General features: G+C 40.5%; 3 protein-coding genes across 4 annotated transcripts; 1 reads left to right on the forward strand and 2 right to left on the reverse strand.

Annotated features, from left to right (window-relative positions):
- The first annotated feature begins 8,024 nt into the window (after positions 1 to 8,024).
- On the forward strand, positions 8,025 to 46,950 carry kifap3a (kinesin-associated protein 3a). The gene is made up of 20 exons (XM_037769949.1): positions 8,025 to 8,209; positions 9,344 to 9,475; positions 9,676 to 9,821; positions 9,936 to 9,994; positions 10,114 to 10,255; positions 12,843 to 12,942; positions 14,556 to 14,680; positions 15,422 to 15,520; positions 17,065 to 17,243; positions 21,371 to 21,533; positions 27,334 to 27,434; positions 30,846 to 30,954; positions 31,075 to 31,187; positions 32,575 to 32,740; positions 34,130 to 34,255; positions 35,338 to 35,436; positions 36,061 to 36,146; positions 39,392 to 39,581; positions 39,700 to 39,790; positions 46,063 to 46,950. Exons 1-20 carry the CDS (start codon positions 8,169 to 8,171, stop codon positions 46,160 to 46,162), a joined length of 2,367 nt encoding a protein of 788 aa, XP_037625877.1. The 5' UTR covers positions 8,025 to 8,168; the 3' UTR covers positions 46,163 to 46,950.
- A 3,519-nt stretch (positions 46,951 to 50,469) lies between these two features.
- niban1a (niban apoptosis regulator 1a) lies at positions 50,470 to 95,602 on the reverse strand. 2 transcript variants are annotated; one of them, XM_037769948.1, is made up of 15 exons: positions 95,267 to 95,602; positions 70,453 to 70,583; positions 68,856 to 68,984; positions 68,616 to 68,730; positions 62,877 to 63,041; positions 61,028 to 61,143; positions 57,864 to 57,968; positions 57,363 to 57,525; positions 57,043 to 57,221; positions 55,608 to 55,754; positions 54,012 to 54,122; positions 52,799 to 52,906; positions 52,477 to 52,588; positions 51,832 to 52,394; positions 50,470 to 51,801 (listed from the first exon to the last, which is right to left on the reverse strand). In XM_037769948.1, the coding sequence occupies exons 1-15, from the start codon at positions 95,319 to 95,321 to the stop codon at positions 51,148 to 51,150; spliced, it is 2,853 nt and encodes a 950-aa protein (XP_037625876.1). In that variant the 5' UTR covers positions 95,322 to 95,602; the 3' UTR covers positions 50,470 to 51,147. The 2 variants fall into 2 exon arrangements, with proteins under 2 accessions (XP_037625876.1, XP_037625875.1); XM_037769947.1 differs by having other exon boundaries at positions 50,470 to 51,805; positions 51,836 to 52,394; positions 95,267 to 95,594.
- Positions 95,603 to 97,131: 1,529 nt separating this feature from the next.
- trmt1l (tRNA methyltransferase 1-like) lies at positions 97,132 to 111,943 on the reverse strand. Its single transcript, XM_037770907.1, has 16 exons — positions 111,789 to 111,943; positions 108,984 to 109,091; positions 108,359 to 108,421; positions 107,846 to 107,959; positions 107,009 to 107,073; positions 106,346 to 106,502; positions 105,166 to 105,286; positions 104,910 to 104,989; positions 103,056 to 103,308; positions 102,378 to 102,590; positions 101,934 to 102,124; positions 101,533 to 101,599; positions 101,188 to 101,351; positions 101,032 to 101,097; positions 98,332 to 98,458; positions 97,132 to 97,725 (listed from the first exon to the last, which is right to left on the reverse strand). The coding sequence occupies exons 5-16, from the start codon at positions 107,063 to 107,065 to the stop codon at positions 97,536 to 97,538; spliced, it is 1,686 nt and encodes a 561-aa protein (XP_037626835.1). The 5' UTR covers positions 107,066 to 107,073; positions 107,846 to 107,959; positions 108,359 to 108,421; positions 108,984 to 109,091; positions 111,789 to 111,943; the 3' UTR covers positions 97,132 to 97,535.
- Between the last annotated feature and the right edge of the window lie 9,929 nt (positions 111,944 to 121,872).

The raw sequence follows: 121,872 nt of genomic DNA on the forward strand, positions 1-121,872 counted from the left end.
CCAAATAGCATTGAAGTGTGAGTATTGGAACGTACAGCAGATCTACACCAGGTGTATCTCCCTCTCCCCTCCCAAACAAAGAAGAGTTGAATCTCACTCAATAGTTCCTCCCGAAGATGGTGGCAAAGATAACACAAAGGGGGATTTATTAATCTCGTGTCGTGCCTAACTTTCGCGGATTATAACATATCGGGTATGGAATTAATCTGCAGATGCTTCGGTTCAAAATGAGTCCAAACTTTTCTATGGATGTCAGTTATTGAGCCACAACAAAGGCCAAAATATGGCCTGCAACAGACTATATAAGGCTTGTTTTTAGCCCAGCCGATTGCCAGAAACGCCTTTTGCTACTTAAGGAGTTGTTGATCACTTACCAATCTTGCTTAAGAGGAGTGAGGAGTCAGCAATCAATTGCGGTATAAAACAGTCAGTAAAAGCTATTTTTCAAAAATTGTGAATCACTGCAGCCACGAGAGGTCCTTGAGCATAACTGTGCGTTTAACGTCACTACGCTATGAATTGTGGGTAATTCCCTGAGGCAAAGTCTGCAGAAATGCGCACTTACGGAAAGTGTTAATAAAGGGCTCAAAATGTCTGCGAGAGAGCCCTCAAGGACTTGACGATTTGACAGTGGGACAGCCCTAAACCCTCACGGACTTTGTGGGAACGTGCCTCAAAGTCTGTGAGTCTGAACATTGGGATTGGGCCTCTGCAAGCCAGCACGCTTTTCTGGCTATTCTGACCCCCAATCCTCTGCACAGTGGATATATGAGCAAGAGGGTCAAAGTTCAAGGCAAAATGTGATGACGAAGTAGTATATCACAACTGTATGCATACTGCATGCAACAATAAACTGAAAGTTACTGAAAGTAAAAAGAAAAAGTATGTGATATGGAACATAGCCTTGTGTCCAGATGCCCTCAGACTTTTTGTTGACTGGACTGAGTTGTTTTCTAATTCTGGGTTTGAGGTTTGCTGTTTTTTGCTCCCGTATTCCTGTGCACACTTGCTCTGAATCAGCCTTGTTAGTCCTTCTCTGCTCCCAGAGTTCTTCCCAGCCAATCAGCTCCCTGCCCGTTCTCCTCCTCATCACCTCATTCCCCTCACCTGAGTTTCTCTGTCCATCTCTCCCCCTGCACTTCATCCCCTTGTCAGATTAGTTTGTAAGTCCTGGGGCTGCGGTCGAAAAGTAAAAAAATTACGTCCTAACGTCTTTTCCTAACCACTTTTCCTTGACCTTGATGTAAAATGTCATGAGGTCTAGGAAAGATGTGAAGGAGAATTCATAAGGACTGGTGTTAAGAGAATCCAACTGCGCTGACACTAGGCTCTGCAATTATGAAGCGACAGCGGCGGATGTTAGTGACGTGGGTCTGCTGTGGTGCAACTATAATGTTCCGAAGATGGACTACAACAGGCGCCGCTTTCCCCCGTGTGTTGTTAAATAGCTCTTTCAGTGACAAGCTCCTTCACCCGTGGTGTGTGAAAGAGAGATCCTGCAGGTCCTTCTCCTTCTGTAACACTCAACATCAACATATAACAAAGGATTATCTGACTTAACGTGGTCAACCGGTGAAAAATATCACTTCATTACCAAGGTTGGAATTGAAATAAAAAAAGGAATATATGATGAATATAGAGTTGTACGAGTTATGGAGAAGGGGAACATGTAATATTTATTTATGTTGATTATTTGTTTATTGACAGTTTGCTATGTTTACTGTTAATTAACCTTTCTATGCAAAAAATGACTTTTCGACCGCAGCCTTGGTTTGTGTTTTTTTCCTCCCGTATTTCTGTACTGCCTTTCTCTTCTTTGTCCATCTACACACCTGCTCTGAATCATCCTCGCTAGTCCTTCTCTACTCCCAGAGTTCTTCCCTGCCTGTATGCCTAATCGCCTCATTCCCCTCACCTGAGTTTCTCCACCCATCTCTCCACCTGCACTTCATCCCCTCGGCAGATTAGTTTGTATCAAAGTCCTGGTTTTCTGTTCAGTATTTGATGGATCCTTGGTTTTTTGTTATGTGATGTTCAGTTCTGCCTTGCCTGCACAGAACCTTTAACTAAAGTTAAGTTTGTGTTGCCTGTAGTCTCCTGCGTCCAGGTCCACCTGCTCCACTCTTCATGAGTGCCTGAGTTATGTCCTGTGCTGTCTACACTTCAGAGTCTCACCAGCTATATGTGTCCCTCAAAACACAAACAAACAAAAATAATCGACATGTGTCCTTGTAGCACCAGTAGTCACTCTCTCAGTCACCAGGGAATACCGTATATTTTTGACCCCTAACACAAATAATATTCTGATATATCCATCACGAGCCACAGACTAAATTTAGTGCAGTGACATCAGTTGTCACTGGTGCTGAGACAAGCAAATGCTTTCCGGGTAGCAGATCTACCATGTTACAGTATTGATTACACCGACTTGCCATTTGTTTATTTCTCACTTATAACTTTAGATACGTGGAATGAAAAAATGCTTAGCTAACAAATTACTAATTGGTCTTATAAATAAGTCTCAAAAGTATTATTTCATTAAAACAAGTAAACAAATCTGCATGTGCAGAACAAATAAACTTGTTGAATGAATTTTCTATAATAAAGTGTTATTTCTCTTAGTGATCTGTCTCATTCTGTCTTCATTCTAGATACTGATTTCTCATTTCTAGTAAATAATTAAATCACCTGTTGAAAACAAGCACATTTTTGTCTTGTTTTAAGAAAACAAAACATTTAGGACTCAATAATAGATAAAAATGTGTCGATAAGATGAAGATCTTTGCAGGGTTTTTGCAACCTCCTCTCTTTTCTTGGTGAATGTTTCAACAAGCAAAACCTAAAGTGGACATAAATATAACAATGGAGTATAATATAAAACACTTACTGTGGTCTATTTCAAGCTTTAAGTGATCAACAAAATCACTTAAAAGAGTATCCACTTATTGGACTGAAGGTACACACACAAAGTAGGCCTATAAATAGTCAAAAGAAATTTAAAACCAGTATCAGGTTTCCTAATATGCAGTGAAACATCCGCCAAGTTCACAGATCCTTTTTTACCTTACTCTTGGTCATGTTATATAACCCTGACTCACCCTGATGGCCTCTGTTACTTCAGCCTGCAACCAGACCATCCATCATATCTGCAGATAGATACAGAACGTCCTGACACTGTCAGAAGAAGAAGTTTATTATTATTAGTTGCACATTAAGCATTTTAGAAAGTGAGTGTATGTTTAATACTGGATATGTGAAAACCTTCCCCTGTAGTAGTGCTACCCGCTAGTGCAGACCCAATTTTTTAAAGCGTTACCTCCACATATATTTCACTAACGGTGGGCAACAGACAAAGAAAGCAATCTACAACGCCAACTGAGAGAGAATGAGAATGAAATGTCCAAAACCAGACGTACCTTGACATGTACTGGATGGATTGGCTCAACATTTTGTACATACATTCATGGTTCCCAGATGATGTGTCCTAGTGACTTAAGTAATCCCCTGACTTTTCCTCAAGCGCCACCATAAAGTTCACATTTGTGTTTTGAGTGAAATATCACAACGACTATTGGATGGATTGTCATAAAATGTGGTTCAGACATTGATGTTCCTCTGAGGATGAATTGTAATAACTTTGCCGATACCTTAACTTTTCATCCATCAGGTTAAAAATCTAATTTTTCCAATTCTTTGGTTTATGACCAAATATCTGCAAAACTAATAGCATTCCCATCAGCCTCAATTGTACTTTGTGTGTAAAAGGATTTGAAACCCCACCCTAAAGAGATGAAACATTTACAAAAAAATGACAACAATATTTGTTGGCCAGTCAACATTTTCTTACAGGCTGTGGGGTGGGGGATGCACTGAGGAAAAGACTCATGGCCTCTAAAGTCCTAGTTACACCCCTGCTGCTGCTGTTCAGCTTCAGAGCAGCCAGACGTGGAGGAAGTATTCAGATACTTAAGTACAAATACCACACTGTAAAAATACCGTTACAAGTGAAAGTCTTTCATTGAAAATGTTACTTGAGTAAAAAGGGAGTATAATCAGGGAAATGTAGTTTTAAGTATTAAAAATAGAAAAATGTCCCCTGTGACTGTTACTATTATAGCTATATTCTACTCTATTATTAGGCTACTCGTGCATCAATGTAAAAGCAGGATTTTACTTGTTGTAGTTGGTTGAGGTGGAGCTCATTTTGAACTGTTAACTAATGATTATTTTCAGTATGGATTAATCTGCTGATTCTATTCTCCATTAATGGATTGATTGTTTGGTTAATAGTGAAAATAACCTAGTGAGAAATGTTGTCACAATAAGCCTTTTTCACAGCAGACATTTTGACTTGTCATAGTAAAGCACAGGTGTTACCAATAACACAAACCATGGCTCTGTTCATGTGTTCCAGTGACAGTGAGCCAACATGCAAGACCTGAAATCAAATCAGCTAAATGGAATTCAGCCATCATTAATTTCATTATTAACACCTGTGCTTTTCCCACTGTAAAAAATGAAAAAGGCCCATGCTATTACCTAGAGCGGCACCTTCTCAATGTTTGTTTTGTCCAACCAACAGTCCAAACCTCAACATTATTACAAATACATTAAAGGGACTATTTGTAACTTTTTAGAAATACTTGTTAACAGCGACACCTGTGGCCTTGAAATCAACGAAAGTCAGCGTCGAGCTCGCGCTTGCTCGCTCTAAATAGACATGAACGAGCATCGCTCAAAACAGTGAGGCGACACACGTCAGCTAAAACCACTATGTCACTCTATATTTCAGCTGCTTGGCAGTAATGTTAGCTGACCAGACGAAGGTCTCCCCATGAATCACTGCTGATCCTAGTGTTGGCTTTTCCTACCTCAGCGCAGGCTCAGACAGCGGGGCTACTCAAGGAGTTACGTTATCGCCTCCCGACCGCAGCCGGCAGCCGCAGGGAGACACCGGCACCCGGTCGGTAACGAGACGACAACGTAACACGTGGAGGAGCCCCGTCACTTCACAAGACACGGAAAACCTCTGTTGGTTTGGAGGAGCTGCAGCAGTTATTTCTGCACAAATGTCCACTGTACATTCACTAGATATTCTCAGAGCTAAACTAACTCTTCTGCAGTGCGGAGTGAGCGCGCGTTCACGTCTAGTAGAGGTGGAGCGAGTACGCGAGAACGCGCGCTCTGTCTGAGTGAAGATAAGCAGGCAGCGGAAACGAGGCTGCGGCCACACGCGAGCGCGCATATGCGAACGCGCATGTGTGGCGACCCGCTACATTTATACGCTTAAAAAGTTACAAACAGTCCCTTTAAAACTATACATTTATTAAAAGGAAAAGCAGCACATCTTCATATTTGAGAAGCTGAAACATGAAATGTTTTGCCATTATGGATTAGCTATTTAATTAATTAGCCTAATCAACCAGCTGGCTTACTAATTGTTTCAGCTGTATAAAGTGTTGGGCAGCTTCATTTATAACAAAGCCTCATATTTTAAAAAGTCTTCATATGTTTTGTATGCAAAAAAATAATTTGTAAAATAATTAAAGCTGTCAGATAAATGTAGTAACAAGAAGATATAGTTAGTACATAAGTATAGCTAAAGTAAAGTAAATGTCCCTCTGCGATGTAGCCTAAAGTTAGTACGTGTCGGTCACGAACGACCCGGTTCAAAGACCTGGCTCTTTTAAGTGAACGATAAGAGCCGGCTCCCGTCCGACAGACGTTTCTTTCTTTCTCTACTTAATTCAAGGCAGAATGATAGGACGATCTTTTCACGGGCACTCCATGCACTGACTGTGACTGAAGGTGTGTTAATGACGTCCGTGCGACCAATCAGGTGATGACAGACAAGGATCATACCATCAAGCAGGGAGGGGCGGAGGTGTGGGGGGCGCTGACGGTCTACAGGTACAGAGCAAGAGGGAGAGGAGGAGAGAAAGAGAGAGAGGAGTGTGGTGCGCGAATAGCAGAGAAGATGAGTGACAGTCGGAAACGAAGCAGCATGTAAAGTTATGATATTCTGGAAATGATAAGGTTTAGTATAATTAAATTGAATAATTTAAGTGATATATGTGCACACATACTAATCATAGGTCAAAACAGCGCTAAACTTGGCTTAATTATAAAAGGCAGAAGTGGTAAAATGAAGAGATGTCTGAGAGCCGAAAGAACCGGCTCTTCTTGGTGAGCTGAGCCAAATGATCTGGATCACTAAAAAAAGCCGTAATTCCCATCACTAATTAACACCTGTGCTTTCCCCACTGTAAAAAATGAAAAAGGCCCATGCTATTACCCAGAGTGGCACCTTCTCAATGTTTGTTTTGTCCAACCAACAGTCCAAACCTCCACATTATTACTAATACATTAAAACTATACATTTATTAAAAGGAAAAGCAGCATATCTTCACATTTGAGAAGCTAGAACATGAAATGTTTTGCAATTATGGACTAGCTATTTAATTAATTAGCCTAATCAACCAGCTGGCTTACTAATTGTTTCAGCTGTACTTGTATAAAGTGTTGGGCAGCTTTATTTATAAAAAAAGCCTCATATTTTAAAAAACTCTTTATATGTTTTGTATGCAAAAAATAATTTGTAAAATAATTAAAGCTGTCAGATAAATGTAGTAACAAGTAACCTAGGTCTAACTCACCTGTCCTCATCATCATACTGTGCTGCAGGTCTAACTCACCTGTCCTCATCAGCATACTGTACTGCAGGTCTAACTCACCTGTCCTCATCAGCATACTGTACTGCAGGTCTAACTCACCTGTCCTTATCATCATACTGTACTGCAGGTCTAACTCACCTGTCCTCATCAGCATACTGTACTGCAGGTCTAACTCACCTGTCCTCAGCATACTGTACTGCAGGTCTAACTCACCTGTCCTTATCAGCATACTGTACTGCAGGTCTAACTCACCTGTCCTCATCATCATACTGTACTGCAGGTCTAACTCACCTGTCCTCATCAGCATACTGTGCTGCAGGTCTAACTCACCTGTCCTTATCAGCATACTGTACTGCAGGTCTAACTCACCTGTCCTTATCAGCATACTGTACTGCAGGTCTAACTCACCTGTCCTCAGCATACTGTACTGCAGGTCTAACTCACCTGTCCTTATCAGCATACTGTACTGCAGGTCTAACTCACCTGTCCTCATCATCATACTGTACTGCAGGTCTAACTCACCTGTCCTTATCAGCATACTGTACTGCAGGTCTAACTCACCTGTCCTTATCAGCATACTGTACTGCAGGTCTAACTCACCTGTCCTTATCATCATACTGTACTGCAGGTCTAACTCACCTGTCCTCATCATCATACTGTGCTGCAGGTCTAACTCACCTGTCCTTATCATCATACTGTACTGCAGGTCTAACTCACCTGTCCTTATCATCATACTGTACTGCAGGTCTAACTCACCTGTCCTCATCAGCATACTGTGCTGCAGGTCTAACTCACCTGTCCTTATCATCATACTGTACTGCAGGTCTAACTCACCTGTCCTCATCAGCATACTGTACTGCAGGTCTAACTCACCTGTCCTCAGCATACTGTACTGCAGGTCTAACTCACCTGTCCTTATCAGCATACTGTACTGCAGGTCTAACTCACCTGTCCTCATCATCATACTGTACTGCAGGTCTAACTCACCTGTCCTTATCAGCATACTGTACTGCAGGTCTAACTCACCTGTCCTTATCAGCATACTGTACTGCAGGTCTAACTCACCTGTCCTTATCATCATACTGTACTGCAGGTCTAACTCACCTGTCCTCATCATCATACTGTGCTGCAGGTCTAACTCACCTGTCCCTATCATCATACTGTACTGCAGGTCTAACTCACCTGTCCTCATCAGCATACTGTACTGCAGGTCTAACTCACCTGTCCTCAGCATACTGTACTGCAGGTCTAACTCACCTGTCCTCATCATACTGTGCTGCAGGTCTCCAGCAGCCTGGTCCTCCCTGACTACAGGTGGCAGCAGACCTAGCCGCATTGTATGCTGGGAGCTGAGTCGCCGCCCTGGCAACAAGCTGCAGAGAGATAATAACATCCGCCCTGCCTTCATCATCTTCATCATCTTCATCGGCATCAGCTGCTCCCGTTTGTTGAAGAAGAACATTTTAATGCGGGCTTTCTTTCTTTATATCTAACATGGACAGTTTGCCAGCAGGAGAAGCGCGGTGTCTGAAGAGGTAACAGCTGATAACGATGGCTTACTTCAGTGTTTACAGGTCGATGCAGCAGCAGCAGGATGCTCAGCTGCTCATTCATTGATTAGTCTAACAGCTCGTTTAGATAAGAGACTGCCAGGCTAACAGATTACTCTGTTATAACAACTCATGATCATGTGTTTATGTGTAAGTACGACCAGCTTAAAGCAGCTAACAGTAGTTACCGTCAGCTATAACCATAGCTCTGTCTTTAGGGTGGGTAACGTCACGTTACGTCACGTTACGTCAAGATGAACAGTTATGTATCAATGAGAAAACCAACATCAATTTAAGACTTTATTAATTAATGACAATGATTAATGTTCAATTAGACTTCACTGTCCTGCAGATAAGAGTTCACACTGCTGCTAAAATACTCCTGTTTTGAGGAGGAAAGAGTGTAATTCGAAAAAAGTACATTTACTCTAGTAGTTACTGCAGAGTACCTGAGTACAGGTACTGCAGTACAATTCTGATATATATATATATATAAGTATGTATATGTATAATATCTTTGGTGGTCGTGGCCTTTTATGAATCCTGATCATAAAAATAATGTGTCTATGCTACATTATAAATTGAACTAGAATTTGTGACATGCAGATTTAGTGTTCATAGACAATGTTACACAAACAGTGCAAATAGTAAAATGTTAAATACACTCACACAGCATTTGATTTCCTTACATAAAAACGTTTTTTAACCTGTTTTTTAAAAATCCTAATGAATTCTGACATCATCTGGTAAGCTCTTCTAAATCTTGACCCCAACACATTGAAAAGATTTACATCCAAGAACCACATTTATACTTTTTCTAGTATTACACCATTTCTCAAACACCTGCCATTTAATCCCGTATACACATGCCCTGCTGCTATATCCTGTTAGCAATATTAATGCATTTGATTATTATATTTATAGCTATTGTTTTCTGAATCACTTTAGTTACATTTTACTGTATACTTCCGGTTTAGTGTTTTTGAAAGTACTGTGTCTTAATTAGGCAAATTGTACTGAATCAAACCAGAAAGGTAATTTAATACTTCTATTAATACTGTATTATTCACTGTTAGATTAAATGTTTGACTTTTAGTTGTCTGTGTTTATGACCCACAGGAGAGTGAAAGGCTGTACTCTTGATGTCCACCCCACTGAGAAAGCCCTCGTGGTTCAGTATGAAGTGGAGGCAACTGTCTTGGGAGAGCTGGGGAACCCTATGGTTGGAGAACGCAAAGAGTGTCAGAAAATGTGAGAATGATGAGATTTACACCGTAATGCCTTTTTAAGACCAAAAAAAATACCTTTAAGACAAATTATAATTTTGTGTCAAACAATATCAACCTGTTTCTGTATCAGGATTTCATTTTATAGTTTAACATTTGAGAACCAGGAGCTCAATGTTTCTCTCAAAAGCTGTAATTCCACTTGTCTATATGTCTGTCCTTCAGTATTCGCCTGAAAAGCCTGAACGCCCACACAGATACGTCCTCTTTGGCCCGGAAGGTCGTGGAGGAATGTCGTCTGATTCACTCGTCTAAACTCCGCGAGGTGGAGCAGCTGCTCTTCTATTTGCAAAACCGCAAACAGTCAAACGGTATTGAAGAGTTCATCATGACTACTTTACAAACAACACTGATGCATTAAAAGTATTCCTCAAAGTAAAAGTCACGAGAGGCTTCTTTGTGATGCTGAATATTACCTTTCACAGACATCCAAGAGAAGAAACGCATCTCACCTCGAGACTTCGCACCTTACGCTGGAGTGGAGGTAGGAACTGAACTGTACAGTATACAGTATAGTACAATATGTGTGTGTGTGTGTGTGTGTATATACAGTTCTGAGGATATTTCCCAGTCCTGAGGCTGAACTTTTTTATTTCCCCTCAGCTGGACGAGGAGGCGAGCATCAACAGCATCGATGAGTATGTGGAGCTGCTGTATGAGGACGTCCAGGAGAAGATCAGAGGAGCCACGCTCATCTTCCAACTGGCTCGTAACCCAGACAACCTGGAGGAGCTCATACAGAACGGTACCTTCCTGTTACATAAAGAATTACTTTATTCAGCTTAAAGGTTCTGTATAGGATATCCAGAGTATTAATATACTGTAGCATCAAACAACTATTTGCTATGTAAAGATATAGAGGAGTAATGTCTACCTGAGCAGAGAATGAAGTCGCTCTCCCTCTGTGTGTGTTGTATTCAGAGCTTCTCCGTGCTTTGTTGACATAGCTGGGCCGGCCGTGCATGTTTTTAGTGTATGTGAGCGTGCCCCACTGGCTAGCTCACGGCCGCCACTCTGCACTTCTGTCATATGGCGGTTACAGCCGACACATTTCTTTGTTTATCTATTCATGCAGGAATGCAGGATCAAAGTAGAAATCTAACAATATGCTTACAGTTAGCAGCAATGTGTTGATTTTCCATACTAATATTGACATACAGTATATATGCCTCTTCCCAAATCATGGTACAAATGCAGGCTCAAAAGAATGTTGACCTTTCCAGTGTTTTTTTTTTTTTTAAGGACATGATAATTCTATTCAGTTACTAATTTAACAGTTGTATTAAGAGACACAATTATTTTGTATTTAAAAAACAACAACATTTAGTTTGTCTATACATACAAAAGTATGCAGTTGTCAAATTCACATTACAAATTTACATCTCTCTGATTACTGGCTTCAAGGGTTGGGTAGCAAACCTCAATACATTTTTTGGTTTCTTTCTTTGATCGCGTAGTTCCAGACTTAAATCTAAATTAAGCCAATTGTAGACTTTGTTTTATAGGCTTTAAACATTAAGCAGCAAACAAGTCTATTTCTGTGTCGGTATTAAAGCTCAGTAATCGTATTGGCACCAATATCAAAACATTTCTAACGAGACCCAGTCCTTCTGGCATCTTTCAGCAGCAGTTTCAGGGTTCAGAGAGTTAAAAAATAAAACAAAGTCACATAACGTGATTTAAATCGATCCATTAATTCACATTTCAGTTAGTAATGAGCTTGTCATCGGTGCCACCGGGTCCGATTCTGACGAAATCAGACGAAATCATGCAGGTTCACCAGAAGCTCCTTCAGCTCAGACTTCAGCAGGGCCTCCAGCAGCAACCAGCCCACCATAGACAGACCCCATTTTGGCCGTCACCATCTTGGTATTTGGCCTTCGCCATGTTGTTTTTTTGCAACCAGAAGTGACACGAGAGGGTGGAGCTAAGTACAACTGAACACCAAATAAGACATTTTTAGGTGACCAAAAAGGTTATAATTAACTTTCATGAACTGAAAACACACTGTGAAAGGGTTAAAGTTGTAAGACGAAAAACACAGACCGGACAACGCTGTGGTAGCGACCTGTCAATCACAAGGTAGCCACGCCTTAAAGCATCCCCTGCTTTATGGTCTATTTGACTCTAAATGGGACCATAATTTACTAAATGAACATCATTCTGTATTGAAGAAGACTTGAAACTAGCGATTGAGACCATAAACTCATGTTTACAATGTTTACTGAGGTAATAAATCAAGTGAGAAGTAGGCTCATTTTCTCATAGACTTCTATACAATCAGACTTCTTTTTGCAACCAGAGGAGTCGCCACCTGATGGCTGTTAGAAAGAATGCAAGTTTAAGGCACTTCCACATTGGCATCACTTCGCCGACCTGGAGGTTGACCACTGGGTCTTCCTCAGCAGATGGAGTTTTCTCAGGTGGTCATATATGGAGGGAAGATGGTAACCCCTGGCATGTGATTGGCCTCTTTGGTCTTTTTCTGGCCATCCAGTGACTGTTGATATGGCTGCTATCTCTGTGGCAACCAAGCAAACTCCATCTGCAGAGGAAGACAAGGATCAAAGTCAAGGGTGAACTTTCATGCTCAATTATTCAGACTGTATTCATTTTCTGAAAATTATCTTTTTCCTAGCAAAGTGGATCCAAGTTCAAAAGTGCAAAGCTCAGCCATATACCAAATTCTCAAGCAAAAAACTGGATTTGGATGAAAAGGGAGTTTTGATAATGGGAATATTGCTTGAGTTGACTTTTATCAGCTCGTCCTCTCTGCTCCCCTTTTAAAGAAAACAAAGCCCGGCTTCAGTTCTGCTCCCTTCCGTGACAACCGGGCTGTTTCTTCCACAACAGCACGGAGCCATCATCCTCGGCAGCCGCGGTGAGATGGCACCGCTTCATTTGTATCTGTCACGGCGCGTCGTCAGCTCACTCCGTCTGCCGCGCCGCATCAGCCGGTCCGATGTTGATAAGAGCCGAGCGTTCGTGTGAACCGAGAGGCCTGGGGTCAGCGTGGAAAGAGGAGACGGACCCTGGGACGCACGTCTTTGCGTTGAGGAGCACCCATCGCTCAAAATCCTCAGGAGCCTCCGACCTCATCGCATTCCCCCACGCTTCTTTTAAATTAACCTCCAGCTGCACCGCTCAGTCTGACCCTGATTGAATTCCACACACAGACGCTTTGCATTTAGTTTGTCTTTCTCATCTGTAGTCCTTTTGTTCCTGTCTCCCCTTCGTTTTGTCTGACCTTTTTCATATCTGCCTTTGTGTGCGTGCGTGTGTGTGTTAGTATGTGTGTCTTTACTGATATGTGTATGTGTGTCTGTTGTCAGAGACGGCCCTTGGAGCCCTGGCCAGAGTTTTGAGGGAGGACTGGAAGCAGAGCGTGGACCTGGCAACAACCATCATCTATATCTTCTTTTGCTTCTCCAGGTAAACCAGCATTTCAAGCACATGCAGAGGGCCACAAGTATCTGACTTTGTCTCTTTTTGTTCCAAAGTGTCGTTGACTTATGGTTTTAAAATCCGGTGTTTTGGATCCCTCGCTTCTGTTTGATCTCGGTCTCAAAAAGCCCTTGCTTTTGTAGCATGATCATAGTCTGCTATTCCAATATTTGTTTCATTGGTACTAAACTTTATTTATAGTCTCCACGTCTTCATGGCCGCTAAGGCCTGCATGATGTAAATATTGTCATGTGCCCATGCTTGTAAGGACCATCCACATGCAGCCCATAATGTATACTTGCATGGACCACACGTACGGACAAACATGTGTGAACATGTCCGTGTATGCAGACATCCAATGTAGTAAAAACAGAACCGTGTTCTCGTCCACGTTCTGTTTTTGTACTACATCTGTGCCTTTAATTTCTTATGATGGACTGATATATTTTTAAATGATGGTCATATTTGGGGAATTGTTTGCCGTCATTCCACCCGCCCAGAGTGAGACCAACCCATGGATAACCTTTTAAAGAGAAAAAATATATCTGGTTACGTTTTCAAGACAGTACATGGTCAAAGGTATGTGGACAGCAGAACATAATATCCATATGAGATAGTTGATCATGTCACTCCAAATCCATGGGCATTATGGCCCGACTGTCGGTCGGCATTCCAGTTCATCCCAAAGGTGTTGGATGGGGTTGAGGTCAGGGCTCTTGGCAGACAAGTCAAGTTCTTCCACACCAAACTGGGAAAAGCATTTCTTTAGGGAGCTGGCTTTGTGTGTCATGTTGAAACAGGAAAGAGTCAAACACAGACTGTTGACACAAAGTTGGAGGAACACTGTTGTCCAAAATATCGTAATGTACACTGTGGCATGGAGATTTCACTAAGGAGCCCAAACCAGGAAAAACAAACCCAGATCAACAGTGAACAAAAAGTATTGCTGCGTTCCAAATAAGTATATAAGCAGTATGCACACATCACTAGGGTGTATTCTTTTCTATATGAAGCACAAATCCAGTTTACCAGATTAGGGCAGTCATAACATTTGACCAGCCGTATGGTTGCCTCCTTGTGTGCAGTATTTTCTACATTTCAGTTGTAACAACACTGACCGCCCTGACTCTGCTCTTTTCTCTTTTCACTGCTCTCCCCCTTTCTTACAGTAGTCATCCACCTTTGGCAGCGTACCTAGTACTGAAGTTTCACTCTCCAACTGGGGGTTAGGAAACACTAAAATTAGCCCTCGCTAGAATAATACATAAACGTCTGTCAGAGCTGATTTAGGCCGCGAGAGGACGCGTACGTCTGAAAACTGATCGTCACTCTTGGCCCGTGTCCATCTCCATGTTATGCTGTTTGGATTGCGAAACGGTTCAAGTTGGACTGATTATAAGCCGGACCGGGACACACTGTTTGACTGAATGTGTTTTGACTTTGACAGTTTACTTTGTAAACTACTTCAGGGGTGACGGATTGGGTCATTTTAATGACAGCTCCCAGCTGGAATCCCCAATTCAGTTTTGAAAATACACTTTTGGATAAATGGAAGTCTTTTTCTCTCCCTCTCTTTCTGCCTCTTAATTTTTCTCCTCTAGTTTCTCCCAGTTCCATGGCCTGGTCACACACTTCAAGATCGGGGCGCTGTGTATGAATATCATTGAGCATGAGCTGAAGAGGTACGACCTCTGGCAAGACGAGCTACAGAAGAAGAAGAAGGCCTATATCCTTTTCTAAGAGTCATCCAACTTCATCTAAAAGCCAGTTTTTACTACATCCCTTACGTTATTACTATGTAACCTAAGCTGGGCACAACTTAGCTTGGTTATCATGGTGTAGTATAAGACTTTAAATTCCCAGTGATACAGAAGTTGGAGTCTTTAGCTTTCTGCACTGTGAGTATTCCCCAGTGAAACAGAATATTTGAGCGGCGTAACGTTACGAGAGGGAATTAAATCAAATCCTTCGCATTTCATTGTGCCGCTAAAAAGTGGGCGGGCTTAGAATGTAGTGCGATACGGAGCCTCCACCGTTGTTTCTAAAAGTTGCAGGCTTATGTAAGCACATGTCATATTTTGTTTTACAGGAAGAAAAGCTGATTGGATTTGATGGTTGTGTCTAGAAGGGAACCCGCAATTTGGGGAAACTCATGTAATGGTTAAGGTTAGGCATCGACCTTGAATAGTTAAGGTTAGGAATAGGCGTCAGTCAGCAAGTCTCGCAAGAGGTTTTGCAAGTTTTTGCAGATTTCAGATCAGATTTCACAATTTGCGGGTAAACTTCTAGACACGACTAGATTTGATTTGGAGAAATTAGTTTTTTTTAGTAATTTTTAAAAAATATATTGTTAGATAGGTGCACAGTATGACCGGGGAGGTGATCTAAAAGGGTTAAAATGGCATTTTTCATTTAATCTTGTCTTTAATGTTTTGTGTGTATATTTGAGTTCCTTGACTGATTTCACATGAAGAATTCTCCGAGAACCAAAATCTGAAGAAAGAACACGAGAAGTCTTTCAGAAAGTACCAGAGCCTTCTGACCAAGCAGGAGCAGCTTCTCAGAGGTAACTGTTGAAACGTTTTGCTCCATAAGGATGTCAAACTGCAGTGTCCACCGGGCTGTGGCTGCATCACGTCCCGGCTCTTGCAGATACTGGAGTTGTGAGGGTCAGTGTAGTCCGTTTCTAAGACTACGCTGGGAGTTTCCTCCAAACTTAATTGAATGTGGCGTGCTCTCAGACTGCTGTTGAATAAGGAGCTATGAGCAAACAGCAGTCTACTCACTGCGCCTCCTGGTCTGTTTGTTTAACCTCTCCAGCCCCTCTGTCCTGCCAGTGGGGCAATAGGCCTTTCTCTCAGCAGACATTTTGACTTGTTATAGTGTGAACAGCACAGTTGTAACTAATAACACTGACGCAGGTTCTGGTCTATTCAATTGTCCCAATGAAAGTGACAGTAAATCAGCATGCACAACACCTGGATCCTGAAATCAAAGCCGCTAAATGGAATTCAGTCATCATTAATTTCATTATGTACACCTGTGCTTTTCCTGTTGTAACATGTCGAAATGTCTTCCGTGAAAAAGGCCTATCGACAAAGTTTCCAGAGTTATCGGATAGGTTTGGCTGAATTTTTTTCCAATGTGAGAATTAGCTGTTTTTCTCTGTTATATCATTTTAAACTGAATGTCTTTGAGGTAGGGCTGTACAAAATAGTTCGAAGCTTCATTCATAACATTTGTCATTCAAATTCTTAATCGAAATTCAAATGCTGCGCAGCTTTTTTGCATGGCTATTCATTCTGTTCAAACGCGGTATTTGCATCTTGCACAGTTGCAGATAAAGATCAGGCTACACTGATATTATTTGTAGAATTATTAGATTCCAGTGGAGGCCGCGTAAGATGGTTTTCAAATCGTGTGATCCAAACATTTCCAATAAATCCGAGTGTTGTAAAGTCCAAAAGTCAAAATTTGTTGAAAAAAGAAAGATGTAATCATTACTAAAATTCACGTGTTTTTATCTAATGGAAGATTCTGCTTCAATCCATATTTGTTGGCATTTAGCCTTTCAAAAACAATATTTTCACTGCGATAAAAAAACTGTTTTTCTCCCTCTTGCCGCTCACAAAGGGAGGCACGCACCTCCTATTAACAGCATCATAAATTACGTTAATATAACCACAATAACACAAAAATCTTTTTCCCCCTTTATTCAAAAACCTCAATATAGACCTTGAATGTAAAAAAAAAAACGACATTTGGTACAGCCCTACTTTGAGGTGTGGATTATTGCTTGGACAAAACAAGACATGTGAAGATGTCCTCTTGGGCTTTTGGAAACTATGACGGGTAGTTTGACTCTGCTCTGTTGTTTTATAGACTAAACAATTAATTGATCATTCTTTGAGATAATTGACAGATTAATTGGTGATGAAATTAATTGTGTGTTGCTGTCTCAAGAGGCACAAAAAAAACTAAATTAAATCAGAAATTACTTACAAAAGATAAACAACAGTGAGGAAATATAAGTGAGTTACAGCTTACAGAAACACCAGCTTGTGTTTCCCACGCTGACCCTGTTGTCTCTGCCGTGTTTGACCCGTGTAGTTGCTCTGTGTCTGCTGCTGAACCTGGCCGAAGACACCCGCACAGAGCTGAAGATGAGGAACAAGAACATCGTCCACATGCTGGTGAAGATCCTGGAGCGGGAAGACGAGGAGCTGCTGCTGGTGGTGGTCTCCTTCCTGAAGAAGCTCTCCATCTTCCTGGAGAACAAGAATGACATGGTGAGACAGGGAGGGATGGAGGTGTTACACTGTTAATACACTCCCCTCCTTTTCCTTCTTCATCTTAACTAAGAGCGCTGATATATACAGTGCCTTGCACCCCCCTTGGTGTTTTTCATATTTTGTTGCATTACAACGTGGAATGTAAATGGATTATTATTTGGATTTCATGTAACAGACCTACACACAATAGTCAAAATTGGTGAAGTGAAATGACAAAAAAAAAACTTGTTTAAAAAAATATGCATTCACCCCCTTTCTTATGGAGCCCTTAAATAAGATCTGGTACTACCAATTACCTTCAGAAGACACACAATTAGGTAAATAAAGTCCACCTGTGTGCGATCTAAGTGTCACATGATCTCAGTATATATATACACCTGTTCTGAAAGGTCCCAGAGTCTGCACCAAGGAGATCTCCAATCAGGTCAGGAAAAAAAGTTTTTGAGAAGTACAGGTTGTTGTACAGGGTTGAGTTATAAAAAAATATACCAAACTTTGAACGTCCCACAGAGCGCCACTAAATCCATTATTACAAGGTAAGGTAAGTTTATTTATAAAGCACAATTCAAACGCAAAGGCAATTCAAAGTGCTCAACATAAGAATAAATATACAAAATGAATAAAACCAAATTTATCTTTTTTGGTGGTAGCACATATCTTATTTAGTGACTTGATAGCAAAAAGGGTGAAAACATGCACACACCTCCTTTTTTAAAATTTATTTATTGATTTTTCACTTCACCAAATTTGACTATTTTGTCCATTACTTGAAATTCAATAAAATAGGGAAAACACCAAAGGGTGATGAATACTTTTGCACGACACTGTACCTGCTTCAAACTGTGTTCACATGGGCATGATGGCTTCCCCACGTATCCCACGTTCCCTCAGAGCATTACTTCTGCATGTCCTCCAGAAATAAGCGCGACATGTCAGCAGTCAATTTTATTTATATAGCCCAATATCACAAATTAACACTTACGGTTGCCTGGCTCTTTTTCTACTGTAACTTTCTTGAGTGTCACAAATGTGTTTACACTGTGCAAAATCAGAAGTTACAACGGAGATATTTTGGCCTCTGCCAGTGAGGATTTGGCCCCCGTAGCGGATTTAACTTTTTACCTCAACCCCAACCAACACCTTTGGGATGAACAGACCGGATCACCCAACATCATTTTGTACCTCTAAATGTAAGCAAATCCCTGCAGCCAAGTTCCAAAATCTGGTGGAAAGCCTGAAATCATAAGAGTGGAGGCTGTTAGAGCAGCACATGCTGTTACTGCTCACTTTTTTGCTTTTCAGTATTTGTTTACATGAAAATTAAATATTTGTTTTACTCTTTTTTTTTTCTCTTTTGATTTTTCAATGCAGGATGGTTGTGTATTCTGCATTTTAAACAGGTTAATTATTACACAATTCTGACCCACTTTTTCTCACGTCCCTCAACAAACATGACATTAATCATGGATTTGTTAAGCAAAATAAGAAAATAATCCTGCAATTTAGTTATTAGAAACTACTTTTGGATCAACTACATTTTGGATTTAATTAAGTGCTTGTTGGACTAGCTCAGCCCAACTGTTTATTGTTTGAAATTCATGGCGTCTGCGTGTTGAGTCAATCTCCTAAATTAGACCGTCTTCACGTCTAATGAATGTGCTCTTTAACAACATTGTTTGGAGCCATTTAAACTCAATTAGTCAAATTTAGAGGAAGCAATCATTCTTTATTTGTTCTGTAAAACACTCCCAACGTCATTTTGGACAAATAGCCGTTCCCCTGTAGAAATGCCAGTTGAAACCCCGCTTATCAAATTTCAATTTAATAAATGCTTAGAAGGTCTGCTTTTTTGGCCACGTGTCCCGCAGAGCTCGTACAGGAACCTTTCCCCTAATCCAGCCCCACCTGGTTCCAATCTCGCTCCGTTTGTGGGTCTTTATCAAAGCCAGACCCGGTTAGGAACTGGTTTTATCTGCTTGTTTCCCCCTCAGTGTATCTTTGATTCAGATTAAAGAACCCTTCAGGGCATTTGGACCCACTCAAGCATGCGTCCAGCAGGAAAATAGTGGTTTCAACACTTTGACTCAGTTGAGTATATCCGTACACACAAGGGAAAAAGGGGGTTTCCATTTAAGGACATGGATGTTTTAATTGATCACCTAATGATGCTGTGTGTCATCAGGTTTTATTTACTCAGCAAACATGTTGTGATTTCCCTCCAAATCAGATAAGACTTCAACACGAGTGTGATAGGTTTATTTTCCTGCTGCTGTCACTAATGGAAGGGGGATGTCGGTGGTAATTGACACAGGCTGCAGTTGATTACGCTGCTCGTGGTCTGGTTTGTGATGGTGCGACTGGAGCTGGTTTTGCACACAGTAGCAGCTAGTGCGTTCCTTAACTGGGAGCAGGTTGCGTCACCGTGATATCTGGCTGCGGGGAGACCACAGGAGAGGGGAGACAGACATGTTAACAGACAGGGCCGGACTGACGAGCGCCGCCGTGTCACACCGACGGTCACAGTGACAGCACGTAGTCTACAGCGCTGCTCGCATTTTCACACATCAGTGATCCCCTAAAGAGTCAACAGTCTCTAGTTGTGTTCAGTGTCATCAGCTCAACACCTCCACCTGCCTGTAGGTCATGTGAACCTTCTCCAAGCTGGACGCCAGGTTTAAAAAAAAAAAAAAAAAAGGAAAAGGCAAGATTTTACAGATAGAAAATAAAGTATAAATAATTATTATATTAGAACTTTTGACAAAATCATCCCATTACTTTACATTATCTTGATAATCTTTTAATATCAAAATGGAAATAAATTGTTTTTGCCATGAATTATAATCAAATATACAACACAGTACTTCAGCGTTGCGCATACATACAACCAGTAATGGAAGAAGTATTCCAATCCTTCACTCAGGGGAGAATGCGACGTAAAAATACTACATTCAAAGTTTTACTGGAGTAAAAGTACAGAAGTATAATCAGCTAAATGTACTGATTTATCAAAAGCAAAATGATTAATTATGCAGAATGCATCCTTTCAGAGTATATATATATATGTTTGTGTATATATTATTATTGGATTATTATTAATGATGAATGGGCAAAGTGGATCTATTTTTAATCGCTGCATGCACTGTTAGCTACTATAAGATTGGTATTTAAATATCATTTATCAATAAAATTCAGTTAAAAAGAAACTTTTAAAACAAACCAAAAACAGACAATTTGCCAAAAGTATGTGTAATTTAAGAAAATACTTTATGTACAAAAGTAACTAGTTATTAATGTTTTACTAAAAATGCTTACTGGGATGATGAAAACCTCTAGATCTGTATTTTTTTAATATACAACAAGTAGTTCCGAACCGCCGAGGTCCGTTAGCGTCACTGTCGTGCCAATAATGACGGTAAAGCTCACTCTCTCGTGTAATATTGCTTTATTAATACACAAAGTTAAATCAATTAACTCTTTATTCCAGACTAGTGCTAAAATGAAGACCAGCTGTAGACAGAAACAAAGTCCTGCCTAGCTTCTGTTCCACTAGCTTCTAGCTTCTCGTTTCTTATATCAGTCTTTCTGAAAGGAAAAAGTGATGTTCCTGGAGTTTACTATCCATATTCTTAGATAAATTAGTATCTACTGCAGCACGTACTATTACAAATTGAAACCTTTGTGATTTTAATAAAGTACTAAACAGTTAATTAGTTCTCCTGTGAAATCTTTCCAGCATGGCAGCGTGCATATTGTAAAATAAAATCAACTGGTTCTCCCTCATCCACGATATCCAACTACGCTCTCTTCAAATGTCAGCTTTCACATGTTTCAGCTGTAACCTCTGCTGTCTAAGAAACTGGCCTCAGTCTGTCGAGCTTAATCCATGACGATCTTGAGGGTTCGGGAAATGGTGTTCCTTGGAGACTGCCAATACAGAAATATCAACTAAATAACAATTGCTGTGTAAAATGTGAACCCGTCAAGACAAATGTAGTGAACCACATGTCATACTGTTGAGTAAAGTTATGTTGTAGACCTGGATTTCTTAGTAATATGCGTTATTACAGACGTCCGTGTGCTTCTGGAGCTGAACCTGGATGTTTTTTTTTGTCTGTTGTCTGCAGGCTGAAACATTTGCCGTGGAGAAGCTGGCTCGGCTGGTTCCCTGCGAGAACGAGGAGCTCCTGAGCACCAACATGCGCCTCCTGCTTAACCTCTCCTTCGACACGTCGCTGCGCAGCCAGATGGTCCAGACAGGACTCCTTCCCAGAGTCTCCTCGCTGCTCGGTAATCCATCTGACTGCCTGCACTGATTGTGGTTGTTTCTGTGGATGTGTATCTAATGTTTCATTGTGTGTTTACGACTGAGGTTGCACTGTACGTATTTGTATCAGGGGAACCATTATTTCAAGTTTTCACTGACAGAAACAGACGCGTGTCACAAGAAACGCTCATCCAGCCTCTAATTTATTACCGAGGCGTATGTGCAGGTGCAGCTTTTCCACAGCAACCCCGGCCTCTGGTGTCCATTAGAGCAGTGGCCTCCCGAAAAGCTCCAGAGCGTGCGATCGGTCGCGTCGTCTCATCCGCGAGGTCGTGCGACACGGTCAGAAGCATCTCCGACAGGGCCTTTTGAAGCCTCTCAAGGGGAGGCTCGGGTAACGGCGCATAATTAATATAATATATTTGTTAGAATAACATGCCAGAACCTCTGCACAAATGTTGTTTTTGCAGGAGCAGGCCGGAGAGGTGGAGAGGTCTTCAGAGATTTAGGGGAGGGCTGTTTTTTCGGGGGAAGCGGCGGGTTGGGGGTTGCTCATACAGGAAGCGAGGCGCACACATAATATAACTTAACACTGAAATATTACGGCTGCTCACAGTTTTGACACCGTTGAGTTTGCGTGTGTTTGCGTGTTTGCGCTTGTGTGTAATGGCGCTCTGTATGCCAGGCGATGTGTCATTAATCATCTGCCTTCACTGCCGACTGTCCTCTTTTCAACTGACACACTCGGCATGAGGACTCCGGTCTTATCTCTAAAGAGAGAAGACAGCGAGGGGGCGGGTTGCGTCGGCCTCCACTCTCTCCATCCAGACCTGACCCGGGGTCATGACCCCCGATGATAAGATGAAAGTGGAAAGGGAGCCTCCACTTGTCATCATCACCTCCCACTAGATCCATTCCAGCACCACCTGAACTCAACAAAAAGTAGATTTCTCTGTCAGCTGCATATTCATTTATTCATTTCTGTTTAACAGCTGGTGCAGAAACAATTTGGTGATTCGTTGATCAACAGAACTTAATCAGCAATTTTGAAAATCAGACCATCGTTTAAGTCATTCATCAAGCAAAAGCGCCAATCATTGTTGCTTTTCTCTGTTTTATATCACAGTAAACTGAATGTCTTTGGGTTTTGGGCGTTTGGTCGGACACAACAAGACATCTTAATACGTCACTTGGACTCGGGAAAACTGTGATGGCGTTTTTTCCCTATTTACTGACATTTTATAGACTAGTGGTTTCAGAGGTTTCTGGCCTTAAACTCTATGTCCTCCATCCACATGCTGTAGTTTAGAGGGTCTGCGTTAAGGCTGAACTATTTTGAAAATATATCGAATTGCGATTATTTTGACGGATATTGCAATCGCGATATGATTTGCTATATTAGAGGGAATGATAATTTTTACATCATTATTCTCATTTTCATTGAAAAAAACATGTTAAAATTATTATGGTGTGATGTTTTCTTAAGTCTGTAGAATAGTTGTGTCGGCCGGGACATTTCTGCAGCACCACAACATTTACATTAAAACGGCATTCTTACACATTTTGCCTTTACCTAATATAGCGCCTCCCGCGATTTGAAAATTGCAGTATGCCATATTGTGATTTGGATACAATTTCGATTAATTGTGCAGCCCCAGTCTGTGTGGTGGAAAATTCGTGTCTGTTCATGCCTGTGAAAGTCGATGCAGACTTCTTCCTTACATCCACGCGTAGCCCCCCACACACTTACCTACAGTATGATGACATCCACTAAAGAGTATGAACAAAACCTCCTCTTGGAGTATATCAGGGCCTTAAAGCACAACATTTATTACACTGTTGACTGCACACATAGACCATAAGTGATGTCTGCACACGTATGTCCAAAACACCATAACATAACAAATATTTCTTTCTCTCTTATCCCTTAAATTCATTATCAGATGTATCTTGGGACCCTTGTTGGGTACCACTATTATAGAATAAAGAATTAATTGATTAATTAATAAAAGAGGATTGGCAGATTATTAGATATGACATTGTCAGCTAGAGCTGAAACAATCAGTTGATTAGTTGATGGACAGAAAATGTATCAACAACAATTCTGATAATTAAGTATTTAGTTTATTTATTAAGCAAAAACACCAAACATCCTCTGGTTTCAGCTTTTCAAATGGCAGAAAAATATATTGGACTATTGGTCTGACAAAACAAATAATTTGGACATAATTTGGAAATAATCTATATAAGAAATATATATAATCTGTTAATCAAAAAGAATAATCCACAGATGTGTTAATGATGAAATCCAGTAATTTGTTGCTTATTTCCAGCATTGCCACTCACGCCATCAGCATGTTGACTGTCATTACACTGCAAAACACAAATTAGGAGACTTGATTGGGGGTGGGGTCCTCTTTAAGAGCATTTTACCCCGTTATGTGGTGCGTGATGTCTCCAAAGACCAAAACCCAGCTTGCTTATTTATCCAGAAAATGCAATAACAACGGAGCGCCGCTGTCCGCAAAGAGAGCCCAGACGCCTCCTTAATGTGTGCGGGTGTAATTTTACGAAGGTTGAGCGGTTTTAAATCAGGCTGGGGTGTAATTGGAGTTTAGCTCGCCCACTAACTGCCCCCGAACAGTCTAGTTAATTCTTAACAGCTCCCCCTCACCTTTTTTTTCCTCTCTCCTGCCCCAACCCTACCAGTGTTTTGAACATTTAATGGGATCTCTCTCTTCGCCCATAAAGGATCCTCCATGTTCCTACCAGCAAAGTGAGGGAGTCCGCGAGGTCTGGAGAAGCTTATTGCCTCTGTGTGTGTGTGTGTGTATGTGCGTGCTTGGTTGTTTTCATGTGCGTTTCAAGGTATTGGTTGAGGTAAAGGATCGCTAATGAGAAGCACATGTTCCGGCCAATCGCTGGCTGCGCTGGAAGGTCCAGAGCAGCGAGCAGCGTAACTTTAACTTATTAAAGGCAGTAAAATTGATGCTTCCTCCTGTTTTCCCAATTAAAGCTGGAAGCCGTCTCTCCCTCCTGCGATTCCAGGGCTTCACTGAGCACATCTGGATCTAATACTCGAGCGATAAGGCTCCCTGTACGGCCAGTGACCGAACACGGCTGGGACCAGCTTTAACTGGACCTGTTTGGGGCTTTGGAGGCTTTGGTGGGCATTACAGGAGGTCTGTCGGTGGTTCTGGTCCAGTGAAGAGCCTCTCTCTTAACACTTCTCTTAATGAAAAGTTCCCGGGTCAAACTCTGGTCTGAACTCTATTAATTCTCCCCGGCTGGCTCCTCCTCCAGGCCTCCAGCCCCCCAGCTGTGGTCAGAGGTCAAACTCATAAAGGTCCTGGGCTCACTGACAGTCTAACACTCAATCCATTCTGTCTTTATCTCCTCCATGCTGCTGCTGAGGCTCCATAAGCTCACAAAACTATACTGACAGGGAATTTACTTAGGTTATTGGATTAATATTAAAGGGTCAGTTCACCCAAATTCCGAAAAAAAAAAATATATTATATTCTTATCTCTAGCAGCATCTATCCATGCAGATAGCTGTGGTTTTATTTGTCTAAGTTCTGAGATATATCTCTTAGATCCATTTTGTCCATCGCCATCTTGGCTTTAGGCCGTCGCCATCATGGTTATTTTCAACCAGACGTGACACACGAGGACAAGACCAAAAATGTAACAATTAACTTTCATGAACTGAAAACACACTGTGAAAGCGTTAAAGTTGTAAGACGAAAACATGGACAACTCACAGACCGGAATACGCCGTAGTAGCAACCTGTCAATCACAAGGTAGCCACGCCCTAAAGCATCCCCTGCTTTATGGTCTATTTGACTCTGAAAATCTCTGGATACACCACAATACAATGGAGGTGAATAGAAATGATAGTCTCACATGATTAAAATTCATCATTTAAAGCTGCATTAATCAATATCTTACTATTAACAATGGATCGATTGACTGTATGTAATGTAAAAGGCGTTGCTTTTTGAGGTTTTCAGCTTGTTCCGCTGCCTCTAAGTAGCAGAAAAATTATTAATGCAGCTTTAAAAAAAAAAAAATTCAACATGAATATGTCTTTCCACAAACAGTGTCCTGGTTCCTCTGGATAATCCGCAGACCTCACTGTCCACAGTTTTCATTGGAACTGCTTTCTACCGAAGAAATGGTCCCTATGTAGTCTGTTCACAGTGAGGTCTGTGGAGTATCCGAACTATTAACTGGGTCACTGTTTCTGGAGGGAGAAGAGACGTTTTTAAAATAAGGCTGGCATCATTCTATAGGTTTTCTTATTGTCAACAAATCACATGTGCAGAACCAAACCAACAACTTGTTAGTTTGTCTCTTAATACTACTGAACACCCGCTCATCCAAACTCGTCACATACTGACGCTTGTTAGACCCCTCTGCATCACTTTTCAGTCACAGTAAACATGTGCTTAATGTTGTAAATTATATAATAAACAAAACCACTTACTTAGATTTAGGAAAAAAACAACATTGTTGGGCTTAAAATTACTACGTTTGTACATTGAAAATGTGACTTGACGTTGTGAACACGGGACACGAACAAACAGCTGATTGCGAAGTGAAAGTGAAACTTAACACACCGGAAACGAACAGCAGTCTCCTGGATGAAAGCCCTGTGTTGTTGGACCCATCCACCTCCTTTCCCACCCGCCTGCCCTGTGTGCCTGTTTCGCTCTTTAAACTACGTCACCACAACACTTTCCTTGAGCGTTTACTGCTGCCGTGGATGGTTTTACATTGTAGTTAATGGAAAACCTGGTGCGTCGCATACCAGCGCTAAAGGGTGCCTTGTGCGGCAGTATCAAACGCCCACGGCCGTGACAAAGCCTTGGTATTTGTCGCCCCGGGAATGAGAACAGGCTGTACTGCATGACTTCCTGTCTATATGGCTGTCAGACACCAAGCTCATTGGTCCCTACTGAAGATGTAAATCTTTAAAAACACCTCACAGATGTGTAGTTTTTTTTAATAAAAAGGCTACTCAAACAGGAGGAAATAGTGCATTTGTTGGGAACTATTTTCAGCGGCGGATGAATCCACATTTGGTGCTTTATTGTGTATTTGGCACAGCAGCACGACATATGTGAGATTGAGTCAAAATAAACTACAGTGTGTGTGTTCATGGTAATAAAGGAACATGTCACCCAGTGCTACAGTGTGGCCAACTGATGTGTTTTTAATAGTTTTTGGACAACAATGGAGCTCTATGGCACAGGAAGAAGAGATATCAGGCTTTGATACACACAATACTTGTTAGTAAATACACTCATTGTTGGTTTGGCTCTACACATGGAATTTGTTGACAATAAGAAAATATAGAATTATTGCCAGACTTATCCATAAATGTTTTGAGAAGCACAAACTAAATTCCATTCCCTTCCATTGTTTTGGGACAGAAATCTGGATATGTCAAAACCTGCACAAACAATTTTTTTTTGCAATTTTGGATAACTGTCCCTTTAAGCAGCATGAAAAGCTTTCCTTTTCACTCCGTAGCCTGCTGCAGTTCCACATTTAACCTTTAAATATTGTTTTTCCTCTGGTTAGCCGCCCGTGAGACACGACAAACTGAGAAACTGCAGTCGACCGGCGCTGATTCCGCACCGAATGCCATTTGACCTCCAACAGGAATCGCTGTTAAAAAGGCCATTCAGCTCATTAATATTTTCAAAAAACACATGCGCTCTCCTAGATGTGGTCATTGGCATCCCGCGGAGCGTTACGGCACAACCACTCATTCATCCATTGACTTCCCTCCTCCTCCTGTGTTTATGTTGCAGCTGACGAGGCCCAGAGACAGCTCAGCATGTGCATTCTGTACCACATCAGCATGGACGACAGATTCAAGTCCATGTTTGCCGACACAGACTGCATACCGCAGGTAAGACTGGCTAATGTACGCCGCCAGCAGACCAAGACAGACACATTGGCATCGGCAGCTAACGGCACCCGGGAATTAATGCATGAGAAACAGAGCGAGAGGGAGGGACGCGCGCCACATCTGGAACCAAAAACCACCAGAGGACTGCTGCTCAGTCTTCGCTCTCGCTGTGATGACAACTCAGTTTTTTCTTCTTTCCTGAAAACATCCTCGCGCCATTTCATGCTTTTCTGTGTCTTCTCCGCATATTAACCTCTTAATTAGCATTACTAAACTGGAAAATGAAATAGAGTTGGGATCATGTAAATTCAGTTTACCGCTGAAGCTCGAAACCCCCTTAGGCTGGTTTCTTTCAACTTTCGATCACAACATTTCTGTCGAGTTCCACTCCCTCCTGATTGAGTTGACCCGGTCAGTCGCTCCTCTCATCATCGGCGATTAGCTAAATGTGCGTTGTGTTTGTTTGTTGAGATTGGGTGTAAATGCCGGCCAGATGTGGCCGCGAGAGTCGGCTGTTTGTTCAGAAGGTCACGTCAGCAGCAGATCTGAACCCCAGGCTCCCCTCGTGGTAGAAAGGATGCTGGCTAGCAGCATGACCAGGATGTGACCTCCGACCCCGCCCCGAGGCCCGCTCACTCTCCCCTCGCCAACCCTCTTCTGCCTCTATTTCTCCAATGTTATCCATCCATCTTTTCCTCAGATTAAGTCCACACTGAATGTGAAGTTGCATCGTTTTCTCTCCAGTTTGACCTTTCGTCCCAATAATCTGGAGTGGATCAATATGAAAATTAGGGCTGTCAGAGTTAACGCGATAATAATAATAAAGAAATTGTTTAAATACTATTGGTATTAAATACTTGACAGATCTCCCTTTAAGGTACATTTTGAGCAGGTTAAAAGGTGCGATTAATTGCAATTAACTATGGACAATCATGCGATTAATCAAGATTAAATATTTGAATCGATTGACAGCCCTATTGAAAATCTTAACTAAAATATCTTCAACATCGGGTCTTGTGTTTTAGTATTGATGAGGAAAACAAAGCTTTTGGAAAACATAGAAGACATGCCAGTTCTATCAAAGTCAGAGGCTGTGTGACAGTAATTAAGAAGATAACTCTCTTTATTTGGGGAATTTAATAACATGGAGTTACATTCTACAGTTATGCACATATTAAACACGTTTTTTTAAGCTGATTCTGATAATTTGAATAAAATTGGACTATTTTAAGAATAAATAAGTAAATAAATACATAAGGGTAAAAAAGATTCAGTGTTTTCCACCAGAATTACATAAAGCACCTGGCAACATGATAATGTAGAGTAGTGTTGTCACGATATTGGCATTTCTAACTTCAATACAATATGTTGAAAAATATCGATATTCAATACCATTTTCGATACCACAGGAAAAATTGACACAACATTGAGGGCATAAAATTGTATATTTTTTAAAAAAGTTAAATAGCCGTATGTGTGTATGTGTGTCAACTTGCTATCGTAGAGAAGAGAAAGCAGAAAGCGCAGCTGGTACCCGTGTATCAATACTGTGCAAAATGAGCATTGAAATCGTTTCAAATATCGAAGTATCGATACGTCAATATTTTTGACAGCACTAATGTAGAGTGAGAAAACTTGCAGATGATATAACTGAAAAGTTAAGAGTAAAAGTAAAATCTAAAAATGTTTGAGTTTTTTTCTTTCTTAAGGTCGATATTTTTAAAATCCTAGTAACAGCCCTGCCTGTCATCACTCATTTAAACTGCCAATGTAGCCGATCATACATAAACCTATATTAATATTGATTTTATCACACTGAGATGATCATAAAATAGTGATTTGATTGACGTTTCATTGCAGCGCAACAGGATCTACTGTTCATTTGGTGAACATGGGGCATCTATTTATCAAGCTTTGGTTAAATAATTACTATATACTTGTTCAGTGTGATGAAAACAGAAAAAAACTGTAAACCTGAATTGAATTTTCTAAAGTATAGGTGGTGATGGAGCACAAGACTGTCCGTCCCACTGCTCACCAGATGTTTGCTGTGATGAAGAGTTAGTTGTTTTCGACTGAGAAGAAGAGATTTAAACATTTTCCTGTTGTTAAGGTGTTAGAGTGTGGACGGAGATCTTTACGAAAACAACTTGAAAACATACAAAAACAGTGTTTTAAAATTTAGTCAGCTCAGTGTGGACATAGTCTCAGTTTCAGTGGTCCATTTTCATTTTATTTAGTTTCTTTATCCACCCTCATTTTCCCCAAAATCAAAGTCAAACTCCCCATATGATATCTACATGTCCCTCCGTCTGTCCTGTTTGTAAAAATACATCCTTAACAAACTGCTTCACCCCATTTCCCACCTTTTTTATCCCCTCTCTACCTATTTAGCACTTTTAAGACCCCTCTCTTTTATCACTTTCCCAGGCTACAGTGGCTGACCTGCCCCTTTCCCCTTCTCGGGCTTTTAATGGGGTCACCGTTTGGTGCTGGTTTTGGGGATGTCAGGAGTTGAGGGAGGAGAGGAACAGAGGTGGAGGTGGAGGTGGAGGTTGGGGGGGGGGGGGGGGGAGGTGGCTGCGCTGGTCGGACTGCAGCGTGGCGTTGGGCCCTGGCTGGGCCTCCGGTGGCTGTCTGTGGTAAATAAGCAGAGGCAGGTGCCAGAGAGTCTAGACGGAGCTGATTTGGGGTCCGGGGCCCCTGGTATGTGATACCTAACCCAGGCCCGGCACAGCCTTTCTCTCCCTTCTCTCTCTCTCTCTCTCTCTCTCTCTCTCTGATTCCTGACTCCTCACAGGGAAGCAGAGCACCTCTGAACCACCACCACCCCCCCTCAGCTCAAAGCTTTTCCTGTTTAATGTTAAATCAGTGCAGGAGAGACAGACAGAGGGAGGGAAGGAGGTGGTGGGTGTTTGGGAGGTTGGGAATGACGCTTGCCTTCATCTCTAACACTCTTTCTCTTTTTAACTCAATCGTATTTTTAAAAAACATTTTCTGATTTCTTTTCCTCGCCCTCCTTTAAACCCCGATGTCTGGCTTTAACATGATTGGAGGAGATTTCAGGGATGCTCTTTTAAAAATGTGAGGTTTTTCAAGTTACAAACACAAACACAAACACAAACACAAACACAGCGTGAAGAAATGTCTCTCGTCTTTGTGAATCTACCTTCTAATTCTTTTTAGCCAGAAGAGCAGACGTGGTTGACCGAGATGATGTCACCATTCAAGTTTTGTCACTGAGTGGTCGTGATTCACTCCAAGTTCATCTACAAAATAATTTATACGCTGATATATTAGCCAAGTTATTGTAACGCGAGGGACATATGACTATTTGTGTGTAGTTTATCTTGAATCTCAGAGATGAATTAATGAAGCGTTTCACTGACATTTGTAACCTGTGACTGACAGCTGATGAAGATGGTGTTTGACTGCGGGGAGGAGAAGCTGGACGTTGAGCTCATCTCACTCTGCATCAACCTGGCTGCTAACAAAAGTAACGCAAAGGTCATCTGTGAAGGTATGAGCTCCATAGAAAGGAGAAACGCAACATGTTGAGATCTTATCCCACCCTACAGTTTGTTGTTAAGTTCTAAAATAATCTTTTTCCTCTTTGCTTCCTTTCTCCTTGTTGCCCTAGGCAACGGTGTGAAGATGCTGATGAAGCGTGCTGTGAAGCATAAGGATGTTCTGGTGATGAAGATGATCAGAAACCTTTCTCAGCACAACGGACCCACCAAGAGCCTCTTCCTGGTCAGTACTTTCTCTCTCCTTCCCCATTTCTTGTCTGAATTTCTACCATAACCTTTATAATAAAGGCACAATGACGAAATAATCTTTGAAAAAGGAGCAGGGAGCACATCCTGTGTTCTAAAATGAAACTTTGAAATGATGTCTTTAAGGCTGATATTAGAGCATATTCATCAAATTTCTCATAATTTCTATAGTTATACTTTACAGTCATGACCTGTTATTGATTCTTATCAGACAATGTTGTAGTGCTGAAGCTGATTACTTTGAGTGCAGTTTGATCAAAGATAACATACACATACTGAGCAAAACCTACTCTTTTCAGTGATCGCTGTATGTGCAATCCAATAATACACCTCCATAAATGTGGCTAGAAATCATATAAAAGGTGCTTCTTAGAACTTCAGACATTGACTTTTCATCAGTGTCCGAAATTAACTTTTTGACCCACCGGCCAAGGGGACTGAACATGCATGAAAAATCCACAAGCATATTTTTTACCAGACAAAAGAATAAATTGTCTTTTTGTGTCACATATGTATTTGTTTCAGTACATTTCATTGAAATAATAAAAGTATATACTTAGAGAAGAGGCCAGAGCAAAAATTTGAAAATAATTTAAATATATTGAACAATGGTTAATCAATTCAAGTCTGAATACTAGGCTTGGGCAGTTCCTACATTTCTTCCTCTTTTATTACCCCAGGAATGATGGGAACCCTGATGGAAAAATCTGGCAAAATGTAATGTTAATGTCCCTGTGAAGGTCTTTGTTGACCGAAACGTTGAGAAATAAAGCAGGGAAAAGTCATTTTTTATTTGAAAAAGTACATTTTGGAGGGGATCTACTTCCAGCACCACAAACAATTTTGAGAATGTGTATGTTTACCTCTCCTTGACAATCTCCAAATGTACTCATTCAATAAGAAAAAGAAAAAACATAGGAGTCACAAGATCCATGGAAATTTGCTTTGGATTAACTTTATTAATACATTTTTTGACTGTGCAATGGCTCAGAATGTCCAATCAGCCTGGTTCTTATATCTCACTGACACTCTCCTCTATCCTTTCATACAGAGAAACTTACTGTGTGGTGAAAACATGGGGACATACAGGAAAAAAATATTTTTTGATGGCATTTCTGAGTAGCCTACCTTACTCTGAAAATAACTATAAATGGCATGCCTGGCTAGAACATGTAGCTAGAAAGCCTCTAAATGAAGGTAAAGAGAGAAAACAGCAAAAAACGCTCAAAGAGTTGCATAAAGACAAAAAGAGAATTTGGCACACCAGTCAAATCTGTATGAATTCAGTTTTTTGGGTTTGTCTATTTCACCCCTCATTTAAATCTCTCATCGATGTGGGTATGTGTGTGTGTGTGTGCTGGTAGGACCACGTCGGTGACCTGGCAGCTCAGATCAGTGAGGAGGAGACAGAGGAGTTTGTGATCGAGTGTCTGGGCACGCTGGCCAATCTGACCATCCCCGACCTGGACTGGGAGCTGGTGCTCAAGGAGTACAACCTGGTGCCCTACCTGAACGACCGACTCAAACCAGGTGTGTGTGTGTGTGTGTGTGTGAGACTGTCTACATGGACCTCTGTGGTCTTTATCAGCTGCAACATCTGAGAGTGTTTCACTACAAGGTGAAAATGTTTTTGCAAGATCTTTTGAACCCACTGTTACAGAACGTGCAGCTCCAGCAGGATGAGCCTGCCACGGCTCTCTCATCTATCTCCCTTTAAAACCAGAGACCAGGTCTCTCCCATGCCCCGTCTTAACCTCTAACTACTCCCCCCTGCATCACGCTATCAGTGAAGTGTCACTGGTCCTGGATGATATGAGGACAGAGGACCCTCTTTAGTGTCTGGGATTTATCTTTACCTTTGATGACCTCTGACCTCTTAACCCTCAGTTCTTGTCTTTATTCAAGCAGAATTAAAAGTCTAGTGCAATATATTGAGGTTATTTAATGTGCATGGTGTGATAGTAAATAGTGAAGAATGACAGAAAATGTTGGAAGAATTAAGGAAAATGTAACATGAATGTATAAAGTTACATTAGATATACAGTGTTCAGTGTGGCTGAGAGTCACCATGACAACGACCTTCTTGTTTTTATTGAATCATATATACTGTCATGAAGAAAGATGGACCTTTTTTGTTTAACATAGTTTCAGCTCCGATACCAGAACAGGATTTCTGATACTTGACTTTGAGGAGTACACCAGTAAATACGTTTTTTCTATAAAGCCTGATTGTCATTTAACAAAAGAATCCAAAATTGTCAATTTTTTTGCTAGCCAATCAAAAAATGTTGTCTAGAATTGACAGTTATTGATTATTTTAATTAATTGTGGCATCAAATAAAAAGTAAAGAACAGTGTTAATCTAACCTGAAATTGAGAGTTGAGTGCATTCAGTTTGTTTTCAATACCAGTTGCTACGGCCACATGTCAGTTAGTGCTAAAAATATATTGAGTTTTGATACCCATGGTGATGGTGTTCTGGGCAGGACACCAGCACATATTTCCAATAGTCTGAGAATTGATTGATTACACAAAGAGATCTGAGCGATCCTCAGTAACTTCCAGCCTTCTTTCATCCACCACTGAATCCATGATGAGTCATTTATTGATCTTAAAATGAGCCACTTGGGATCTTTTAAATAGATGATCTCATGGAAAACAGTCATTTTATTTATAACCTTATGTTCTCCAGGCATAGTTTTCCAGACTGTATTGGTATCAAGACACAAGAGTCTAAAAACTGAACTCCATCAGCACAGTGTGTTCGGACAGATGTAGACCCATGTAGTCGTAGAACATGGATGTTTTCCCTAGCTCCCCACTCTGTTCTGCTGGTATTCACAGGCCAAATGTTTGAGACAATCAATGAGGGTTTCTTTGCCAGTCATCCACTCAACTCGTACTTTTCCCCGATGTCAGGTTCTGCTGAGGATGACCTCATTCTGGAGGTGGTGATCATGATCGGCACCGTGTCCATGGACGACTCTTGTGCAGCCATGTTGGCCAAGTCTGGCATCATTCCTGCTCTCATTGAGCTGCTCAATGGTAAGAACCAACTCCTGTACTACAGCTTTCCAAAGCATTATGAAATATATGATCTAGTGTTTTTGAGTTTGACCAATACTACGGACTAAAAGTCAAGATATCTCGCCTTCTGCTACACAGATATTCACTGTTGTTTTTTAATTTGTCTCTTGCAAGTCCCCCAACTTTATGGAAATACTTATTTTAAAAGCTATTGTATTCTATCCACCTAGTTATGCTTACCTTATTTAAATAAATCCCATTAACTGACAGTAAAAGTCTGAGTCTAATGTTTTATAGCATCATTTTTATAAAAAAATACTTTTTTATCATATTTGCTCAAAGTGACTGACTGCAGATTTAATGTAAAAAGGCTCAGTAGTTTAATCTTGTTGATTCTTACTAAATGTTTAAAGGAAAATTCTGTTTTAGCCCAGTAGAAATGTGAGTATTCAGATGATCATGTTGCTGCCCCATTGGACTCCACATCTCCACAATACTACATTTCTCTTTTTTTTGAGTTAGAAAACAATATTAACATTCATTAAATTATGTTCATTACAACAGTAGCTCTTTACATTTTTCAGGAGAAACATTGTCAGGAGAAATTTTTGTAATTTTGCAAAACAATCTGTCACATTGCCTTGTACTTCACGACCCTGAAGTCACACTTTGACTCTGATCTGGGCTGTGCCAGCTGATCAAAACATATGCAAACAGAAATGAACTGTTGGCGGTGCGGAGAGTTTAATTTCATTCTTCCTGAGCACCACAAACTGGAAATACATCCGTTTCATAGAGTGTCTGGAGGTTAGTTACATACGCAACTCTTATTTGGAGTTGTAAGTTAAAAAGGGATTGAGAGTATGTGACCGACTGCAGTTGGGTCACATGATATAATCGAGTCAAAATGCATTTGAATAATTCTTTTTGTTGTTGTTGTATGTGCAGAGGGTGTTTGAAATGGGGTGTTAAGTTGCTCTTTATAGCAGGGATTGATCTGAAAATACAGTTCAGGATGGGGAGGACAAAACAAACAAAAAAACACATGACGTAATCCACTTTGTTTGTTTCTTCTCCCTCTCTACCTGTTTCCATCTCAGCCCGACAAGAGGACGATGAGTTTGTGTGTCAGATTGTCTACGTCTTCTACCAGATGGTCTTTCACAAAGCTACCAGGGACGTCATCGTCATAGACACACGTATCCTTTTTGCTCATGAGTGAAGTAGACATTTCTGTCCCATTAGATGAGATACATGTTAAGAGACGCGAAACTCTCTGGTGCTCTCCAGAATGACTCTTATTTCCAGTCTTTAGTGTAGGTCCCTATGGTAACTCCTAGTACTGCCCTGTATCCATCCTCACTGTTTATTCCCATCTGCATCTCCATAGCAACCTCTTTAACCCCTTTTTTTTTTTTTTTTTTAACCCTCCGGGTATTCTAAGCTGCCTGTAATTGTACACAGTTGTGGTCGGTGGCGGCTTGTGTCAAATTACAAATATGCTCTCTGTCAGCGCGTTCTGATTGATGTTTTTCTTTCTGCGTGAAGAATATAACGGGAATATCTGATTTAAGCACTGCTGTGGGAGGAAAGTGTTCACTTCATCACAGGAAATGTAGACAGCGGTTCCTTCAGCCGCAGGGCACCTGTCTCCGCTCTCTTTGTCTTGAAATGAAAGAGTGGGAGCAGTCGTTCCTCCCCACAGTGCCACCACATCCCCGTCTCTCCCCCTGCGATTGATTAAGGACAGACAAATGATTGTTTCAGCGTCCGGACGTCCCAGAGAGGATGAAATGTTTTCTTTCCTTGAGTCGTGATCTCAGAAGCCCCAGCGTACCTCATCGACCTGATGCACGACAACAACGCAGAGATCCGCAAAGTCTGCAACAACACGCTGGATATCATCGCTGTGAGTAACTGATGATGCCTCATAAACATTTCAACACTTCAGCTGTAGGAATTAAGGTGCACGTTACTTTTCCATTTGATACTTGAATGAAAAGTTAGCATGATTTTTTTTTTTTTTTTTTTTTACTCCACTCCCAGGTTGCAAGACTTGAGAAAATAGTTTAATGGGGACCTATTAAGCTTTTGAGCTTTTTCTCTTTCCTTTAGTGTGTTATATAGTTTTTTGTGCATGTAAAAGGTCTGCAAAGTTACAAAGCCCAAAGTCCACTCCAAAGGGAGTTACTCTCCCCCCACAGAAACACTGCTCCTGAACTGCCTGAAACGCCTCGATTGAAGTCCCGCCTTTTCTTCCGTAACGTGGTGATGTCACCAAGTAATACATTTGCATAGCTCCTGTATAGCGGCTAGTTTGCCATGCCCTCAAACAAAGCTAGTTAGAGCAGAGCTGGAGCAGAGTCCAAAGAGTTTGGTTCGGTTGACCAATCACAACAGTGGACCAGCTGACCAATCAGATCAGACTGGGCGGGGCAGGAGCTCAAACAGAGTGTTTCATACTGCGGGTGAAAAGAGGTGCTGCAGCACAGCCAGTATGAGAAAAATAAAGCGGTTTTTTTTTTACCATTAAAGTATGTAAACATGTTCAAGTAGAAACCCAAAATACAAGTACAGTATGGACCTGAAAATTAGCATAATATGTCCACTTTAAGATAAAAATACATAGGAATTTACTAAACTTTATTAACACTTGCACAATAATATTGTTGGTTTTATATGCAGATAGAAGTATTACTGAAAGGCCTCCGGGCCGCTATTTACCCCGCAGTCCTCCCACCCTCTATGCATTGCAAACAAGTAAACTGTATTTATATAATACCTTTGACAACCAAAGTTACAGAGTGCTTTAGAAGAAGAAGAAAAGATAAAGAGGAAATTAAAAAAAAGGCAGAGGAAGGTATATACAGTAAAAATGAAAATAGACAATATAAAATCTATAAAATCAAGCAAAAGCCAAAGGCAACAACTTGGTTTAATCATGTTTTTTTTTTTATGTGCTTGAACAGCTTTCTGTATAGTGACCTCAGGTTTGCTGTGTGGTCATTTGATTAAACACAAATAAGGACACTATATCAGCACAAATAATCAAGGTCTTGAAGGTTTTAAATGGTTTTTGACACTTCAACACAGGATCTTAAGATCAAGCAATGAAGCAGAGCCTACAGTGCTTTAACAAACAATTACAATTAATTGGATTAATACATACCAATTGTCACGCTGTGAAACGGATGCTTTTGGGGGCCTGGGGCCCCAAGGAAGTTCCCCTTAGTTATAGATCCCCCAAAATCTTACACGCTTGCCCTTTTAAAATGATACTGCTGCAAGTCAAATGATGAAATGTAAGATAAAAATTAAGATTTTAAATTCTATTCAGATTGTTCAAAAAAAAACAGACCGGTCCACCAGTATTCATACGCTGCTCATTTCCATTTCCATACAAACATGAAGCGTTTTGACCTTTTCCACAGTCTTCCAGTCAAACACTCTAAACTTGATGTGCCCGAGTCAAATTCGACATCAGCGATTAACAAACCGATGAACTCCCGAATCACCTCGTGACTGACAGGTGTGGTCAGCTCCCAGTCAGCGCGTGATCGCTGCCAGACCTCAGATCAGCGTAATTAGCTGTAGATTATAGCCAGGCAGTGTAGCGGGGGCAGAGGAAGTGTTTCATTGAAATTATCAGTGAGACCTATTAAGCTGTGAACCACATGAAAGGCAGCCGGTGGGCTCTGGAGTGTGTCAGCGGCTGGACAGCAGAGGTGAGAGAGAAAGCAGAGCCGTGGACACAAACACACACACACACACACACACACACACACACAATCATTACTGCTCGGCTGTGCGGGATCCTTTTGGCAGCACACGCCATAACTGTGCAGTCCTGAGATGTTCGCCTTTGATCACTGTGGCCCTGCTCATGTACAAACACACACACAGACACACACGTGGCTTCACAAGGAGCTTTGTAGATGCTCCAAGTGGGACAGAGGCCTAATTCACTGTGATATTCACAGCCCGTTGAAAAGCTCCACAAAACTGTCCGTGCACTTCCTCACCCCTGCTGTGATGAGCTCATGCTGTCATGAGCTCAGCCGCTAATAACTGATTAGTCATATTAAACTAATATAAGAACATAATTGCCCAGTGAAAACCTGAGTCATGATGCTATTTCGGCCTCGCCGACAAAATGTGTCACTGTCACCTCCCAGCGTTTGGGCGGGTTGACGGTCAATAGGCCCGTTTGAGTCCGGGGCCTCGGCCGGCTGTCAGGGCCCACGGGGCTCTGCTTTGCATCTCAGTGATTAATCTTTCGGGCCGGGGCGTCGGGGTCTCAAAGGCCGCCTTTATCGCTCCCCCTTCAGCCCCCGCAGAGAAAAGAAAACAGAACTCTGTGGTCGTCCTCCGCCCGAGCTACGCACGCAATCGGCCGAGCCGGCTGGACGGAGTTTTTTATTAGCTGTAGTGAAGAGGAGAAGACACACAGTCATACATGGATGTACCTGATATGGAGCTGTTGACTTTACTTGTTGTAAATAAGTGTCACGTGGTGATTGGTCAGCATGGCATTTCAAATGTTTGCCGTGTTAAACCTATAAAGTGAAAGTTCTCCTCTATATTAATACTGACTCTGATAAGACCTGTGGCTCACTGCTCTTACCAGCAGGCACATTTGTGCATACAAAAATGCCAGAAATTTGAGGAAAAGAAAATAACAAAAGTTTTTATACTTGGCTGAGGTGTATAAGTTGGTGTATTGAGAATGTGAAGACGCAATAAAGGCTGATTGAAACCGATTTTCCAAATACGCCTCGAATTGGCGATAACTCCCTCTACTACTGTAGGCAAAACATTCATGCCCTGCTGCCACTCATCATTATCAAAGACCAAAAAATAATGAGTAAAAAGAGCAAGAATATGTTTGATTCCAGACGAAGGCTCTTGTTGCATTAAATCAGCAAACACTGCAGCAAGGAATAAAATCTGGAGCTGCATAGAAAAATGAGAAATAGTCCTTTAACCAAAGATTACAAGTTTATTTCCAGAGCAGAATAATGTGTCATTGAACCTGTAGCTGCTACAATAGAGTGTCTGTCAAGTGACTCTGCTCTCCGATGATTTGTAGACACATTTCTCTGGTTTTCCATCTCCCTCCACCCAAAACCTCTCTTCCCTCAAACATCACTTCAGGAATATGACGAGGACTTGGGAAAGAAGATCCAGAATGAGAAGTTCCGCTGGTACAACGGTCAGTGGCTGGAGATGGTGGAGAACCGTCTGATGGATGAAGCGGCAGAGCCCTTCCTGTACGGGGACGACAGAGAGTCCTACATCGGGGACGGAGACATCCTGGAGAGACCCGACCTGTTCTACAGCGCCGGTACTGAGGACTTTAAAGGAATAGTTTGTTTTATTTTGGAAAACTCATTTTGCCTTTTTTGTATTTGAGAGTGAGATGAGAAGATGTAAGTAAGTTATGTTTGCATTGTTTCATCCAGATGGGATCATGTCAGCAGACGGCGACATCAGTCCTGAGTTCTACACCGACTTCCAGGATGGAGAGCCGGGACAGACTGGATACATGAGCAGGTATGGAGCTCTCCGTTCACCTAAACCTGAACCAGGACTGGGGTTTAATAGCACTTTACCAGATCTGAATCAGAATCATTTTTAATCCCTTATCGACCTCAAGATATGTGAATGAAAATGGGTTCTATGGGTACCCACGAGTCTCCCCTTTACAGACATGCCCACTTTATGATAATCACATGCAGTTTGGGGCAAGTCATAGTCAAGTCAGCACACTGACACACTGACAGCTGTTGTTGTCTGTTGGGCTGCAGTTTGTCAGGTTATGATTTGAGCATATTTTTATGCTAAATGCAGTACCTGAGAGGGTTTCTGGACTATATTTGTCATTGTTTTGTGTTGTTAATTGATTCCTAATAATAAATATATACATACATTTGCATAAAGCAAGCATACTTGCCCACTCCCATGTTGATAAGAGTATTAAATACTTGACAAATCTCCCTTCACGGTACATTTTAAAAAGATGAAAAATGTGTAATTTGCGATTAATCACGATTAACTATGGACAATCATGCGATTAATCGTGATTAAATATTTGAATCAATTGACAGCCCTAGTATTTAGCTAACCTGGGACTGGATGCAAAACCGAGCCAGCTATCAGACCCCAACCCTGCACTCAAGACACACACACTCTGCATCATGATTATGAATGGGAGTGTGTGATGGAGGCTGTCAGCAGGGCAGGTTGTCTTTGTCCAGAAACACTGGCTGTGTCAGGGAGGAAACACTAAACTGTGAGTGTTTACCTTCGGTCGGCTCGTCCACCAGCCAGCCAGCAGCGCTGCCCTCTCGTATTGTTTTTCTGAATCACTATTCGCTGATCTGTGTTATTGAACCAGGCCGGGCCTGAGTCAACAGGCCTCACCAATCCCAGAAGGCACCGCTCCACCCTGAACAGCAGTACTCCAGCTTTGAGAACAAACACTCTCCGGCTGTCTCTCTGTCTCCACGTTTTTCTTTCTCTCTCTCATTCCTCCGTGGCTCCAAATATATCAGCTACTTTGGTCCCTATACGCTGCTGACATTCCACAGCGAAACATGAAGTTGAAGCCTGGGAATTAAAAATCAATCCTGTTATCACTAAGACGGACTCTTGAGTCCATTTTTAGTCCCAATATCAAGCAGCAGCTGATTCGCTGCGCTGCTGAGATGATGAATAGTTGAGGAAATAGAGGGTTTATTGTGAGTAATTTGTCTTATTTATTATCAAACTTCTCCTTGCGTGCGATAAAGCTTGTGTCGATGGATTTTTTTTTCCTCCCCTCGCCGGCAGGAATGTTTAGTTTGGCTGCTGTTGAGAGGCCGACTGTGACCGGCCGAATCCACGACACAGTCAGTCCAACGGGAGAGAAATCCCAATCTGACTTCCCTTCACTCATTTCTTTATTGTCTGTTTCTTTTCTCTTTCGGTCTCTCTCTCTCTCTCTCTCTCTCTCTCTCAGCTTTGTAACTGATACCTTTTAAATATACTGCGAGCGCCGGGGGAATCGGCGTCTGTGAGACTGTTTTAATTTAGCCGCTGTACTCCGAGTGATCCAGGTTAACATAATAATCAAAGCCAGCTCCGCCGCTTATTTTAAACTATGTGTGAAACATGGTGTGAATGGGGCCTTTTACGTAAGACTGTACAATCAATGTTATTTATATCAGAAGGAGCTTTTATACCAACTATATACAATGAAGATTATGGGTTGATTTTAATGTATCATGTAGATGTATGTGTGTAAAATGGGGTTTAAATTAGGGCCGTCAATCAATTCAATATTTAATCACGATTAATCGCATGATCATCCATAGTTAATCCCAAACATTTTTATCTGTTCAAAATGTACTTTAAAGGGAGATTTTGTAAACTCTAAATATTGTCTCAGAAAAAAAATGAAGTTTAGCTCTGATTAAATGTTCATTTTGCTCTATAAGGACAGATGTCCCAGGTGTGAATAGTGTGTTAGTCCGGTAAAGAGAGGAGTCCAATAGAAAGAGGCGTGACACACAGACAGTGTATGACTGTGAACACGAACACGCCAACAGGAGGATCAATGAGCGCTTTGAGAGGCTGTCAGGATGAGTTAAAAAGTGAGGTAAGAAATAAAGGAAGAGAAGGAAAAGCAGCACGCCGTCACAATCAGGTGAGACGTGGAGATACACGGGGAGGGTGGAGGTGACGGGGGGGCGAGACCTGGTTCTTTACCGGCGTGTTGGTTAGCTGTAACCTGAGCAGTGACAGCGGGGAGAGATCAAAGCCGGGGCCCGGCCGGGGGGCCTGGAAGAGACAGACGCATGGAAGGGGCGAAGGGTCACGCCAAAGGAGGAAAAGGGCCTGATTCCCTTTCCTGTTCACTACCGAGGAATGTTCTCTGCGGGATGGGACGTGTCCCCGACCGCCTCCTGCCGCCGCTCCTCTGGGGCAAAACTGGCATTTGTGGGAACACCGGGCCCCTTGTCTCGACGACCCCCAACCACCTTCTCCTCATTCTGCCGGCGTGTCACAACACACATGAAGTGAATAAGGTGGCAGGCAGGTTGATTTGCATGTTTCATATCGAGGAATATCAGCAACTGTGTCAGGCGTTGTTTCTGGTGTCCAGACCTGCCGGGCTTAAAGAATATTCAAAGCCTCACTTTGTGGGATAAATTAGATTACTTCAGCTACAGTGTTTTTGAATCAACTTCTTGCTGACACTTGATATTGATTTAGTTTCATTGCTACTTAATAAATCATCAGTGCTTTGGAACGGCTAGCTTCACCTGGAGTCTGACAAACATGAAAAATAAGTAAAATAGTAGTAACGTTATGATACATTATTTTATTTAAAAGTCCAGTGTGTAGGATCTGGCGGTATCTAGCGGTGAGGTGAGGAGATTGCATCCAACTGAAGCCTCTCCCGTGTGCCAAGCGTGTTTGAAAGCTATGGTGGCCAACCCAAAAACGCGAATGGCCCTCTTTAGATCCAGTTGAAGCAGAGCCAGAGCGTAAAGTGTGTGTGTACGTGGGAAATGAGTGATGAAGCAAGAGAGAGAGAGCGGCGGCGGTGACGGCAGTGAGTGATGTTATCAACTTCGGCTCAAGCAGGAAAAGTTAACAGAGTTTGGTTTGTCCATTCTGGGCTACTGTAGAAACATGGCGGTGCAACATGGCGGACTCCATGGAGAGGGGAACCGCTCCCTATGTAGATATGAACGGCTCATTCTAAGCCAACGAAAACACGACGATTGTTAATTTCAGGTGATTATACACTAGTGAAAACATGTTAAATTATATTTTACATTTATTATTATTAATTATATTACAACAAAGCTATGTCTTATAAGTTCCCAGGGCCTGAGGTGACATCTTTAAATTGAATTTATGATGCACCTTTTTTTTTTTTCATTTTATAAACAAATCAACACATGAACATAAGAATAATTGATAGTTATGGAGGTGAATAACTCATGATTTGACTGTATTTTGATCAGACAAATCTAGTAAAAAATCTTGTATATTATGCTCAGAATTGTACTGTCACATGTGTAAAGCTGTCCTGTCCTAAACTGTCCTAAACATCAGGACTCATACAGGTCCCGTACAGATCCTGGAAGTCCAGGCTGGGGTGTAACCAGTCAGGCAGACATGCAGGCGGATGGTGTGACTCAGAGCTCCAGTGTTCCTCCAGCCTCCTTTAGCCTGGCTCTCAAATCCCCCCTGACAGCCGTAGCGTGCGGAGAGGAAAAAGACATATTTCTGCCCAGAGAGGAGGGAGAGGAGACGGTGGTTGGGAGGTGGGTGGGGGGGGAGGCGGTAGGGGGGCGAAGGCAAAACAGAGAGGATGAGGAGGAGGAGGAGGAGGAGGAGGGAGAGTGGGGATATGCTGCAAGCTGTGTAACTGATCGCTGGAAGTGATTTGGTTTAAAACAACACGTCATTATAGGCGCTTGCAGGGGCAAAGCAAACAGCTCGTATTTTAGAGGGCCGGGAGAGGACGACGGGCCGGGCAGAGAGAAAAGAACGGGGATACGTGTGAGATGTGGTGTCATCCATCAGAGCCCAGTTTATCCATCAAGCGCTCCATCCTGACGAGGCTGTCGAGGTGACCCCGCCGCCAGACACCAACTCCCAGCAGCTGGCCAGAAGATGGAGCGTGAAATCGGCCCCCACCTTCCACATCCCCATAGTAACTGATTTATACGGTGTAGATACAGGCCTTTTATCATCCCCCTCAACAAGGCCCCTGTTGCCGGGGCGGAGGGCAGCCAGGTCCTACAGGTTTGGCCGTCAGCCTCCTCCTCAGCTCCTCGTCACGCCGCTGTGTTTTGACATCCCTCTGTTTTTTTTATGGCTTGGCCGCTCTGCTGTTTACCCCTCCAGCCATTAGCAGTCTGCAACTCACACACTCATTGTGGATGTCCAACACCTGCATCAGGGCAGATGAATATTACATTAACTTTTTATGAGTATTTTTTCTTCACCTAGTGCTATGACTGAGTGATTGGTCCGGCCGGCCCCGGAGGTGGGGGGTTTCCAGAGAGATGTCTGGTGTCAGAGCTCCACCTGGTGGTGGTGATGTTCTCTGGTTTCAGTCTTTCCAACAGATGTTTGGAACCTGCTGCAGGGAGCATTAGTGAGGTCCAGCACTGATGTTGGGTGATCAGGTCTGGCTCTAGTTCATCCCTAAAGGTGTTGGATGGGGTTGAGGTCAGACTCTGTGCAGACCAGTCACGTTCTTCCACACCAAACTTGGCAAAGCATTTCTTTATGGAGCTTTGTGCACGGTGTCATTGTCATGTTGAAAGGGACAAACACAAACTATTGACACAAAGATGGAGGCACGCTATTGTAGGGAGATAAAGTATGTGGACATTTGTGTCCACACTGAAAAAACATGTCAATCACTGAAATTCGATTTTGAGGTCACATCACTTTACTGGGTTACTCTTACTTTGTGATAGTTTTACTGTAGTCAGTTGTACGTTTTACTCCACTACATTCATCTGACGCTTGTAGTTACTACATAATTACTTACTTGGGTTTTACGTAAGCTTATAAAATGTGGCTATTCAGTTCAGTCCATCTTTATTGTCCCTCAAGGGGACATTTGGTTTACAGTAGAGAGCAAAAACACAAACACAACATACTAGAGGATATGGGACATTAATCACAACAGATACATCTTTTTTTACTTCATTTTAGCTGTAACTGTCTGTTAAAAGTGGCCAGTGATAAAGTGCTGCTGAGCAGTGGAGTCAAGTCAAGGTTCAGTGCAAATTAAACACATTTATTACACTTGGAACAAAAGAAAATTTAGACCTATTGCTTTTTCATCCTGAGGTACCTGTATCTCTGCCCAGAATGGAGTAGAACAAATTGCTCCAAAAGTGGGTGGTCAGAGCTGGGTGAGATCCACCGCGCCGTGCACAAATCTTGTCTGTCATCGATAACTGATAAAGAAAGCTGCTGCGTGCCAATTATTTTTGCTGGCTACTTTAACAATGTTGAACAAAAAAAGGTTTTTGTTTTGCTCTGTAAGGTTCCCATAGTATTCAGGATCTCCACAAAAAAAATCTAAAATAAATAAACCTTAGTTTGCATCAGTCCGATTACAATAGTGCATTCTAGATATAATTTTCCCAACCTGTGGTAGAGCAGCTGATCTGCAGGTGAATCCACAAAATCAGCAATCAAAGGTTTTTAATTTAATTGATTTCATTGTTTTGTATCTCCAATTTTGAGGGAGTTTTGTTTTCGTGTTGTATAGTACTTCGTTGTGTTCAGAAATTCCCAGTTGCTTTTCTACTTAATTTCTTTCAAATGGGTAAATCTGGCACTCTTATTTCTGCCCACAAGATTATTTTACACAATATGTTGGCCATTGGTGCTCACTCCTGGTTCTGCATGTTTCCATCTCTCCTCTCTCTACTCTCTGATTATCTCGATTGGTCGACACAAACATGATCCAACCGCACAGCCTCTAACCTCCACTGAATGGTCTCAAACATGTCTCAATTAGTTAAACAGACAATTTCATGCTTTTGTGTCTAGCTTAGCTAGTACTTCTCATAGTCACGTCAAGGGTTAAAGGAGCTTTAATACCAATAAAACAACATTTAAAACGTGTCTCTGTCATGACCATAAGAAAGATTGTTTTATGTACTGAGGGTTATATAAAAAAGAAAAGTATATTCTGTGATTTCTAATAGTTTACTTCTGTCATGTTGTATCAGATTGTATTAATTATTAATTGTTAATTGTTAATTGTTTCCCATCTGTCCCCTCTTCTGTATCGTCAGCGCGTCGGAGCAGTTCGTCCCAGCAGATCGACCCGTCAGCGCCTACGGCTTCCGCCCCGATGAGCAGTTTTTCTACAACTACAGCACGGCCTCCCGGTAAACCTGGAAACCTCTCACACATAAATACAGTACACGCGTTGTGTCCCTGATGTCCACTGTTCTTTATACATCTCTCAGCACTCTACAAGTCCTCACTGCTTAGGAGTTATCGCATTAACCATTAATTAGTCTGTTAATGAGGCGAATAATCAGAACTCTCTAGAATAATTTTCTTGATGTTAAAGCACCAAAAGTAATCTGTTTTATTTGAATATACTGACACTCATTCAGGGAAAACTCCTGAAACAAGGAACAGACTCCAAGTGAAAGTACGTGACTTCTTAATATCAAGAACTCACCTGTCATCCTTAAAACTCAGAACCTTATTAACCTATATATTAAGGTCAGTTTTAGATTTAATTTTGTAAACACTGTATCATTTGAATGTTTCGTAAGTGATTCAAGAACACATGCTGTAGATCAAACTTAAATATTTTTCTTTTTCGTGATAAACTAGAAAGCTGTTGATTTAACACTGGACTGCATTCAGATTTTTCAGATTTTAACTGAATGTGTTTTTGTTTTTTTACCACAGTCTGCCTAATGTGATCATTCATAAACACTGTTTCAGGCAAAAGAAAACAGCAAAATGAATGAGTGCGTTTTGAAAGATAAGTCTGGTGTTATTCTATATTTTTTCTTATTGTCAACTAATCTCATGTTTGGACTCAAACCAACGTGTTCATCTCCCAGTACTGTCTGACTTCCTGTCTGTGGCTCTCAGCTCCAAGCCCACTGGCTCCTACTGAAGACGTAAATCGTTAAAAACACCTCACACATATTTCATTTTTTAAAAAAACAACTAAAACAGCTGCTCACTGTCGTTTTTAATCAAACAAACGGGAGGAAATAGTGCATTTGTTTGGGACTATTTTCAGCAGCGGATGAACCCACATTTGGCGCTTTAGTGAGTATTTGTGGCAGCAGGACGGTGTATGTGGGATTGAGTCAAAACAAACTACAGTGTGTGTGTTCATGGTGATGAGGGAACATGTCACCCAGAGCAACAGTGTGGCTCATTGATAATAGTTTCTGGACAACAATGGAGCTCTGTGGCACAGAGGAAGAAGAGATATCAGGCTTTGATACACACACAATACTAGTTAGTAGATACATTCGCTGTTGGTTTGGCTCTATGAGATTTATTTACAAGAGGAAAACTTACAGAATATCACCAGACTTATCCTTTAAAAGAGATAATATTTTATAGATATATAAATAATAGGGATGCACCGATTTATTGGCCGAACATCAGTATATCAGCCGATATTCGCCTTGTTGACTGCCATGGGCCTGTCGGTAAATAAGATGACATTCGCCGATTGCAGTGGCCGATATTTATCTGTTGTGTTGCATCAATTTTGCGCCGGCTAAATGTTGTGTTGGATATTAAAAATAAAAAAAAAATAATCTTTTTCATGTGAAAGAAGGTTATATTAAAGATTGTTTTAAACATTCAAAGACAGTGTAATGAAATGCTGAATGACTTTAAAACAGCTCAGTTATTTTTTATATAATGAAGAGGTCTTTGTTTCCCTGGCACAAAAAAGGAATAAATAACAACAACGAAAACATCGGTATCGGCCAAATTGTTATTTTAAACATCGGTATCGGCGAAGAAATTCACAATCGGTGCATCTCAGATAAATAGTAATATATTTTAACCAGACTGGGTCACTGGCTGACGTAGTTTTTTGCTTGTGAGGCCCGATAAGATGGAAGTAAAAAGAACAAGGTTGGGAACCACTGAGTTATGCATTAAACATGTAGTTGCGTTAGATAAATATACATTAGGATAACACTTTATGTTGCGGGTCTGTATTTTCTTGATCATTTCCTAGGACATTTGCTGAAAATAACTATGTAGTTCGGTACATATTATAGGGAAAATACTGTAGACACAGTGTTCAATTGGTGCACTTTCAATTTAACAATGCCAATTAATTGCTAATATAACCTGGAGAGTCTTTCAGTCGGTGCACAGCAGGTCAGCTGGATTTGCTTACTCATAAATCAACAAAAAATAAACTATAAACACACTACGAAGTAAACTCAAACAACTGCCTCAGAGCATCGTCTCTATAATAAGCACCAAATTACTCAGTCCTTTTCTGGAAACATCGTAGATAAATATTAGAAAATGAAAGACCATAAAATAAAGAGCGATCAGCATTTTCTTGTTTTGCCTTCGCACACGCACGCACACACATTGTCTCTCACTGGAAGCGCTACAGTAGACTGTATAAAATCCAGACGCTGGATTAGGATGTCATTTATCTTTATTTCCGTGATTGTAATTGAAGAAGAAATGTTAACAGCCTACATCGTCTTATCTTGAAAAATGTGTCTTAAATATGAACAAATGTTAAATAATTTATTTATATTCTTTATCTTGTCCTTGATGTGCCTGGAGCGCTGCTGGCTCGCTGAAATACGAGATATTTTTTCTCTGTGGTGCGATATATCAAATAAATGGAAGGCATATTATTGTAGTCAAGCTGTATTTAGTATGTAATCTGTCACAGATGTTGGATTACTTGCAGGTTTTTGATATGTCTCAGCACACTGTGTCTGTGATTGGTTTAAAAACTAAATAAAAAAGTTGTGCACCATAAATAAATAAAAAGCTTCATGCTTTATTTGTTTTATTGGCAAATAAAACCATTTATTGTTTGTGTTGTTTTCCCGACATTGAAACCAGAGAGTAGAAAGTTCACACAGAAATAGTTTGAGGGTATGTTTGTTTTATAGACTCTTATTTTATTATTCATATTTCCACACAATGTTTCCATTAAGCAACAGCCATGTGGTGGACAGTAAATGGTCAAATGTACTCGCACTGTAAACTGTCCTACTAACCACGTCTGCGTAAGATGCTCCACACAGGTAAAAAAGGCACAGGTGTTCAGACTCGGACCGGTCTCTACGGCAACCGCATCCACATGACGACGGAGGTTGGTTTCCTTCATCACGTGACGTTAGGCACGTGGAGGCAATATGGAGGTACTGTAAAGGCACTTTGAGGAGCTACTTCTTCAGTTTCCTTTTTAGTTAAAAGAAAGTCCTTCAGTAGGTCAAAAAGAATCACATTAAGGAGAAACAGATGTGCCTAAACTACGGATTCAATCTGAATTTGGAAGTGGTATTTATCCAGCGCATGTGGTCTAATAATATATTAAAATATCTGTTATAGTGATTTCTAAATAATCTAAAACTCACTGATTAAAAAAAAAAATAATGTGTGACACTAATGAGGAGGCATTCTCATGTAGTATGTTTAAAGAACATTTTTTGGGAATTAGTTAATTCGCTTTTTTTCCCCCCCCGAGAGTGAGATGTTCAGATGGATATCAATCTCATGTCTGAGTGTCAAGTACAGAGCTGGAATCAGGACTTGGGACTTGTTTAGTTTAGCTTAGCTTAGTTTAGTTTAGTTTAACAGTGGGAAACGGCTCGCCTGGTTCAGTCTTAAGTTAAATGATAAACCTACAAACACCTCAAAAGCTACTTAACTAGCTAAACTAACTAAAACTAATTAACATCTTGTATCTTCTTTGTTTAATCTGTACACTAAAAGAAAAGTAAAAACTGAAATTTGTGGTTTTTAGGGGGAGTTACGTACTGGAACTATTTCTTAATGAATAGCAGTGTATCTAACAACTAACGGTGGAAAGTAACTAAGTACATTAACTCAAATTCTGTACTTAAGTACAGTTTTTTTTTTGTATTTTACTAGTATTTCTGCTACTTTATACTGCTACTTTATATCTTCACCATGTTTCAGAAGGAAATATTGTTCTTTTTTACTCCACTACATTTATAAAATAGCTATAGTTTTCTTTTCAGATTAAAATATTACTTGAAAAACATAGGATCTGATTATAAAATATGCTTTATTGCTATAGATACACTGTCACACTGAATAGAGCAATAGCATAATGATTACTTTTACCGACCGCCATCTACTGTAGGTAATACACCTACTATGGATAAATACCTCATACAACCCCACTTCAAAACACCCAAACTATCCCTTTAAGCTGCTAATACTTGTATACTTTTACTAAAGTAAGAGGTCTAAATCCGGACTTATTTGTAATGCAGTACATTTATACTGCAAGTTTTACTTAAGCTACTTCTTCCACCACTTGTAACAACACTGTGCCCGGCTGTTGTTTGCCAAGAAATAGTGTCAACATGTAAATTCCTTTGAAAACCACAATTTTTACCTTTCCGTTTGTCTACAAATTCAAGAAACATATGATACAATGTAATAATTATTATTATATATTGTATTATATATAATGGTATTATATATTGAGCTTAAGAGGTGTTGCTAGCTGTATTTTTGATCTTTGGACAGAGCCAGGCTAGCTGTTTCCCCCTGCTTCCAGTCTTTATGCTAAGCTAGGCTAACCACATCCTGACTCCAGCTCACATACAGAAATGACATCCATCTTCACATCCTACTATCAGAAAGACAGCGCATAAGAAAAATGTCCAAAAGGTCTAACTATTCCTTTCAAATAAATTCATAATCTACCACAGCATAATGACATTTCCAGAAACTTCACAATCTTAGTAGAATAGTTCTAAATCTAAGTTCTCTAAAACAATTTGGTGCTAAACTAATTGTAGTGTTGAAAGAGATTCACTGAATGAAACAGACCTGTTGGTTTGACACACCTGACACAGCTGATATATTGATTTGTGTAAATGATTAGTATAAATAATTTACCATTATTTCATGCATATGTTTTTTTTTTTTCATGTTCATGGAAGTGTTTGTGAACGTTTCTCAGGAGTCTTTTTTTCCTATTTCTGCTCTGAGAACAAATGTTTGGAGTCCAGGACAGTTTGAGGTTACCGTTCTGTTCTGGTCATAATCTGGTTCCCTTCAGCAGAACACAGTAGAACATCCTTAATGAATTTGTCCCTTATCTTGCTGAAAAGAACAGTACTGCAGTTGTGGTTAATCATGATGCCTCACTCCTCGTCTTTTGGAATTCCGCTCGGGTAACGCTGCACCAGCTCCTCCACCTCGATCACCTCCTCCACCAGGTCACGGATCTGCTGGATGGAGTCGACGGGCTGAGCTTCAGGGCCGGAGGAGGTCTCTTCCTTGGCGGGCTCAGAAGGCTGAGAGGATTTAACATCTGCTGCCTCCACCGATGGCTCCACGCTCGCACCCGCCTCCACGTCCCCGCCTACAGCTTCTGTCTGGGCCTGAGCAGACGGTTCGTCCCCTGCGGTTTTCTCCCCAGCTGTGTCTCCTGAGCTCACAGGTGACTTAGCCTCGTCCTCCAAGACGTCAGAGGTCGTTGAGACTTCGTCCTCGCTGCTCCTTGTTTTCACTTCCTCTGTGGACTCGATGTCTGACGGGGCCGACTCGCTTCCCACCGACACGTCCAGAGAATTGGGATCTGAGAAGGTAAGTGACGCTGCTTCCCGTCGCTTCAGGTCCCGGCTGATGTCTGCAGATGTGAGTGCAGGTGTTTGACCACTAGGGGGAGCCTCTGACTTGAGTTCTGAGCTTCCACAGTGTGTCTCTTCTTCACTGCCGGCTACAGCCTGGGCACCTTCTGCTACTGGTTCATTAGTAGGATCAGGACTCGGTGTGGGAGCTTCTATCTGTGCTGCTGCTGCTGCTGCTGCTGCTGCTGCTGCTGGTGCTTCTACGTCTGTCTTTACGCTTTCTACAACAGTTGGGGTTTCTGACAAAGTGGTTTCTACCTCTTTTGGAGCATCTGTGCTCTGCGTCTGAGGCTCAGCAGCCGTCTCGACCGTTTCTGTTTTGACCGAAATCACCTCCTCTTGGATCTCTGGAGCTGTTTCTACGGTCACTTCCTGCGTCTCACTCTGGTCGGTCGTCTCAAGTGCAACAGGGGCGCCTGCTTCTTCTGCCTTCACAGTTTGGAAGACTTCTTCTTCTGCTTTGGGCGGCGTTGCCTCCACCTCCTCACTGACCGCTGCAACGTTTTCTTCAACCTTCCCCAGAGGTGTCTCGACATCGACATCCTCCTTCTGGGACCCGGACGACACACCGTTGACCACAAGAGGAGACGGCGGCTGGGGCTCAGAGGAGGCGTTGGCGGGGGAGGCGAGCACCATGGCGGGGCTGCCCGGAGTGGAGACGGGCGAGGACGAGAGGCTGGAGCGGCTGGACTGACTGAGCAGGTCTCTGCTGTCTGTGAACAGGTTGAACTTCTTCAGGCTGGCCGCCTCCTTCATCACTGCAGGAGGAAAACGGGAAGGATTAGAGGGCGTCTCCGTGAGGGAGAATGATGCTGATGTGTCATCATCAGTGTGTCGTACCTTTAGTGACCTCCTTGTCCAGAGATTGCAGGAGGATGTTCTCATAAACGTTCTGTACATGGATGAAGTTGGAGTGGTCGGCGTCTACTGTCTGCTCGAGTTCCTGAAGCTCCTGTACAGAGAGACACACAGAGGTCATGTTCTGAAACTACGTGGATGCTGAATGAAACTCACCATCGTAGCTTTCAGAATAATGGAAAATTATTTAAAATGATGTTAATTTCTGTTGAAATGTAATGTTTTAGAGGACACTGTTTAGATGTGTGTGTGTGCGTGTGTGTGTGCGTGTGTGTGTGTGTGACTCTGTGACTCAGTGACTCACAGTTTTGCAGGTGGGGGCCAGGCTCTTCTTGATGAAGGGCAGAGTGACGGAGACCAGAGCCTCCCTGGAGATCCTCTTCCTCACCGTGCTGCTGTCATAGTCATATTGCTGCAGGACACACAGAGGAGAGACAGGAGGTCTTTTTATTTATTTATCTCAGGTATGATCACATTTCAACTGCAGCATCACTACATGAAGATTCAGGGTCAACAAGAGTCCGTCTGTTGTAAATGTCTTTTTGCAGTGCAGAGCCGCTGCTTTCCTGCTTCAACTGTGATTTATACTTTCCGTAGTTGTGTAGACGTCTCTCCCCCTTCATCCCTCCATCCCTCTCTCATCTCCCTCGTTCCTCTTGTCTCTCTCTTTCTCCCGTCCCTCGTTCCTGTCACTTCCCTCTCTCATACCTCCCCCTCTCTCTTCCTTCTCTCTCTCTTTTCTAGTTCCTCTTGTCTCTCTCATTCTCCTGTTCCTCTTTCCTCTTACTTCCTCTCTCTCTTTCCTCGTTCCTCTCACTTCTCTCTCTCTCTCCCCCTCTTATTCTTCTGTCCCTCGTTCCTCTCACTTTCTCTCATCCCTCTCTTGTCCCTCGTTCCTCTCACTTCCCTCTCTCTCATCCCTCTCTTGTCCCTCTTTCTCTCACTTCCCACTCTCTTTCCTCTCACTTCCCACTCTCTTTCCCTCTCTCATCCCTCTCTTTCTCCCATCCCTCTCTCATCCCTCATTCCTCACACTTCCCTCTCTCTCGTCCCTCTTTCATCCTTCGTTCCTCTCACTTCCCTCTCTCTCCCTCTCTCATCCATCCTTCCTTCTCTCTTCTTTTTCCCTCCCTTCTCTCCCCTGTCCCGTCTTTCTCTCCCTCTCTCATCCCTATTGTCTATCTCTCTTGTCCCTCTCTCGTCCTTCTCTTATCCCTCTCTCTCGTCCATCCCTCTCTTGTCTCTCTCACTTCCCTCTCTCTCGTCCGTCCCTCTCTCGTCTTTCTCTCCCTCTCTCGTGTCTCTCTCTCTGTCTGAATTATTTTAAATGGCAGTAATGTTCTTCCATAATTCAGTAAAATGTACACAGAATCGTTCAGAAACACGGAGGATGCCAGAATGATCTCTTTCCCTTTAAAACTGTTGATAAAAACTAATTCAGCTACATTAATTAAAATGAATCCAGTTCCAGCATCAGTGAGGTTTTCGTGTTCTCGTGTTATAAATGACAATCTGACCTTGAGCACTCTGTGTTTGGCCTTCTCGATGGCAGGGCCGGGGTTGTCCGGGTTGTCCTGGACGGCTTTGTTGAGCAGCTGCTCGAACGTGTAGGCTGCATTCTCAGTCATCTGAAACACACACACATACACAGGATGAGATCAGATCAGACAGCAGTTTAATGCCCCAAATACAGAGTGGAAAAAAAGCAGCTGGAAATCCTATCATTGTGAAATATCAGCAGCAGATCCATCCTGTGTCCACACAACAAGTTTTTTCATTGTTTCAACACTGAAGTGCCGAGTCAATGTATTGAAGGAACATACGTTACAATCACAAGTGTGTCATGAATGTTGGCTAATAAAATTACTCAGAGAAATTCCTCCGCCCACTCTGTCTGAGCAGAAAAATGAGAGCTGAGTGGTCTGAAGGAGGAGACGGTGAATGAACACAAATCATACTGTGTGTGTATCAGTGGTGGAAGCTCTTTTAATGGCGTTAAAATACCAGTACAACAATGTGAAAATACGCCCAAGTGAAAGTAATGTATTTATAATCCTACTGAGACCTGCAGTAGGCTGAATAGTTTTGGCATCATTGGGCAAAAATCCCATAATAACCTTTCAGCATATTGTGATTCAAGTGTCCTGAGAGAAAACTAGACTTCTGCACCTCATCATGGCTCTGTTTTTTAGGCTTTAAAAAATCTAGGGAGACTTTGGCCAATCACAGGTCATTTCAGAGAGAGAGCGCTCCTATTGGCTGTTCATTCAATGGAGGCAGCTGTCAATCATTCGCAAACTCCGATCAATCGGTCAAACTAGGCAGCGCTGATCAAATATGAATCAATATTCTGTTACTGTAATGACTATTTCTCACCTCAAATGTTTTCAGAAACATCTTGTAGTGTACTGTTTTGCTGTAAAATGATCAAGTTTGTGGCCTGGCAGCCATGATGAGATCAGTTGAGGGTAATACCAAGCACCGCCCACCAGCCGGGTCACAAACTTTCTCATTTTATAGCTGAACAGTACACTACAAGATGTTTCTGAAAACATTTGAGGTGAGAAATAGTCATTACAGGTAACAGAATATCGATTCATATTTGATCAGCACTGCCTAGTTTGACCATTTGATCGGAGTTTGTGAGTGATTGACAGCTGATCAGAGACAGCAAGGCTCCAGCTCGGCTCTGATTGGTTGTTTTATTAAAATAGCTTCTTTTTTTTTAATCATATTTGCTCCAATTCTACGCACTGCAGCTTTAAGTAAAAGCATAGAAGTTGCAGCAGTAACGCAAGTAAATATGCCGCCTCTAAATACACAAATTAGTGTTTGTTTTCTCTAATATTTGTTTCGTGTGGTGGAACTGCTAACAACTCATAGACATCTGAAACATGACAAGAAGAGGCCCAAACTGAGGTCACAAGCAAAAAAGTTTGTTAACCACTAGTTTAATAAGGTTTAACAACCTTCTCGGATGTTTTTTTAATGTTGAAACTCAGTCTGAAAGGACACTAGTATCTAAGGCTGATGAATAAATGAACTCAAGTAAAGTACAACAACCTCACAACTGTACTTAAGCACAGTACTGAAATAAATGAGTGTGTGTGTACCTGCTGCAGGTCAATCTGAGCGCTGTGGATCACTCCTGTGATGTTGGAGAAACCGAATCTCTCCTGCAGGTGTTGCAGTTTCTCCTGCAGGGAGCCGATATTCTGGTAGCAGCTCAGCAGGTCCGGTCTCGCCATGTTAGCAAGAGTCTGAGAGATAGAGAAAGAGGAGGGGGTTTAAAGAACAGCCTGTTCAGCTCTTTTAGTAGATACAGCTGGGAGTAACACTTATTTTGAAGGGGTGAGCAGAAAGGAGTACAGCAGGGGAAATTTGGGCCTAAAAATGACTTATTTGGTATCAGGTTCAAATTAATGTCAAGCAAATGTAACAGTAGGAACTAAAGTTACAGGTTTCAGTCAGTCTACTTCAGTCAGTTAGGGAGGAGCACCCAGAGAGTTAGCCGCTGTGTTTTGGTATTGAGGTGCCTACAAATACTGAATTGAGGTTATAACGTTTCTCTCTAACCCAGGGGTAGGCAACCTTAGGCACATGTGCCACCATTGGCACGCAGTAGCTTAACCAATGGTACACTAGCAATAAGTGTGCAAGAGAGTTTTTTCTGGAAATGTTGAAGTGCCCTCTAATCCACATGCCAAATTAACTTTTTGACAGCCACTGGCAGTTGCACGGCCTGTTATTTACGGTAGTTTGATTGTTTTTTTCCCCCCACCTCCATTCCGGGAAGACCCGCCCTACTAGTTCTCGTTTCCTTCTTCCTTCAGCTCTGGCTGCTACCAGTTACTGCTGACTGAGGACTATCTGATCTAAATGATCTGCATTGATTTTTTAGTGCTGCAGCTAAATATTATTTTCATTATCTATTCACGTGTCGATTATTTTCTCGATGAATCGTTTGGTCTAAGAAAATAACGAAGACCCTCATCACAATTTCTTAAAGCTAAAGGCGACATCTTCAAATAGCTTATTTAGTCCGACCGACTGTCTAAAAGCCAAATTATTATCCAATTTATTATCGCATAAGACTGATCAATAATCAGCTGTTCATTTCAGCTCTACAGTTTTGATCTGTTTTTGAACAGAGATGTGGTTATACTTCAGATTTTGTCTTTTTTTGTTGTTGAAATTCCCTAAACATATTGTTATAGTGTAAACAAAATTGTTTTAGAATGTGTTTTTTTTTCTTTGTGTCACCTGCTGGGCCAATATGACCATTCCTAAAGTCAACAGGTTTTCATCATGGTGGAAAAAAATGTTGGGTAGACACCTTTTTAGATGAGTATTTATGGAAAAGTAAACTAGGCCACACTTGAGAGGAAAACTCTGTGCTATATATTCAGCAAATAGAAAACTAAATATTGAGGAAACAGTAAAAAATAATTATTCCTGATAATTATTTCTTATTCATTTCTTATGAAGTCAGGTTTTATCTTCGATAACAGAGGAAAAAACACGAGGGGACTTTCATTATGAACAAACCTTCTTCAGTTGCTCGTTGTCTTCTAGCAGCTGACACACCTGGTCCATTGTGTTTTCACTCAGCTGCCGTCCCTCCTGGAAACCAGAGCTGACAGGCTCCATCAGCTCCTCCAGGACGGAGGCCAGGTACGGCTGGACGGACTCGGAGCACAGCTTCTCCGCTGGCTCCGACACTTTGGCTGGAGGAAGAAATAAAAAGTTTATTCTCAGTAACCAACCTGAACCCAGAGCCAGTTTCATTCACATTCATCACAGAGGAATGCAGCTCATCCTGTGTTTGACAGCACCGAGTATCAGTCAGCAATAAGGTTTAACGTTACCTCGGACTTTTTCCTCCAGCTGCTGTCTGGAGTTGAGTATCTGGTCCATGTCGGAGTGGATGAGCACCTCCTGCTGCCGGACCGACGTTCGACACTCCTCTTTCAGCGCGGTAAGTCCCTCCAGCAGATGCTCCTGGATCAGGACGTATGCCGCCTCCACCGTCTAGACACAATCAGGCAACAATTCATCAAACACAGGTCATTTCACAAATAAAGTTTTCTGTTCTCTTCATGTCTTATATGAAGATTTACAATAGAGAGAGGAAGGGGAATGGCCCACAGCATGAATGCATAATGTATCATTTCAGATTTAACTGGGTTAAACTTGTTAGCAAACTCCATCAAATAGAACGCCGAAACGTACATTTACATGGATTAAAATGCTGCTTGTGTGCCAATTTGCAAATGAAAACAATTAGTTTTCATTTGCACCGACAAGGAACCGGCAGCATCATCAGTCATGAAGGATATAAAAGGTATCAAGTTAACAGAGTGACTCACAGCGAACCAGACTCTCTTCTTCTCCGTCTTCTTGGCTTTGAGGCGAGGCAGCATGTCTTTCTCTAGAGACGGCAGCAGCTGCTCCATCACCACGTTGGCCATCACCTGCAAACACACACACACACACACACAGGACTGAAATTAGTATTTATTTCAACACATCATTAAGCATTTAAAGCTGTCTAAAATATCTCAGGTTACCAAAACCCAAAGTGATATTGTTGGATTTCTTTTTTTGTCTAATTAATGGTCAAATATTATCCAACTAGACAGTCCTATATTCTAGTGCTAAAGTTAGTCTAGTTATAAAACACAAATTAATTTAAGAAGATGCACTATATAGTATATAATAGAGCACGACCCATAAATTGGCTCCCATATTTGCTTATTGCAGATATGTATTTATTAATAAACAATAAATTACAGCACAGAAATGCCAAACTAGGTTTGAAATCAAATCATTTTACAATGGGTGCCTTCATTAGAGCACTGACAAGTTTCTTTTACACTTTAAAATGTCCCATTTAGTTTGTATCTTGGTCACAGATCTTAAATCTAATCTGTATCAAAATTGTTTTTTTTTGTTTGTTTTTTTAAATACAACCCACAAATATAATTATTTTTTTTTAAAAACTCCCAATATTGACATTAGTATTGGCTTCAAAACTCCAGGTTAATCAACTGAGGGGCTTTTGGGGGTAAAATGAACAGTGAGACTCTATTCAGGCCCCAAAGTTAGTCTAGTTATGATTTGATTACACAACATGAATTCATTTGAGAATATGTATTATAAGCATAGCATTGACTGAAATATCAAAGGTCTTAAAACAAAAGACGGAGCCTCAAGATCCACCTTAACACCTTTACTATTTTCATTGATATTGCGTTTTAATGGTGCATATTACCTTATACATTTGGAATGAGAAAAAGGCAAAATTTTCAGAGGAAATTTTGTGGGTGCTTGCTGCTGAAATTTAGCCAATAAAATGTTTGAAATAGTTTTGCTCGGTTAGTAATCCAGCCTTGGTTAAATAACCCAAAGTAGAAAGAACTCAGAGCTGGATCGGCATCAAAATACACATCGAGAAGGATTGTGATGGGGTACATGTGCCAGATGTTTCTTCATTCAAAAGTGCAGAAGTTCATGAGAAAATATTGAAGAAAAAGCTCAAGATGTGAAGAAATCCTCCACACCAAATCCAATCCTAGATTTCAACAAAGTGTTACTGAAATCCATCACGTTTTTTAAAGAGGACTTATTGTGCTTTTGTGCTTTTTGTCCAAAGGGAGTTACTCTCCCTCACAGAAACGCTGCTCCTGAACTGCCTGAAACATCTTGCTTGAAGTCCTGCCTTTTCTTCTGTAACGTGATGATGTCACTAAGTAACACGCACGCACGCGCACACGCACACACACACACACACACACACGCACACACACACACACACACACACACACACACACACACACACACACACACACTTTCTATCCAAATAACTGTTTGTCAAGTCTGACAACTTGACTGATTTATGATTTTGCAACTCTGGTGATAAAACTCAGTGAAACTTTGTGTTTCTGCTGCCGACATTTCATTCATTCCTTTCATGTCTCAGCTCTGATTCGTGGGTGTGGTTGTGTGTGTGTGTGTGTGCGTCAGACGAGAGCTATGTGTAAGAAGAAAAAAATGCCGGTGAGTGAGTGCAAGCATGTGTACTTCGGTATTTACTTTTACTACAAGTGTATGAACGCACGAGAGAAAACAGGAAATGTCTGACTTATTGTTAAAACAAAATTGACTTTAAATGGTGTGTGTGTATGTGTGTGTGTGTGTGTGTGTGTGTTTCCTGCAGCAAGTCAAACTTCCTCTCACCTTGACTAAACACAATGTGAGCGAACAACAACACAATGGAGCATTTACACGGTCATTATGTGGGAGGATTCCTGCTCTGCTTTAAAGAGAACAGGGAGGAAAACGTCAGGAAGGCGCAGAGAGCACAGGGAAGGAGGAAGAAGGAAGAGAAAAAGAGAGGAAGGAGGACGGTCTGAGTGAACAAAACCTCCTCTCCTCCCATGTCTACTCAGTTTTTCTCTGCTGCCGGAAGATTAAAAGCAAACCGAGTGAGACGATGCAAATGAGTCGTGACTCTGATTAGTACACGCCCTGCATCCTTCCATCATGCAAATACACTGCAGTCTGGAAATAGGAAACAGTGGAAGCTTCTTATTTTTAGATTTTTATTGTTTCGTCTCTGAACTCCAGCATATTATAGACTATTAATGAAACAATGACGATGGGCTTTGAGGGCTGATTTTCAGCTTTAAAGACAGAGATAAATAAAAATTAAATCGCAAGACATTTAGTACGCACAAAAACAGAAATATCGATACAAATTCATTTTGTCTTTCATTTTCTTGGATGTAGACACTTAATATATGTGGACACCTTTAAAAATCAGCTTAAGACCCACCTGTTTAGATTTTCCTTTGTGAATTTTTTCTACTTTCTATTTATTTTAATTTATTTCTATTTTTTTGTGTTTTATTCTTCTTAAAAGGTACAGTGTGTAGGATTTGGCTGCATCTAGTGGTATGGTTGCAGATTGCAACCACTGAGTACTCCTCTGCCCACTCCTCCCTTTCCAAGTAACGTGAGCCACCGAGTGCAAATTGGTCAATCGAACCAAACTCTTCAGACTCCGCTCCAGCACCGCTCTAACTAGTTTTGTGTGAGTGTGTGCCAAACCAGAGTGTTATGCAAATGTGTTACTTGGTGACATCACCATGTTACGGAAGAAAAGGCGGGACTTTAAGCAAGGCGTTTCAGGCAGTTCAGGAGCAGTGTTACTTCCTTTGGTGTAGACTTTGGTCTTTGTAACTCTGCAGACCTCTTTACATGCACAAAAAATATATATAACACACCAAAGGAAAGGGAAAAAGCACAAAAGCATAATAGCTCCTCTTTAAGTATAGACGTGGTTAGCCTAGCTTGATTAATATGTTGTATCTCATTTGTTTAACTTGTACTCCTCTAACCGCATTATTGTGTGTTATGCTGTAGTTCAGGTTTAAGCATTTGTAGACCGCAGGAGGAGCAGTTGTTGCCAATGCAACATCTACTGAGGATCAAACTACACCAAAAATGAGTTGAGAGTTTTGGGACGTACCCTGACATCACTTCCTATCAGCATGTCCCAGGCCTCGTATTTGCCTTTGTCTTGTCTGTAGAGCTGGATGGCTTTGAGGAAGGCCTGCACTTCACACGTCTTCTTCTTCAGGAAGTCTGACAGAGAAAGAAGACATGGAGAGATTAAAAAAAACATACATATACATACAGGCAGGTTAAAATACTGACAGAATAATGTGCCATCAGTCTCTTTATTTTAGGCTGCGATGTGAATTAGATGCAAAGCTTCATCAAATCGCTCGGCTGCACAGAGCAGAGATGTTCTGCTTCAACGTGATTATAAAAAGGTCGGTCTCCGCTCCTCGGAGCTGGTGTGGCGAGTCTGTTGCCATGGCAACTGTCGAAAGTGGTTTAAGTGATACTATGCAACCTAAATCTATCTCTCAAACACTCCGCTGTGATCAATTTCAGTTCACTCAGTCAGTTGCAAGTGATAGTGATGATGATGCAGCGCTGTTACTTCTCAAATCATTTCTGGATCATTGGTGACCATCTATTGAAATATGAATGTTAAGTCATTTTTAACACAACATAGCTAAAAATCAGGCCTCCTTTATCCATGGTTGCTGCAAAGATCTTAATTCACCCCTTTGTATCATCCAGACTGGATTATTGTAAAGAACGCTGCAGCAAGAATCTTAACGAAAACTAGAAAATTTGACCATATAACACCAGTTTTAGCTTCATTACATTGGCTCCCGATCCACGTCAGATCAGACTTTAAGTTGCTTCTGATGACCTATAAAATTGTAAATGGGCACGCTCCTTCCTACTTGTCGGATCTACTTGAACTGTGTACTCCAATCAGAACTCTCCGCTCTCAGAATACCGGGCTCCTGTCTGTCCCCAGAGTGAAAAAGGGCCTTTTCTTATCGAGCCCCCTTCCTCTGGAATAACCTCCCTATAGACATCAGACAGTCTGATGTGGAGGCCTTTAAATCCAAACTCAAAACCCATCTTTTTGCCCTAACTTTCAATTAGTTAGTTATTCTTTTATTATTCGGCTGGTGGGTCGGTCTCAGTCTCAATGTATAATTAAAGCCTAGTAGTCCTGCCAACGTGAATAACAATAACTTTTAACCACTGCGTCTCAATGACCCTCTGTTGTTTATGTCCCACAAGCACTGCTGTGGGAGTTTTAACCTTATCCGATGAGAGGGTCGTACTATGAAGGGCAGAGTGTGTCGTATCATGTACAGATTGTAAAGCCCTCTGAGGCAAATTTGTTGTTTGTGATATTGGGCTATACAAATAAAATTGACTTGACTTTTAATCACTAGGATACTGTAGGTAGAACCATTTTATTCCATATCAGGGCTGCAACCAACGATTATTTTCATCTATAAAATGTCATATAATACTGACACTGTCCATCACGATGTCTTTAAATGTCTTGTTTTAACCAACCAACAGTCCAAAACCCAAAGATATTCAATTTATCATCATTTAACGGTCAGAAAACCAGCAATTTGTGAAACTGGAACCAGTGAATTTCTGGCATTTTTGTTTAAAAAAATGACTTGAGCAATTAATTGATCATCAAAACTGTTGCTAATTAATTTTCTCTTAGTTGACTAATCAGATTGTTTCAGCTTTATTCCATATCACTCAATAGTAATATACCATTTTGTAGAAGTTTATAATCCCCAAAAGCAAGATATCGAAACAAGCAAAATACTGAAACTGATTTACTATTAGCACCAGTATCCCAACATGTCAAACAATACCCAGCCCTAAAATAAGAATAACTCATCTGCCATGGTTGTATATTGTAGCAGAGGATGGTAACTCTACTGTAGAGTATTTAGATGGACTGTATCTTCTCTCACCTTGGTTCTGGTGTCTGATGCAGTCTGACAGGATGGCGAGGAAGGTGGCCTGTTTGGCCTGCTGTTTGAAGCAGAAGTAGGAGTCTCTCCTGTAGGGCAGACGCAGGTAGACGGGGAACTGTCCGGGCATCCCCGCCAGAGGAGGAGCAAAGTCCTCCTTCACATCTGGAACAGAAAACATGAAGATCATCTGATGGTGACCACCAAACTACATGGAAAAGCGATGTTTTAGCCACACTAGCATCTTAATGTTTGGTTGGTCGGTTAGAGACGTTGGTCTAAAGTGAACCGTCTTTGACAGCTATTATTTTGCACAGATGTTAATGTTCCCCAGAGGCTGAACCCTGATAACGTTAGTTAACCTCTGAATTCTCATCCAGCGCCATCAACCGCTCATTTCAAACACTTCAGTCCATGATAGAATATCTCCAAAACAAATGACCACATCCTTCTTTTAGTCTGAAAGTTGTACATTCTTCCAGATACATCGACTCAGTGGGGCCTATATGGTACCAGTGGTGGAAGGTAACTAAGTACATTTACTGAAGTACTGTACTTAAGTACAATTTTGAGATACTTGTACTAGTATTTCCATTTTATGCTACTTTATACTTTTACTCAACTACATCACAGAGGCAAATACTGTACTTTACACTGAGCTACATTTATTTGATAACTCCAGTTACTTTTCAGATACAGATTATTAATACAAATTATAAATCAACTAATACATTATGATGTATTATTAAAGGTTGAGCCACCCAGCAGTATATAAAGTATTAAAATGAACTCCACCTTTACCAGCTGCAACATTAAAGTGATGAACACATTAATGCATCAATAATTATAATTCAATAATATAATATATATATGATTCTGAAATGTACTTTAAGTATATTTTGAGGCTAATACCGTTGTACTTTTACTTAAGTAAAATTTTGAATGCAGGGTTTTTACTTGTAACAGAGTACTTCTACACTGTAGTATTTAGTACTTCTTCCACCACTGTATGGTACAGACTGGGCCTCCAGTAAGCGGGCTGATCATTGGTTACTGTGTGGGTTAAACATACAGTACAATAGATTAAAATGGAATAGTGTGGAAATTAAATGTATTATTTCACTTCTGCTCTAAAAAATCTTCTGCACATTTAAGCATTAACACTTCATCACGCATCATTGTTCCTCAAAGCGCCGCTGGCTGTGAGCTTCAGTCTGTAACAGACTCATCTGAAGAGAAAGAGATGCATGAATGACTCCTGAGCTTTCATATATATATAAATGTTATTAGGCTCTTACAGGTTCGGCGGCTGTTCTATGTTGTAAACTACTAAACCAGATGAGACTGTGACCTCCTGCAACCTTAAGGTCAGCTGGCAGCACAACAGCACGAACAAAATGTCTCTCTGCTATATTTCAGGCAGGGAATTCACCATTTATAGTGGGAGAAGCTCTACTCTTTGAGGAAACTCCTAATAAATACATCCATGAGCATTAAATCTTAATAAAGTCGACGTCAGCAGAAGCTTCAACACATTATGCTGTGTTCACACTACGAGCGACACATCAACAGGCGACAAGTCATTTTCAATGGAAGCCGGTGACATGTGGGTCAACTGACACCCGACACTTGTCGCTGCGTGACAGGCATCATGCGCAACAAATAAAGTTGAGCTGGTCTGAACGTTTTTCAGCGCTCCAATGACACAGCGAATCGTCAACCAATCATAGTATATGTTTATGTTCCGTTGGCCAGTTCCCAGTGTTATTAACGACATAACGATTGCTTGAGCAACACCTCAACAGCGGCTCACCGACAATGTAGGGCTGACCCGAATGCTTCGAAGCTTTGACCGTTGCCATGGTAATCGACCTCCAAATCAGTATTGAAATGTTTCCTTTTTGTTTGTTTTTCATACAAGTATGTAGTAATAAAGTATAAATCCCCAAATAGCCCATGAAATAAGGAATAATACCACAACATTATTCATTATTCATATTCAACATTCATTATTAGTTATTCTCAGATGGATATTGCTGTTAGTTATGTGTAGAGGTGTGTTTGTGTGTACAGTAGTGCGGCAGCGGCGCCGTCCCGGGCACTGAAACGGGGGAGACCGACAGACAGAAGAACACGTCAGCCTGCTGCGCTGCACCACGTTTCGAAGCTTTGAATACCTTCGAATACCTTAGAATATTTCCCACTGAAGCCTCGAAGCCCAAAAAATGGTATTGGGGACAGCCCTAGTGTGAACACAACATGAGGAGAAGGTCGGGGTGGTGGAGTGAGCAAAGAGTGTTGATAGTGAACAAATTAGATGATGCTCAGCCTGAACTATCACTATGCTCTGTTGTTTATTGTTTTTTGTTTAGTTTGCTCATTTTAACATATAAAAAAAGTTATTTTCTAATATACAGTATATTTGCCTGTTCTCTTCATCATAAGCAATAAAATACATAAATTGTGCCTATTTTAAACTAAAAACCAAGTTGTACATTGTATGGTAAATGTGGTCGAAGGTACATAAAATATAAAAGTAAGTAATATACTGTATATGTTCATTAATTTTTCATCTACAGTCCCCCCGTGCCTCTGAACTGCTGCTGTTAGTCGAGTGTTAAACACGGTTTAGAAACAGGCGCGTGAAACCAGATAGGATCAGATCAGGTGTGTTAACACAGGTTAATCCAGGTCAGCCATGTAGTATGAAGGCAGTACTATTAAGAGTCTGATCTATCTGTCACGGAGTTCTTCACTTGGCCGCCGTTTGTGGGGAAACCGCACAGAAAATACCTTGGAAACAGTCTGGAACGGAGCCTGTTCAAACCTGCCTGCATTCACACAGGAAACCAGTTCTACAGCTGGACACTCAGCACAGAGATGGTACTATGAGTAAAGGAATATTCCACTGGAAACACTCAATGCTTTCAGGCTTTAAGAGTGGCTGTGAAAACATTTTTTTTTTGGTGGTTTATTGCTTCAAGGCTCATCATTGTTTTTTTGTTTTTTGTTAATTAAATATCACCACATTTAAAGAAGTAGAGCAATTTGAACTAGATTTTATGACATCTAAAAGCTGCCAGGGGACACTGTTCACAACGAGAATACAGAATTTAAATAAATAAACAGTTAAACTACATTGTGTGCTTTATAAATTCATGTATTAAAATGGTGTTTCATGTATTTTTAAATATCCAGAATAAACACAGAGCTTTTGTGAGCGGAGGCTAAATCAATCATCATGATTTAAGTGCTGCTTTGTTGTTTATGTGTCTTAAACAATGTTCTTACTAAATTCCTTCAGTCCTTCTTGGCTCCCCAAACTCCCACCTGAGCTGCTTTTAGCTTTGTTGAGCACCCGTTGGTGGGAGGTAGTTGTTCAAGATCACAGTGGGAAACACTTCAGGTTTCTCTTCTCTTAGATTAAGATACAAGGCTTAACAAATATACAGTAATCAAACATCTAGAGAGATAACGGTGAGGCTGCTTTGTCTGCTATGTGCGCAAAAAGCTACTGGAATGGAAAGTGATATGTATGATAACGTGTTTTTACTGATAGATGGTGATGATTAAGATACTAAACTAGGAGTCTGTGAAATTGGATATCTATATTTGGATTAATTTCCTTTTTAAAAATTATAACCTGTATATTTCATGGACGTTGAAAGAAGAGAAATATTTAAGGATAATATTTAAGTGATGATATTCCTTGTAGTATGATTTCTGCATTACGAATACATTTTGCATTAATCTGTAAGAATATTAATAAATGCATCATTATTTTTCTTTTTTTGTAATCTGTAGAAAACAGGTGAACGAAGCACAAAGGAGAAAGATACCCAGCATGCCTTTTATGAGAGCATGTTTGTGTGCAAACAGACAAAATGACACCATTACATCAGAAGCTCATCCTCTGCAGAGGTCACTGTTAACAGATACATGTCTGTTTTCACAACACCTGAGGCTGAAATGACCCTGTATTTGGTCTGTGATCAGTTACCTGCAGGGACATGTTGCGTTCTGAGAAAGTGAATACACAAGTCTGCAGACACATTAGCAGCACTGCGAAGCTGTGACGTCCACTGCACACCAACAAGTTAGTGGACATTAATAATGTAAGGAGGTACAATCTAATGTTGTCTTCAGTGGTGGAGGAAGTACTCAGAGCCTTTCATTTAGTAAAAGTACCAAAAAAAATAAATTGAAATAAAAAAAATAAGTAAAAGTACTGAATTTAAAATGTGACTTAAGTAAAAGTACAGAAGAATTATCAGCAAAATGTACTTAAAGTATCAAAAGTAAAAGTACTCGTCATGCAGAATGGCTACTTTCAAAGTGTTATATAATTATAGAATATTATATTATTATGTTTTTATCACTAATGAATAGAACATTTTAATGTTGGACTTCGTCAACGTGGAGCCAATTTTACTTTGTATACTTCTGGGTAGTTTAGTAGTATAGTACCGCATCATATAAGCATATCATGGTATTTTTTTTATATATTTCTATATATGTTTTGTATACTACCTCATTTAATTTTTATTTTAAAACAAAAACTGTAACTTGTACACTTTGCTAATGTATATAGTATGTTATTCTATATTCATATTTTATATTTTCTAGTTAGTTGTAGTAGTCGGGTATATTTATAGTGTATTCTAATATATTCTTTATTTTGTGTATTCTGTAGATGTATTTCTTTAGTGTTGATATGTACATTTTATTTACTGTTCCTGTGCATTGCATGGAAAACCTGCTGCTGCTGTAACACAACAATTTCCCAATTTGGGATCAATAGAGTACATCTATCTATCTATCTATCTATCTATCTATCTATCTATCTATTTATGTAAAAAGTACAATATTTCCCTGGAGTAGAAGTATAAACAGGGCTCAAGAATAAGGATTGTCCACTTGCCCCGGGCTAGAATAATGCCACGTTGGGCTAGTAAATATAGCAGCTCACTTGCCCGATCGGGCGAGTGGTAAAAAATAATTAAACATGTAGTTTATTTTCCAGAGCTGGTGATGGAAGTAGCTAACAAGTGAGCATTCTTATATATTGTATTGTTGTTTAACGACTGTACAGCACTTGGGTCAACTTTTGTTGTTTTTAACTGTCTGCTATAAATAAACTAAACTTGAAACTTGAGCCATCTGGCTTCCTTCTCATCTCTGATGACAGTTGCACATGCACAGTAACCGATCGGGCACTTGCGAGAAAAAGACGGCGGGTAAAGACAAAGTTTATGAGCCGAAGCGCAAGCGATCATTTCAAATATCTTGGAAGCAGGAGTTTAGTTGGGTGGCGTTAGAGGATGTGGGCGAAACTCCAACTACTTTATGTATTGCACAGTGTGACGCAAGTTTGAGAGCAAGGTGGATAAAATATGACAAATAACTTTGTTTAGTCTTTGTTGTTATTGATAACCACTAATAAATAAAACAATTTGTATGAGTAAAGTACAAGTACAAATTCTACTTAAGTACAGTAAATGTACTTAGTTACATTCCACCACTGGCTATCTTTAGAATATTAGCATGTTATGTATCAGTAATTAAAGTACAGCTGATGCTGATAGGAGCAATGAAAACACAACACTGAATCAGTATAGACTAATCATATTGCTCCGTCTTGACTGTTAGAACATTGTACAAGTAATTGATGCTCTGTGTTGTTTTATTCTATTCTTTAATACACAAAACAGCTCAAAAGTTATTAAGTCTTTTACTCACTGGTGTCATCGGGGAAGCACTTGTCCACCATGGTCATGTACTTCTCCTCTGTGGTCAGAACGGTGCCCCCTGTAGGCAGCAGCTTCTGGCGCGGAGGAATCCCTTTAACGAAAGTCTGATAGACAGAAGACAGAGGAAAAAAGAAAAAGAACGGAATAAAAGCAGAGATGAAACTGTCCTTTTGTATGGGAGTGTGTATACGATCAATATGGCGAGTTGGCATTAGACCGTCACGCTCACCTCCAGGCCGTCGTGACACTCCAGGCAGTAGTTGGCTCTCACCACCACGTACCTCTCCTTCCACTTCCTGGTTTCGTCAAAGAAAAGGACGCCCTCCTCGTACAGCACCTCGCCCGCCTCAGGAGCCTCCTGGTCAACACACACACACACAACACACACAATGAACACACAGCTAGAAATGTGACAAGACCTTGATTTCGTCCTCTGAATTCTCTCTGCAGAGAACGTCTCATTCTTTGAAGTAACTCATATTCAGTGTTTCTGACCATATCTGTAACCAACAATCCGACACTGCCACCCACTATTTCTGTCACTTTTCATGTGAACACTATGAATGTCTTCAAGAAGAGACTGTCTGGAGTTGTGTGCTGTGTTTCCACCCTGCCTTCAAGTGTGATGGAACAGCTATAAACTCTTCAGACCCAACCTTTATCCAGAGTAACAGGAACACCTTTTTTTCAGGAAAAAGATGCTGCTGTTGAATTTTAAATGTATATTAAATGTAATCTTTCAATGCTGTGTGCAGCACAATAATAAGACAGACACCTCAAAAACCTGGACAAACTAGAATTACCGCCTAGCGGTTGTATGCCTCTGCCAAGTAAGGTTATAGTTTACATCTAAAATGTCATCACTTCATTTTAACTGATTAGATATTTGTGTGAAATTGTCATATATAGCATATGAATTCTTGAGTTATGGCTCAAATTGTGTGACCTTTGACCTCCAACATCTAATCAGTTCATCCTTGAGTCCAAGTGGACGTTTATGCAAAATTTGAAGAAATCCCTTCCAGGCGCTCCTGAGATATTGCGTCAATGAGAACGGGTCGGGCGGACGGACGTATGTATGGACAAACGGGGCAACCCGCGCCGGCGAAAGCCGTAGCTGGATGCATACTATAAAACCAAAGCTGCACTGCAAAATACTACAAGAAGGGCTGCATGAAGGTGAGTGTGTACGCTGATACGTTGGCGTGGCTGTTTCTTTTATAATTATATGCAGTACATTTACATTAGTCTCGTTAGAAACCTGCCTCCAGACAGGAGTTGAATCAACCAATCAGCTATCACATGCATCTTCGGAGAGGCATAATTCCTAAAAGACGTTGAAGTCTTATGATGCACTCAAGTAACCAACACTGATGCTCTTAAAGGAAAATAGTGTTGAAATCCATTTTCTGCCTCTTGTCCAGGGTCGGGGTCATGGTTGCAGCAAGGTAGTCCAGATGTCCCTCTACCTGGCAATGTTTTCCAGCTCCTCCTGGGGGATCCTGAGGCCTTGAGCCAGATGAGATATATAATCCCACCTTCGTGTTCTGGGTCTGTCCCAGGAGTCTCCTACCAGTTGGACGTGCCCGGGAATTCATCCAGCCGTTGGCTTTTTAACACAGCTTCCACACTGCTCCTAAATGTGTCTCTGTAATTTAGATGAACTGACTCCTCTCTGTCTCACACAGCTGGATAACATCACAGATGTTAGTCACACCTGCACATGTGCTCACTGCTGCAGTTATCCGGCCAACCCGTAACCAAACCTCTGATTCATTAGAACCATTTTAAAGAGTGAATGCTGACTCAGAGATGTGAACACATACCCTCTGTTTGAGCAGCAGTGTGATCTTCTCTTTGTGCTGCTCCAGATCATCTTCTACCTCAGAGAAACGGGCCACGGAGAACTGCTTCCTGTAGTACGGACTGAACTCCTTCAGCTCGGCCTCGGCCTGGCCTGCAGGAACACAGAGAGAAGAAGAAGAAACAACGGTCACTGACTGGTTTTATTGGGAAATTGGGCCCGAGCATTGAAGCCGGATTCCTGGTCAGGTTTCAGCCTAACAGAGAAGAAAGAGGCCACTCTGGCGTGGGCGTGTCGTTACAGGTAGAGGATGAAATAGGAACCAGGAAGTCCAGTTTGAAGACTTCTCAAACACAAAGACGCCACATTTGTATTCACTTGAGACCACATTCAACAAAGAAGCTCATTCATGGCACAATCTGTTTCGTAATGTTTGCCTTTGCACTCCACATCATCGCACTATTGTCCTACTGTCTACAAAACTCACTGTTGCGTTGCTTAATAAACAGACTTTGAGGAAGGACGAATGAAAGACAGCAGAAAAGGTTATAAAACGTCCGAAAACCATAGAGAGTAAGGGTGGGAGAAAAAAATCGATACAGCATAGTATTGTGATATTTTGTGTGGCAATACTGTGTCGATACACTGACGTTAAGTATCGATCTTAATAATGCTCCAAAGTTGTGCTAAATTTTGGCAAGGAAACACTTTGAAAGGGGGTCCCTTGAGCTCTGACCTCAAGATATGTGAACTCTGAGATGAACAGAGTGAAAACTGTATCTTATTAGATAAAACAATGTTGATAAAAAGGAAAAAATCACAATTTATCTTATTGCAATACTTATTGCAATGTTTAAAATCGCAATAACACTGTATCGTGACTTAGATGTCATGATATTATCGTATTGTGAAGCCTCTGGTGATTCCCACCCCTAATAGAGAGCATAGGGAAGTGAGTACTATATACAACTGATATTGTTTTTGGGTGAACTACTCCTTTAAGTTTTGAAGTCTGTGATTCACAAACTGGTGTCACACATGACCCGGTGGAAACTGTGGAGCAGAGTTACAGTTGAATGAATCATTTGGGAAACAATGAACACCAATATTCAGGGTGGCACGACAGCCAAACACATGAATCTAATCCAAAATATAAAGCTGTTCATCCTGCTCTGAATTAGAACAGGACAGACTTGTGTCTTTTGTCTGTAAAAACTCAAAGTTTAACTTGCATTTATCACGAAACTGAACCGAATGAGAAACACCAATGAAAAGAAACATATGGTTCAGGTTCTTGAGAATGTTATTTCAATAAAATTGAACCAACTATTCAATAGTTTCTAAGGTATTGTCGCCGTTTTCTGTTTCAAGTATGTCAAGTGTTCATTTGCACAACAATTACAGCGGAGCAGTCGTTGGAAATGAAATTCTTTGTTCTCTGGCTCTTCCAACGATGCTAGTATAAGATGTATAAAATATATATGCTGCCCCCTCTTAGTCGATTAATCGGTCGTTTTGGTGTTAGTCAACTAAGATTTCTTTAGTCGATTAGTCGTTTTCATGCTTTATTTCATGCTGAATGTCTTATAGAAACTTTGATCACATCTCTGGAAAACACAAAAACAGTTTTTTGTGGGATTCTTTGTGGAGAAACTCAGTTTTACAGATCTGTCGATTAAATCAAGTCGAGTGTTGGTCGACTAAGAATTTCTTCGGTCGAGGACAGCCCAGGTATAAATAAAATAACAGATAAAATATAATACTTCTTCCAAAGAGAGCAATTTGGGAACCCCTGCTTTACAGTAAGTCATTTAACATTCTCTGGTTTTAGCTTCTCCAATATGAGGATCTGCTGCTTTTCTCTCTGAATGTCTTTGAGTTTTGGACCGTTGATCAGACAAAACTAAACATCTGAAGGCTCACAGAACTCGTGATCTGACATTTTATAGGCTACTCTAAATGGTTATTAAATCAATAAATCATAGCCTTATATTCAACCTCATAAACTCAATAGTTAAAGGGGACACATCATGAAAAATGTTTTCGGTGCTTGTGTGCATACATTTGGTTTATCTGGAGTGACTAACAACCAAGGCTCCCCTTTTTATGTCACATCAAGGAGGGTGAAAAGAGGAGATGTCACGCGTCATTAACGTGTTATTTCTTTGGGGTACAACACATGCGCGGTAAAATCTGAACTGCACTGGCCGAAATTGAGCAAATAGCAACGCACGACCACAGCTCCAGCTACACTGCGCATGTGTCATACCCCAGAGTTCAAAACCGTGTCCCAGCCTCTTTCAATAGGCCTTGTGTCACATGCGGGCATATAACGCCCACAGCTTAAGAACTACCTTCGCAAAGGTGCACCATATTTTTCATCACAAGCCAATCAGGGCAGATTGGTCTTTTTCTGGAGTGGGTCTTAAAGAGACAGGCGCTAAAATGGAGCTTTTCAGACAGAGAGTGAATACAGGTACATTCAAACAGACAGGAGGAGAAAAAAAGCATGTAAACATGTTCTAGTAGAAACCCCCAAAAAATGATATGTCCCCTTTAATACCTGTTTCCCCCTGCTTCCAATCCTTACAGTATAATAAACTAGGCTAACTCCAGCTCTGTACTGAACACACAGACATGAGACTGATTCCCGATATGTTGAACTATTTCTTTAAGATTCATTTGTGTAAAAAGAAAACTAAAGAAAACTAAAAACAAACCACAAGAAGTTGGAACTGAATTTGTCAAAACTGCTCAAAACTTTTTGGACGTCTGTGCTGTGTTGCGTTTGCCAAAAAGCTTCACACACACACACACAACAGAGCTTTCTAAAAACAAAACCTGAGCTCATCTATACGCTCATTTTCCATCTCTTCCTCGGTGCTGAGATGTGCCAGAGTCTTCCTTCAGCCTGGATAACAAACACCAGATGATATCACACTGTACCCGAGGTGATCTCTGCATGATACTGTACGCAGGTCACTGAGGCTGCCGCTAGTGTCTCTTTGGATCGTGTGAGTAACTTCCATCCAGATTACAAGTGTCCAATCAGACTCCGTGTCTCCGTCCAAGTCTCCGAGGCCATTCTCACTACATCAACCAGATCCCTTTCACTTCGTGCTCCCTCCTCGGTCCCTCCTGTGGTCTGTCAACCTACGACTAGCTGGCAGCATATTCACATGATTACTGAGAAAAGAGAAACCTCTCCGATTTCACTCCGTTCCTGCTTAAACCAGGCCAGACTCCTGACGCGGAGGGATTCAGTTTCTTAGGAAAAAACAAAACAAAGAATAAAGTCTCTGCAGAAAGTTCCCTATATTATGTCTCCTCTCTGCGTCGCTGCAAACCACATCATCGGGACACACACATAAAAAACATTAAATGAGTATTTACGCAGCCTTAAATGCTCAATATCCACAAACTATTAGAGGTAATTCCCAGTGACACATCCTCCACTTAATGGATAAACATGCCTGAGCATGCGGCTGCTGTTTATTGTCTCCCTCTCAGTACAGTCGGTGCAAATGTCGGGGTCGATGTGCTCCGTCATTATCTCTCTGGGATGTTTTACAGCAGGGATGATGGCACGGCGCCACGACAACCCGGCTCCACGTCACTATGGAAACAGAAGCTGCGGTGCTCCATCACACTGCATTTCTGGGTTAGAGATGAATTCAGATAAAAGAGTCGAGAAATGATAATACACGTGAGGTTTCTGTGGCTCACTTACAGTGCAGAGATACAATCCCTCAATTTCTACCTTAAAATTCCACTAATTTCCCCACTAAGAAACATTTAATTAAGGTATTTATTGGAAGTAGTAGGGGACAATAATACATTGTTGGTATTCTGATATATTTAATTGGATTTTAAGAAGTTAATTAATAGATAAATTAATAGGTATTTTCATGAATTCTCTCTTTAAGGGCCTTAAACATTAAAAGAGACCTTCATTTTTCAATGAACGTGAAAATTCAGCATTGGCTTTCATGCTACTTGGTAAAACGTGGTCAATTTTTATCCTTTAAAAACCTCTTTAACCACGGAAATAATCCGTTAAAACCCCTTAATATGTTATAGCCCACAAAATAACCCCATATTTGGGGCAAACACTCAAATTTGCCCCTTTAAATTAAGATATTTTTAAGGTCCAAATTTGGGGTCGCTGTAATATTATATTGCATATACTGTAAGGGTCATTAACTCTATAAAGCTCCTTAATTGATTCAGAAAAGCCATTAAAAAGGCATTAATAAATTATAATCCATTAGTTTATCATTCATTTATTAGGATAACCCTATTAAATGCCTGAATGCTGACTAATCCCTTAATGTATCCTTGAAACTTTTCAGAGCCCTAATGTAAGCCTAACTCCCAACTTTAATAACACCTTGAATTGATAATTAATATGTCGAATGTTTCAAACTGTGTAAATTAAGGTTTAAGTAATTTACCTGTTAAAATCCACTTAATTCATTAATTAATGACTTTGAAATTAAGGTGTTTTTAAGATAGATTTCTGGCCACCATACCAAACATTTAGTCACACATTTAGAAAAGTGTTTGGTGTGTTTTCGGGGCTAAATAAAGAGTTAATGAAGGATTAATGAAGGGTATTTTAAAGGTTTGTTGGTCACAGTTAGCCAGAGGTTGTTTCTTCACCAGCAGCTGCAGCTTGGAGCTGTGGACGGAGAACCTCAGGGGACCTCCTTGTTTTTTCCTCAGTCCTAAACAATGCAGCGTGTAAAAGGTTAGCTCCGTCTCTCGTGTCCCTGCTGACCTCCTCTCTCACCCACTCTCCCACCCTCACTGATCAGCTAATCACAGTGGATATCCTGCTCCCAGACATGGGCAGTTTCCGCTAACACTGCACAGGGATGCTATTTCATTGGTGGACGGTGATTTCAGAAGGTCCAATGTCCACTGACCGTCTGTTCATCTGGATCAGAATCAGACGCAACAACAACAACAACTGGCCAGATTTTTCATCTAATTTAAGTACAGTCAGTACAAAAAAAGAGCTCCTCAGAGGATGAACCCTCTCCATTTTGGACACTCTGTTGTGCCACTGTCAAGAGAAAATGTCAACTTTATATTTAGACAAATCTAACTCAAAGGGTTCCCCTAGGGGTCACAAGAAAAAAAAAAATGAGATACTGGATAGTTTGACCGTCAGCCTCGAAAATATTTAAATAACAATGTGCAAAAGGAGAATCCCTCTTTGGTCATAAACTTGTAGGGCTGCAACTAACGATTATTTTTATTGTCGATTAATCGATTAGTTGTTTGGTCTTTAAAGTGTCAGAAAATGGTGAAAAATGTCGATCAGTGTTTCCCAAAGCCCAAGATGACGTCCTCAAATGTCTTGTTTTGTCCACAACTCAAAAGATATTCATTATTCTGTCATAGAGGAGTAAAGAAACCAGAAAATATTCACATTTGGGAAGCTGTAATCAGAGAATATTCATGCTCAAACCAAATAATTGATTATCAAAATTGTTGGCGATTAATTTAATAGTTGGCAACTAATCGATAAATCATTGCAGCTTTATAGACTTGTACAACCCGTGACGAGGAGTCACAAGTTTGTTTTTAAAGGGTCACAAGCCAAAAAAGGTTGGGAACCACTGGTCTAATTTAACCCTTTGACCTTTTGAGTCTCAGGTAGGCATGTCATGTGTTGTTATTGTCAATATAAGTGAGGCTACTCACTAAATGGCATACATGTCAGAGTTCTGGGACAGTTTATGAAAAAAATGTTTTACTCAATTTGAAATTCCACAAGTTTTTTACCTGCATGTCCACAGATTTTCAACAGAAAGTGAATATCTGTATATGAGCGAACAGAGGAGTGGGTGAGTTTCAGGGATAGAAGAACCATGTTGAAGAGACATTCTGAGCATATTTTGAGGTAAAACGTCCTCAGGTGTCAACATGCTTTGGGTGACGCAAACAGGATTTCTAGCAGCTAGACATCAGAGAAAGTTCTATCACTTGAAAGAGTAACTCGCAATAATTAACTGTGAATAATGTATGGCAGCTAATACACTGAGAAAGGACAGACTCTGTTTATGTAACTCTCAGTGCAGCCTGCTATTCTACTTCTGCACAACAGCATCCAGTCAGGTCGGAGGTTAACCTTTTTCCAATAAAGTAGAAGCTGTGAGTCGCTCAGGGAGGATCACAAACTCTCAATAGAGAAGTTTTACTGTTCCTGCTCTGCAGGTCCAAACCCTGAGAGGATTCTGCACTGAAAATCTATTTCATTTGTCAGCTGGTTGAGTCCTTCAGAGGCTTGGCGTGCTCCTGCTGCCAGCTGAGAGACACATACGTTTTCTTTTATAATCGACTCATTCTCTGCAATCTGAGGAGCTGCAGCAGAATCTCAGTGTGGAGGAGGAACTTCTTCTTTAGCGATTCTTCCTCCTCCGAGTTCATCTTGGTTCACGCTGCTGCTGAGTTGATTTGAATGGCGGTGACGTCGGCCCAGATCTGATCGCTCGCTTATGCAAAATACCTCCAGCCACTGTTTTTATTTGTTTAATCTATTCCCTTTTTTCAGGTTAAGTGGTTATGCAAACACAGAGAAGTGGTCGGAAGAGGGATGAAATATTCAGACAAATCAGACGGCCTTTAAAAAGTTAAAATAGAAGATCTGCTGATTATGGCTTCTTAAAGGTGAGGAGTTTCATATAGAAAAGCATATAACTTTGGCTTTAGTCAATGCTGTTCAGACAAAACAAGAACTTCTTAGTGAAAATTATACAGAAAAAAGGAGGGAGGGTAGTCTGACTTTCTTGAGGGGCATTCTCACCCCAGAATCATGTTTTATTTTAGTTTTCCACTGCAATTTATGGATAAAAATTGAATCGCAATCAATCGCATGATTGTCCATAGTTAACCACAATTAATCTTTTCATCTTTTATACATTTTTTTATCTGTTCAAAATGTACCTTAAAAGGGAGATTTAGCAGGTATTTAATATTTTTATCAACATGGGAGTGGGCAAATATGATTGCTTTATGCAAATGTATGTGTATGTTTATTATTGGAAATCAATTAACAACACAAAACAATGACAGATAGTGTCCAGAAACCCTCACAGGTACTGCATTTAGCATAAAAAATATGCTCAAATCATAAATCACTGAATGTGATTATCATAAAGGGGGCATGTCTGTAAAGGGGAGACTCGTGGGTACCCATAGAACCCATTTACATTCACATATCTTGAGGTCAGAGGTCAAGGGACTCCCTTTTGAAAATGGCCATACCTGTTTTTCCTCGCCAAAATTTAGCATATGTTTGGTGTGTTATTTAGCCGCATTCGTGACAAGTTAGTATGACATGGTTGGTACCAATGGATTCCTAGTTTCATATGATACTAGTATCTTTGCTCTAACTTTAAAACTGAGCCCGCTACAACCTTAAAATCACAAGTTGCATTAATGCATTAAAGAAATTAGTGGCATTACAACGAATTTGCGAATTAACGCGTTATTATCACGTTTACTCTGATAGCAAAATTACTTGATGGGGGTGCCTGTTTTTGACTGTTGACTTGTTGGGTGGAGGGTTTCGTTTTGTTTTTTCTAAGTCAAGGGGAGGGTTTGAAGACAATTGTAAAAATGCTGAGGAACGTGTTGCTTTTCTAAAAAGTGAAACCTTTGGTCCAACCCTCCGCCCCACCCCTAATAACTTTCCTACAGGCCGTCAGAAATCAGTTTGAAGCTCAGACAATTTGATATTTTATAAACAAAACAATCAATTATTCATTAAAATAATCACAGATTACTCACAATTATTACTGCTTTGTTTTTGTCCTTATTAATCAGCATGACTGTAAATGAGCCAGGGCAAGCCATCTGCCTGCTTCTCGTTTGCTGTCCCCTGGCTCATTAAAACGGAATATTGTGCAAAGCGCCAAACGCACATTGTAAAGACATTATATAAAGCAAAACAGACACAGAGTAAAGTGTCATAAAAGCAACGTAATTGGGTCATTCGGAGCAAATTAACCACAGCAGGCAGACATCACCTCTAAATATACTCATATACACACACACACACAACAGCAACTGACACATTTATGTGGTTACTACGGTGATAAAGGTGGAGCCATGTTAACCACAGACTGATTATATATTGGTGATTAAGCTCACAGTTGGAGTCAGATATGGGAGTTTCCTTGTCTCATTAGTGAAGGGCGTTCCAGCCTCTAAGCAACACTGTGCACGCGTGACGAAGAACTGGATGTTTTGTTCCAAGATAGTGACAATTAATTATGATGGAAGTTGCTCTGCCGCTTTGTCTGGACCTGCAAGCTCATCCCAAACACATAAAAAAACACACACACCGAGGTGAGCGACAGGTAGATTACGATCCTTACTCCCATGAGAACACAAATTCCAGCATGTCCGAGCACCAAACTGTAAACGGGCATCCATCAAAAACAGTTGGTCTTGTTAATTTATGCTGCAATCTGTGCAGAGAAAGAAACAAGTTCAAGAGTTCAGATGAGACAAGAACACATTCTCACTCGCTGCACACCACGTCACTTTCTGCTGTTTCCAGACAGTTTCAGATATCACCTCCCACTGCACGACGTCAACGGTCCAGATTTTTAGTTGTAAATATCAAAACGTGTTTAGAATAATCTTAATAAGAAAAACCAGCAGAAATGGGATCAGAAGACAAAACGATTAGCATCATCTTAACTCCCGACTCTCAACACAAACTGAACCAGACACCCAAAACATATCTAGATCTTAATTGGCGTGTTGTGTGTCCCGAGCATAGAAATAGAATAGGAGTAAAATGGACATTGAACTGTGTCCCGCGGTCATTTAAAACAGAAAGTAGTCGCTATGGTGACAACAGAACACATGTCAGTGGGGCTGTAAAGTGTGGTCGCAGCTCGCCGGGAAGAGAGCGGACGCAGCTCCAGAGACAGAGGGACCGTTAGACCACCAAAGAGCATTTTCCCCATAGACCAGCAGAGTAAAATAGACGCACTTTGAACTGCAAACAATGTCAATTACGACTCTTTCTATTTTATATTTGTAAAACTTTCCTTGAGCCGAGGAAAGCGATTTAAAAATATGTGATGTCAAATCTATGTAAAGTATTTGTGCCGAGCAGGTTGCTCGCGGGCGGGGCCAGCAGGAGAACCACTACTGAGCACATTCAATGGGAACCTGGAAGCTAGAAATTTTTTTTGTCATATGCATCTCGAGATAACTTCTGTTATGATTTGACGCTATATAAAAACAAATTGAATTGAACTGGGGCCTGGTATCCAGTTCTTATCATACATTCATGGTGTGTTCTTAAAGAAACCATAACTCCTTTCTTAATACATCCATGGTACATTCTTCTCACTAACTCTGTTAATAGAGTTTATCACATTTTAGGGCTTGCACAATAATCTAACTGCTTGATGGTGACAGAAAGACAGTCTGCTAGTCAGACTCTCTGACTCAGTCTCTACTGTTTGTTCATTTATTCTTGAACTCAGAGCAGCAAAACTTCAGTGAGCCCAGAGTGGACCGGACTGAGGTCAGAGCTAACAAACTGCCCGACTGTTGGGGTATAACCCCCGAAACTAACACACCATAAAATGTGTTTTTATCAGTGAGGGAACCTTAACAAACTGACTACTGGATACTTAAAATACTGCAGGCCCATATCTGACTGTGTGCACTAGGCTATGTTACACCTTTAACATGAAGAGCCACACCTGTGGACTAATCCATGTTGTAGGTGTGAACCCACAGAATAATTCTGTGGTGAGTAAACGATTCACTTTTTAGCCATATTTGTACAACTTTGCTTTTACTTTGTGTTACTGTCCCTCCACTTCACAGCCAGTATGGCCAGAAGCAATACCTACCGTGACCTATAACTCTTTGAACATACATACTGGAGTGTGCAAAACATCTAACTGAAATATATGTTGGTATGTGAGTGCTTGGTATGTGAACTATGAGTGAGAGTTGTGTGAAGTGATTCAGCAACAAGCCCCCGTTTCACTGGAGAGACCTGCTCCTCCAGCTTCAACATTTACTATGTGAGACAGCAGAAGATTAATGTTCCTGCAGGTCTCATCACCTTATGTTTAAGTCTTATACAGATCTTTAAATCGAGCCAATTAAAGTGGAAAAAAGGCCAATTTGACCAGCGAAGGGTCGAAAGCACTCAGCGCTCAGTCCTTCACCAAAGCTGCACACTCCTCCAGGTTATACAGGTTTAAACATTTGCTTATCTTTAAGTGGGCCTGCATCAAAATACACACAGTGATAGACAATCATGGGAAACATTTGTTATTCAATTACGTACAGTGGTTCCTGAGTTATTAATGGAAATGTTCAGAAATATATCTGCACCAACAACTAATCACTTGTGCTTCGGCCCTCGACTTTCAACATGTTTCACTTAAATATGTTGTTTTGGGGTCAAACAAACATAATTAAAATATTTAGTGTAAACTAAAATAAAGATTTTCTGCAAAGGTGGAACCCTTTTTATGATATAAAGCATTAACTTTCCAGCCAAAGCAAGCCGAAGTGCTGTTTCACACAGGAAATGCCATTATACTGAATGAGTGCAGCTATTGTTCAGGCCGTCATCTACTAACTAGATTAGTCTCCAGGCCAGATCCGGATGCCTTACCACTTCTGCTAATAATAATAAATTCCTATGGGACACGGCATCTCAATAAGAGCTGGGTCGAAAAAAAGTGCATTAAGGTGTTAAATTTAGACTTTCTGGGATTTGCAAAGAGACTTTGCAAACACATGCAACACATGCAGATGTGGCACAGCTGGTCAAACGCCCAAACAAGAGAAATCACAAAAGCACACACACAAAGCAAAGTCACTTCACCTGCACACACTGAACGTTTATCACACATCATCACACCTGGTTCAACCTCCACTAATATGTAAGATTTCTTACATGTTTTTATTGTGACGTACTGAATATTATTAATGTTTAATAATCAGTGGTGATTTTGAACACCTTCTGGTGCTCAGTGAGTAACAACGCTCTTTGAGGATTGCAAGATTTAGATATCAAATATGAAAAAATGAGGACTGTCAAAGTTAATGTATATTCGTTTTAACGCCACTAATTTCTTTAACGCAATCGTGAATGAGGTCAAATAGCACTTCAAACTCGCACTACATTTTGGTGAGGAAAAGCTGGCAAGGCCATTTTCAAAGGGGTCCCTTGACCTCTGACCTCACGATATGTGAATGAAAATGGGTTCTATGGGTACCCACGAGTCTCCCCTTTACAGACATGCCCACTTTATGATAATCACATGCAGTTTGGGGCAAGTCATAGTCAAGTCAGCACACTGACACACTGACAGCTGTTGTTGTCTGTTGGGCTGCAGTTTTCCATGTTATGATTTGAGCATATTTTTCATGCTAAATGCAGTACCTGTGAGGGTTTCTGGATATTTGTCATTGTTTCGTGTTGAATAATTATATACATACAATTGCATAAAGCAGCATATTTGCCCACTCCCATGTTGATAAGAGTATTAAATACTTGCTACCTTTAAGGTACATTTTGAACAGATAAAATTTTTTGCAATTAATCGCAATTAACTATGGACAATCATGCAATTAATCACGATTAAATATTTTAATCAATTGACAGAAATGAATTTATGCATTGAAAAAGACAAATTTAAATCTAAGATTGACATGTCCAACAGGTAAACCACAGAAGGTCTAGTGTTTTTTGGTTCATATAAGAGTATGAGAACTTTCTTGTGGTTGTCTGGGAGTGTCATGTGTGTGTGTGTGTGTGTGTGTGTGTGTGTGTGTGTGTGTGTGTGTGTGTGTGAAAACAAATGACATGTCAGCACGTCATTTGTTTTCACACACACACACTAACATGCAAACACACATGATGACTAAGTGAACAAGCATGCACAAACACTGCTGACATCTTTTCAACAGCTTATTGTTTAACACAGTATCATTGACTGCTAAAATCCACACGTCGCATCAAGGCCCATTTAAAAATGCCCAAAGTGTTTTAAGAAGGAGTTAAAAGTACAATAAGATGCTCGGAAATAATGAATGTTATTTCGTACATGTATGGGCATTATGTTGCTGCTCAGAGGAGTTCACTAAACTGTGAAGCTCAGAGAAGAGTCTCTTTGTGATGTCAGTCAGGAAATACCCCCAGACACTGAGCAAGTCACTGCAAGGCAGAAAAATGTCAGACAAAGACACACAATGAGTGTGTGTGTGAAGAGGAGGGGGCTGTGAGTCGATGACAGAAATATGAGTGTGTGCATTTGTTGTATTTTGGTATCTTAACAACAGAAATACATGAACATGAATGTGTGGAGCAGATTTCATGGTAACCCATCCAATAGTTGTTGAGATATTTCAGTCTGGACCGAGTGAACAATCAGGTCCGGGAGAGGTTTCAAACCTATAATTTTGATTCCAGATTCCAAGTCCAGATCAAACGAGGTAGGTTTGAAAGGGTCCTAGGATTCTTTAGTTCATCTGCTATACAATAAAAAAAAAAAAGGAATTTTAACCTGTTGCCCAGGTTGCAACTCCATTTCCTGACCAAAACAAAGATGGTGGCAAGACATAACTCCTTGCTTGTTTTACACAACAAAAGAAAAATATCCAAATATTAGGGCTGTCAAAGTTAACGTAATAATAGCGCGTTAATGCAAATTCATTTTAACGCCACTAATTTTTTTAATGCATTAATGCAACTTGCGATTTTTAGGTTGCGATAGGATCAGTTTTAAAGCTAGAGTGAAGGAAGGAATTCATTGGTACCAACCACGTCATACTAGTGAAGGAGGTTAAATAACGCTCCAAACTTACGCTAAATTTTGGCGAGGAAAAACTGGCATGGCCATTTTCCATGTCCCTTGACCTCTGACCTCAAGATATGTGAATGTAAATGGGTTCTATGGGTACCCACAAATCTCCCCTTTACAGACATGCCCACTTTGTGATAATCACATGCAGTTTGGGGCAAGTCATAGTCAAGTCAGCACACTGACACACTGACAGCTGTTGTTGCCTGTTGGGCTGCAGTTTGCCATGTTATGATTTGAGCATATTTTTCATGCTAACTGCAATACCTGTGAGGGTTTCTGGACAATATGTGTCATTGTTTTGTGTTGTTAATTGATTTCCAATAATAAATATATACATACATTTGCATAAAGCAGCATATTTGCTCACTCCCATGTTGATAAGAGTATTAAATACTTGACAAATCTCACTTTAAGGTACATTTTGAACAGATACAAAATTGGCGATTAATTTGCAATTAATCGTGATTAATTACTATCTACAATCATGCGATTAATTGCACTTAAATATTTTAATTGATTGACAGCCCTAATAAATATGTATTATAAATAATAAGTGTAAAATATGATTAATAATACATCTTGAATTCATCTCCAGCTCCCATGTTTGTTAGGAAAAAAGGTTGAAATCTTTTTTGTGCTGCAGCAGACTGTATTTTTCAGATGGTTTAAAGAGTCTTTGAGGATTGTAGAAATTGAAACAGTGTTCAGCGTTGTTAAAAGGACCTTGTGGGTTTTTCGCAGATGGTCGGGGATTTATCTCTCAGACAAATGGATGCTTAGCTCTAAGCCTTGTTTGCAGTGAGATTACATAAGAGACAAAAGGCAGAGGGGGAATAGTCGATAATGATAGAGAGCTGCACTTGGAAAGGTTACCTCAATGAACATCCCTCACAGGGCTGACAGGTTTTACTGCCCTGATGTGACTTTACTGAAAGTCTCTCTGCAATTGACTCTCACACACCCTGATTATTAGAATACAGAAGCTGCTTCAGATGGGCGTCACCATGTGAGACCTTTTCTGAAACAATAATAAACTCAACTGTCCGTTAGTGACTTTCACGAGCTGCAGAGCCTGTTTGGCGCTCGCATGCCATCATACCTGGATGATGTAGAGTAAGAACGTCAAGGTCTCGACGCCCAGCAGCTTATGCCTCCATTCCTGGTGTTTACACTCAAAAATAGCTACACACAGACGTGAACTTTCAGCTGTAAGAAGCACAAAATGAGCCTGATATGAAACTGAATATAACACAAATTTTCTATTTTGGACGGAGCCACGCTAGCTGTTTCCCCTTACTTCCAGTCGTTATGCTAAGCTAGGCTAACTACATACTGGCTCCAGCGCCATATTTAACACACAGACATGAGATCAATATCCATCTGAATATCTCACAAAGAACCCAAATGTTCTATTCGATTCCTTTAAGAGAGAAAAAGTGTGTGTGGGGGGGGGGCAACCCTTTTATTTAAAGGAGCTAAATGCAATATTGGGAACATTTCTATTGCCTCCGCACAGCTCTCAACATGGCGACGGCTCGTAGCTAACAGCGCTAACAGTGGAAACAACAGCAAAAGTGCTGACAGAGCAAACAGTGTTTACCTGGGGGGGAACCAGAGGGTGGGTGCTATGCTTCCGCGAAGCACATGAGTAGCGACCATGAGCTAACCAGTGAGGCACGCTCACATGCACTAAAATGCGCTCACATGCACTAAAATGTGCATGTGAGCGGGTCAACAAAGCACAGACAAGCTCAGATTACAACACACAGAGGGAGAGCGACTTCATTCTCTGCTCAGGTAGACATTAGTCCAATGTATCTTTACATAGCAAATATTTGTTTGATGCCACATTAATGTTCTGGATATCGTATAGAGCACCTTTAAATAGTTATTAGATCATTTAAAGAGGTATAAAGAGACTCTAATCTCTATTTTTTTATCGTTTCAGCCTGTAGTGTTGTCCTTTCCTTTCATACAGATACATAAACACACACTTTCTTGGCTACTCAAAGCCGGTTTCATGGTGAAACGTTGTTTGAATGGCAGCAGATTTGCAGTATTTGCATTGTGTTCAGTGGACACTCAGTCAGTCAGTCAGTGGGAGTAAACAACAGGTGGGTTTCCAGCAGAGAGCCTGAGCAGCAGCAGCTTCCTCTCTTTGTGGAGAGCAGTGGATTCAGATCTAAAAAAGGGGGGAAGGTCTCACAGTCTCAGCTCCTCTGAATATCTGAGGGATTGTGTAATGGCAGCTGGAGTGACACAGCATGAAGAACTGGAGCCTGACAGCAAAAAGCAAAGAGTCTCTACAACTGCTACAGCCGTGAAATCTAAGTTACAACAATGTTTTGTAACTGGGAACAAACTGTCTTACATTTTAATTACAAACACACTCATAATTCTCTCTTTTTTGTTTTGGGTGACATATATACCGTCTGAATAGATGATGTAATGCTGCACACTGAGATAAGTGCATTCTTTGAAGCCATTTGGGAGACTTGCAAACATTTTCACAGTTTCACTCCACTAAAGAATCACTTCCATCAGACTCAAAACACCAGCTCAGCAGAGGAACATCTACACTCACTGACTCAATATACTTTATGTGCAGAGGTAGTTAGTTACTAGTTAGTTGTTAGTTTGCAAAAACAAAGTAACAGATGTCAAATCTGAAAATGTACAGCATTTAAGAGCAGAGAGCTGCTTAAATTTGACAGTGGAAAGACCAACGCATCAATTATCACAGCCAGACACACTAACTTCTTGAACACTTGAACAATAAAATATTATAAATATAATACGTGTTTCAGTCCAAAATGGCGGCAGCAGACATCAATTTTTTTTTTCTCTTTGCTTCTATACTCTTTGCAAAAGGTGACATTGATTTACATTATGGTTCATTCATGCTCTATTCAGTAAAATGAGTTTCGGGTGAAGGTAAATTGTGATGTTATCATGTAATGTAATCTTATAAAATTTAGTTTTTTGGCGGGAAACTTGAATAAGTCCAGTTGTTTGAAGAAGATGTTTTCACAGCAATATTAAAATAGATAATAGAGAGAGAATTATGATCCTGTTTACCTTCCTAACACTACCGTGGTATCAAATCGGTATCGAGAATCGTGGCATTTCACTTTTTGGTATCGACTACTACATTTCTACTATTGTAAAAATCCCTACACTTTGATTTAGTTAGTCCAGTCTTGAGACCATTTCAACTTGTCTGCTATAAATAGTTGCACGGTCATTGTTAGCGGATGGTTGCACGTAGGGAAGAAGTTTATCTAACAATACACAAACTGAAAATGCTGAACGTTAAACAAATGGAGTTAGCAGCTCCGACTGCTGCAGGAGCACATCTGTATTCCGGTTCAGACCAGTCAGGAGGAACCAGTACCACTTTAAGACTGGTCTTCTGTACCCGTCCCTACACATGAGTCACTGAGTGGTCATGATGAGATGAGCAATGGTTTAAAAAGAAAACAGTTCAAACTGTTGAGTAATGCAGAAACTCCTCAGAGCAGACAGCAGATGTTGCGCCCTGTTGAGCGCCTCTGTTTTTCCTCTTGGGTGAAATATGTGGAGGATAAACACGCGTCACCACTCCGCCAGATGTTTAAGATGCTCATAAACATCATCGTTGTACATAGCATCTATACCAGTGGTTTGGTATATTTCTTTACTAGGGATCCACATGTTCATAGTCTCACTGAGCAAAACAACATCTCATAAGCTCTGCTGCAGCTGTTAGATTTTAGTGTGGAAAATATCCCCTGAGAATCCATGAAGCCCAACAGACACATGCTGGAGCAATTAGTGAAATATGGCCTCCACAACCTCATTATCATGCATTAAAGTAGGAGTTGCAGATTCAGTTTTAGGCACAATTCTGTATGCGCAGCCTCTGTTTTTTCTCCTCAGATTTATTCCAAATCCAAATCAGAGACAAATGGGATTTTACTAAAGAGAGCTTAGACGAAATCTGACAATGTTTCCACAACAACCACCATGTTTTCCAGTCTGATAATTGGAATTAAAGGCCAATGATGGCTCAGAGAGTGCTGTATTTGTTGAACTGGGTGTAGGAAAAATCCACAAAAAGCCAACATGCCCAGACAGAAACTCTGTCTCCGACAAAATTAAGTTCCAATACAACTAAAGGAATGAGTCCTAAAACCTGGAATTGAGTTAGCATTGTAGCACTTCCGGTTCCCTTGTCTGGAAGTCAATGGGCTTTTTGAATGGCTTTTTAGTTGCCTGAAATAAGGTCAGGAGATTTTTGTTCTACGATATATAATACGTAATATCGCATTTGTGAATTTTGAAGCTTTTATATGTCTTAAAAAAGGCAGTTGCTAACAAGTGGCTATATGAGACTACAAAACATCATCACACCAACTCGCTCGCCTTTCCAGCCTCGTTGTGTATACTCGCGCTCATGCGACCGTGGTGTAGTTCGTTTATAGCCTAACGTTAGCTTTTTACTTCTGGCGATTGCATTTATGCTTTAAAAATCCTAAAAGTATATTTGTGGAGATTATCTTGCTGAATAAAAAATGTAAGTATCATAAACGTTTGTTTGCCACAGAGCTTATTTTCTGCAATAATCCAAAACCCAATGGAAAACTTCCATTGGGTTTTTGTCGAGGCAACCACGGCAATGCTAACTTGGGGGTAACTTCAGGGAAACACATTATCTCCCGGGTTATGGGCTTAACATTGTAAATTGAAACAAAAACAAAACAAAAACGTAACAAAACGACCTGGTTAAGTTTAGTAAAACATCATGAATTAGCTTCAAATAAAAATGCTTGTTGCCTTATTTAAGCCACAGACGTAAATTAAAATGAGTCAATGTGGACTTTATGTTTCCCACGGGACACAAACAGCGGTCTCCTTGATGAAAGTCCTGTGTATTATCAAAACATATATAGACATATTTTAAAAAGACAATGCATCAGTTTGAGGTTTGAAAATTAACTACATCAATTTAAAATGTTCCAATTAAATCAAATGGAAGGTTTTTATTAAAACACTACCTACAGACAAACCTTCCACCTTGTCTGCTTTTTAAAAACTGGTATTCTTTTACAATTTGTTTTTTGGGTTGCAATATTTCTTTGGTCAAACATTGAACAAATTTTTCCATTTTGATAAAAAGTTGGTGGACAATTGAAATAAGCCATTATGTTCGATTGCGATATTATCCTTCGTGATTGTAATTAGGGCGGCAAGTAATGATTATTTTCATTATCGATTGATCCGCTGATTATTTTCTCCATTAATTACTGAAACTCTTGGTCAATAAAACATCAGGAAACAGTAAGAAATGTACATCACAGTTTCCATAAGTCAAGGCGATAGCTTGCTTTGTTCAACTAACAGTCCAAAATCCAAAGATACTCAATTTACTGATACATAGGCAGTAAATCCTCGCAAATGACCAGCTGGAACTGATGGATGATTGGCATTTTTTTTTTTGCTTTTTTGAAATGACTTAAAGGGGACCTATTATGCTTTTGTGCCTTTTCTCTTTCCTTCATTCTCTTTCCTTCATTGTGTAATATAGTTTTTTGTCCATCTAAAAGGTCTGCAAAGTTACAAAGCCCAAAGTCCACGCCAAAGGGAGTTCCTCTCCCCCGCAGAAACACTGCTCCTGAACTGCCTGAAACACCTTTGCTTGAAGTCCCGCCTTTTCTTCCGTAACGTGATGATGTCACAAAGTAAAGCACTTTGCACATTAGCAGATAGTTTGGCACGCCGTCAAAAAAAGCTAGTTAGAGCGGAGCTGGAGCGGAGTCCGAAGAGTTTGGTATGGTTGACCAATCAGAGCAGACTGGGCTTTTCGGGAGGGCGGGGCAGGAGCTCAAACGGAGCGTTTCAGACAGAGGGTGAAAAGAGAATAATAAAGCGTTTTTTTTTAACATTAAAGCAAGTAAACATGTTCTAGTATAAACCCAAAATATAAATATGCACCTGATATTAAGCATAATAGGTCCTCTTTAATGATTAATCGCCAATCGAAATAGTTGCCAATTATTTTGCAGTCAATCCACAAATCAATTTTACAACATCATACTGCCCAAACTCAAAGAGGACAAATGTGTGGAGGGATCGGCTTCCACCAAAACTGGACTGCTGTCAACTCATGAATCACATGAAGCCTGCTCGACGAAACCAGACATCCAACCCAACCCAGTAAACTACCACTAAATATTCAACTAATTCTACCGTACACACCCACGCTCCACTCTCCACCCTATACACACACACACACACTTCACTGCAGCAGAGTGAGAGAGTGAGGAATGTTTTCACCACGAGAAATAGATGCACAGTGTCACCGCTCCGAGCTCGCCCTCCACTAAACGGCCGGCCAGGAAAAACTGACGAGGCAAACATGAAAGCACAGAGTCTGCAGACTGAGCTGCTTCTACACAAAAAACTATCTGAGCTGCAAGAGATGAACAGCACCCAAGGGACCCCATTAAACAAGAGTCTGAAAGCTGGTTTCCTCCAACCTTGACCACATACATACAGCGTGTTATTTACAGTCAATATGTGCGAGGCCCAGCAGGCGGAGCGCGGGGTGTTAACAGTGACAACAAAATACACAAAACACATGTCCGTGAATTTCCACTTCACAGGAGGACACGATCAATATTTTTACTTTTCCATTCCCATTTTTCAACATATGATACTCTGTCCTGTAACCACGGCAACAGCAGAGGCAACCAGTGTCAACATCAACAACAGACGCGGCGGTATTTTCACAGATGGATTATTTTTCTTTTCTGAGAACAACCATATCTAAAGACTAGAGAACAGATTATTCTGCATTTTTAAAATCATTGTTGCCATTTTAGTCTTTGTTCTGTTTTGTTTACGCTCTCACCTTTTTCTCAGCTTTCTCTGACTTTTCACCTTTATTTTGTTTGTTGACAACAGCGTGGTTTTACTGAGCATTGACCCCGTCTGTTGTTCATGTGACCCAAGAAGCCGAAATGGCCCTCGATCCTGCACACCTGGTTTCTAGACTCATGAATGAAGCGCTAGAACTCTCTGATCACAGTCCATCGATGCAAACAACCACACTGACACAATATCTAACCTTAAAGCTTCAACTGGATGTAGACTGTTGTATAAAACACAACGATTATCAAACTAACTTCAGTCTGGTGTCTGACCTATATATCTCTACCTGACTGTGACTCACTGAGCTGAGCTCTCTCCGTTTGCACCAACATCTTCTTCCTGATGTTGTGCAGTGATTAATGCTGCTCTGATTCATTCCACAAAGTGAACGTACAATCTGATCGATCATTGTCACCTGCTGAGCTGAATCACAGAAATCCTGATGCATTTTCATCTTGTTATCAACAAACAAAGTTACTAGGCGATGGTCAGCTCACTCCTTAAATATGTGGCCTGTGCTGTGTGAACTGGTGTATTTGCTTGTTTCCCTGAAGCTTAATAAGCCTAATATTTAGGGCTGCCGCCTCTCAGTCGATTAGTCAACTAATCGGTCGTTTTGGTCTTAATCAACAAAGATTTCTTCTCTAATTAGTCGTTTTTCATGCTGAATGACTTATTTCCAAGAAACCTATGAGCACATCTATGGTAAACACAAGATTTTAAGAGGACCTATTATGCCTATTTCAAGGTGCATACTTATACTTAAGCCCAGTCTGCTCTGATTGGTCAGCTGGCCCACTCTGTTATGATTGGTCAAATGAACCAAACTCTTCAAACTCCGAACCAGCTCCGCTCTAACTGGCTTTGTTTGAGGGCGTATCAAACTAGCCGTTATGCAAATATGTTAATTGGTGACATCACCACGTTACGGAAGAAAAGGCGGGACTTCAAGTGAGGTGTTTCAGGCAGTTCAGGAGCAGTGTTTCTGCGGGGGAGAGTAAATCCCTTTAGAGTTGACGTTGTAACTTTGCAGACCTTTTACATGCACAAAAATATATATATAACACACTAAAGTTATAAGGGGAAAAGCACAAAAGCATAATAGGTCCTCTTTAAAGTGGTGCTTTTGTGTGATTCTTTGTGGAGAAACTCAGTTTTACAGATCTGTCGATTAAATCAACTAATCGATTAGTCGAAAAAATTGTATGAATGTTAGTTGACTAAGAATTTCTCTGGTCGAGGACAGCCCTATATGTTTATTAATAGTTTCATATGAATGTAACAACTTCCTCTGATGTTAGAGTACGCTCCCCACTGTAAAACCTACTTCAGAGGAACACCTTCAAATCTAAACAACACAGTTGATCCAGATTTGAAGCAGAAAAGTAAAAACATGTTCACCCAAATCTGCACAAGTAGAAAACAAAATGTCTTCTAACAAAACCTCAGTGCATATAAGCTGATGTGCGGCCTGGAGAGGCAAGTTCCATTTCTGCTGAGGGGCACAGTAATGTGCCAGAAACACAGCTGACAAAAATATATTTCCACAGCGACTGGATCATCCACCCCTACAGAACATACATGTAGATGCATCCATACTGGAGCTGCAATAACTTAACTTAAAACTTAAACTAGTTAAGTCATTTTAACATTTGGCCACTTAGATGTGAAGATTTGCTGCTTTTCCCTCTCTTATATTACATTAAACATAATATCTTTGGTAGAGCTGCAACAATCAATCAAGTAGTTCGCCATCGCCATCTATTTTGATAATTGACTTATCAGTTTGAGTTATTTTTGTAAGAAAAATTCTCTGATTCCAGCTTCTGAAATGTGAATATTTTCTGGTTTCTTTACTCCTCTATGACAGTAAACTGAATATCTTTGAGTTGTGGACAAAACAAGACATGTGAGGACGTCATCTTGGGCTTTGGGAAACACCGATCGACATTTTTCACCATTTTCTGACATTTTATAGACCAAACGACTAATCAATTAATACAGAAAATAATTGACAGATTAATTGACAATGAAAATAATCGTTAATTGCAGCCCTGATCTAAACACCCCCATAAAATATACAAGTACATACATGTGCTGTGTATGGCTCCAGTCAGCTGGTCTCCCCTTGATAGATGGGGACCTGCTGACTGTATTATTCTCTCCGTTCTGCCAACAGGTTGAGTGGGGAATGACACAGCACTAACATCTGCACACAACACTGAGCTGCATCAATAACTCTGCAAATGTGCTTTGTAACCGAAAAAAAATTCGGTGCTGTTTTTATTATTCTTCATGAATGCTTTTGTGTTACCGCCTGTATTGACTTGAGTTAAATCAATTTTTTAAAGACTTGTAAAATGCTTATAGACACCAGACCAGACTTGGCCCGTAGCTCCAGTTTAAGAGCCGAGAATGACGATTTTAAAGTCCCAAGAAAAATAAGAAATGTGAGAAATAGAGTCCCAAGTTTCAACTCTTCTAATGAAAACCAACATGGAGCTGCAACCATTAGTCTATCAATCAGAAAATTATTCTGCAACTATTTTGATATCCGATTAATCATGTTGAGTAATTATTCGGGCTGTGAATCAATTTTCGATTATCGCAAAAATAAATCACACATTTTTTATCTGTTCAAAATGTACCTTAAAAGGGAGATTTGTCAAGTATTTAATACTCTTATCAACATGGGAGTGGACAAATATGCTTGCTTTATGCAAATGTAACACAAAACAATGACAAATATTGTCCAGAAAAACTCAAAGGCACTGCATTTAGCATAAAAAATATGCTCAAATCATAACATGGCAAACTGCAGCCCAACAGGCAACAACAGCTGTCAGTGTGTCAGTGTGCTGACTTGACTATGACTTGCCCCAAAACTGCATGTGATTATCATAAAGTGGGCATGTCTGTAAAGGGGAGACTCTTGGGTACCCATAGAACCCATTTTTATTCACATATCGTGAGGTCAGAGGTCAAGGGACCCCTTTGAAAATGGCCATGCCAGTTTTTCCTCGCAAAAATTTAGTGCAAGTTTGGGGCGTTATTTAGCCTTCAATGGATACTAATGGATTATTTAGGTTTTCTAGTTTCATATGATGCTAGTATCTTCATTCTAGCTTTAAACTGAGCCTGCTGCAAACTAAAAAACGCAAGTTGCGTTAAGTGGCGTTAAAACAAATTTGCGTTAACGCGTTATTATCACATGAACTTTGACAGCCCTAGGGATTTTTTAAGAAAAGAAAAGCCCAAGTTCTCTGATTGCAGCTTCTCCAATGTGAGGATTTGCTGTTTATATCGCAGTATACCTTTGTTTTTTGGACAAAACAAGCATTTCATTTGTTGAAGTAAGACAGAGGTGGGCAACCTTAGGAAGGCACGCAGTAGCTTAACCAGTGGCACACTAGGTGTGCAATAGAGTTTTTTGGAAATGTTGAAGTGCCTACAGCCTGTTATTTACAGTAGTTTGATAGATTTTTTTCTCCACCTGCATTCCACAAAGACCCGCCCTACTCTGCCTCTGATTGGCTAGTACTCGTTGCCTTCTCAGAAAATGTTTACTGCTGACAGAAAATATTGGTGGAAGGTTGGTAGGGTTAATGAAATATGGATGTTTTCATAAGAATGGCAGCCTTCTTGTATAGTGAGAAAAATATTTTTAAAAAATGTTGCTATGCATGTTGCCTTTATGGATGGAATAAAATTGCAGATCCATTTGGGATTTAAATTTTTGATGTAGTGTCATTATTAACCTTAATGTTGACATGGCACACTGACTAACAAGAAAATAAAAAAATGGCATTTCCCAATAAAAAGGTTGCCGACCCCTGAAGTAGGAAATGGTCATGGATTAAAAATCTTTGCAATGTTTCAAACATTTTCAGGCGTTTATCTTTGAGAGAATCAGACGCTGAGCACTGTGACTGGATTATGGATCATTGTAATCCACAAAATGCACAAACAGGGGCCAGACTTGACCTGAAGCACAGGTGGATCTTCAGCCACAGGGTTTGTCACAAAACAAACTGACCCAAATTCTGACCCTCGCAAAGCTTGGATTAGGCCTGGATGATTATATGGTCACCAAACATCCTCCTGATTCATCTGATTTACGCACATTTAGAATACCAACATCACAAATAAAGTAGCAGCATTAAAAACATCATCATCATCTTCACTGAACGCAGCTTTCTGCTCAAACATTTCTAACTAAGCTGAGTGATTTGGTCTCTTAATGTTGGCACAGCATCCCTGCATGAACACCTGTTTGCATCCCACCTGTCTCTCCTACTCTTTGTGTCATCCACACACACAATGAAAACAGCAGAAGCACCTTTTGTCCTCTCCACACATTATCCACCCAGGGACACACCCAGCAGCAGAGGACACAGAAGACAAAAGGGAAAAACAGGTCTTGGCACTCTCTCCCATCTCACTTTTCTTTTCCCCTCCTGCAGGACTGGAAGGGCAGGAGTGACCTGATCAACCCCAGTAGATAACTGAGCTGGAAACACTGACAGCAGCATTAAATCCCCCTCCAGGGTTTATCATCTGTCAGACAAACTGCCTGGTGGAAGGTGGATTTATAAGTCTAAAGGGGAATATTTCTGTGGAAAGACACAACAAGCAAACCAGACAGACTGGTTCCACAGCAGCCTGACTTGACAGATTCAGATCTCCTGGAAAACAAGTTCAGGTGACAGATAATCAGCTGTTTGTATCCACAGAAACTCTCAGCTGAGTGAGGTTTACATTTTATTCTGATCCATCAGGGCAGAAGCTGAAATTCACAGATTTTTCCTCCCTGAAGCGCAAAATGGAAAAAGCGCGCTCCTTGGATTGATTTACCGATTTCCACTTATCACAATACAATCTGACATTAAGCTCCACAACAACAGAAAGCTAAAGAAGTGGAAGTTTCCTGAAGGAATCAACAGAGACGACGACCCGATGATGTGTGTGTGTTAAAAGGAAGAGCGCGCTGCGTCCTCGTCGCTCCAAACGCGCTCCAGAACAGGAACGTCTGGACTGGTTTGTGGATGTTTTTACCTTTGATGTAGTTGGATTTGGTCTCATCCAGCAGACTGGACGCGGAAATCCCCATGGTGCTGCTGCTGGGAGAGGATCCACAGGTTAGGGTTCAGTCCTCAGGTAGCCTACAAACACCGACACATCGGTCTGCAGCGGCAGGGAGGGAGGCAGGGAGGGATGGAGGGAGGAGGAACACGCCCTCCTCTTCCTCCTCCCTCCTCCTCCTCCTCCTCCTAACACGGTGTCATTCAGTGACGTTCAGCCCAGAAAAAACAGCTCACTTTTTCACCCCCTGCATGATAAACCACCCATGATGCTCTGGGAGTTGAATCAGGTGCTTTCATTACGTAATTCGACCCCATTCTATTGAATTTGGATCATAATCTGGTTCAGTAGTGATGAATTAAAGGGCAACTATATGCACATTTTCAAAATTTATACATGTTATTCCTATGGTCTTATATAGTACAAAAATATTAGCAAACATGATTAAAGGGACTGTTTGTAACTTTTTACACGTATAAATCTACCGGGTCGGGATCCCTTGCGCGTTCTCGCATATGCACGCTCGCGTGTGGCTACGCTGTTCAGACCGCTCCTCTGCCTGCTTGTCTTCACTCACACACACACCGCGCGCGTTCTTGCTCCACCTCACATTCCTGCGCGCTCACTCCACACAGCAGAAGAGTTAGTTTAGCTCTGAGAATATCTAGTGAATGTACAGTGGACGTTTGTGCAGAAATAACTGCTGCAGCTCCTCCAGACCGACAGAGGTTTCCCGTGTCTTGTGAAGTGACGGGGCTCCGCAGCGAGTTACGTTATCGTCTCCGATCGGGTGCCGGTGTCTTCCGTGTTCCCTCCAGCTGCGGTCGGGAGACGATAACGTAAAGCCAACACTAGGATCAGCATTGATTCATGGAGAGACCTTCGTCTGGTCAGCTAACATTACTGCCAAGCAGCTGAAAGATAGAGTGATATTGTGGTTTTAGCTGACGTGTGTCGCCTCACTGTGTTGAGCAATGCTCGTTCATGTCTATTTAGAGCGAGCAAGCGCGAGCTGACTTTCGTTGACTTAACAGCCACAGGTGTCGCTGTTAACCAGCAATTCTGAAAGTTACAAATAGTCCCTTTAACTCTCTCAAATCCAAAAACTAGAGTGCTAAAACTCAAATTTGTGATGTCATCAGGTATAACGTGTGGAACTGCTCCATAGACAATGAACTGGGAGAGACTAGTTCTAGATGACACTGAGAGCACCCAGGGGGATGTTGTGAATATATGGGTACATTTTGGGTGGACCACCATGGGACCTTATTTAAAAAATATGAATGGTAGTCAACGGCAAGAGGCATTGAACCCGTTTGAATTGCGCCATGAATCACACATGTCAATTTAAAAGATAATTTTGCACGTTTTGTCAGCTCCGTTACGAAGCGTTCAGACCTCTCAGATAGTCTGGGTTCAGGTCTCAGATGGTCTGGGTTCAGGTCTGCTTTCTGTCCCCAGAGTCCAAACTAAACATTCAGTTTGCGTGCTCACACATATCTGAAACAAACTCTGTTCTTTTAAATCAGGGTTTCTGTTTGCCATTTTAGGAAATTAAACTAAATGGGACTAATTGTTCCCATCTTGCACTTTACTTTACATTCTGTCTGATTTGTTTTATTGTGTTTATATGCTGTCTTTTTTTTATTGCCTTGTGTTTCTTTTATCCCTTTTCTTAATGCCTTTTATATCTTATGTAAAGCACTTTGAATTGCCTTGTAGAAATGTGCTGTACAAATAAACTCGACTTGCATTATGTTGTGTTTTTTCTGTACACGTTTGTCTATCTAAGACTCAATGAAGAATTACACATACCTGAGATATCAGCAAATTCAGGCTTTGCAGAAACATTTTATTAATTTTTTTTATAAGACAGGAGCAACAAAAAAATAGAACCAGCTAGAAAAAAAAAACTTGGAATTTATGGATTTTCAATAGTAATCTGAAATAAATAGAGAAACAGTGGGTAAATTGGGCTCAGTTGTGCTGCAGGATCAGTTTGGTTTGCAGATCAAAAATTAAAAAAAATCCACATCAGTTTTGGTTTGATTAAAGAGTTTCTACTTTGTTCTAGTAAAAGCAGGTCCACACAGAGAGCAGTTTAAGATATCAGTGCAGTCAGAACTTTGTTTAGGTGAATAGAAACAGTCCAAGTGGAGTAGAAACGAGGCGAGCGCATTGACTTTGTTTTCAAAAGCGTGGAAGGTTTCGTGTGAATCGACCTCGTTGGTGCTCGCTTCTCTCACACCGTGTTCTCCGTGCTCACGCTCGTCTGGGTGGCGGTGGCGGTGGTGTACGTGGGGACGCTGTACTTGGTGAGGACAGATTTAAACTGCTCCAGTGTGGCGTCGGTTCGAACCCCCGTCGGGTCGAAGTGAGTCCGACTCACCCTGAAGCCGGCCTCGGTCAGGTACTGAAGAAACTTGTTCAACCTGTGCAGAGAAATAAAATGAATAATAATACAAAATAAACATAAATAAAATGCTCCTGTGGTTTTATATCTGTATTCAAAGTAAAAAGCACCTGACGTTTTGTTTCTCTCTAGAATGTTAAAGGATCAGTCAGGTGTTGTTCTATATTTAGAAGCTCATTGGTTCCTACTGAAGATGTAAATCTTTAAAAACACTTCACAATTATGTAGTTTAATTTATTAAAAAGGCTCAGTAATTCCCTAAAACAGCTGGTCACTGTAGCTTTTATCAAACAAACAGGAGGAAAAAGTGCATTTATTGGGGACTATTTTCAGTGGCGGATGAATCCACATTTGGTGCTCTAGTGAGTATTTGTGGCAGCAGGACGGTGTATCAAAATAAACTACAGTGTGTGTGTTCACGGTGATGAAGGACATGTCACCCAGTGCAACAGTGTGGCTCATTGATGTGTTTTTAATGGAGCTCTATGGCACAGAGGAAGAAGAGATATCAGGCTTTGATACACACACGATACTTGTTAGTAGATACATTCACTGTTGGTTTGAGTCTGGACACATGGATAAATGGTGGGACACTATAAAACAGCTGAGGTCAGAGGTCACTTACTTGGGCATGTTCATGCCTCTGATGCTGTGGCGGTGGATGCTGTAGTAGAAGGGCGGGTGATCCAGAGACGCATCAGACTTCATCTTCTTCACTACATTCCCCGACTCTTCTCCCGTCTTCCTCTTCCCTGCAGAGAGACTGAAAATTAGATCTGAACAGAGAACTAAACGTGTAGAACATATTTCCATTTGCTGTGATGCTGCAACTTTAGAAAACAAGTTTTGGCACCTTTTAGCTTCAGGGAAGTGTTTGGACGAGCAGATATAGAATACACAGTATGTCATACAATGTGGGAAAAAGGCTGTTCTGGAGTAAAAGAAACTTAAGAGGAAATTTAAGGGTAAAATAAAGTTTAAGATTTAAACTAAAACATTAAAATTTAGTTTTTTTTCCCCACAGAGCATCTTCTTTGTAAATTATCTGTGGAGGATATGACACAGTTGAGTTGCACTGCCCTCTAGAGGACAGAGGTAGAGCTACAGTGTAACAGGTCTGTCCTAAAGGACACATACAGCCATAGATAGCTATGCCACTTCTCACACATATGTATGATCCTTACCGTTTAACCTGTTTATATTTTTGGACATTGTGTATATTTGGTTTGCACGTTATTGTCAAAGCTAGGGTTGGTAGTGCTGTTCAAATACATTTTTTGTGATATTTGATGAAATTCTCATTACATTCCAACAGCAATCAATAAATCAAATGCTCAAACAAAAAAAGGGGGAAAAAAATCCAATATCTGTGGCTGTCGCAGGACTGTAATAATGATAAGCCTCAATTGGCCCAAATGAAATTATATAATGGCCTGCTATCTTCCTGCCTTTGTACCTGCGTGCACTCTGCCTGTGCACTCATTTCACGTCACCAGAGTCTTCCACAAGCTGCTGCTTGTTTGTAATGATAATTGTTGGGGAGTGGTTTTGGAGACCTGAAAAGACAGACTGTCAGTGTTGCAGACTTGACGACTTTCTCGCAAGAGTTAGATGTAACAATTTCCATCGGAATAAATAAAGTTCTATCTTATCTCATCTTTCTACTCAAAAGAGACACGTGCAAGCTAGTTTTGAGCAAAAACAAAATCCACCCAATGTGTACAACAGACAGAAATAACTAGGCAAAAGTGAGCATGGCTCACATACTCCCGCTCAATGCTGGACCCCTGCTGAAGTAGGGCCAAAGGTTTTGCCATTTTGGAACTAACGGAACGAGTTCTACTCCAGAAACGAAATTGAAATCGAAAAAAAAACAGTTTTTGGCCAAAATTTCAAAGGTTTTGGGCACCCTGGACTTCTAACCCCCAAAAGGCACAACTAGACCACACTGTCAACCATCATACCAAATTTGAAGTTCCTAAGTTAAATAGTTTCCAACTTCTGCTAACCATAAATCAACTTAAGAGCACATATTATGACAACATTTTATGAGTCTTGGTTTAGTTTCTTCATATGTGGCTGTAGGTTTCCATACCTGGAAAACAAAAGTCAAGGTGAAGACAGAACACAAGACTTAATAAATGTGGGAGGTCAACCAGATAAGGAAACTGAAATCACTTGTTGGCCAACGTTGTGTGTCCTGGATATTCATCCAAGTGATTTGATCACTAAGAAGAGTGGCCTTGCACTAATAGACGTGTGTCTCTTTTACAAACTAAGAGAGGAATAGCTATAATATATATAAATATATAGGCTATTAAGGATTTATCAGCATGTATTGCTATGGAAAAACTAACATACATTACTAAAGGAAAGCTGGTAGTTTATATCTGGAGCTTCATGGAGTTTTTGAAGGGGGGGGGGGTTAATTGGAATAAGATTATAAAGTGTAGTAGCCCATGTGACCTTTAAGATTTATGTATATTGTAATTACTGTAACATATTTTCACCTCTGTTTAATTAGGCTACAAGGTTTTTTTATTTACTTGTATAATAATTTGATGGTATTGCCTAATGTAGTCTATTTGCTGCTGAGACTGACCATTTTATTAATATGTTTGTTATTTTAGAAAACCTCAATAACAAGGCAAAAGTGAGCATGGCTCACATACCCTCGCTCACTGCTTGACCCCTGCTAAAGGTTTTGCCCTTTTAGGAAAAATTTCAGAAATTTTGGGCACCCTGAACTTCTAACTCCCAAATGGCACAACTAGACCACACCATCACAAATTTGAAGTTCCTAAGTGAAGTAGTTTCTGTACAACACCTCTCTAGGGAGGGGGGGGGACAAAGGAGGACGGTCTGCAGGACGGATAATAATGCAGACAGTGCACTTTCATAGAATAAGCTACTGAAGTTACCCTGCACTATACTCATTTTTAAAAGTCTCTTCTGCACTATATTCACTTTTTTAATAGTCCTGTATCACAGCTGTTACCCTGCACTATATTCACTTTTAACAGTTTTCTTCATCTCCTTCTATTTTTATATCTGGTATATTTTTTTGTACTTTGTACTTTGCACTACTAACTTTTTCTGCCTTTTTAATAACATGTTTTGCACTATGGAACTGTGATGCTGGAAACTTTAATTACTCTCGGGATCAATAAAGTTACTATCTATCTATCTATCTATCTATCTATCTATCTATCTATTTTCCGAGTTCTGCACTGGAAATGACAGTGTGACACGCGAACGGACGGAAGGACGGACTGACACGTGGAGCGCCACGACCCATAGGTCAATAAACCTGTGAGTGACTCACCAGACTGCTCAGCAGGACCGGACTCCTCTCCGCTCTGTAAGGTCTTGATGACGACTCCACACTCCACTGCAGAGAGGAAACGGAAGATTGTAAACAAGGTGCTTCGTCATACAAACATCAGACACACGTTACATATGAGAGGTGGGGATGTTTCACCCTGGTTGGTGAGAGCAGACGGCCCGTGGACTAAAGACTTGAGGGTGGTGCAGTCGGACTCGCAGATCAGAGTTTTGACGAGCGGCTGGATGTCGTCCATGCTGTGCTTCACCGCCGCCGACAGCATCCTCCTCAGGAAACCCGTGTTAAACAGAGGACCAGACCTGGACACACACAAACACAACCGTTGAGAAGTTTGGAATCAGCTGTTATATTGATGTTTTTCTTCTTTCCTTCAATAATCACTATTTTAACCGAGATAAAAACAGTATAATTCAGACACCAAATGTATTATTTAGATTTGAAGTAGTTTTTTTGAAATAGTAGTGGTGCTGAGGGGTTTACCATAACGGTCCAAGCTGCACTGATGTCTTTCCAGGCAGACTTCCATGACAGTTACAGGGCAGCGTGTCTGGAGGAAACACAAGAAAGGACATGATTTACTTTCTATATCTACTGCAGCTGCCTGTACTCATTCTCTGGCTAAGCTACTTCTTAGCTTAAGAAGTAGAATCATTTTCTCAACACATAAAGGAACCCTTCATCCTTCAGTTCATCCCAAACATTCAAAATCAACACATCTGGAAATGAAAATACTCAAGTAAAGTAAAAGTACCTTAAATTTGTATTTAAATACAGTATTTGAGTAAATGTATTCAGCTATTATCCCACCACTAATCATCAACATACCTCGCATGATGTGTGAACCAGCCTACTATAACAGACAGCTCTCTTGGTGAACTCACCGTCCACCATGTTTCCCAGTCTGAGGAAGAGTCTCTCCTCACACCACTGACAGTGGACCAGTTTCCGTAACTTCTTGGCTGACTCGTCAGCCTGTGTGGGACCTCTGAGGACTCTCACCACCACCAGGACGAAATGCTCCAACGCCACCGCCAGCAGCACCTCGATGCCTTTGTTACAGCGAGCCGCCGCTCTACGACAGACAGGGAGAATTACATTTCCTTCAGCCTTACCAGTATCACACCAGGACACGCACGCACGCACGCACGCACGCACGCACGCACGCACGCACGCACGCACGCACGCACGCACGCACGCACGCACGCACACACACACACACACACACACACACACACACACACACACACACACACACACACACACACACACACACACACACACACACACACACACACACACACACACATCACGGTTTGAAGTCCTACCTGGCCACGGTGGCCACCACCATGCGTGCAGCCAGCTCTTTGTAGTACTCGGTGCGTACGATGTGACAGCCGTAGTGACGCAGCGTGACGTTGGGAGACTTGGAGTACAGAGAGCCCGTGTCTGTGGACGTCACAGAGATGATGCCCAGGTTCCGGACGTTTCTGAAGGCGGCGTCCAGGTAGTTCACTGCCGTCCCGAACGGATCCAAGTGACTGAAAGATTCAAGAGATAAAGTGACTGATTCAACCACTAACTGCAAATATTTAGGAAGCATTAGTTTCTTTGATTCTGCAGAATAAAAAAAAAAACTCTTGCGTTTAAAGTTATCTATTGTCATATGCACAGCAATAACAGAGACACAGTCGTCGGCAATGAAAATCTTAGAGCTCAGGCTCCCTCCAACAACGCTCATTAAATATGTATAATAAAAAAAAAACACGAGAGTAAAAATGAGAAGACATAAAATAGTGCAAAGTTAAAATATAAGGATCAAATATAACATAATAACAAACAATAATATAACATTTATAAAATAATATACAAAATATTTGAGATTCAAAATGAATGAACTGAATGTAAACAGGAATGTTGTGTGTATATATATATATATATATATATATATACAGTACCACTAAGCTAAATCAATTACGAAACTTGATGAAAATCGTCCTACTTACATGTAGTCGAAGGACCACAGGTGCATAGTGACGTTTGCGTCCATCTTGGCGACCTCCACCGTAGCGATGGGCGCTCCCTCCACTTCACTGCTTGCCCCGTCGGGCCCCCGGGGGCCTCGCGAGCCTCCGTCCACGCGGATGTGGTTGAGCTCGCAGTTCTCTTTGATCATTTTGACGCATATGTCGCTGATGTCCGTTATGGTGACTTTGACGGCGTTACGAAGGTGCTTCGCCCACTGGAGGCCCATAATCCCTGAGAGAGACAGAGAGAGAGAGCAGACACAAGATAGAGGTTTAATGTTGTAGCGAAGGTCTGGGAGCATTTCCTCAAACAATACTTCCCAGGCATTATGTAAATTCAGACTTTCTGCTTCTTGCACATCTCTTTTCATTTCAAAACAGATATATTTGATATATTTTTTTACTGTAAATGTCTATGTTATATTTAAGATTCTTGACTTGCAGTTATTGTTTCTTATTCCTTTTCTCTTACTATGTTTATTGTGACCGTTATGCGCCGTAACACTAAGGCAAAGTCATTGTATGTTGAAAACTCAATTGATAATAAACCTCATTCTGATTCTGATGTGGTTAAACTTGATAATCAATTCTGACTGCAGAGAAACATTTGTCTTAACGTGTCTTTCAGTCTCAGATTTAAGATTTTTGTTTCTTTAAACAAGGGCCGCAACAAAACAATTATTTTCACTTTATCAGTTAATCAATTACTCTTTCGCTCTATAACAGGTTGGAAAATAGTAAAAAAAAAAAATATATATATGTCCATCAAAATGTCCTAAATCACAACTGTACATATTCAGATTACTAGTCTGGTCCGAGCTACAGTCTTAAAACCAAAGATAGAAGACAAAGAAAAACAGCAAAGATTCACTTTTGAGAAACTGGAACAAGTGATTAAAAAAAACAAACAATTGCTTAAAAAATGACGATCATGATAGGCACATATCATCTGTCAATGCCAATATAAATCCTACTCACTGTACATACAGTATACATACATCTTCACATGTACATACTTTACATAATCATCCAGTCCTTGTATATCCATCCAGTATTTATTTCTTTGCACTATTTGTATTGTTTACAACTTCCAGAACCCTTTAAGTGTATATAGATATTTTATTTTTTATTATTATATTATTATTTTATTGTTGGACATTATTGTTCATAGCGGTTATTTCTATTCTGTGTAAGCACACTGAGAGAGCTGCATAAAAAACGGAGTCAAATTCCATGTATGTATGTATGTACTTGGCACAATAAACTTGATTCTGATTCTGATCAACTAATCGACCCATCGTTTCAGCTCAAACCTCAGCCGATAGGGTAAAATAATTCCGCTTATTCGCAGGAATTTGAAACTGGATACAGTAGATCCCTCCACTAGAATCGAGTAAATGTTACCTAAACTCTTGGAAGAAGTTCATTTGTGGATGAAATGGATGAAGTTATCTCACAACAGCTGGTATATCTTTTCATTGTATTTATCCCATCACAACAGGTTTATAGTACTGCAAAACCCAGCTGGGATTTGTGTCACAGTAGATTCAAGTGCAGCCCAAACTGTGACACAGGAAATGCAAGAAGCTGCAGGAACATCAGATAAACTGCACATTATTTGGCATCAGATGTTTGGTGTTTTTTTTGGGGTTTTTTTACAACTTTTTCATATAAATAAGCAGCCCTTATTTTGTTATCTTCCAAAACTAAGGTAATCATTTACAATAAGATATAAAAAGAGATGTTTTGTGGTATTAACTTGTTTTTTAAATCAGTGGACTTCTGTATATTTTAATGCTGTTTTATTATTTCAGGAGATCTTCACAGTCTCACCTGTGGCTCCAAAAGCATCCAGACACTCGACTGGGTTTCTCTCCTCTGCCAGAACAGCCAGCGAACAAAACACCAGCTGCCTGAAATACACACACACACACACACACACACACACACACACACACACACACACACACACACACACACACACACAGACACAAACTCTGCTTAATGGATGTTCATAATCTGAGTTTACAGAAATCTGTAAAGCATATGTATATTTTTGTAAGAACTTGTGTCTCGTGTGCGAGCCGACCTGTTGGTCTTCATCTTGCGGTTGAAGTAGGTGTCGCTCTTCTGCGGGGTGGTGTGGTTCGGGAGGAGCTGGACGTTGGTTCCAAGCTCTTTCATGATTTCATACGCCTGACCAGACGGAGCTGCCGACACAGTTAACGCATTCAAATCACACAGAAAGATCATCACGGGATCATTACTTTTTTGTGTTTTGTTACATACAGTAAGGATAAAGGAATCTCTGGGGATTAACCAACTCTAAGCTCAAAGCGGTGCCTCAACAGAGAGGACTACTGAGGCCGTACCTGGAATATGGAGATCTGGTTGGCAACAAAACATGTCTTCTAATAGCTGGCTCTCATAGAATGGAAGGTTCTGGGCATTGCCACAGCATACATATATGTGAAATTAATCTTGTTTTCATTTATTCTTCTACAAAGTTTCCTAGGAAGTTTGATGGTTTCTAATATATATCATGCAGCAACATGGCATTGGCTAGATCAGTGGTTCCCAACCTTTTTCCTTAAGGGACCCCTTTCCTATCATTGCGTACTAGTGACATATTTTATGGATATTTCATATTATATATGTATATGTATTTCTTTTAACAATCATTCATACTTAGAAGTCTCTTTTTTTGACAAATTCAGTGTTTTCTTCTCCCTGACGCTTGGCCATTGTTCTATCAGCTCTTTGGTTCTTTTAACTGCGCACTTTTCTAACGCATTATGAGGCTGTTTAGCAGAGAGAGGAAGGGTCTGTGAATATGGATTGTGTTCAGGTCTTCACCATGCCCTTATCCTATGAGTTTTAATTTATATTCCAAATAACAATCGAAACATCAATTTCATTTAGTTTTCTACACAACCCCCCCGTGAAGCTTTGGTGACCCCAAGTGGGGGTCGGGACCCCCAGGTTAGGTTGGGAACCTGTGGGCTAGACGTAAGCAATGCCCCAAAACCTTCCATCCTAAGTGAACTTGTTAGCTGCAGGAGAACATGACCAGCTTGAGCCTGGAGACAGACAACCTGTGTAACAAACTGGAGGTGAGGAGTGTGAAAGATGTGGGCGTTAAAGCCAGAAAAGGAATATAGAGCTGCATTATGGAAAGTGTAGGATCTGGTATTTTTGGATCTTAAGCCAAACAGGGGACTAAAAGTCTGCTTCTGTTGTGCCGCGAAAATGGTGTCAGTGTTTATTACCCGGCTCCTCAAACGGCACGTCTGAGTTCCCGGAGTAGCTGGCTTCGGTCTCCCCTTTGTTGACGTGTCGCTTCAGGTGGCTGATCATGTCCGTCTTGCGGGCGATGGTCACAGAACACACCACACAGTGGTAGTGAGCCACGTGTCTCCCCGAAGCCTGGAAACAAAATATTGGTGAAAGAAATTAAATTTAGGGGTGAAAGTAGCTAGGAAAAAACTGCAGCTGCTTCACGGTATTGTCATGTGGAAGGAGGACTAAGGGAAGGACCCAGACAGCTTTACTGATTGGACGGCAAATTCATTTTAGGAAGACATCTGAGGAGCCTCTAGACTTTGGAAAAGCTGCTGCAAAGACTGAATGTATTACGGGATGCATATTTTTCTGATAATGTGAAAGGGATGAGGTGGAAGCTCACTTTTGAAATAGGCTGCATCTTTCTTCTGATTTACAAAACTGACGTTACATTTCAAAATAAAAACTTAAAGTCATAAAAACAGCACTTACAGGACCCTTAAAATAAAGCGTCACTGCAGCACAACAGTATAACGTGATCGACATGAATGAGTCCATCTGTGGTGATGCAGCTTGAAGCCGCAGCATTTCTATTGTTTCAAACTGAAGGGAACTTGATCTGTAGACAGTTTGCGTGTCTAATTTCTCACCTGATCTCCACTGAGGCTGGGCTTCAGGTTTCTGCAGGGCAGGTGGCAGATGCACATCCTCTGGCCTGTTAAAAGGTCAAGGGTCAACAATTAAGAATTAGGATTTAATGATTTTCTGAGACCAAGATATCAGTACAAATGTCACACAAATGTCTATATGTTTCTGGGAATCATTATTTTTTTTTTAGCTTTGTTCACTTTTTCAGACATTCCAGACCTGTGTAGACACCATATATGGCCAAAAGTATGTGGACACCCCTGAGCTGTTCTCAGGATCTTGGCCAACAGTATACATTTATTCTAAATCAACAGAAATGGCAAACAATATTGAGAATGCCCAAAGTTAGGTCTTGAAACTGCTTATTTTGTCTCACAAACAGCCAAAACCTCCAAATGAATTCCATTAACAACAATGTGAAACAATTAAAAGCAGAAAATCCAATAAATCTTTCACAGTTTTTACTTGATAAGAGATTTAAATGATGAAGTGACCGTCATTAATTCAACACAAACTGCCACTGACAGTGCTTGCTGGATACAGGTGTTGTTAATTATTTATTTTTTTTAACAGAAAATGTACAAAGCCTTTGGACAAACAGTGCTCTTCCAAATTTGTGTCAACAGTTTGTCTCTTTCCTGTTTCAACATAACAATGTCCCCGTGCACAAAGTCAGCTCCATAAAGAACAAGTTTTCCCAGTTTGGTGGGGAAGAATTTGACTGGTCTGCACAGAGCCCTTGACCTCAACCCCGTCCAACACCTTTGAGATGAACTGGAACGCCGACTGAGAGCCAGACCTGATCACCCAACATCAGTGTGTAACTATCACATTCCTACCTTCAAACTCTACATAGACTTTCCAGTGGAGGTTCTGCAGGTGTCGGCGGAGCTTGTGGCTGTAGCAGGCTTTAAACTTCTCCTCAGGACACAGGGGACACGACTTACGACCCGCTGATGAGTGGAAACACAGAAATCAATAAGCAGGGCTGCAACTACCAATTATATTCATTATCCATTCATTTGCAGATTACTTTTATTGATTGTTTGCTCTATAAAATGTAAAAAATATATATTTAAATGTCAGAAAATGGCAAACATGACATCTTAAATATCTCATTTTGTCCGACAGACACTCAAAAATTCAAAGATATTTTGTTTAATATCACATAAGACATAAAAAGCCGTCAAAATTACCAACTGAGAAGTTAAATTTTTAGCATTTTTGCATTAAAAAAATAAGTCAATATGTCCTCTAATTCCACTTCTATGTCATATGATTTATTTTATCAAAATAAGAAAAATCGAAGAAAAGAGAGGGATGTTGAAGATTTACTGCAGAACTGAACTTACCACCATTGAGGTCAACCAGCCCCTCGAGGCCCTCCAGTTTAGTTTGGATGGAAATGTGTCTTTCTGTTTGTAGAAAAGGATAATACTTTAAGTCTTTCTGTAAAGTCAGAAAACATTTATCTGTTAAGTTTTAGTCCATGTCATTAAAGGGATACTTTGGGCGTTTTGAAGTGGGGTTGTATGAGGTACCTATGCATTGTCAGTGTATTACTCCAAAGCTAGCAGGCTCTGATGACAAAAACAGTATAGATACGTTTCACTTTCAGTTCAGTTCGCCATCAGAAAATATTCTAAATATAGCATATACTTAAACAGATATATATTTTTTAAGTGAGCCTTTCTTTTAGGTGGCTAAAATACGTGTTTCTGCCGTCCCCGTCCACAGCACTGTAATGCTTTGCTCCGGTGCCGGTGCTCCTGTCTGTTTCTCCAAACTGGGGGCGTGCCGACTGTCATCTATTGTAGGTAATACACTGATTATGGAGAAGTACCTCATACAACCACACTTCAAAACAGCCGAACTATCCCTTTAAAGTTTCCTCCTTAAAGTCAGTGAATACAGATGGTATGAAGCCATCACTGATGTCAACCGATCAGTACACAGAAACAGCTTTTATTAAATCACCAGTAGTTGTGGTTGAGGGTTTGGCATCGCTTTCTGCAGCAGCTTCAGTCTTCACTGCCTGTTCTGCAGCTTGGTTGCCAGCTGATGGTGCATCTTCACCATCTCCACCTTCACAGACAGACAGGAAAGGAAAACAAAATGTGATTATTGATTATTTCACTGAATGCACCACCTACATGGTTTCAATAAAAGCTGTTTACAAAAAAAACAGAAGAACTAGTTAGTTCAGCTTGACTTGTTTGAGGAGATTCCCGTTTTCGCTCACTGGACTCTTTTCAAAACCAGTTTATATCCTCCCCCTTTTTAAAGTTGGAGTTGGAAAAATCCAGGTACACTCATCTGAGATAGTGTGGCCGGCAACTGATGATTTATTGATTAATTGGTTAAGTAATTGTTTCATCTACAAAACGTCAAAAAATCATGAAAACTAGAGTATGTTTTTAGAAACAAACATTTAATATAGGGATTTAGTATTCACAAGAATTACATTCCTGGCATTGCAGAGGCTTTAAAAACACCAATAACAGCCTCTAATTTACAGCTAGTTTTAACACATGGCTGTAAGCCACAATATTATTAATACTGAGGTTCACCGAGTTCATCATTTTCACATAAATGTATTCATTCAATTGATTTATATTATTTACTGTAAATGTTTTGCTGTTAAAGCCTTCTCCATAGTGCTATGAATATATAATTCTGGTGGAGACATACCAATTACAAGGTTCATTTATTTGTCATTTTGTCAACACAGGATTGCACAATGAAATGTAAGTTGCAGCCCCTTTACCCCACACACACATAGAAAATATATATACAAATATTTACATTAGAATAGAATAAAATTAAATAAAATTAATGAATACATACATTTACTTATATAAAAATACTTTAAATACACATACATACCTAGGGAGACCGGTTTAGTGGGAATGAGGGTAGTACAAAAGGTAGCGATACGGTAATGTGCAAAACCAGCATAACTGATAATCGAAATCTTGTGTTTGTATGTTTTTTTTGCCTAAAAACAGTCATAGTTAAAGCAATTGAGACCAAAAAAAATACCATAATCAGTCTTTACAATCCACCATGTGTGATTTGTGTGTAGGCCAATGAATTTAAACGCTGATGTTAAAACCAACAAATTTACAGAAATGATATTGAGGACATGACCTCTGTATCATCAATAACAGCCATGGCCCTCTTTTAACATTTAAATTAATATATAAAATGTGAAAAACATTGAGAAATTGTTTCATAAAGCTTTTATGAGTGACAAATAGGCCGTGTCCAAAATCATCCTACTCCCTACTGTGAGTGATAGTTTGTCACGCAATGCATTAAGGGTGAAATAAGACACTTCACATAGGAGAAAAAAAGGCGGATGCAACAGCAACAGTGACAGTGACACCTCCAGACAACACGGGCACCACGCCAAGTATGGGAGGAAATAAAGACAAGTTAAAGGGACTGTTTGTAAGAATCAGAAATGCTTGTTAACAGCGTCACCTGTGGCCGTTAAGTCAACGAAAGTCAGCGTCGGGCTCGCGCTTGTGCGAGAACGAGCGCGCTGTGTGAGTGAAGGCAGGCAGAGGAGCAGCAGACACTCCGGCTCTGGAGACCAAAGCTACGGTCTTTTCCCCCCGCGTCCTACGACCTCGGCCAACACTGTTTTGCAAGACGGGCTTCACTAGATATAACTTTGTGGTTTTGGTGCTTCCGTGTAGTTTGAGTTGGAGTCTGAGTCTGAACAGCGTAGACACAGACGAGCGCGCACGGGACACCGACCCGGGCTGATTTATACGTGTAAGAAGTTGCAAACAGTCCCTTTAAATGATTAACAGTTCAGATAGTTCGCTAAAATTTAGCTAAAAGTAGTGAATAAACAGTTGAAATAGTTAACGTTAACTAAAATTTAGCTTAAATTAATGGTGAAATAGTTAGCTAAAAATGAGCTAAAAGTAATCGCCATAGCAACAAGCTCTCACCTCCGGCTCAGGCAGAGAGGTGGACTAACTTTACTCCCTCACACTGAGTCACCTTTCTAAAAGCTCTGTGGATATATATTATTCATTTTAAATATTCGTCTACATAAAATGTCATAAAACAAGACCTTTAATATTTATGCAACAGGCTTAATTAGACAAGTGTAACCTGACAATCTAACACCAGTCAAAGGCCAAGACTAGTCTTAAACTAAAGTTTATGTAAGTCATGACCTCTGTATTGTTATAATATATAGGCTATATATCTGCTAGGGCTGTATATGTTAACACAACAGTTGTTCACAAACAGCATCTCCTCATCATGTCTAAATCCTGCCATCAGCTGACCTTTAACTAAAGACAGTTTCTTTTATTCTGAAAATCAAACCAACGTCTTTGGGCCAACGGCTCCGTGGACATTTAGCCGTTAATAAACCGTTAATAAAGGGGCAGTTGATGTCCAAACTGCGCGGTCCCGTAGTGCAGCTCCGTGATGAGACCGTGTCATCCAAAACTGTAGTACAACCCAAATCCTCCACTCTAATAAAGCCTTTGCGAAGAGCTACACTGCTGTAGGTGACTGCTAACGACAACTGATCAGCTAACATTAGCCCAAGCGCTTTTTGTCGCTGTTATTGTTGACTATTTAGGTCCCATGGCGGAGCTCCGTGGTGAGGCCCTCGTTTAGTTAAGCCGTTACAAACTCAAATTCTCCGTGAATTCACCGCACAGCTCTGATGATGACTGAACTATATTTTATTCTCCACTTTACGGTCCCAAAAATAGCGTTTTAAACGACAAACGGGTGCAGTTTACTTACGTTTGATATCGACCGTCCTCCTGGTGTAGCTGAGCAGCGTCTGTCTCTCTGAGCTCCGCCATTGCTAACTACAGCAACATACGCAGGAAATGTTCCGTCCTACGTGCTTTACGTAAACTGCGCAGTTTACGTAAACGTAAATTGCTGTTGAGTTTCTCAAATGTAACTCATTTACAATGTTACAAGGTTCATTTATTTGCCATTTTACAACGCAGGTGTATGTAAGAATAAACAGTAGATTAAAATAAATTAAATTAGAATAAAATAAACTTAAAAATAAACTTTTAACGATTAAAAGAATACGTCTAATGAAATGAAAAGATTAAACAGAATGCATGACAGTATGTCCAAAGTGACAGGTGAACAAGTGAAAACATAAAAATGTTTTTATGTCAGTGTGAGAGGTGATAACCAAACAGTAACCAGGTGACACCAGTGGGAGGCAGCTGAGCGTCATAATTATTACACTTTGCACTTTGTTTCACTGTGTTATGTTCTATGTTTGTGACTGTTTTTGTATGTCTGTGTTTGCACCTTGGTCCGTGAGCAACGACATTTCGTTTTAAACCGTGTACTTTGTATGTGTAAAAATTACAATAAAGTTGAACTTGACTTGATAATGCAGGTGTCTCTCCGTCTCCAACCACTGTCACAGCTCTTCATGGACACTGCAGATGGCCGCTGCTCAAAGTGTACATATACATATACTCTATAAATGTGTTTAAGATGATGCACATGACATCATAACATTTCTATTTGATGAGAAAGTGCAAGCCATAAAAAATGAGGTTTCTTGGGTTTGAATATTTCACTCAGTGTGGCATCTATAGGTTATTATATCTTCAATAATAATAAAAAACTGTGTCTAACCATAAATCAACTTCAGAGCAAGTATTATGACATTTATGAGTCATGGTTTAGTTTCTTCATATGCGGAATACGCTTCCATGGACTTCTAACTCCCAAAAGGCACAACTAGACCACACTGTCAACCATCATACCAAATTTGAAGTTCCTAAGTTTAATAGTTTCTGATTTCTGCTAAAACCATAAATCAACTTAAGAGGCAAATATTATGACAACATTTTATGAGTCATGGTTTAGTTTCTTCATATGTGGCTGTAGGTTTCCATTCCTAGAAAACGAAAGTCAAGGTGAAGACAGAACACGAGACTTAATAAACGTGGGAGGTTAACCAGATAACAAAACTGAAAATCACTTGTTGGCCAAAGTTGTGCGTCCTGGATATTCATCCAAGTGATTTGATCACTAAGAAGAGTGGCCTTGCACTAATAGACGTGTGTCTCCTTTACAAACTAAGAGAGGAATAGCTTTAATAAATAAATATATAGGCTATTAAGGATCAGCATGTATTGCTATGGAAAAACTTACATTACTAAAGGAAAGCTGGTAGTTTATATCTGGAGCTTCATGGAGTTTAGAAAGGGGGAGGGGGGGGGGTCAATTGGAATAAGAATTATAAAGTGTAGTATCCCATGTGACCTTTAAGATTTATGTATATTGTAATTACTGTAACATATTTTCATTTCTGTTTAATTAGGCTACTATTTTTTTATTTACTTGCATAATAATTTGATGGTATTGTCTACTGCCTATTAGCTTCAGAGACTGACCATTTTATTAATAAGTTTGTTATGAAAACCTCAATAAAAATAGATAATACATAAAAATGTGTTCTTCAAGAAGAAAAAAAACTGTTTTTAACTTTCAATGTCAGAAAAAACATAATCACAAAATTTGATGAGTCATTTTTTAGTTTATTCAGATATGGCTGCAGGTTTACTTTCCTGGAAAACGAGAGGTCAAGGTGCATTAAGACTGATCACAAGACTTTACCTGCAAATGCCCCGCCTCTTCGCTTTGCTTCGACTTCAGTGAGAGCATTTAAAAGCTGCGTCCTCAACAACATCACATCATTTACAACAAAGCAGAAGTTGGACATCACTGACTTTATACCAGCGAACCCAAATCCAGCATCAAGAGCAAAAAGCAGCCCAATATTTAGAGAACTACTGAGTCGAGGAAACAGCTGAATGATGAGGTGAGTATAGCTGCTTCTGCATTTCATATCATTGTTGGAGTAAATAATGTAGGCTTCTTACTTTCTCTCTTGTTTCTTGTTCTTTTCATTTCTTCATTCTTCCCTTTCAGCTAGGGCCACATGAATTTTAAAAATTGTATTTTCTTTCTTATTCTTAACAATTATTATAAATCAATTGTTTTCTGAAAAGTTTCATCCCACCTCCAGTATTATAATTCTGGTGGAGAAATGCTAAATGTTGTTGTTATTACTATCCTATTATCTTTAAACCATTTCATCCTTCCTGTCTTCCTTGCTTTCCTCTGTGTCTCACACCATTTCTGTCATTTTCTTCCTTCCCACCGTCCTTACTTGCCTCCTCCTTCCTTATCTCTTTCAGCCATCTTTTTCTTATCTCTTGCCTTATTCCCTTTTGTCTTTTCTTCCTCCCCTCTGTCCTCCCCCCCTTCTTTTTCTCCTCTTAACTCACTCTGTTTCTTCCTTTATTTATTTATTCATTGCATACCTCATTCCCCTTTGTGTTGTCTTTCATCCTTTGTTCCTTCTTGTCCTCCATGTTTTTATCCTCTCTGTTACTTCTCCTCTTATCCATTCCTTCCCTCATTTCCTTACCCATTTCCTTCCTTTCCATCAACTCATTTTTTTTCCTTTGTCCTCTGTTCCCATTTCAAGTTTTACTTCTTTATGTACTTTCCTTTTCCTTATTATCTTTAAGCCTACTTTTCTTTCCAGCCGTCCTGTTGGTCCATATTCTTTTCCTTCATATCCTCTCTTCTTTCATGACTCCTACCTTATTTCCTTCCTATCCTCTAATACTCTTTAATCCATTTCCACCCCCCTCCATTCCTTCCTTCCTTTCTTCTTTATTTCCTTGCTGTCTATTAAATCAAATCACGTTTATTTATCACATACCTGTACACAACCATACACAGTACAACGTGTAGTGAAATTATTTTGTGTTCCAGCTCCAGAAGGCCACTAACAAATAGAAAAGAAAAATCTTTCCCTCCTTATTTCCTTCCTGTCCATTCAATGCTCCTAATTCCATTTCTATGTTCCTTCCTTCCTCCACATGAGATGAACAATGGTTATCCAAACATAGCACACAGGAGACAGGTAACCTGAACAAAATCATGTGCCTCTGTGTCCTCCGGTGCTCCTAACGGCATCTGCAAGATTTTACAGACCGGAGGAAAACAAGCAGTAAGAGCTGATCTGAGGTCTGATATCCATCTGCTGTCTATGAGAGCCGGCTGTCAATCACTCGCGAACTCCGACCAAACGGTCAAACTGCAGCGCTGATCAAATATGAATCAATATTATGTTACGTTAATGCCTATTTCTCGCCTCACATGTTTTCAGGATCATCTTGTAGTGCACGATTTAGCTGTAAAATGAGAAAGTTTGTGACGCCGCTGCCATTGTGAAATCTGGTGAAAGAACGCCAAGTTCCGGTCACATGACCGGAATCACATCCAATAGGAACGCTCTCATCAATGAAATGACCTGTGATTGGTCAAAGTCTCCCTTCACAGGCTAGATTTTTTAAAGCCTGAAATCAGAGCCATGAGGAGGTGCAGAAGTCTAGTTATCTCTCAGAACACTTGAATTACAATATGCTGAAGGTTATTATGGAATTTTTTGCGCAATGATGCCAAAAATATACTGCCCTACTGACACTTTAAGAGCATATTACTTTAACTTACTGGTGATGTGTTTTAATATTTGTCATTTTTACTCTCCATCAGTGCTGCTCAGAGTCCAAACAACACTGGTGTCCAAACTGGAGGCCCTGCAGTGCCACTTCACCTGGGATCTGGAACCCAGCAGGACCACTTTTCTCCGTTTTCCGTGACCAGCTGGAGGACATCAGCACAGAGGAGGGAAACAGCTGGCCTGGGACACATTTACATTTACATTTGAATATTTCACTCAGTATGGCATCTATAGGTTATTATATCTTCAATAAAAAAAAAACTGTCTAACCATAAATCAACTTCAGAGCAAGTATTATGACATTTTATGAGTCATGGTTTAGTTTCTTCATATGTGGCTGTAGGTTTCCATTCCTAGAAAAACGAAAGTCAGGTGAAGACAGAACACAAGACTTAATAAATGTGGGAGTTTTAACCAGATAAGGAAACTGAAATCACTTGTTGGCCAACGTTGTGCGTGTGATTTGATCACTAAGAAGATTGGCCTTGCACTAATAGACGTGTGTCTCTTTACAAACTAAGAGAGGAATAGCTTTAATATCTAAATATATAGGCTATTAAGGATTTATCAACATGTATCGCTATGGAAAAACTAACATACATTACTAAAGGAAAGCTGGTAGTTTATATCTGGAGCTTCATGGAGTTTAGAAAGGGGGGGTCAATTGGAATAAGATTATAAAGTGTAGTAGCCCATATGACCTTTAAGATTTATGTATATTGTAATTACTGTAACATATTTTCACCTCTTGTTTAATTAGGCTACTATTTTTTTATTTACTTGCATAATAATTTGATGGTATTGCCTACTGCCTATTAGGCTGCAGAGACTGACCATTTTATTAACATGTTTGTTATGAAACCTCAATAAAAATAGATAATACATAAAAATGTGTTCTTCAAGAAGAAACAAACTGTTTCTAAATTTCAATTGTAGAGAAAAAATAATCACAAAATTTGATGAGTCATTTTTTTGTTTATTCAGATGTGGCAGTAGGTTTTGCATTCCTGGGAAACAAAAGTCAAGGTGCATTAAGAAGACAGAACAAAAGGTTTTACACGCAAATGCCCCTCCTCTTCGCTTTGCTTCGACTTCAGTGAGAACATTTAAAGCTGCGTCCTCAACAACAATCCCCATAATTTACAACAAAGCAGAAGTTGGACATCACTGACTTATACCAGCGAACCCAAATCCAGCATCAAGAGCAAAAAGCAGCCCAATATTTAGAGAACTACTGAGTCGAGGAAACAGCTGATGATGAGGTGAGTAGCTGCTTCTGCATTTCATATCATTGTTGGAGTAAATAATGTAGGCTTATTACTTTTCTCTCTGTTTCTTGTTCTTTTCCTTTTTCTTCATTCTTCCCTTTCAGCTAGGGCCACATGAATTTTAAAATTGTATTTCTTTCTTATTCTTAACAATTATTATAAATCAATTGTTTTCTGAAAGTTTATTCATGATAGTGCAATAAAGAAGAAAGTCTGGTTTCCATAACAACAAGCCAAACAACACAACACGGCAACCACATCAGCATCATTGCGGTCAAAAACCCTTTGCCCTTCTGGGCTAAACCCTGAACGTCAACACACACGTCCTACCTATATACTCGTGGCTGGGTCAGGCAATAAACACAGCGCCACCTAGTGTTCCTGACAGTGAATTACAACCACAACCTCAGTATGTGTCAGCATCATTTTTTGGCTCTTACAGTTGTTGTTGTTATTATTATCCTATTATCATTAACCATTTCATCCTTCCTGTCTTCCTTGCTTTCTTCTGTCTCACACACCATTTCTGTAATTTTCTTCCTTCCTTACTTGCCTCCTCCTTCCTCACCTCTTTCCAGTCCATCTTTTCTTTATCTCTTGCCTTATTCCCTTTTGTCTTTTCTTCCTCCCCTGTGTCCTCCCCTCCTTCTTTTCTCCTCCTGCCTCACTCTGTTTCTTCCTTTATTTATTTATTCATTGCATACCTCATTCCCCTTTGGGTTTTCTTTCATCCTTTGTTCCTTCTTGTCCTCTCTGTTACTTCTTCTCTTAACCATTCCTTCCCTCATTTTTCTTACCCATTTCCTTCCTTTCTATCCACTAATTTTCCTTCCTTTCTCCTCTGTTCCATTTCAAGTTTTACTTCTTTAGTACTTTGCTTTTCCTGTTATCTTTAAGCCTACTTTTTCTTTCCAGCCGTCTGTTGGTCCATATTCTTTTCCTTCCTATCCTCTCTTTCTTTCATGACACCTTCCTTATTTCCTGCCTATCCTCTAATACTCTTTAATCCATTTCCACCACCCTCCATTCCTTCCTTTCCTTTCTTCTGATTTCCTTGCTGTCTATTAAATCAAATCATGTTTTATTTATCACATATACAACCATACACAGTACAACGTGTAATGAAATTATTTTGTGTTCCAGCTCCAGAAGGCAACTAACAAATAGAAAAGGAAATCTTTCCCTCCTTATTTCCTTCCTGTCCATTCAATGCTCCTACTCCATTTCTATGTTCCTCCCTTCCGCCACATGAGATGAACAATGGTTATCCAACATAGCACACGTACATTAAGAGCATATTATATTAATATAATGATGATGTGTTTTAATATTTGTTATTTTTACTCTCCATCAGTGCTGCTCAGAGTCAAACAACACTGGTGTCCAAACTGGAGGCCCTGCAGTGCCACTTCACCTGGGATCTGGAACCCCAGCAGGAACAAACTTTTCCATCTCAGGGACCAGCTGGAGGACATCGGCACAGAGGAGGGAAAACCGCTGGCTGGGTCACATTTACAACCTGCGGGGGTTCATTCAATACAAGCTGGGGTTGACTGAAGACGCCCAGAGTTTGTTCAACAAGGCTGCAGAGGCCTTCCGCCAGATGAGAAGTGCAGATGAGGGTCCCTGGTTAGTGGTGAACTACGGGAACCCTGGCTTGGCTGCACCACCACCTGGGAGACCAAGCAGAGAGTCAGGCTTACCTGACAAAGATCGACGCCCTGATGAATAAATACCCATCTCCATCCCAGGACGAGCTCCATCCAGAGGATCTTACGCTGAAAAAGCCTGGACCCTGATGAAGTTCAGCACAGACAAAAAGCGTCTAGCTGCAGATTACTTCCAGAGAGCCATCAAGATGCAGCCGGACATGGTGGAGTGGAACACTAGCCACCATAATAGGGTTAGTGAGGGCTTTAAAGCACAGCACAACAAAAAGCTGGAGGCTGACATGTTTGGAGAAAATGAGAATCTCCAAGGAACAGGATCCAGAGAACTTGTACCTCGCTGTTTACTACCTTGAGCAATGTGCTAAGAAAGGTGAAAGGATTGAAGATGAAGCACGAGAGTTAGCTAGAAAGGTTTTGAGAAATCCCGTCAGCAGCTACAGTGGTATGAAAACATTAATAAGGGTTTACAGTCATATGTTTCTATTGATGAGGCCATTAAATTGGCAGACGAGGCTCTGGAAAACCATCCAGATGAGCGTTATCTGAAGAGATGTGCTGCACTCTTGTACAAATGGGAGATATTTTTTACAGGGACAGTCGCCCAAAGCAAGCATGATAGACAGAGCAATCAGTCTCAATAAGGAGGTGATTTCTCTTTACCCTCATTCTTCACTTGTGAGGACCATAGGTCTCGCAAATATATATGCAAAATCTAATCACGGACCAGGCTAAAAGCCGAGCGGATATTCCAGGAACTGCTAGAAAGGGATCTGGAACCTGCAGATAAACAGATGCTTTACAACTTCTATGCAAAACACGTATTTCCTTTATCGTCAGGAGTACCAAAGGTCAATACAGTATCACATGAAGGCAGCAGCAATAACCGCAACAATCCTTCTATCGTGGGAACAGCATCAAAACTCTGAAGAAGATTAAAGACAAAGGCAGAACCAAATGTGTAGAGAAATAGAAGAGTTTTCTGGCAAAACCTGCAAAAACCATAGTGTTTTTAACAGCACTGGTTCTGATCTACTAAAGAATGTATATATTTGATTTGCAAAATAATCTCTACTTACTTTCTAATTTAATTACATATAAAACTACTTCTATACTTCTTAAAATAAAGTTAAAATGGAAGTGAGAATCTTACAGTGAAGAACTGCTGATCATGACAAGGCAAGAAGTGAAGTCTATCCCTATTCAATGCAAATCATAGGCAGATTTACTTCATCCCTGCAAATGAATCCTCTGATGGCAATTCAATTAAAACAAATGGATTTTTTTTTGCAAAATTTCACCATTATAAAAACTAGTATGATCTGGCCTTAAGTAGTCAGTATGCATCAACCAAAGTGCTTGTCAAATGATCAAACAGCATTTCATAAGTTACAAAGTTTGAAGGATTCAGCTTCCACAACTTCCATTTGACAAGCACTTTGGTTGAATTATATTTACACCTTTAAAGCTGCAGTTGGTAACTTTGAGAAATATGAGTAAAAAGGTATTTTTATAAAACTCACTTACATCCTGAGAATAGTGCATGAGACAGATGGTCTGTGAAAAAAATCATCCGGTCAAACTAGGCAGCACTGACCAAATTAATATCCTGTTACGGTAATGTCTATTTCCCACCTCAAATGTTTTCAGAAACAGCTTTCTGGAAAACCTTCAAGCGCCATAGTGTTTTGAACATCACTGGTTCTAAATCCAGAAAAATAAATGTAGGTATTGCATTACCTAAAAAAATCTGTACACACTTATTGAGCTGTTTCTTTTAAAGGCAGGTTTCAACAAGTGTCTGCAAGTTTTTAGACTAAGTACATTTTAATGGAAACAAAAGCTTTTTGAAAACTATCTAAAAATCTACTCATTTGCTCAGAAAAAACTGTCAGCAGTAGTACACTCAATCTGTAATAACAGGCTGAATCATTCAATAACACTAGTCCTTTAAACAACATCCACTGTGGACATGTTCAAATGTTTATACTATAGTTCAGTATCACATGATTTATTAAAATAGATTTGATCAGTGTTGTTTTCATAACTTACATGTAATCACTGTGTTTATTATATTCCTGTTGTGTTGATTGTTTTTTTCCATAGCACTGTATTTTAAGTTTATATAAGAACTACACTATATGTAATTTGAATGTCTGTAAGCTTTGGAGTAGTGAAATATAAAACTCTCTGATAATGTTATGATAATTTGATGTAACCTGATATTATTGCCAGATGCAACTGATTGTATGTATAAAGTATGTCAAACTGTGTCTCAGTTTACACAATAGCCTACTAATACTAATAAATATACATTATGTACACTAAGAAATCTTTAAGTTGTTTGTTTTGGTGGTTATTATACAACGAAATTCATGTAGGCTTCACTATCTTGCAGTACTGTACTACACAGGGCGCTGATGGACGTTAATCAAACTACAACGTTCAACTTGTAAGTCAACATGAATGAACATCGCACACATACAGTTGTATAACTCCAAGGTGACATGTGAACAGTGACAAATGATCAAATACGAGCCTTTGTGTCAAAGTGTTTTCCAACAGTAACCAGGTTACACCAGTAGGTACCAGCAGAGTCATAATGCAGGTGTGTCCAGGTAACTGATGGCTCTTCATACCCGCTGCTCACTGTGTCCACATATAGACTACTAAATATATAAATGCATATAAATATTAAAAAAATGCACACGTCACCTTAATATTGATAAGATGGTGCAGCCATAAAGAATATGGCATCTTGGGTTTGAATATTTCACTTAGTGTGGCATCATATTCCTCAAGAAGAAATACAACTTTCTAACGTTAAATCAACTTAAGAGAAAATATAATCACAAAATTTGATGAGGTCATTTTTAGTTTATTCAAATGTGGGTGTAGGTTTCCATTCCTAGGGAAACCAAAGTCAAGGCGCATTAAGACTGAACACAAGACACTATATGCTCAAATGCCCTCCTCTACAGTCCTGCTTCTGTTATGTTCTGGGTTTCAACAATAGTTTGAACTCAAATGCAGAACACAGACTCAAGTCTTTAAAGGTGTAACAAATGTAATTTATTACACAAAAATATGAAATTAAGTGAACAGGGCTGGGTTTCCTGGAGGCCCGAAACGTGGCAGTAATAAAGTCAATACTAATTCACGGAACGGGGCACGGGGAGAGGGTGTCCAGGAATACTTCCGGAGGACAGATGAATTCACTTGAGCTCCGAGCGGTGGAATGGCGTCGGAGAGTGAAACAGGCAGGTGAGTAACAAAGGTAAGGATCCTGGTCGAGGGAGGAGTAGAGTGTAGGAGTGAGCAGGCAGGTTGGAGAACAGGAAGCAAGCAAACAGCTGGCAGGTGAACAGACC

Source organism: Sebastes umbrosus, chromosome 5, assembly GCF_015220745.1.
Source record: "Sebastes umbrosus isolate fSebUmb1 chromosome 5, fSebUmb1.pri, whole genome shotgun sequence".
NCBI classification, from domain to species: domain Eukaryota; kingdom Metazoa; phylum Chordata; class Actinopteri; order Perciformes; family Sebastidae; genus Sebastes; species Sebastes umbrosus.

What these genes read in the sequence shown, in the direction of transcription:
- kifap3a (XM_037769949.1), top strand. Translation starts at nt 8,169, where the DNA reads ATGGACAGTTTGCCAGCAGGAGAAGCGCGGTGTCTGAAGAG. An exon ending in CAGAGTCTCCTCGCTGCTCG is followed by an intron (nt 21,534 to 27,333) that starts GTAATCCATCTG and finishes TTTATGTTGCAG; the next exon opens with CTGACGAGGCCCAGAGACAG. An exon ending in CGTCATCGTCATAGACACAC is followed by an intron (nt 35,437 to 36,060) that starts GTATCCTTTTTG and finishes TCGTGATCTCAG; the next exon opens with AAGCCCCAGCGTACCTCATC.
- niban1a (XM_037769948.1), bottom strand. Translation starts at nt 95,321, where the DNA reads ATGGGGATTTCCGCGTCCAGTCTGCTGGATGAGACCAAATCCAACTAC. An exon ending in CAAATCCAACTACATCAAAG is followed by an intron (nt 70,584 to 95,266) that starts GTAAAAACATCC and finishes GTGTTCCTGCAG; the next exon opens with GCCAGGCCGAGGCCGAGCTG. An exon ending in GGACAAGGAGGTCACTAAAG is followed by an intron (nt 52,395 to 52,476) that starts GTACGACACACT and finishes TTCCTCCTGCAG; the next exon opens with TGATGAAGGAGGCGGCCAGC.
- trmt1l (XM_037770907.1), bottom strand. Translation starts at nt 107,065, where the DNA reads ATGTGCATCTGCCACCTGCCCTGCAGAAACCTGAAGCCCAGCCTCAGT. An exon ending in CGCAAGATGAAGACCAACAG is followed by an intron (nt 104,990 to 105,165) that starts GTCGGCTCGCAC and finishes TGTGTATTTCAG; the next exon opens with GCAGCTGGTGTTTTGTTCGC. An exon ending in CGGTCCTGCTGAGCAGTCTG is followed by an intron (nt 98,459 to 101,031) that starts GTGAGTCACTCA and finishes GTCTCTCTGCAG; the next exon opens with GGAAGAGGAAGACGGGAGAA.